Source organism: Anastrepha obliqua, chromosome 2, assembly GCF_027943255.1.
Source record: "Anastrepha obliqua isolate idAnaObli1 chromosome 2, idAnaObli1_1.0, whole genome shotgun sequence".
Taxonomy (NCBI): Eukaryota; Metazoa; Arthropoda; class Insecta; order Diptera; family Tephritidae; genus Anastrepha; species Anastrepha obliqua.
In genome coordinates this window covers 110,447,267-110,591,445 of record NC_072893.1, presented here as the reverse complement: position 1 = coordinate 110,591,445, position 144,179 = coordinate 110,447,267, and the positions used below count along the sequence as shown (strand labels likewise).

Genomic DNA, 144,179 nt, shown 5'->3' with positions numbered 1-144,179 from the left:
AAACTTTATCTTTAAACGCCTTTTCCCGAAAGTTGACTTTTTTCAACTTTCTGGTCACACATCTACTATAAATATTTGTCGAATTCATTCCATCTTTTTTCCAGTTATTCAGTGAACATCTCGCTATGTTTTCCCAGACCACTTTTTTCAATTTTTGATTAGTTTAATTTTGCGGGCCTCTAAAGTGTAAAAAAAAGAGGAAATTTTCAAACTTTTTTTTTAAAATCACGCATTTTTTACAAATTTCAAAATATTTAAAATCGCCACTGGGAAAACATAGCCAACGCTACACTTTATGATAAAAAAAAAAAATTTTTTGATTTCAGATAAGTAAAATGGTCGATCGCGTGCCACAAAGTCGCCTAGGAAATTTTTACAAGGGCAACCTCGAGGACGGTTCAAGGACACAGGGCCAAAGAATTCGATTTGAAAAATATATTTTTAAATAGTGCAAACTTGTGCAAATTAAATAAAAAAAATCTGATTTCATTATCTCAAGTGGTTGCTTTGTAATTAATTCCCAAAAATAGGCCCGAGATTAAGGCGCGACGGTAGAAGACCCCCTTAATGTCTTTACTTTTCCAGAGAGACACCAAGCACCATCTAAGTTGGTGGTCTCATAAAATATGTTCTACAAGTTTATGGCAACAGCTACTGAAGTGGCAGTCTTTGGCCGGATATAACATAGATCTAACTGTCGTAGGAAGGTGCCTTAACACCTCAAAATTACTGGATAAAACACAATTTCTATAAAATCCAAAATATTGTTTGAGTCGGTAATTGGGATTTTCGATCATAATAATCATCCACCAGTCAGGCTGTGTGTACCATAATGGTCAGTAAGGCAAATCTCGAGCAAGTTATTCGTGAGATAGAGCTAGTCGTTACCAAAGTCTTAATTAATAGGATATGTTGCTAAGAAGCCAGTCGATACAGTCACATGAATGAAATCGTGACTATGTGAATCTCGTGATATTAACAATTGACAATTGAATGTACCTAGACTAGTGAGAAAAGCACCGAACGAGTTACCAAAAGTATTGAATCTTCAATTTAAATTGAGCAAAATTACTAGATTCCATGCCATTCACAGGAATTAAGATGATCTTAGCCCACATTGAGTAAATTATCCCATAAAGATATTGACCTGTTTGGGATTAACAAACTTTATGTTGTATCCCAATTCAAACCCCTATGTTTTAAAAATCAAGCAGTAATGTTTGAGGGCAAGGTGCACTATAAGATTCCGAAATGCTATTGGGTGAAGAAATTCCGCCCAACACCAGAAGAAGAGGGGTCGAAAAGAGGAATGAAGCCCAGCCCAAACACTCTTAATATATTTACGGATGGTTCGAGAAAGTAAGAGGAGAGTAGGCAGGGATCTATTGCCCATACCTAGGCATCAGGCAGCCATTTAAGCACCCCGATCATTGCAGTATCGTTCAAAAAGGCGTCTTTGCTGTAGGCAAAAAGTAAGGTGAATTTATTTGTCAAACTTCGCAGGATTAAAATTTCGCTCTAGTTATTTTTTTCATGAGTTGGCAGCACTGTTAATAACATCTGGGCCAACTTTCATGTGAATGTCATTATCAGTAATATATTTACGCTTGTGTTTACCAAACGACCAAGAGTGCATTTTTCGATTTTTACAATGTCTGATTTGATTGAGCAGAGAAGTGCCATCAAATTTTGTTTGCGGAATGAAATTTCGGCTGCGGAAATGTTTACCATGTTGCAGAAGGCATTTGGTGATTCGACCATGTCGCAGAAAAATGTTTATAAGTGGTACAAAGACTTCAAAGAGGGTCGGGTCGAGAACGTGTTGATGACTTGGAGCGCTCCGGACGACCATCGACATCAACAGATGACCAACACGTCAATAAAGTGAAGGAGTTAGTGCTCAAAAATCGTCGGTTGACTCTTAAAGACCTTACTGATATGATTGGAATATCAGAAGGATCTGTGAAAACCATTTTGAAAGACCATTTGGGCCTACGAAAAGTCAAATCTCGTTTGGTACCGAAAACTCTCAATTTCTTGGAAAAAAGTCGTTGCGTTGATGTGTGTGAAACAATGCTTTCAGACTATCAGGACAAGCTCAAATGCATCATTACGAGAGATGAGACTTGGATTTATGCTTACGACACTGAAACAACCGAGTAGCGAATATCGTGCTAAAGGCGAGGCCAGACCGAAAAGAGCACGTTAAAGTCGTTCAAAAATAAAGGTCATGATAACAGTTTTTTTTTCGATTTTCGTGGTGTGGTGCACTATGAATTCCTTCCACCTGGCCAAACTGTTAATGAGGAATATTATTTGAGCGTTATGCGTCGTTTACGTGAAGCAATTCGTCTATAAAGACCAGAATTATGGGCCAACAACTCTTGGTTTTTGCATCACGATAATGCATCGTCTCACACTGCACTCGTTCTTCGTGACCATTTCGCCAAAAATTCCACGCATATCGTTCCGCGACCACCGTATTCGCCTGATTTAGCTCCGTGTGATTTCTGGCTATTACCAAAACTCAAGAGACCACTCCGGGGAACGCGTTTCGAGTCGATTGAGGAGATAAAAGCTGAATCGAAGAAGGTGCTGATGGCTATACCGGAAATGGACTATTTGGCATGTTTCGGGGATTGGAAAAATCGTTGGCATAAGTGTATTTCATCGAGAGGGGATTATTTTGAAGGGGATGAAATTGATTTACAAGAATAAATAAAGAATTTTCATTTTACAACCAAATTCACCTTACTTTTTGCCCACATACGTTGACAGTCAAGCGACGATAAAAGCAATAGACTCCTAGAAAATTTCATCTAAAAATGTTCGGGGAAGCCAAAGAAAGACAAGCTTCAGACAGACGGCTGCACATCTATTGGCTACCCGGACATAAGGGCATTGTAGGAATCGAAATTGTAGATGACGTTACCAAGAGCGGTGTTTACATATCATTTAAACAAGAAAACTGCTTACTGAAACCTTTAAATACGATATACAATGACGTCGTTGCGCACGTGAAAATACGCATAAGTGGAATAATCTGTCACTGGAAAAACCGCGAAAATCATGTGCACACAGAGTGCAGATAAATCCGCCGGGTTGGTATTAGCCCCGCCCAGAAAAAAAGGCAGAACTATCATAGGTATACTGACAAGCCACTTTCTAGTGGCACACGCATACAAGATATCATAGAAATTATAAACAACGATAGCTGCAGATTTTGCAATGACCTGGAAGAGAGGGAAACGCTAGAACACTTTCTTTGTTCTTGCCCTACGTAAGCTAGAACAAGATTGAAAAGCTCAGGAGCTTTAAAATATGAGAAATTAGAAAGCCTCTTGGGGTTACAGTTTCACAGTTTACTTAAATTCGCAAAAGACGCAGATGTATTACAAGATGTCTACTACAAAGAAACGCCTATATCTCTACTACGTAAGGGGTAGCTCCATCTGACAATACTAAGGGTCAAGAGGTCTATGTGACAGCTTTCATCCAGCCAGGTCAACCTAATGTTTGAGGTTTAAAAATTGCGGTTCATGTGAACATTTAGGCTGGATCGAACAAATATACACAATAATGCGCCACTCTAATGTAAATATTTCTGTACGATTATGCGCTTATAAGAGTTTACGGCATGCTGCGGTACTTCAGAAACAAATGAATAATAATGGTTAATAATTGTAACAACGTCTATTCTCTTTGCCTTTTAGACCAATTTCTCCCACAACTCCTGTTTTACTTTTCAATGTTTTCCTCACAAGCGGGGGGTTGGCTGGGATTGACTTTTAAAACTTTCTTCACATCAGAAATGCACCTCTAGATTTGCCATTGACTTTTAAGTGTTTTATATTCGCTTTTTGGGTTCAAATTCAAGACTTTCCGTAAGTATATCACGCACAACAACACTCAGCTGGGGCAGCCGTATCAAAATTTCAAATCGTCAGTAAATTATCACCTTTGGAGATTGTGCATCTCTATTAACATACCGCTCAGTTCTAACGTAGTGTCTGGCATAGTGCCTATGATTCTTAGTTTTATTTTTTACTTAACGCTTGAACGACTAATTAAGGCTTTGATCTTAAGCCGACAACCCTACAAAAAATGTTTTGCGGTGCATACCCACATACAATTACGCCAATCACCCAGTATTAAATCGGACCTGTTCAAATCTAACTATTGATGGTATTAAGATGAAATCAGACAGCACTTAATTTTTTTGTAAACCATTTTAACTAAATTTATTTCATGTCTAAGATTTATTCTGTATATATTATATATATATACATTAGGCCGGGTCGATTTGTGGGGAGGCAAAAAAATCGCCCATTGCTCTGTGAAAATCGTATTCTAGGGATCAAAATAAGAAACTTTGCCGAAGGAACCATACCTCTAAAACGAATTCTGATGTCCACCAATTTGGGTTGAACTTTTTAGTTTCTTTTCTCATGTAAAGGCCAAAAATGGTGATATTTTGAAATGATTGTATGGGGAACCCCCCAGGAGAGTTCCAGGGGGTGTGCCACGGTCATACATTTGGACTCGATTGGAGCACTCTAAGTGGGTCAAAGTGGGATTTTTCGTTCGACCCAAAGTGAGGGACATCAGAATTCGTTTTAGAGGTATGGTTCCTTCGGCAAAGTTTCTTATTTTGATCCCTAGAATACGATTTTCACAGAGCAATGAGCGATTTTTAAATCGACCCGCCCTAATATATATATATATAATTGGCGCGTACACCCTTTTTGGGTGTTTGGCCGAGCTCCTCCTCCTATTTGTGGTGTGCGTCTTGATGTTGTTCCATAAATGGAGGGACCTACAGTTTCAAGCCGACTCCGAACGGCAGATATTTTTATGAGGAGCTTTTTCATGGCAGAAATACACTCGGAGGTTTGCCATTGCCTGCCGAGGGGCGACCGCTATTAGAAAAATGTGTTTCTTAATTTTGGTGTTTTACCGACGTTCTCTCTGTGAATTCTGAATGGTAATCACGCACCAACCCATTCGGCTACGGCGGCCGCCATTTTATTCCATGCCTCTTGCAAATTGATTAAAACGGAGGTGCCTCACTATGTTGCGTAAAATATTGGTATCAAATCAACCTCACTACAGCCTAGCGCTACAAGAAGTTGAAAAATATTAAAAACTCACTGCGTTTTAAAAACGAAATTCGGAAACATTTTCCCAATTGATAAATATTTTTTTATGTCTCTTTATCTTCTTTTCCATTATGTAACCTAACTTTTTCATCCTTACTACTCGTACTCAACTTTTTTCTCTCTCTGATATTTTAAATGTAGGTCTTATCTTACCTATATCCGATGCTGAAATATAGCCAAAAGTTGTTGTATTGGAATAGTAATAGATGAATAAAAACGTCTACGTTTAAATGTATTAGAATGCTAAACATGGAGATGATACTATCGGGGGTACCGGTGATTTTTGACTAAGATGAAACTATCGATAGTTATGTGTGTATGCGTTGGCTTTTAGTTTGTACTGATCACTCCCTTTTACCGATGTATCTAATTGTGATTTTTCGCTTTTGTTTCCTAAAAATTAGATCTGTCGATATGAAAATAGATAATTCGAAACTTATGGGCACGTATAAGGCCAGCGCCTCTCAAGGTCTTTTGCAAAAGTGAAATTTGCTACATATTTGCATCATTTTTTAATTAAGTTAATAGGTACGTAAGTAATTATTTTGTATAATACTATTTACTAACGAAGGAGACGAGAAGGCAGACTTTTATGCCAAAAATCGGACGAAAGGGACCAAACTTTTCGGCTTTAACAAAAACAACATAAAACAGGAAACCAAAAAATGAACCCAAATAAAAACCAAGGAATACTAGAACGGCACAAATCGCCTTAATCACTCCAAAAAGTTCCTGAACTTTAATATCAACAGAGCAATATCTGCTCTAATACTATACAAAACGGAACTCAGATTACGCTGTAGAGCACTTACTGCCTATTTTGTCTGCAATAAATATTTCAATACAATAGGACTATCTAGGTCACAGGAGATACAGAAACCTGGGCTCGTACCAAAGACTTGCAAATGCTCCCTCCTAAGAAGCTGGTTCGATGCTTCGCAATTCTAAATAATTAAAATTAAGCACTTAAAGGCATGCAATAGATTTATTTGGATTTGGATCTGAGGCAGTGCATAAAAGCCTCAGCCTAAACCATACAACCCTTACCATTACCATTACCATTACCATTTATTAAAGTTAGTTGGAGTTTTACGGTCTAGCTTTTTTCTACCGTCTTCTTAATTAGGAAGATTCCTCATCGATAGATTCGGATGCGTCAGTAATCTATCCATGTGCCTTTTGCTGTTTAAGTCACGGTGGATATCGGAGTCCTAAGTATTTTGGACTAGACTCTTTACAGCACAGTTAAATTGGATTTCGATGACGTATCCCAGATTTCTATGCCATACGTCCAAATCGGAGCAATTGTCGTTTTGTAGACTAGTACTTTGTTTTGAAGTGACAGCATTGACTGACGTCCTAAAAGCCAGTAAGTTGTCGAAAGCGATTAGTAATTCCAACAGGTTTTTGTAATGCCTATGGACTAAGGTATCAGTGTTTCCAATCCTTCTTCGTTCAATGGTTAGCTGTCTCTTAGTGTAGTTAACTTCGTCTTGTCACTATGTTTGTTGTGATTTAAAAGTTTAACCCTATTAGGTTAGGTTTTGTGTAGTTGCCAATAAGAAGGCCCACTAAAATTAAATTCGTCCACTATGAAAACAAAATTCCCTTATGGAGAAAGGGAGCAAAAACAGGAAAAAAAACGAAGAGGGGAGGGATAACTTTAAAAATTAGCATCAACTTATTAATTAAAGAAGAGGGAAAGAGCTTAAATTTTAATATTTTACATTTGCGCCGATTGATTACTCCGCAGCGAACGGGTTCACAAAGTATGACAGATACTCGTCTGCATGTAACTCGAAAGTATTTTTAACAAGACAGCCTTTGAATAAAAAAATAGGTTAGAATTAAAAATTAACATTTGTTTAAGTAATGTTGCTTAAAATGTATCTAATTGTGCCGCTAATTATTTTTTTTTTTATAGTTCATTGTTCCAAAGTTCTCATTATAGATTTCAATCTCTAAACTTGAACGTTCTTCTATTCATAAGAACTCATGAGAGTTGAGTAACACGCATCGCACGCTCCAACCATTTGGCAGTAGTTGGAAACCAGTCAGGAAATGACTTAGTTATTTTTAACCTTCGGAATTTTTAATGCAGGATAAATACTCGTATGTAAGTATGTTTGTGCGAACAGTTTTTATGCCATTTTTTAATTTTTTTGCTCTCAATATGCTCAGCAATCGAGTATTTGTTCCACTTCTTGTTGTTGACATAAGCGTAAAAACAAGCAAAAAATGCTGCCATGCAAACGAAGAGATTGGAAAATAATATAGTGGATAAATATGTACATACATACGTACATACCGCCCGTTCGGCAGTGAATGAGTGCAGTGTTCATAATAAAAGTAGGTAAGGCACCCTTGTCAGATTATTACGCATATGAGGGAAATGCGAGGATATGGCAAATTATATGCGATTTGGTTTTTTTTGTTTTTTTTTTTTTTGCGTTTTTTGCTTGTCGAACTTCCATTATGAATTAACTCAAGTAATTTTACATACATATTGTACATATATGTATATGAAGGTACATTTGCAGTTATTTGGCATTTTAAATTTTATAGTTTTTTGATCCGTCCTCTTTTCCATTCGATTTGATCTATTTTATAAAAACTTGGAATGGACACCGTTAAAAAAATATGAAGAACTGAATTAACAGTCTTGACTATTCTGTGTTATAAAAAAATGGCAGAGAAAGAAAGATTAAGTGAAAAAAGTGCATTTATATCAACTTAAAGAGGAAGGTAACAACTATTTTTTAATGGTTTTTCTTTCGATTGTTACACCTGGGGTGGTTCCATTCAAGGCACTTCTTAACGCTCCAAATTCTACACATTACGGCAGGTTCTATAAGTACTAACGTCAATTCAGGCTCATCTAAAGGGTCGGAATTGTCGTATAAAGCTTTTCTGTTAAATTTTTCTTCTAAAAATCTCTCATTTTCTATTAAAGGAACGGTAAACGTTGTAACACTGGTTGGTTAACAAACAGAATTGTCTATTTTGAGTATCAGAACTGAAAAGTTATGCAGAAGTGAGTTACCGTTTTTTGTAAATTTTGATCGGGCGGCACTATTGGATTTTTTTTTAGGAAATAAGCAAGGAGACTTCATTACAGTCAATGGGAAACTATTATTTCTCATTTTAACCAACTTTTTTGTTTTCCAAATTGAAGAGGATGGCATAGACGACAATTAGATTCAACAAGACGACGCAACGTGACGCAGAGCCAACCTAACTTTCGATTTTTTGCGTACTGTCTACGAAAATAAAATAATTAGCTCAAACTTTTTCTTCTTCTTAATTGGCACTGTAACCTCTTACGCGATTTTGGCCGAGTTTAACAAAGCGCGCCAGTCGTTTCTTTCTCGCGCTAACCGGCGCCAGTTGGACACACCAAGTGAAGCCAAGTCCTTGTCCACCTGATCTTTCAAACGCAGAGGAGGCCTTCCTCTTCCTCTACTACCACCAGCTGGTACCGCATCGAATACTTTCAAAGCCGGAGCGTTTGTATCCATTCGGACGACATGACCCTGCCAACGTAGCCGCTGGATCTTTATTCGCTGTGCTATGTCTATGTCGTCGTAAAGCTAATACAGCTCATCGTTCCATCGACTACGATATTCGCCGTTGCCAACATGCAAAGGTCAAAAAATCTTACGCAAAATCTTTCTCTCGAACACTCCAAGCGTCGTTTCATCGGATGTTGTCATTGTCCAAGCTTCTGCGGCATGCGTTAGGACGGGCATGATGAGAGTCTTGTAGAGTGTTAGTTTTGTTCGTCGAGAGAAGACTTTACTGCTCAGTTGCCTACTTAGTCCAAAGTAGCACTTGTTGGCAAGAGAGATTCTACGTTGGATTTCAAGGCTGACATTGTTATCGGTGTTAATGCTGGTTCCTAAATGAACGAAGTCTTTTACAACCTCTAAATTATAACTGTCAACAGAGACGTGTGTGCCGATACACGAGTGCGCCGACTGTTTGTTTGAAGGCAGGAGGTTCTTCGTTTTGTCCTCGTTCACCAGCAGACCCATTCGCTTTGCCTCCTTATCCAGTTTGGAGAAGGCAGAACTAACAGCGCGGTTGTTAAGGCCGATGATGTCAATATCATCGGCATACGCCAACAATTGTACGCTCTTATAAAATATTGTGCCTGAGCTACTAAGTTCTGCGGCTCGTACGATTCTCTCCAACATCAGGTTAAAGAAGTCACACGACAGCGAGTCACCTTGTCTGAAACCTCGTTTGGTATCAAACGGCTCGGAGAGATCCTTCCCAATTCTGACGGCGCTGCTGGTGTTGAGCAGCGTTGCAAAGCCGTATTAGTTTTGTGGGGATACCAAATTCAGACATCGCGGCATACAGTTAACTCCTTCCTACTGTCGAATGCAACTTTGAAATCGACGAAAATATGGTGTGTGTCGATTGTCCTTTCATTGGTGTTTTCCAAGATTTGGCTTATTGTGAATATTTGGTCGATGGTAGACTTTCCAGGTCGAAAGCCACACTGATAAGGTTCAATCAGTTGGTTGACGGTTGACCCAATACGCTCGCTAGAACCTTATAGGCGATATTTAGAAGACTAATCTCGCAATAATTGGGACAGATTGCAGGATCACCCTTCTTATGGATTGGACAGAGCACACTTAAATTCCAATCGGCAGGTATGCTTTCATCCGAAAATATTTTGCACAGGAGCTGATGTATGCACCTCACCAGCTCCTCGCCGCTATGTTTGATTAGCTCAGCCGGCAGTCCGTTGGCCCCTCGCGGGATCTTTACATTCTCTGTGAAATGCGCAGCTGTCACTCTTTAACAGGTTCGAGCAGTGTTCCCTCCATAATTTAATATTGCTCTGTACGTCAGTCACCAGCTCGCCATCTTTGTTCTTACAGGAAAACGCCCCGGTCGTAAAATCTCCTTCCTCCTCTCCCATGTATGGCACCACAACGGACGAATTTCCTAACATTTGTCCAAGTGAGCCCTTTAGCTAGGACAGCCATTTAACCTAACCTAAAATCTTCTGTAAGCCGCCAAACTTTCTGGTAGAGTTCTCGGGCGTTGTTCCTATTCGCCAGCATCCCAAGCTCCTCGCACTCACGTATTTTTGCCATTCGTTTCGTTCTTTCGGATAATACGCCTCTCTTCCTTTTTTAGTTCTCTGTAGCAATCCCACATGGCTCGCGTTGCGCCCGATCGCAGCGTGGCTCTATAGGCGGCATCCTTTCTTTCTGCGGCAGCATGACATTCCTCGTCGTACCAACTGTTTTTTCGGGCTCGCCAGAATCCGATTTCTTCTTCGGCGGCGGTACGTAGGGAATGAGAAATGTTGCTCCATTCCTCGTGCATGTCGGTTTGTTGGTCAGTGCTATCTGAGAGCAGGAATGAGAGTCGAGTGGCGAATCTTCTGGCTGTCTGTTGTGATTGCAGCTTTTCGATGTCGAACATTCTTTGCGTAGGTAGATGTACGTTTTTTGCTGCACAGATGCGTGTGCGAAGTTTGGCTGCAACAAGGTAATGATCCGAGTCGATGTTGGATCCTCGGATCGTACGTACATCTAATACACTAGAAGCGTGTCTTCCATCTATCAAAATATGATCGATCTGGTTTCATGTTTTTCGATCAGGAGACAGCCAGGTGGCTTGGTGAATCTTCTTATGCAGAAATCTGGTGCTGCAGGCTACCATGTTTCGGGCCCCGGCGAAGTCGATCAGCCTCTGTCCGTTACCGGATGTTTCGTTGTGTAGGCTGAATTTTCCAACTGTGGGGCCAAAAATTCCCTCCTTGCCCACCCTGGCGTTGAAGTCGCAAAGCACGATTTTTATGTCGTGGCGGGGGCAGCGCTCATAGGAACGATCCAAGCGCCCATAGAAGGAATCTTTGGTCGTATCCTCCTTCTCTTCCATCGGGCGTGGGCGCAAATAAGCGAGATGTTAAAAAAGCGGGCTTTTATGCGGATTGTTGTTCACTCCACCGGAGTGAATGACAGTACTTGGCGACGAAGTCTCTCTCCTACAACAAATCCGACACCGAATTTGCGCTCCTTTACATGGCAGCTGTAGTAGACGTCACAGGGTCCAACGCTTTTCTTGCCTTGTCCCGTCCATGGCATCTCTTGAATGGCAGTGATCTCAACCTTTACTCTCACCAGCCTTTACATCAACCAGCCGGGCAATCAGCCAGAAGCACCTTCCCCATTAAGGGGCCGAGCATTCCAGGTGCATGCCCTCAAATCGTAATCCTTATTTCGTTTGCAGTGGTCGTCATCAGTATAAGGAGGTCTCATCCGAGGCTTTTTTAATCTTTTCATTGGGGGGCGGATTTTTAAGTTGCGGGTCCCAACCCCAGCGCACAACCAGCTATCCTGGAATGCTTAACCTTCTCACGTCAGCTCACTCCCGAACGGGTGTTCGGAAGCTACCTTCCTCTGGGTGGGTTAATCCCGGACGTTGTGAGCTGCTGGAACCATATGGAGAAGAATCGTTCTGGTCACTCCCAAGTGAATGGCGATCAGTAACTTTCCCCACTTGCGTGGACTTCTACATATGGAACCATCCTCCACATATCAAACCACATATCATAGCTCAAACCGTCATGTCAATTAATTGAAACTCTTTCCATTATTCTATTTACATAGGGGCAAAATTACGGATAGATATTACACCAACCCTTCAGAGATAGTTTAAGAGTTAAAATATTCAAGTGAAGTGAAGACCATTGGTGAGATAAATGCCGAAACTCGCAAAAGTTAGTTGGCGAAATTTGTGACTCGCAAGTGTCCTTTGTATTAAATTGTATTTGAAAAATAATCAGGTGTCTTTTATTTGTAGCTGAATTGAATTCTAAACGCTAGTTGGGCCACCCTGTACAATTAATATCAGGGTTATTTGAATAAGAGTACTGTCTATTGAATTCCACTGAGAAAACTTCCATCATTTTACATTTGTGTTTTAATTATATTCCCTCTCCACTGGTTTCCGAACTGCCTGGTATTATTTTCTATTATTTTGTGGTAAGTACTCTAACATTGATAGCCACCGGTAGCAGGCAATGTGTTTCAACTATTCTACCCTACGAAAGCTTAGGAAGCCGACAATGCGATTGTATGCGCTTAATTGTACACACACGAGCAAATTCATATAAGTAGTATGGGTATATGTGTATGTGTAACTATGTTCAGTGCGCGTGCAGTAATTATTACTATGGCTTCTGCAGCACCGCCACAACTATTGTCATAGTCACCGCCACCACTGAAGTTGCCTTTGTCACCACCGATGTTGAATGCGGATATACACGAGTATACATACATACATATGCACCTAAGTACGACTATTATTGCAGTAGAAACGTTCCTTACAACAGAAGTCGAGTGCAGACCCTTTGAAGTGTGATGAGTAATACGATACGTTGCCGGGGCAATTATGCGTACGTATGTATGTATGTACGTTTCTGTAATCGTTTAAGTCTTTTTGAACTTGAAAAATTACAAACTATACAGTAGTAAAACGCAAAAATCCCCTATTCCTAAAACCTGATTTGACAAAGCCGCATTTGAAGTTAATTCTTGTCGAATACTCATATCCAAAGCCCTATACCTTTGCCTCCCTTGCCTCCATCTATACCGTACATATGGTATATGGACATATGTACTTCCTTTCCTAATTGGCAGAGTGACCGTTTTAGCTAATTTCGCTGAGTTAAACTAAGACCGCTAATTATTTATTCCTTTTCGTGCTAACTGGCGCCAATAAAAACTCCAAATAAAGCTAGTTCTTGCTTCACTTGGGGCAGAATAGGTCTTCTTCTACCACCCCAAGCACCGCATCGAATACTTTTAAGTCTGGAGAGCTTGTGTCCATTTGCACAACATGAGCGAGTTAGCGAAGTCTCTGGATGCTTAAGTCAATGTCGCTGTGAAGCCCATATACAGGGCCCGCCATCTATCGTTACGGATTTGAACTAGGTATGGATTTGACAGAAAATTAGTTTTATTCTTCCGCTGAACGAAAATGGTTGTGTATACGCTCAAAGAACGCTGGGAAATATTGCGACATTACTTTGAAAATCATGGCAATGGGACGAAGAAAAGTACCGAATGAAGCGTATGTGCGTTACTTTGCGAAAAAAGTAAGAGAAACTGGGTTGCTTATTGACAAACGCGTGACCGACCAAAAACCGTGCGTACACCTGAAAATATTGCTGCTGTGGCCGAGAGTGTTCGTGAATCACCAGGAACATCAGTTCACCGCCGTTCTCAACAAATGGACATTTCGGAGACATCATTGAAACGAATTTTGCGTAAAGACCTTGGTATGACGCCGTACAAAGTCCAATTGGTTCGGCAGCTGAAGCAAACCGACCACCCAATGCGTTTTCGCTTCGCTTCATGGGCTTGGGATCTACTTGAAGAAGATGAAGACTTTTACCGAAAAATCATATTTTCGTATGTTAACAAGCAAAATTGCCGCATTTGGGGCTCAGAAAACTCGCACGCATTCGAAGAAAAGCCGATGCATTCACAACGAGCCACTGTTTGGTGCGGATTTTGGTCGAGAGGCATCATTGGTCCATTTTTCTTCGAAAATGAGCGAGGAGTGGCCGTAACCGTCAATGGAGAGCGTTACCGGGCCATGTTGGATGAATTTTCGTTCCGAGAAATTGAAGAGGAGGATATTGATGGCATTTGGTTCCAACAAGATGGCGCTACTTGCCACACAGCGAATGCTACGATCAATCTTTTGCGCACTGTCTTCGCACAGTCGAAATTCTGATATCGTTTGGCCGCCTCGGAGCTGCGATTTGACGCCGTTGGATTATTATCTTTGGGGTACCGTCAAAGACCAGTGTTATGGCAACAAACCAGCAACAATTGATGCACTGAAGATCAACATTCGCGATGTCATAGCTGAAATACAGCCGCATACAATCGAAAATGTGTTGAAAAATTGGACCGATCGTATGGGGTGGTGCATGGCTAGGCGAGGCAGCCATATGAATGAAGTTGTATTCCATCATTAAGCGGAAAGATTGTACTCCAAAATAAAAAAAAAAACGGTTTGGAAAAATATTGAGTAGTTTCTCTTTTATAGCATTTTTAATTCCGTAAAGTTATATGGCGGACCCTTTATATATGTACACATAAGTATGTACTTATACAGGGTTTTTTTTTTTTACGAGGAGGAAGCATCGAAAGCCTAACCCCGTCAGTGTGGGACTTTAACCCGAACTAAACCTCCTACCGTCAAGGTACCGATCCCCCCGGTACAACCGTTAAGTATTCGTCGGGAGGCGGTTTGAGCACTAAGCTCAATGTCCGTTATTGTCCTGATGCAATACGTCAAAAGTAGCATCTGCTTGTTACCACCCACTGTTTAGGTCATCTGATGTGAGAGCCACCCCTGTCATAAAAGTACTCCCCCACCCACCATGTCTCTGTCCATACCACAGAAACGTAAGTTTCTATGTCTGGTATCGTCAGTTTACCTGCATCCAAATAATTTTATCTAGCAAGTGGTCCTATAGCACAACCATAAGTTACTAAATCTACTACTACAGGAAAAGGTACTACATCTACTACTATGGAATTTCAGGTATTGCTATGCTTTCGCTTTTTCGCCTTCTCTCCATTTGTCTCAAATCATTGAGTACGAACGCTGACAAATTTTTGATACCATCCCATACTTCTTTAGATTGTAGCATATGTGGAACAACATTGCCACCGACGGGGTGCGTCATCTTTTATGTCGGTATGAAAGCATTGAATAACTTTGACAAAAAAAAACTGATTTGTATAAGTGAGTTATTTTTATTTGGTTTGGTTATTTACAATTTATTAAAACTCTTTTTTGAATACAATATCAATATCAATCAAGTGGCCACCTTTATTAGCAATCACCTCCGCCACCTTTATTAGCAATCACCTCCTCCTAATATATTTGTGGTGTACATCTTGATATTGTTCCAAAAATGGAGTGGCCTTCACTTTTACACCACCTTAGAACGGCAGATAAATGGGCCTTTATAGGAAGCTTTTTCTTAGCAGAAATACACCCTGTCGTTTGCCATTGCCTGCCGAGCAGCGATCACTTTTCCTATCAATTAGTTTTTCCTGCCCGGTGTTACGAACCTGTGAACTTCCGAATGGTAGCCACGCACCAACACATCCGGCCACGGCGGCCCATATAGTTCATCGTTTAAATAAATACTAATATTACACTATTACGTCGGTGATTCTGTCAAATTTACTGCGAGCAGTATAGCGGTTCGTGGACGTCACGTGCCACACTTCTTTGTTGTTACCTTATTTCTTTGCTTTTATTCATTCTCATCTCATCAAATCTTGACTTTCGAGTTTGTTGCTCCAGCGTTCTTTTATGAATCCATCTTGGTTAATTTGTTGTTATTTTTGGAAAAAATTGCCGCTTTCTTTGTCATAATAATATGTTTATGTCAAGTTTGGCGGAAACGCTGATATTAGCATGTTAACAAATGGGCTGAGAAGTCCCGGGCCTAACACATAAATGGTACTAGTTTTATTGCATTAGCCTCTTTTTCATTTAGTACGAGTACCAACCTTAAAATGACAGCTGTTCAAATGTCGCTATATTCTATTTATTAGTTATTGTGCTAAAAGTGACTCTACTTCTTTATTTTTGTTATTTTCGAAACAAAGGAACGAAAAGAATTTCGTGTTTTAATTTTACACTGATTCTTGATGGGATAAAATCCGGTTCAGGCGAAGCAGTGGTTTGAAAAGTGTTATGGGGACTCCGCTCCATCAGAAACAACAATAAATATTTTGATGATTCTGAGCAAAACAAACAGCAAAACTACATTAATTGAACTTCGAATTGCTCCCACATCTACCGTTTTCACCAGATTTGGCTCCCAGTGACTACTGGCTGTTCGCACACCTGGCAACAAATTTCGCTCGAATGAAGAGATTATAGGTGAAACTAAGACCTATTTTGAGGCAAACGATAAATCGTTCTATAAAAGTAATATTGAAAAGTTAGAGCGGCGCTGGAATGATTGTTTTGTTCCTGATGGAGGTTACGTTGATAAATAAAGCTAATGTTTTCTTTGTTAAGCCTGGATCTTTTAATTTCATGCGTTATTTGGCAATGTATATTGCTCCCGTCTCCAGCCGAATGAGGTCAGGAATATTAATTCGCCATCAAGCTCCACATGTCAATAATTTACAATCCAGTCTGTTGGAAATTTTGAGGGACGGACTCGGATTGTCCAACATGGGTGATCGAAGAAAAAAACACTTTAAGGTTTAGAGCATTTCTAATTGGAAACCAATTATTTTCTGCCGAAGCGCATTTGAAACTTGAAAATTATGTTGGGTTTGTGCGCGACTGTCATTCCATTGCTTGTGGTTCGAAACCAACAGTAGATATGAAATATCAAATATTAAAATTAACTATAGTTTAGTGGTGTGACCTCAATAGGCAATAGCAAAACTCTGAGTGTCTTTCTGCCATGAAAAAGCTCCTCACAAATAACCATCTCGCATTCGGAGGAGACATAAAACTATAAGTCGCTCCATAGGTAAGGCAACATTGTGCGCTACGCAACAATGGATATATGATACGGCAATATAATTGTTGATTAAATGGATATTTAGATGGCAAATATTCAGTTGATGTGGACCTGGTGTGCTTCAACACCGTCAAACATCAAAAATCGAACTTTTGAGCGCAAAGTACTATAATCGTATTGTAGCCATCCTTCGCAGCGGCGAAAATAGATTTTTGAAAGTTAGAATTTTTAACTTTTTGTAAAGGTAAAATATCAAGATTTTTAGAATCTCAAAGGGTTTTCAGTTTGGTGGTCGCCTTCAAACTTTTCTAATCTGCTAAACTTGACTATTTATAGAAACTAAATAATTAGCAAAAAAAAAAAAGAGGTTGTCTGTAAAGTCGGTTTACTGACGATAGTTTAAAGTGACAACGTCATAAGAAAATACTGATGTAATGGTCGAACAAAAAATCCCACTTTGACCCATTTAGAGTGCTCCAATCGAGTCCAAATGTATGACCGACCCCCACTAACTTTGGACGGCCGATCCACCCATGCCAGTGGCACACCCCCTGGAACTTCCCATACAATCATTTCAAAATATCACCATTTTTGGCCTTTACATGAGAAAAGAAACTAAAAAGTTCGACCCAAATTGGGGGACATCAGAATTCGTTTTAGAGGTATGGTTCCTTCGGCAAAGTTTCTTATTTTGATCCCTAGAATATGATTTTCACAGAGCAATGGGCGATTTTTTTGCCTCCCCACAAATCGACCCGGCCTAATGCTCTCATATATCAAAAATGGCTTTCCTAACTTCTTTATTTAAGCAAAATTCTTTCAAAACCTGCGAAACAAAATATGTATCAAAAAAAAAAAAAATTCTTTAAAAACATAATTTTGTGCTTGAAATTTCATTCATTTTAGAATTTGTTTGAAATCAATTAATTTTAGAAAATTTACTCTAAGTGAAACTCGCTCTAAAATCTCCAAACAATATGAAAATCGACATCTCTTAATCCTCTACGCAAGCATACTAATCTTCTGTAATATATTTACATACATACATATGAGGATACGTACTTGTGCATACCTAAATCTCATTCGGCGACCCTCCGTATTTCAGTTGCTTTGTTATTTTTTTTTTTCACAGACAAATAAACTAAACTACCGAAGCCCCATTTCGTATTTTGTGCATTTGAAATTAAAGTGAGTATTGAATCAATTTTTGTCTCTCAGCATATGTATGTATGTATGTAAGTACCATGTACCGGTGTAAATGGTTTATTCCGGTAAGCCAATCTTAACAACTCTTTGCAGTTCACAATTGCATTGTCTGTTTTGCTTTGTGTAAATTTGAGCATTGCGTGCTGAGCTCCTTTGAAAACATATGGACCTGCAGTGACAATCTGCCAAGGTGAGATGAAATCCTAAGTGCCTCGAAAAATATTTTATTTAAGCATATGCGAATCAGTTTTGCTGAGACTTTATTTTCTTTACTTAAAAATTAATCTAAATTGAGCTAAAATAAATGTTACAAGCAAAAGGCAGCAAAAAACAGAAAAAGAGAGGCTCCTATAGATGTGCGCAGACGTCACTGAACTCATAGCCAACTCTATGGAAACCGACTAGACTATTGCCTCTTAATCCTCATTATGAAGAGTGGACTCGGTTCAGCAGAGCGATGAATGAGTACAAGCTCGAAGGTAGGGTTCGAGAGATCTGTATTCACATTCTCTTTCCGCCTACCTGATTAATGTAGCTCATTACAGACCAAGCTGTTGAAATCCATTTCAAAGGTATATCTCAATAACGTGTAGAGTGTGAAGTCATTTAGTGCCAAAGCATCCGAATTTTCGCTTATTGCCAGCCAGGCAACTATCCTATTCCAGAAAACAGTCGCTGACCCCAAAAGTGGCAGAGAAATGACGTCGATCTCATAGCAATTTGGTTGACACATTTCGTATGTGCATTGTTTGGGTTCCGGACTATTTCGGTGTAGAGCGTAAAACAAAGCTGACGGATTAGCTTATTGTGGCTCTACACTACTTGATACAGCAAGTATTTCTTAACAAACCTCTATTTCTGGTATTTCTTAACAAACCTGCGAAGTTCTAATTAATGAAACGTTTTTTGCGATTGTTAGGCGAAATTTGCGTTCGGGATTTGCATGTGGAGTGGCTCGGCTTTGACTGCCAATAAGGGCTTAATACATAAAATCTCTATTTACTCCCAGCAGGTACGATTAGTCTATTCGTCTAATAGGTTCAGTTAGATTAGGTTTGGCAGCCGCATCGCACATAGAGACAACGATGCCACTTAGACCACGAAATGGGTCCGTTGTGAGCCGCGGAAGCCGGGCTACATTTCTCTACCCATATTGAACCATCCTGAGCTTTTGACAAAGCGTAATAGGTTGTTGATACCTAAAGTGTATAGATTATCTATATTCGTTAAGAAGTAGGATTTTAAAAATCGGTTCCTGCTTCTGGCTAGAGCTGGGCATGTGCAAAAAAGGTATTGAACTGTTTCCAACTCGTCCTCATTTCTGCAGCTACGACAGAAATCATGCGTGTAAACGTCTAATCTCCTTGCATGATTTCCTATGAGACAATGTCCTGTGAGGGCCCCTACTAAGGCCCTAATTTGAAGTCTACTCGATTTTATAATACTCTTGGACAGACGTAGATTTAGCCTTGGCCATGTTTGCCTAGCAATTTCACAGGTGTTAACGCTAATCCCTCTTTGATTTACAGATTTGATTAGTGCGTCTATAACAAGAAGCTTACAAGTTGCGAGAGGTACCCCCATAAAATTATTTGTGTTTGGCATACAGATACCTTCCATGCAAGTTGATCAGCCCTACTGTTTCTGTGGCCTGGAACCCAGCATATGATAATACGATACAGTTTAGCCTTCTCAATGTAAGACACTCTTTGATGTTATTTGGAATGCACCCAGAGCCCGTAGGCCAGCTTGGCTGCCTGATAGAATGCAGAATCTGTTGATGATGTTATATTTATCTCTAACCATCTTACGGTAGTTTAAAGGATTAACTGATAAAAAGCTCTTCGCAATATTACCCCGATCATACACCGGTATCCATTTTAGATCCGACCGTGTAGATCTTAACAGGTTTGTTGGGTGATGGATCTTCTTTAAGTTATTCCAGTCTAGAAGGGATTTTCATTGAGAAATTCCTTTCGAAGCAGAGAATGGGAGGGTAATAATCACAATCTCTGGGTATATCCGTATACGAGTCTAAGATGGATGAATGTCCATGTGTAACAGTCTTCCACTTTAAACTCGCTCTGAGCCTTAAAGCGGAACAGACCGCTGAGTATTTGTAGAAGAGATCCAGTGGTGGCAGATGTAACACGCCAATAGCTAATTCCGCAGATCTCTACACCTTATTCAATAAATTAGAATAGGTCTCTTTCTGCATAGCACACCACCAGACAACATTTCCATATAGAAGAATAGGTCTGATAACAGCAGTATAAAACCAATAAGCAACTTAGGGTTTAATTCCCTAGGTCTTACCTAAAGCTCTCTTACAGGCGTAAAAAGCTAGGCTCCCTTTTTTAACTCTTTCTAAGATGTTTTACTTCCAAGTCTATTTCCTATCAATGTTTAGTCCCAAGTACTTGGGTTCTTCCGAAATCACACGAGCTCACCACTTGAGTATAATTGGACTTAGCTGAGGGATTCTGTGTTTCCTAGTGAACAATATGAGTTGTGTTTTGTCTAAGTTTACTCCTAGACCACACTTTTCTGCCCACCTAGAAAGTATATCTAGAGCATTTTGTATTATGTATATATATATAATTGGCGTGTACACCCTGTTAGGGTGTTTGGCCGAGCTCCTCCTCCTATTTGTGGTGTGCGTCTTGATGTTGTTCCACAAATGGAGGGACCTACAGTTTCAAGCCGACTCCGAACGGCAGATATTTTTATGAAGAGCTTTTTCATGGCAGAAATACACTCTGAGGTTTGCCATTGCCTGCCGAGAGGCGACCGCTATTAGAAAAATGTTTTTCTTAATTTTGGTGTTTCACCGAGATTCGAACCAACGTTCTCTCTGTGAATTCCGAATGGTAATCACGCGCCAACCCATTTGGGTATACAAATTTAATATAGATACAAATTTACCAGAGACAGCAATAACAACATCATCGGCGTAAGCTATCACCTTACATTCCACCGATTCCAATATTAACAGAAGTTTATTTACAACTGCGTTCCATACAAACGGTGAGAGGACTCCACATCGTCTAATAACCGCTATCCTTATTGGGTATTGCTTGATTGGTTGCACGCTACCAAATTTATTTATTAAAGTCAACATTACAACTATAATATAGAATATGCTCTTAATGCACTGAGACACGTTATTCCGGTATATCTATGTATATATCAAGAAGATGGGAACCATAAGTGCATTTAGGTTAAATTAAGATTATCGCTGAAAACAAAAATCTGATGGCCGTGACTATGACATTCAATAAAAAAACTTTGCCATTCACATTCCATCTCAGGAGGAATGGAGTAAGGGATTCTCACTTAACCACTTCGGCACTACAGTCTATACAGACGCCTTGAAAGTGGATTGGCTCATAGACTTAAAATTGACAAATTTGTACGTTCGGCTACAACAACCTCTAAACTGGTGGAATAAAGTAGGAATAGCCTTACCACCTTGAGTGAAAACCATAAAGTTACTTTAATCTGGGGCCCGGGCCATCGGTCGAGAGGAACTGGCAAGAGCGAAATTTGCCATAAATAACGTTCCTGCGGAATCGGTATTCACACCATTAGGTGCAATCAAGAATATAATTTCCCTAAAATACCTCCGAATTGCGGATTGTAGATGGAGAACATTAAATTGAATACTTTCCAACAAGGAGGGGCAATCAATGCCTCCAGTAATGATATTATGAGTAAAGGACAGAAGTGTAGACCTACGAGTTTCTAAGGACTCGAGTCTTATCAGGATGAGACCACCAGAATATGATGGCATGGGATCAATAAAGTTCAAAAACCGAAGGGCATATTTGCGAAAAATTGCTTACGCACGCTCGTTGTAGCGATAGCTTGCTGACTACATGGTCTGAAAATAAAACTATCTAAATGATGTAATGGTATAGAATAACTTGATAGTATAGGGATCAGAGAACTTAGTTCTTTGGAGTGCCTTCTGTATAAGTTGCAAAGATGTGAAGGCGGACGAAATATAGTATTTGCTATTATTCGGACCTATGTAAGCCAAGTGCTCAAAGCTCGATAGATAAAAATTATTTTGTATAGAAGTTTCGACGTTTATTCGAAAGGTCGTTGATGCACAGCACTCACTGAATATTTAAATTAAAAACTTATTGTATTAAAATTTACTAAATGTTTGTTTAATACTAAAATATGTGTTCAGGCATACGCTTTGCAGTTCTACTACTTGCACATTCTTCGTTTAAGTAAAACTAGTTTTGGTACCAATCCACCTATAAGTCTAGCGGAAACTGTTCAAAAAAAAATATTTTATCAGGGAGTGCTATACATTTCGAAAAATCCATTAAAAGAAAACTGAAACTAAGAAAAAAACCATTACAACAAGTCAACACACTTATATGTATGTAAATGGAACCCAGAATCCTCTATCGACAAGCCATGCCAAAGCAGACGTCGCGTACAACGGCCACCATATGCACTTCGATAATGAATATATAATATAAATACTTGTTTGATAAAGAAAATGGAATTCATTATAGCATTCTGTTATTCTGTAGATTATTTTGATCCTACATTTTTTTTTAGTACGATTGCATTTTGCTCATTAATTGACTCTAAGAAGACTAATTGCATAAATATTAAGATATGATAGTTCGATTACAAATTCAACCTTTTTTGGGATGCGGCTTATAGTAATTTCAGGCGACAGATTTCATTTTTTGAAATTTCGGACAGTATTCCGGTCGAACAGTTTAGGTTAAATGGCTGCCCTAGCTAAAGGGCTCACTTGGACAAATGTTAAGAAATTCGTCCGTTGTGGTGCCATACATGGGAGAGGAGAAAGGAGATGGGAAGGAAGAAGGAGCCTTGGGATTAGATACGATGATGACCATACATTTTATGACGGCGCCGACGGGGGCTGATTTGCGTTCGTAGTTAGCCGTAACAGGCTACTAATGAACTTCACCAAATTTATGATATTTACACCGGCTATATCCGCAGGCGTAGCGAAAAAGTGAGAGTCCAGATGTCTAAGTCTTTGCCAGACGAGAGCAGGGCAGCTGAGAAGAAGGTGTTGAGATGATTCCACCTCGTCCGCCAGACAGTTTCTGCAGAACGGACTTGAGGCAATCCCAAGTCTTACAGCGTGAACACCTAACGGACAATGTCCGGTAAGGATGCCCACCAAATTTGAGAGCTGGGGCTTTGTTAGCCTTAGGAGTTCCCTTGAGCGTCCCCGATCTACCCATGGCCAGAAGGATCTCGCGACCTTGCACGTTTGCGCACTAGCCCAGCGCTCGCTGAGTTGACTCGAGGCTCATCTTTCCAGGAGCAGACCACAGGTTCTCAGGGGAACCCCAATTCTCTCATTTCGCGACGAAACCGTCTCCAAAGTTCCCTGTCTAGCCAGCTCACCAGCCCAGCAGTTTCCCTCTATGCCGCTGTGCCCGGGAACCCAAATGAGCCTAATGATGAAGTATTCGGATGCAATCGAGAGAGAAGCCAGACATTCCCCGACCAATCTCGAACGCACAAACAGCGAGCCCAAGGCCCTAATTGCCGATTGGGTATCGGAGTAAATATTTACTTCCTTAACGGTCGAACAATATTTGTCACCATGATGCAAAGAATAATGAGATGGCGCCCATCGTGGTCCCGTTACTTTGCGCTCAGCGAATTTGACAACTAGTTACGTGATTTTAGCTCCAGTATGGCCAGATTACCATTTTCGTAACTTGATTTATCATTTTTTTTTTGTTATTTTTATTATTTTTTGTCTCGGAGTTTTAGTTCATTCCACATGACATTTTTCTAGCCTATTCTAATTAAAAGTAATGTTTATAATTTTGTAAAATATACATTTTTTAATAATTATTTAAATAATTCACTCAGTTTTATTTAGCTTTACTTTTTTTTAACATCTGGTGGCATTGCCCGCGATTGCCGGTGTTGTTGGTGTTCTTCTGCTTTCGGCAGTCAAATCTCTCTCTCGCTACTGCAGAGTTGCCTAGCTTTGGATATAAAAACGCACTAAATGCCCATTTAAAGAAAATAAAACACGAAATTTTTATTGTGTTACTTAAAGAACTTTGTATGCGTGACAAATTGTCTGTAGAATGTGCGTTTTTTTTAAATAAATGTGTTATGCTTATGTACAATTTAATTTATGAGTTTTTTTGTTAAGCGAGACTCTTTTATTAGGGGAACGACTTTTTTGCTATATTTGAAGTTATGTAACTAGATAAGGTACTCTTTTTGTAAAAATGTCAGTATGGTTTCTTTAGTATTTTCAGGTATTTTGTTGCTTATTTTTACTATGAATACACCTCTTGATGCTCTATGTCTCACTAAGGATTGATGACCGGAAGAAACGATTACACCTCTATGGTTTTAATTCGCACTCAATAAATTCAAAGGCTTTTTAAAATGTGTAAAAAGGTTTTCAATCTTAAGAAGAGTTGGGAGATGGGCATTTAATATTTTTGCAGATACTGCGAGGACGAAGATAAGGAAGTATCGAGCAGACATTTGCTGTGCAGTTGTCCCGGTCTAGCCAGAAGTCGACTCGCTCTTCTAGGCTCTCCAACAATTGACAATCTTTCAGTACTCTCGGACCTGAAAATCGAATCTCTCATCAAATTTTCGAAACGAATTAATATCTTTGACCAAAATCTACAATAAAAATCTCGGTTAGGTGGGGAAATCATTTAAAATAATGAGCTCTAGGGCAACACAACGGACCCAACTTGCGGTCTATGTGGCACTCCGATGCGGGGTCACCCTTAAACCAACCAACCATAGCCTTAAATGGAGCCAAAAATTAAATTTGCACTTTCAAATTATCAAATTTTATAGGAGTAAAAAAATTTTCATTAGCACTAAAATCTTCTCAGAGTGGCCTTTTTTAAACTTCTTTTGTATTATAATACAGTTTTTTTTAACCTAAAGTTTCGCTAGCCTTAAATTAAAAACAATAAGAAACAAACACCAAACTTAAAAATTGTCGCATTTTCGGTATAAAAAAGCACTAAATTTATTGCGAAGAGCAAATGGTTGGCAATACTGCACAACTCAGCAAACGTGACGTCACGTACGCTCTGATGGGCGCAATCTTGTTTCTATCATTTTTTATTTGTCACCATATCTTTTTTTGAAAAGGCAATTTGGTTTGCGCTGTTAGTTCTGCCTTTTCCAAACTGGATAAAGAAGCACAGCGAATGGGCTTGGTGGTGAATGAGGACAAAACGAACTACTTCCTGTGGTCCGCGCACTCGCGTATCGGCGCCCACGTCACCGTTGACAGTTATGATTTCGAGGTTGTAAAGACTTCGTTTATTTAGGAAACAACATTAATACCGATATCAATGTCAGCCTTGAAATCCAACGAAGAATCTCTCTTCCCAACAAATGCCACTTTGGACTAAGTAGGCAATTGAGTAGTAAAGTACTCTCTCGGCGATTAAAACTAACACTCTATAAGACTCTCATCATGCCCGTGCTATCGTATGGCGCAGAAGTGTGTATGATGACAATATCCGATGTCACGTGTGATCTGTCAAAAATATCTGATAATGGACGATTTCAATACCACCTGTAGATAAGAAAGTCAAAGCAAGATGTGGATATTGTTTTAGTAGAATGAATATTCATTTGTAGGATCTACATGTGCAGAGCCTTAATATTTTCCTTGTCGCAAACTACACTGGACCATGGTTTGGACTGTTTGACTGGACAATCGACATCTGTTTCGTGGATATTTGGTCTGCGAACGCCCTAAGAATGCCATCAAATGCAATGTTGCGCACATTGGAAGAGGTATCGCCGCAGTCACTATAATACTGTATTTGCTCAACGAATATGCCTACGCCGCAATCACGCTGGAGGACACTCAATGTCAGTAATAAGTTGTGTAAAGCATGTGATTACACTCATGAGACTTCTATACGATTTCAATTCGACGCAAATTTTACGTTCGTACACATTTTTCGTGCGGCCAACTTACAAACAGCAGTAAATTCGTCCGCAATGCAAATAACATCTAGTAATACGAGTATTGCTGACAATATTTCTTCGATCCATGCACAACTGTGTATACAAACGGATGTACATTAGGCCGGGTCGATTTGTGGGGAGGCAAAAAACTCGCCCGTTGCTCTGTGAAAATCGTATTCTAGGGATCAAAATAAGAAACTTTGCCGAAGGAACCATACCTCTAAAACGAATTCTGATGTCCCCCAATTTGGGTCGAACTTTTTAGTTTCTTTTCTCATGTAAAGGCCAAAAATGGTGATATTTTGAAATGATTGTATGGGGAACCCCCCAGGGGAGTTCCAGGGGGTGTGCCACTGGCATGGGTGGATCGGCCGTCCAAAGTTAGTGGGGGTCGGTCATACATTTGGACTCGATTGGAGCACTCTAAATGGATCAAAGTGGGATTTTTCGTTCGACCCAAAATGGGGGACATCAGAATTCGTTTTAGAGGTATGGTTCCTTCGGCAAAGTTTCTTATTTTCATCCCTGGAATACGATTTTCACAGAGCAATGAGCGATTTTTAAATCGACCCGCCCTAATGTACATATATACGTATTTGCACCGGTTTTAAGTCTAACCCACTCTCGGTCCTCTGGCAAATTTGCACAAATAGAAAGAAGCGTATGAAAATGATGGGGCTTGAAAGGTTTGAGTATTTGCCCACTCATTGCGATATTTTTTCGCATTCTTATTGCTCATCTTTACTCTTCTTCTATTTTTTTTTATATATTTCTTTTAGTGCTTTTTGTTTTACATATACTACTTGCTACAGTTTAATGCAAGTTTCTTGTGAGTATTTTACTGTTTGGGTTTTATTTTTCTTATTTTGCTTTTGACTTCGTTCTCGATATGCTGTTGCCTTCTGCTGCCTAATGCCACACATTGCCATGTTGCGTTGTCGTTGGCTAGCATTAACTAGTTTTCTGGTCGGCTGACTTCAAAAGTGATTATTAATCTCTGTACTTGTGTTTAGTACTTTTAAATACGTTTGAGTACTTTATTTAGTATCGTTGATATTTCGCCGACGAAAGGCAATGGACGCTGCACAATGTTTTTTTCTAGCCGGCACGACTCCACGCGATGTTATTGATACGTATGAATGCACATTAGGAGGGGTAAAATTTTTCTCTACTTTGCTGCGGTGACTGAAGTATTCTACGGACAATTCTGAACAAAAAGGGCAATGAAAGCAAAAGCTCTAAAATTTGTTTCGAGATTCCTTATTTCTAATTTAATTTATTAACCGCCAAACAATTTTTTTTACATTTTTTCGTTGGGAAGGTAGGTAGGTGAAATGGTTGAATACCAGTCTGTTACTCCCGAATTAGCACTAAATCCGCGTTTTGATACCATTATGAAACCTCCAACAGGTAGATATCTACAGTCAGCCAAATTTGTTGAAATATTGGAGATTGAAGGGATTTAGGTTGGTGCACTGCCCCAAACTGTCGGAAAAGAAGCTGTCGAGCTCGGATATTTACAGAGAAAGTGCTCAACAGTCTCCTTCTCTGAAAGCTCCCCACAGTTTCTGCAGTGGGAGTTAAATGGTAACCCTAGTTTTCCCGGTAAAGTTACGCAAGTTACAGCTACGAGTTTGGAAATAGAATCGCGTGGAGTCCCCAGGAAATATAATATCTTCATACTCTGTTTTTCCATTTTCGCAAAATATTATGAAATATGAAATATAGAACACATTACAAAATAATAGTACACATATCTGTAGCAAATAAGGTAAGAGTGACAGTACATGTTTCTTTATCGTGCTAACCGGCGCCAGTTAGAGACAATAAGTGTAGCCGTTTCTACCTGAACTTTCCAAAACAAAAGCGGGTTTCTTCTTCCTATGCTAACACCAGCACTTACTTCTTCAAATATTTTTAGAGTTGATGCCTTTTTGTCCATTCGGAGAACATAATAGCCAACGAAGCAGCTGGATCTTTATTCGCTGCGCTATGTTTATGTCGCCGTAAAGCTCATAATGCTCATTGTTCCATCGTCTACGATATTCATCATCAACTACATGAAAGGGTCCAAAAATCTTCCGTAGAATCTTTCTCTCTAACACTCCAAAGGACACCTCATCGGATGTTATCATCGTCCAAGCTTCTGCGCCATTATACATAGGAGAAATGTGATGAGTGACTTATGAAGTGTGATTTTTGTTCGACGAGAGAGAACTTTACTACTCAATTCCCTACTAATTACGAGGGGTGCCTTTTATATGTTGGGATTTGGCAACTCTGGTGTTGCAATCTGGCAACTGACAGCTGTATCGCAAAGTTTGACATTTTTTGGCTTTTACGTACTCAGAACGTTTTGAAATACCAGCGCTATTTGTGTTGTTTACAGTAACTTAAAAGATTCATTCAAGACGAATTTCGTCAAGGTCGTCCAAAATCAGTTCTTGTTCCGAAAACCATTGATGCTGTGCGCGAACTGATATTGCAAGATCGTCATGTGACCTATCGTGAGATTGAGACAATCTTAGGCCTTAGTGGGACCAGCATACATTTAATATTGCATAAACATTTGACTGTCAAAAAAATTTGTTCGTGTTGGATCCCACACAATTTGTCAATCGCTCAAAAAAAGGCTCGTGTCGATTGGTCGAAGGAAATGCTCAAAAAATACGATCGCGGGCTTCGAAACACGTCTATGACATCGTGACAGGTGATGAATCGTGGATTTACGCGTATGAGCCCGAAAGTAAACAGCAGTGGACTGTATGGGTGTTTCAAGATGAGCCAAATCCAACAAAAGTTGTTCGCGCACGAAGCACTTCCAAGCAAATGGTCGCCTGTTTTTTCGGAAAAACTGGACATGTCGCAACCGTACCACTAGAACAACGCAGAACAGTAAATTCTGAGTGGTACACAACCATTTCTTTGCCAGTTGTCTTCCAAGAAATCAGATAAACCAATCGTCAAAGACGGATCACTCTTCACCAGGACAATGCGAGCTCTCACACATCGGCTCAAACAACTGCATTTTGAGCACCCAAAACATCGAATTAATGGGTCATCCGCCGTATAGTCCTGACTTGGCACCGAACGACTTCTTTTTATTCCCGTACGTAAAAAACAAACTGAGAGGTCTCCGTTTTTCGACACCTGAAGAAGCGGTTGCGGCATTCAGAATGCATGTTTTGGAGGTACCTCATTCAGAGTGGCAAAAGTGCTTCGACAATTGGTTCAAACGCATGCAAAAGTGTATAGATCTTCATGGAGAATATTTTGAAAAACAATAAAGTGATTTTCGATTATTAAAATTTGTTTTTGTTCTCTAATCCCGACATATAAAAGGCACCCCTCGTATTTTTATTACTCGCATTATTATCGGTGTTATGCTGAGTCCTAAATAAACGACGCCCCTTTCTGTGGCAACATAGCGTTTTGTTCTTTTTCTTTTGGAAAGAAATAAATTAGTTAGGCTTAACCTAAATGAGTGGTCGCAATGATGTGTATGTACTTGATATGTATGCACTTGGATCTGACTTTCAAGAGATGTGTGTGGTCGTCTCTTTTGGGCGTCTCATATGAAATCGCAATGCACAGAGTAAATGTTGCGAGTGTGAATTACCATAATGAAAAGAAATCAAACTTAATAGTTGTACTCAATACTACTCTATAGGCACACCTTCGCCGCTTTGTGATTCCCATTCCTTTTCATTCTCTTAGCATACGTTTACATCTTCATCTACTACGTTTTTGCCCACACTCATCATCATACGGCGCTTCTGCCTTCCGCCTTTATTTCATACAATTGTTCGTTCCTGAGTGCTCCCGCAAGCACTCATCTCGCCTTTCCTCACGCCTACATTCCCCTATCCACCGCTTTCCTTTTAGCCTTATGTGCCAGTCGGGCTAAGTTGTGGCAAATTACAAAATTCGTTGCACATTTGCAACGCAAGTCCGCGCCGCCATCAACGCCCCTTTGCCAAGACGATTGCACGCCGATAAGCATCTGCTCATTGCATTCGCAAAACAATACGAGCAAAAAAAATGTATATATGTATGTATACAGGTATATGATACGTGGGTATCTGTGCGCACCGTGTGCTATGCTTACACTCCTCCAAAGCTATTGTGGCCATTTTCCCAACCCATGCGCTAGCAGATCGCCGCAACAGCCGCAACAGACACTTTGCTGGCGCGAACAATGCGCAAAAATTAAAAAATTAAGCTCGCAGCAATGCGGCAATTCATTTTCGATTTGCAATTTGTTGGCATTGCAACAGCAATGAAGGAGTGAGTAATACATAAAAAAGTGTAGTTGTTAATGCAATTGTTGCTGGTTTTTATAGCTAAGCGTAAAGTCTTATCTCCCCGCCGGAAATCAAAGCGGACTTCAAAGCGTGCCGCTACCATTGCCAGCGCGGCTAATTCGCTGACGGAATGACGGCGACGTATCTGTTTTTTTATTAACAGTTGTTGTGGTTTTTTGCTACTAGGTTTTGCTGTAACTGTTGTTGTTTTTATTGCTGACAACGTGGTGAGCTGCTGTCTTTGCGATTCGCGTTTTAATGCTGGTGCTGCCGGTGGCCAACATTGTAGCTGCGTATTCATAAATTTGTGTTTTTTGTTCGTGTTTTTTGATACAATGTTTTATGGCCAGGCGTCACGTCTGAATTTTCCAAGCATGTTTTTTCTGTTTTCAGGTGGTGCGATGCAAACTCGCAGGTGTGAATGTTTTTTCAGCTACCCTTTACAAATTTAGTGGCTATTGTTTTGTTCGCGAATGCGAATATTTTATATTAATTTAAAGATCTATGCACATAAATGAGCGCATGTTTTTCGTGTTTTAATTTTATAATTATTATGTACATATACCGCATATTAATAGGCAATAAGGCAGAGCCCTCCAGAACCATGTGTACCTGAGTGCGTGGTGTATCGCTTTATGGCCCACAAGAACACCGGTTTGATTCGCCAAAGGGAAGAAAATGTTTTAACGAAGGGAGATCTAAGCATTTAAACATTTCAATGTATTAAATTGTAAATGGGGGCCTTAATTGTACAGGGACATTCAAATACAAGGTGGCGCAAAAGTAACCTTGCGATGTTTTTTGGCTGTAATTTAAAAAAAAAATGGAAAACTTTGATTCTTCTTGTGGATTATTTTTATTTGGTCTTTTCATTTTTTTTTACATCAAGTCGAGAATATGATGTCATGTAAATGACCGCCGCCACAGTTGATTGCCATTTGAGCCCTTTTTATGGCATTTTCCATCACTTAATCAAAAATAATATTGCGCATATGGTTCATGGAAACACTAAAAATTACAATCTACAGTCGACTGCTATAACAGTCATAGATGGAAAGAGCTCTCTTGTGATTGCTTCTGTGTACTGCACTCCAAATCAATCAATAAAAAGCGTTGAATACCAAAGGTATTTCAAATCGTTGGGACCTAGATTTGTAGCAGGTGGCGACTACAATGCGAAACATCCGCAATGGGGCTCACGCTTAATAACTCCAAGAGGGTGCGAACTCCTCAAAGCAATGCAGGCCAATAAATTATTTCACGTCTCAACAGGACAACCCACTTACTGGCCTAGTGACCCAAATAAAACACCGGATCTTATAAATTTTTGCATATGCAAAGGTGTATCTAAAAATCAGGTCTCCATAGACACATGTCTAGATCTCTCATCGGACCACTCACCTTTGCTGTTAACAATAAACTCTTGTTTTCAAAAAAAGGAAATGCCACCAAAGCTACACAATAAAATGACAAATTGGGAATACTGTAAAGAACTAGTCGAGGATACACTGTGCCAAAATATTCCACTAAAATCCAACTCTGATCTGGACACGGCCGTTGAGATTTCCAACAACTGCATTCAAAAAGCTGCGTGGACCGCTACGCCAGAAATTAAGCACACTCACGCTGAAGCGCACATTAACGATCACGTCAAATTTTAATATCAGAAAAACGAAAGCTTCGGCGCATATGGCAAAGCACCAGAAACAGGAACGACAAAAAAAAACTAAATAAGCTCAAAAAACAATTAAAAAACACTATAAGAGACGCAAAAAACTCAGAACTGCATGAATACTTATCCAACTTGTCACCTACGGATGCTACTGACTACTCACTCTGGAAGGCAACGAAAAAGATCTCACAACCAACGCCTCACAACGCAGCGATAAAAACGTATAATGGAGATTGGGCAAAAACTGATAAACAAAAAGCAATATAGTTTGCCAAACATCTATCAAATGTTTTCCAACCATTTCTGAGTCAAAAAGCGGAGGTAGACTCAGAAGTTAACGAATTTCTCTCAGCTCCGATTCAAATGGATTTTCCGACTGTACGATTTACCTGGAAAGAAGTTAGATACGCAGCAACCGAAACTCTTAAAACCAAAAAGGCGCCAGGTTACGATCTAATAATTAGTGGGGTTTTAAAAGAACTGCCCAAATGTGGATACAAATTCCTCACCATTATATTTAACGCGATGATCAAACAACAGTATTTTCCAACTCAGTGGAAAGTTGCTGAAAACATCCTTATATTATATAAAAGCCAGGGAAGATCCCGAGTGTGGTATCCAATTACAGGCCTGTTGCCTCCAAGCTCTTCGAAAAGCTGCTTTTAAAAAGGATAAATCCAATAATTGCGCAAAGAAATCTCATTCCAGCCCACCAATTTGGTTTTCGTAAGTATCACTCCACCATAGAGCAAGTTAATTGTGTGTATGACTTCGCTAGACAAGCACTTGAGAGGCGGCAATACTGTCCAGCGGCATTTTTAGATATAACGCAAGCCTTCGATAAAGTCTGGCATGAAGGCCTGCTATACAAGCTTAAGCAGGGCTAACCGCGCAACTGCTCATAAAATCATATTTGCAAAATAGACATTTTCTTGTTAAAGTAAACAACGAAACCACTAACCTTCACGCAATCAGAGCAGGTGTACCACAAGGAAATGTTCTAGGCCCCGTCTTGTACACTTTGTTCGCGGCAGATCTTCCACTATCAAAGAACACACATACAGCCACATATGCAGATGATACTGTCGTCATGGTCAGGAGTACCCTTCCCTCAATTGCTTCTGATTACCTACAAGAAAACCTTAACAGTGTTAGCGGCTGGATGAAAAAATGGCGCATAAAAGCTAACGAAAGCAAATCGGCGCAGATAACTTTCACTCTTCGAAATGGCTCATGTCCTGCCGTATCTCTTAACAGCGTTCCAATACCACAAACAGATAATGCCAAATATTTAGGTTTTCGATTAGACCGGCGTCTTACTTGGCGATCGCATATATTTTTAAAGCGAAAGCAACTTGGACTGAAATTGCGATCACTACACTGGTTAATCGGCTACAATTCAGCACTTACACTAGACAATGTGCTTATCTACAAATCTATTCTGAAACCGATATGGACGTATGGCGTTCAATTATGGGGCTCAGCTGCAAAATCAAAACTAGAAATCATGCAAAGATTTCAGTCAAAGGTGCTCCGCATGTGTGCCAATGCGCCATGGTTTGTACGAAACGAGATATTGCACCGTGACCTAAAAGTTACGACAGTTTTCGAAGAAATAAACAACCTCAGCCAGAGATACAACAACCGACTTGCCACTCATCCGAATAACCGAGCAAATAACCTCTCCAAGATAAGCTACTCCTCAAGATTAAAAAAATGTCAGCCTAACGATTTAATGCAAAGATGCATATGTTATATGATGTTCATTATTATGTAACGCATTCCACTGGGAATTCTTACTCTAAGCTATTCTTATTTAAATTGTAGGTAAAAATAGTACTTATTTTTATTGTTATGACAGATTGTATGGAATAAATGGAGTTCGAAAAAAAAAAAATTTCCATCACTTTGGCCAAAACTTCCGGCGATAGGTCCTCACATTCTTGACGGATATTGGCTTTAAGAGCTGCAAGAGTCTGAGGCTTGTTGACATAAACCCGCGACTTCAAAAAGCCCCACAAAAGGAAGTCTGTAGCGGTCAAATCAGACGATCTTGCTGGCCAGTGCAAATCGCCAAAACGGGAAATTAGGCGTCCGGGAAATGCATCCATCAGCATATCGGTTGTGGCACGTGCAGTGTGTGCCGTTGCACCGTCCTGTTGGAACCACATGTTTTCCAGTCCCAATTCATCAAGTTGCGGCAAAAAGAACTCGTTGATCATTGCTCTGTAGCGCTCACCATTCACAGTAACCGTTTGGCGCGCGACGTCTTCGAAGAAAAAAGGTCCGATGACTCCTCCAGCGGAAACAGCAAACCATACAGTGACTTTGAGGGGGTGTAATGGCTCTTCGTGGCTTACACGCGGATTTTCAGTGCCCCAGAAGCGTAAATTTTGCTTATTTACGTACCTGCTAAGATGGAAATGGGCCTCATCACTCATGATTATTTTTGATGAAAAATCATCTTCCTCTTGGTGGTGATTAAGGATGGCTTGAGCGTATGTTAGACGCGATTGGCGGTCAGCAGCTAACAGCTGATGCACCGTCTGGACTTTGTACGGAAAAATCTTAAAATATTGTACCAAAATTCGCTGTAAAGACCGTCGACTGATACCCATTTGCGTGGCACGTCGTCTGGTCGATGTCGACGGCGCTTCCATGACATCCTCGGCTACAGCAGCAATACTCTCTGCAAAACGGCTACTCCGGGGTCTGCCACGCCTGGCAGCATCTCGTGTTGTGCCAGTCTCTTCGAGACGAGCGGCTAAACGTCGCAGTGTTTCACCAGTAGGCGTTTTGCGACGAAATTCACGTTGTGCCAAAGTCATCGACCGATTATTGGTCAAATAAATAGTCAGCAATATTCCGCGTTCTGGAGCAGTGTAGGGTAACATTGTTTATTAACGTGTATTTCGCATGTGTTTACTACACAAATGTCAAAACAGAACTGACATTAGGGGCCAATCGCAAAATTTATAGCATTTTCTGATAGGAGGATGACTTTAGCGCCACCTGTTATTAGCACACTTTTAAAGCAAAGCGAAGAGAAACAAATTATTTAGTACGTAGTAACTTTTTTCAAGCAAATATACATAATTCTCTAAAATGTTTGTTAATGATTTTCTTACCAATGGCTCAGAGTATATTCACATTAAGAATCTGCATAATTTTTAGACTTTTCCTTGGTTAGGTAGTGCTGGCTGATCTGTAAAAAGATCTCACTTATGCCTCTAGAGTCCATTGTGTTGCCAGTCTTTCTATGAGGACGCTTCGCCATCTATGACCACAGTTAGATATTGGTTCAATGAATTTAAACGTGGGCGAACATCCGTTTTTGATGAGAAGCGATCAGGATGCCCGGCAGACGGGGTAACCGAGGAAATCATTCAAAAAGTCACAACGCGATTCTCGCTGATCGACGAACGAAAGTGCGCGAAGTTCATAGGAAACGGCAGTTTATATTTTACATGATAAGTTGGCGATGAAACAGTGTTTGGAGCAATTTAAGCGAGATCCGAAAGAATTTTTGCGTCCAGTTGTCGCCGTTGATGAAACCTGGATTCATCATTACACACCAGAAATTAAGCAACAATGGATTTCTGTCGGTGAATCCGCTCTAAAGAAGGTGAAGATAGTCTCATCGGCCGGAAAGGTCATTGTTACGATTTTTTGGGATGCGAACGGCGTCATCCTCATGGATTTTTTAGAAAAAGGAAGAACGATCACTGTGAGTCATTGGACCGTTTCCACAAACAAATTAAGGAGACTCGGCCGCATTTAGCGAAAAAGAAGGTGCTGTTTCACCACGATAACGTTCCAGCACATTCATTTGGAGTTGTCGCCGCCAAATTGCATGAATTACGTTATGAATTGCTGGGGAGTGCCCCCGTATTCATCCGATCTGGCTCCCTTCGACTTTTAGTTCTTCCTTAACATGGAAAAATGGCTCACGGGGAAAAAATAGCTTACACGAGGAAGTCATCGCCGAAACAGAGGCGTATTTTGGAGAGAAGTATATCTTTCTAAAAGGGGATTATGTTGAAAAATGAAAACAATTTTTTTTTTTTGATAAAAGTAGTGTCTTCATTGCTAACATGGATACTTATCGTATGTTATTCCTAGGCACCTTTGACGATTCCTACAAGGAGCAGGAGAGTGGAAAAGTAGGTATTCCAAAGTATCCCTAGCTTTCGCTTCGTTGCATGTGTTACACGCATCGTTCTGGACTAATTGACCATTTGGCTGCATGATGTGGGGCGAGAATGTACCCCGTCAGTATTCCAAACAACATTTTGCAGTCTTTCCTAGAGAGTGTTGAAATAAAGTTTGTAGTTTTCGCATTATAATTACTTAGCATAATTTAGGCAGTTTTATACGAGGTTGAGGGTTTCCGTATCAACTGCCTTTCTAGAACTAGTTCCTCATTTAGTTCCATTTTCAGAAAGGAGACTGATGAGTATATTTCTGACGTCATCAATCTCGGTAAGCAAATACCTACCTTAGCGAGCTCATCGGGCCTCTTATTTCCTTCTCTTTCCTGTGTGTCCGGGTATTCAGTAAATAGTGACCCACCGATTTCCCCAGAGTTCAGCCATTTTGGATCTGCACTGTTGAACATTTTCCTAGTTAGTGCAAGGAGCCGTAGTTGCTTTAATAGCCGTTTGGCTATCAATGAAAATCTTTGTCCGAGTATTAAGAGGAGTTAACTCCAAAGCTAATTCCGCTACTTAGATTTCACCTTGAAATATAATTAGGGGGTCTGAAAGGCTTTTGGAGATCCAATTGCGGACAAAAGTTTGGGACTTTAGACCTGTGGATTCTAGACCTTTCGGCCATCCATTTTCCCTTATAATGACGCAAGGCGTGGAATTACGTAGTCTGACCTACCGTTTGATCCAAAATTTTGCTGTCACTAGAAAGCCTCTGTGAAAATGACGCTGACAACTTCAATCTTAGAGCAGATCTTTTGGCTGAGTTTCTTACTACTAGTTTGATTGGATGCCAGTTGAGAATTCTTTCTATGGCCGCTATTGAAGTTGTGCTCATAACGCCATATTTCTGCTATCTTTTGCACGCTTTCCAATATTTTAATGTAAGTCACTTTAACGTACGCCGTCCATGGTGGACTAGCGAACCGTAGAGTATTATTGGTCTAATGACCGCCATGTACATATATCCAATATGTAAATCGACGAGATAAGTCCTAAGTCTTACCGAGCACGAGTATAAGGCAAAACATTTAATCGCCATGACAGTTGGTTCTCCACAACAATGCCTAGGTATTTAGTCGATGTTTTTAGTATCAACTCAACTCCTCCCACTTTTGTACTTCTGTGTAAAGAGTACTAAGTCTGTCTTTCCTGGATATACTTCCAGTTCGACCATTTCCGTCTTCTTCTCCTTATAACTCTCTGTGCGTCCTTGTGAGAGTCCTTGGGGCGAAGATAGGAGTAAAAGCGCGCTAGTCTCCTGTATAGAACGAATACTAATTGGGTGGGCGATATGCGCAGAATTAGGCGCAACATCTACCAAGAAATTTTTTGTCAAGGGTACGCCTCAGAGAGAAACAATCTCACCACTGCTGTGAAACTTGCCAGTCAACAGTCTCCTCCAGGAACTTGAAAATATTGAAGAAAAATAATTGCCTACGCCTATGCCTCGGGAAAACACTATCCAGCATTGTGCTCTGTTTAGAGAGGATCCGGAGAAAACGGATATGATACTTTTCAAAAGGAGTCATAACCCAACTGCCTTTAAACAAATATCCTTAGTGGGGAAAACTCTTAGAGTAAGAAAAGAGCTAAATATATTGGCCTGGTGCTAGATAGAAAGTTAAGCAGAAGTCTCGCAGTTGCAGGTGCGATACGCAAAGCAACTACAGCGACGTACTGCTACAGCAGGTCAATTGGTAGAAAATAGAGAACGGAACAGAGAATAATACGCTGGCACTACACAGCGGTAGTTGGGCCCATTCTCTGCTGTGGCGTTTCAAGAACGATAGAATACAAGATTGCGCCCATCAGAGACAAGTGCCGTCACAGTGCGCTAGATGTGAGAAAAATTCGAAGATGCAAGAAAGAAGCAGAAATTACGCGAACAGTACATGAATAAATTGTACTTTGTGTGAATTCACATATATAGCAATTCTGTCAAATTCGGTATAGCGGTGCGAGGAGACCGCATTGGCATTGTTGTGTTTTATTTTTTTACGTTCCTGCCGCTGTCCTTTTTACTAAGAGTACTGAGACGAGGCACACGAAAAGCATTGGTTACAGCTATGGCCAAATTTAACAGGGGTTCCTGGCCATTGCGAGATGGAGAGAAATTGTAAGGCCGATGAGCTTCGTAGCAAGAACATGGAAAATATTAACATTCATAGGTGTACCACTATCAAAAATGTATTATATAATAGTGCACAACGCCTACAGTTTCATAACATAAAAATTCGGCAGTCGTTGCTTTATGGAGTTTATCGACAACTAAAATGGGCCCATAATAATACTATCACATACGTTGGGTTCTTAGCAATTATGTTCGGCGGCAAAAACCAAACACTCTTCGTTTGGGAAAATCGCTTTCCGGACGGATTTGTCACCCGAAATTCAATTGTTGTTCGGACCGCATTGAGAAGCGATAACGCAGTGGCTGGTCGTTTGCTTTTAAAAGATGAGTTTTTTTAATATTTTTGAGCGAATTTTATGAGATAGTTCTATAAATTTCTGAACAGACATCACACATCAGGAAATTTTGAGTTGATTAAATCGCTGTTAAGTTGGTTATTCTGGATTGAGTTGCAGTCTCTAGACCACACCAGCTACATTGATCACAAAATTTACGGTCAGATCGAGCGTCTTGTCACTGAAACAAGATGATGTCAGAGAGAATGACAGAACTTAAGATCTCCTACCGCAAAATTTAATTTGAAAAATGAGGAAAAAACATTTTGGGGAGCTCTGAAAAATGAAGGGGAGCAACACTTCAAAATGTTTGTAGCGAAATTGTCTCCTCATAGAGTCTAAATTATTATCTATGGGAAGCAAATAAAAACTTTAAGCCACTAATGGACACTGAAATGTTACTAAGGAGAGATAATAGCATTTGGGAATTCGAATTGCAGAGGAAAAAATGAATTGCTTTGCAAAACATCTCAAGACGGGGTTTTCAACTAAAATGGCTTAACAATTTTTTCAATCCCCACTAAAACCAACATTATAAAATGTGTTGATGATATTAAACAACAGTGTCCGAAATTAGAAACACAAAAGAAATGTTAAATCCAAAAAAAAATCACTTGGATATAACCGCATTTAATTAGTTTATCCACCACTGCTGCTTTTCTAATCACAAATCTTTTCGAGACTAAACTAAAATTTGGATATTTTCTAAAAGGATTAAAAAGGTTGAATATTATTACGTTAGCCAAATCAGGAAAGGGTGCAACGCTATTGTGATCATATAAACCAATCAGCTTTCTGCCTTGCCCCTCGAAACTTTTCAATAAAGTATTGATATATAAAATAACTAATTTTCTTAATAGTCAGAATATAATGCCAATACATCGACTTGGATTTTGTGAAAAAGACGGAAATATTGAACAAGTTAAGGGGGGAGCCAGGTTTATGAGGTCTAAAAATTGCATCTCTTTGCGATTTTTTTTTAAGGAAAAAATTAATTTAGCACTGCAAAGTTTTTTCTATCTTTTAATGAACATTTAAAAAGTATAAACAATTTGTGTACTGGTTAAAATAAGTTGAAAAAAATGTTTAACATAGAAATTAGTAGAGCGCTGCAACGCTGGAGTTTTCAACTGGCGTACAAAATACAGCTCGTAATTATTATCTAAAGCAAAAAATTTAAATGGATTTCTAATTATCATGATTTTTATTCTAGATGAACTAAGAAAACTGAGAGAAATTACAAACTTTCAACTTTTTGGAGGTTTTAAAGAAAAAAATGTCTTTCTATAAAAAAGAAATTCACTTTAACTTGGTATAAAAATCTTGAAATTTCTTTTTTATCTATTTTGTGAGTTCAAATAGAAGAGAATTTAATACTGAAGGGAACAACCTACGATTCATTTCAAAAGGTTCATTCGTTTTTTTCATTCATGTACGCCAATTCAAAGAAATCATAAAAATGAAAAGTCGAGAAAAGAAGATAAAATTTGTACTATAGCTGTCCGGTCACAGCGTAACTACCTAATACTCGCCTACCTTTGGCTTTGTATCTACGGAAATATTGAGAGTTAGGCTCTGTAACTTTGTGTGAATATTCTGAAATATATTACGAATCGCTTAAAACGAAAAAGAGGTTGTCTGTAAAGTCGGTTTACTGACGATAGTTTAACGTGATAACGTCATAAGAAAATACTGATTGAATGGTTGCATTTTTCAAAAGAAAATTTTAATTTTATTTGTTTGATAGATATTATGTATGGATATAGAGAATGAGGTAACATTAACATAACATAATATAACATAACATAACATAACATAACATAACATAACATAACATAACATAACATCCGGAGTATATGATGAAACACTAAACGTCATGCTTGAGCAACGCACTACACCAAAAAATCAACTACATCCTTCCGAGCGTCAGTCTATACGTTTTGAAAGTATAGCATCACAACAGGAAGCTGACAATACTATGGATGCAAATGCGACCCACATCTATACCGATGGAAGCAAGTTAGAAACAGGCGCTTGTGGATCAGCTTTTGTCGTTCATAAACAAGATGACGACTGGACGTCACGTAAATTTAAATTACATGACACATGCACTGTCTTCCAGGCTGAAGCTCTAGCAATTGACACTGCACGGAAATGGGCTCAGAATGAATTGAAAACTGAAAAGCTAGTCATATATAGCGACAGTCGCTCTTGTTTGGAAGCTATCCAAAATCGGAGCAACCCCAATCCTTTAATTGCATCAATTCATCAGCACCTGTACCTTCTTCGCCAGCGACACAGAATTCACTTTTACTGGGTCAAATCGCACATCGGTATTGAAGGAAACGAGCGTGCAGATGAACAGGCAAAAGAAGCAGCAAATCAAGGAGTCGATCCAGTATATACTGCATTTCCCTTAAGCTATGCTATACGGCAAATACGTTCTCAAATATTCGAGTCATGGCAGCAGGAGTATGCCGACGATACCACTGGCTCCATTACAAAGATTTTCTTTCCAATTCTTGAAGATGCGCAACTATACCGACAACTCTTTGGGATATCATTTGAATTGACACAGCTCTTTACTGGCCATGGTTTCAACAAGGCATACTTAAAGCGATTCAAAATCATTGACGAAGACTGGTGCCCGTGTGACCAACTCACTGTGCAGAGTATGCATCATCTTTTGCACGACTGCCCACGCTTTCACAGTGCACGACAGAGACACGAAACATTCTGTGCACAATATGATATTCCAGCATTCAACATAAAACAAATTTCAAAATATCCTAGTTTGATAACATCATTTAATGAATTTGTCAAAAAAATAATTCATCATTTAAAAAACTTCAATGCTTCAAACATTCCTACCTAATGTCTTAATCATAATAGTAATATAGTAGAATAACCATCTAACTGCTTGTATCCAATCGCAGGCATTTTATTTCAGTTAGTTTTGTTAAACTATAAAATATTTATGTAATTGAAAATACTTGTAATCTATCTGAATGTTATACTGCACATATGTATGAAAATATTTGCTCTAGAAAACAAACTAATTGAAATAATAAATTACTCGAAAAGCAGTAAGCGCGTAGAGCCCAAGGAAAAAAAAAAAAAAAAAAAACATAACATAACATAACATAACATAACATAACATAACATAACATAACATAACATAACATAACATAACATAACATAACATAACATAACATAACATAACATAACATAACATAACATAACATAACATAACATAACATAACATAACATAACATAACATAACATAACATAACATAACATAACATAACATAACATAACATAACATAACATAACATAACATAACATATCATAACATAACATAACATGCTGTTCAAGCAAGGTAACGACGCGTGAGCAAGATAACGGCAATGAGCAAGGTAACGACAAATGCGCAAGGTAACGACAAATGAGCAAGGTAACACTAATGAGCAAGGTAACGACACATTTTTTCGTGCGTGCAGCCTGTTAAATCGAATTATAAGACGTTATTACGTCAAAAAAAAAATTGATTTTTTTGACCTTATAAACCAGGCTCCCCCTTAAATGCATTATCAATGAAATAAGAAATGCATTTGAACAAAAAAAGTATTGCTCGGCAATCTTTGTCAACGTTTCCCCAGCATTTAACACTGTTTGGACGAAAGGATTTTAGATAAAATTAGCTAATCACTACCTTCATGGCCCCTCACAGGGCCAAATTGCCAAAAAGATTAGTCGAAGTCCCTTCTATGGTAAAAACTATATAACTTAATCAAAAATTAACCGATTTTAATGATTCTGGGTTCAAAATGATGCAATGCAAATTTATTATTTTGCAAAAAAAGGAAGTGCGAAACAGGTTTTTTACTCAAAAACAACCAATTTTAGCTACTGGGCATTAGGCTCAATTGAAGTTTGAGGTGTGTTCTTGATTTGAAAAAAGTTAAAAAAAAAAATACACTTTTTGAAATATTGTCGCTCGTGCCAGTAATGACGATCATTTGAACCCAGAATTATTAAAATAGGTTTTGACTAAGTTATGAGCAATTAAAAAAAAATTTCTTATATAATTAAAAAAATCGATTTTGAGCCGAAAAACAAAATTGCCGATAAATCTTAAAAAAAAAATTTTTTCGGGCGAACAAAAAAATACGTGTCTCACTATTTTGACCAGAGAGCAACATATTTGAGTTACACCGAAATCGAAGAACATGTCCCGAATAGCCCGGTTGAATTGAAATGGAAAGCATCAAGATAAACATGTTTTAATTGAAATCATTAAAACAGTGTGGTCATTAATTTTATTAAGCTATCTCGGGATTTTGTACAAATCCATTCATCAACGTATTTACGAAGTAATTTATAAAAAAGGTGGCAGCACAAACTATTATGCTTTAAATAATAAATGTAAACCAAACAAAATTTCCTATATTTATTAATATTTCCTCTTATTTGGTTAGTGCCTCTATTCACGTGAAACAATAAGTCGAACACAATACTACAGCTGCTGAAGTTTTACTGCTGCGAAATACCGTTGGATGCAATAATATTTTGATGCATTATTAATAACTATTTTCTTCCTAAAAATTCATTGCTTCACACATTTTATTTTGATTATGAATCAATAAAATTGGAAGATGTTAGTTAATTCTTTATGCCAAAATTGTCGAACAAAGATTTTGACTGCGGCAATACCAATCACGACACCCATTATCTGCAACACCTGAACATTCTATAGTAAATGTGGAGTATCAATCCGAAAATTTTTACTTTGAAGTTTACAATCAAGTTCCATCGAGCCCAAACAACACAACAATAATCAAAATTCTGTTCGAGGCACCACAAATCGAACGTTCTCGGATCGGCATAAACAACTTTGCCGGAAAAATAAACAAAACCGGTTCAAGAAAAAGATAAAATAAAGTATGACAGATGAAAGAATTTCTGCCGCAATCCAACACAACAGTACAAGTTGCTTGCTGATCGAAGGTTGTATGCAACATGTGTGAAGCGCCATTGGTTTGAAGCGCGTGTGTCGTGCGGCTGAGGTATATTAACAGCTGCCTTGTGGAAATTTGAAGAATTATTCAAACGAATATTGAGTGGAGCGAACGTTGTGATATAAGTGCGCTCGGTGCATAAATGAAAAGTGAGCAATAGTGACGCGGAGATAGCAATACAAGATATTTAAAGCAAACAACAAAGTAGTTATACGAAACAAAAACTCGTGTACATGTTTGCCTGGGTTTATGTGTTGGAGTGCGTGTGCGAGATTTTTTAGTTACACACTTTAGAAAAAAAAAAAAAACTTATAATTGGACTGTTGCTGATTGTGTTAGTGTACGCACAAAAACTCGTTGACTACCTGAGGAACCGCTTCTTGACTCAGTTACTCTGGCGGCTGTCTTCTTTGTGCCTATGTGTGTAGCTGCCACTTACTTTTTTGTGTTGTGTATTTGTTGCGCGTGAGGGAATTCCATAGTCTTTGATGGTATTTTCATGCGGCTCAACAACAATAACAAAACAGGCGATATTGTCAGTGCGGCACAAATTCGTGTGTAGATATGTATTTGCTGTAGCAATGAATGTGTAGAAAGGAGGCAAAGTATAAAGAAACATAAGAGGTCGAAAGTAGCCGCAAAACAATAAGAATACAATAAAAATAGTTAAAAGATAAATGAAAAGTGTTTAGTATATCCAAAATGTAAAAAATGTGCTAAAGTACCAACGGAAATTGTTTACTTAAAGGTGAAAGAGTTTCTGAAAATAAGTGAAAAAAGCAGTGGATTCGAGCAAAAAAGTGCTTTTGGGTTTTTGTAGCATTTGTGGAATTCCCGCTTGAAACATACATACATACATGTATGGAGTTATTTGCTTAAAAATTTGAATGAGAATTTTTCATCTCGCGTAAAATACGAATTACGTCCACACTCGAAAATAAGCAAAAATTAACGGCAGCAAAAATTTAATAATCCACCAAGTGTCACAAAATGTGCCGCTCTTTCAACATCGCCCTCCTGCCTATTCTTTGCATTATCCTGCAATTAGTCGCAGCAGTGCTCACTGCGAGCGCCGGAGCTGCATCAAATCAACTTCTGTCCAGCAACAGCGGCAGCGGTAGCAGCAGCAGCAGCACTGCTCATGGCAACAATGGATTACAGTGTCAACGGATCACAGTGCCAGCATGTCAGGGCTTAGGCTACAACATGACGGCTATGCCAAATTTGGCTGGCCACACTAATCAACTGGAAGCCGAGCTGCGGGTGGGTACTAAAAGCAAAAAAAATTAAATAGAATAAAAAAAGATCTACCAAAATATGTATGTATGTTTATATGCACAAGTATGTAACCAATACACAAAAGGCAATAATGATTTGGCATTACTTGTTCTAAATCGGGTACTGCGTATCGATTTAGGGCTAATTAGTGCCGGTTGAGAACTCACACAGAACCAAATGGAAGAAAGTGATTTTCACATTTTCGTAGCAACACTTTGCGCTCACCGGGGAACGAAGAACTTTTGAGAAATATTTCTTTCGTAGAACTCTTATTGACTGCATCTTCATAATTGCGTGTTTACTTAATTATGCGAGTAAGCCAATTTTCTTTGTGCAACTCGGTTAGTGTAGAATACTAAAATGGGTTTGATATAAAGTCATACGCCCTAATTTATTTCATATCCATCTTTGTTAGTATTCAAGCAACAACACTGAAAAAACATAGATATTTAAAAAAAAAAAAAACAAAAATAATATAAAAAATTGATAATAAAAAAACATTGGAAAATATTTTAAAAATCCAAAACTTTGCATTAATTCAGGCAAAGAATATTACAAATTTCAACGCGTTGACATTCACAAAAGCAATCAGATCGAGAGTCAAAGAATAAATTAGCATACAACCAATTCTCTTTTTACACGATAGGTTAGGTTAGGTTAGCCTGGTTGGCAATAAGCCACGCATAGACCTTTTGGTCCCTAGCGATACCAGATGGAGACCGACCTCTATGAATACCTAAAGTAGACATCATGTAGGATGTCAGCGCTTTTGGCGTATCTAAGTAGGGCTGGGAGCTCCGCTTTTGAGACGTCTTCCAGACCCTCAAATAGTGGCGCTCCCAGGCATCTTAGTCGCGTTTTTGATAATGCCGGACAAACGCACAGAAGGTGTTCTAAAGTTTCTTCAACATCCTCTCTGCATTTTCTGCATTTGTCCGTGTTAGCAATGCCTATCTTGTACGCATGTGCAGCCAAAAGATTGTGACCTGTTAGCATACCTATGATAGTTCTGCATTCCTTTCGCGAGAGCGTAAGTACGAATTGAGTCAGTTTTTTGTCGTTAGTTCTACACATGACTTTTGCTGTTTTGCATGTGGTCAGATTAGTCCACCTAGTCCACCAACATCCCACATACGTTGCTCTGCCGTTGAAGCAAAACATTCTCTTCTAACGTCTTAGGAGACATTATATATATTTTTTCCATTTTATTGTAAAAATAATAATATTTTTTTTAATTTCCCACTATAAATGCCTGCTTGAACATAGTTTTAGATTGCAGAGAGCATCCACTGTTTTTCTACTCCATTGCGCATTATCAAGTCTTCTTGGCGATTTGAATTGGAGTTCAGGGTAACAATGTTGATCATTTATACCGAATTTCGTACGTTATGTGTATTGTTGTTGTAGCAATTTATAAACCCCGTGTAGGGTAGACCATTATTCACCATTCTCAACATACAATAGGCCTCTTAACATATGCTCTGCGCACTTACTTATATAGTGGCTAGTTCAAGAGTTTCCCTCATTTGTAGTTATTGTAATAGTCAAAAAAAAAAAAAAAAAACTCTGGGCTCAATTTTAGAATGTCAGTGCTTGGCCGGATATAAGTTCGAGTTGTTCCGGCAGCGCGCACCTGACTGTTATGGGAACCTGTTTCAGTCCTACGTTTCTAGGCATTTTTGATCTCATAGAAATGCTCACATGCGGCAAACTATTGCTATACTATACTAGTGACTTAGCAAGTTATTAATTACTTGCATTATTTTATTGTTTTAATACCAGTTTTAATGGTTGAACTTCTGTGCTTCAAATAAAATTTGCCGCACAATGTTTTATTCAACACAAAGCACAGGCCTAATTAAGATTTAAATTTAATACATTTACACACGAACACCACATTTCCCTCCCCTTCCAAAACTCTCCATTTAATTGTACGACTATATGTACGTATGTATTAGCTTTTCTCGTGTTCACATAGCTGCTAGTCGCCGTGCCGCTAAGTATCTGAAACGCTTTGATGAGTTGGATTGAGATGCGTTCCTCTGCGTTCTACACGCGCGGCTAACGCAAATGGAAAACCACGCCAGCACAACTGGCGCGAATGCTCGTATAAATATAAAGATCAGACACTTTAGATAAGCACGCACAGCGGCCAGTGGTTGAGTGGCAGCTCAAGTAGTCAATGACGGACCGACCGCCCGCTCAACTCGACGATGCGGTGGATGGCTCTGTGGGACGACGCGTCGACATCGAGTCCAACACTGACTTTATCGCTCGTAAAAGGAATTCCTAGAAATTACAGACGTGTTCGTAAAGTTTTCTTTTTACTCTAATATCAGCAGATATTTTATACCGCAATATTTTGCGTTAATGCCGCGCAGTGCATTGGGTTTATTTTTTCAATGCAGTTGCCCTATAAAATTCAGCGGCGCAACACGCATATTTAATATGAAATTATTTGCGAAAACTTACAGTATTACTTTAGTGAATTTCCATATGAAAATTAAACCAAATGGAAAACCACTAATAATTAACAATGAAATCTGCGTTTAGCTGATTTTTAATGCTACCGCGTAGCTGAGTCCTTTGTGTTATATTCATTATAGGGCAATTCAAAATTAAGTGCGTGGCATCATGGCAATTGTAAATTATATTGGCAAATATGCACATTTGGTTGTTGTGTTGCATTGGCAATTTGTACGTGCCATACTTATTTGCACTCAACTGTGAACTGCACTTATATGGCCATTTTATAGTAAAAAAACACTTTTTCAGTGAAATAACTTTGACAGTGGGAAATGGAAGGCATATGTTTTTATAGCTTATACATATAGACTAATATTTTTTGTGCTACATTTTTATTGTACAAGGTCCTCCAAAAACCTATTTAGATATTTTAGCAATTGAATGGCGGCAAAATCTAAAATTTGGTTTAAGTAAAAAATACTGCATATATAGAAATACTTTATGAAACAAATTATTACGTACTAGTATATCGAATTAAAAAAATGTCCAAAAGAGCATGTCACCTTGATCAAAAAGTTCCCGGAATATATTCAGAAAATTCAAAATAAAAGTTTATTCCTTAAAAGTGACATTATCGCCTTCAAAGTTTTCCACATCAACAAACGCCGGCGTTGCATCCAGCTCTCGAAACATTTTAGAACTCTATTTTCGGTATAGTCATAAAAGCTGTTCTGGCTATTCCCATTACTTCTTTAAATACAGGGTGGCTGATGAATTTTGCTACATTAAGAAACTCAAATAACTTTTTTTTTAGTGTATGGAATTCATTTATTTTTTTTCAAGTTGAAGGTCATTAAATTTTATTAAATGTAGCATAACTAGTTTTAAAAATAATTCAATTTAAATGCCCCCCATGCTCGTTGACACAAGTGCGGCATCTTAGTAAAAAGTTGTTCATTGCTGCTTTGAGAGTTGCGACAGGAATAGCCGCAATTGTTGCCCGAATGGATTGTTTTAGTTCATCCAAATTTGTCGGCTTTGTTTTATAAACTTCTTGTTTACATAAACCCCACAAGAAAAAGTCAGGTGCAGTAAGGTCAGGCGACCTGGGGGGCCAACGAAATTCGGAGTTTCTTGAAATCAGTTTATTGGGAAATTTTCGTCGCAACTCTGTCATAACAGTCGGGCTATGTGAGACGTTGCCCCATCTTGTAGAAAAATTCTTTCAGCATTTTCAAATAACGGTCTCCAGTAACCGTAACGGTGTGACCATTTTCTTCAAAAAAATAAGGCCCGACAATACAGCGTGAAGAAACCGCACACCACACTGTCACGCGAAGAGGATGCAATTCCGTCTCGTGGAGTATCTGTGGGTTAGAAGTACTCCATATTCGACAATTTTGTTTGTTCACATTGCCGTTTAAATCGAAATGGGCCTCATCAGACATGAAAAGGCAGTTTAACATGTTTTGGTCTTCTTCCACCATTTGCAGGATCTTCTGGCAAAATTCCAAGCGAATCGGCAAGTCTGCTGCATTCAGTTTGTTAACCATTTGAATTTTGTCTAAATCTTTGGGCATTATTGTTTGCAAAGACTGTCGGCTGATACCAAGTTGAGCAGATAAGCTTCTTGTTGAAACTCTTGGATTGCTTTGTATAGCTGCAGCTACAGCAGCGATCGTTTCCTCCGTCCGAACTGGTGGGTTTCGATGATAAGGCCTTCTTGCGACTGTTCCTTGCTCAGCAAAATTATTCACCAGTCTCATTATGGTCCATCTGCTCGGGGGATCGCCACCAAACATCCGCCTGTACTCTCTCTGTACCAAAACTACGGACTCCAGTGCGTGATAGCGGCGGACTATCCAAATTCTTGTTTGCGTGTCCCAGTTATCCATTTTAATAAATTTTAAAGATCAATCTGCAAATTAAAACAAAAATGGAACAGATAACTTAAAAAGAAAAAAAGTTATTCAATTTTTTTTTGGTAGCGGCTTTCATCAGCCACCCTGTAATTGAGAACCTGCTATTCTAATATTGCGTACTTCAGAATATGAAAAATTCATTACAAGAAATGGGGAAAATTACATACCTGTATATGGCCACAAACCTTGATTCTATATTCAAGTGCATTATTGTGTTTGTAAAAGTAGTAAATGTATTGTGAAATAAATATATTTACATACCTCTGAAAGGCCACTGTTAATATTAAATAAAGTCATCATTCAATATGGAAGTAATGATAAATGTCTATAGGCAAGTTAAAGTATTAGGATCATTTTTATAGCCAAGGAGCTGGCACAGAAATTAGCTTATATTTATATGTAACTTATTTAATAAAATTCGCACTAAAATCTGTACTGTATTAAAATCCATTTTAGTTTTAGTTCATAAAATTTAAAACAAAATATACCAATACAAATATCTTCAATAAATTAAAATAATTATTTGTAAATTTATTATCTTTAATACTAAATAAAATATATCTATTGATTCCCGTGTGGTCCGATAGATAACTTTTTTGCCTGTTGCTGTCGCAAAGGCCTCTGAAAAAACATCTGAAGCTCACCTATTTTTCTAATTTTTAATGATTGCTTCAGCTTCAGATCGCTGTCTGAAGAGCTCATTACTAAAATGCTGACATAAAATTCTTTACCAGTACAGAGAAAACAATCGTTTCAAAAAACACAAAAAGGTTATCGAAAAGTTGACACGCATTGAAGTTTCGTAACTTTCCATTATAATATTCTTACTGTAAAGGGAAATAAGAAGAAAAAAGGAATGTGGAAGTAACGCATGTTTGTGAAAGATAAGATTGATCAAATTATCTTAGGAATTCAAACAAAACTCGACACTAGCCAGACAATGGGACCAACAGTTTACTAGCTCACAATAACCGTAACCAAGGCAACGACAATGTCAAACGAAATGAAAGGCTGTAAATGATCGCCTGCTTTTTTAATCCAGTGCATGCACAGTATTTCGCGCTTTTAAACACTCGAAAAACTGTAAGAAAATTTCACCTATTTAAATGTACGTAAAAAATCATGATCTATTATTGGCATTTTCCACTTACTAGCACCTAAAAATTAGTAGTCTTCCCACTTATTGCACCGAAATTTAATTTTGCATTTTCCCTACAAATAAATTTATGCTCGGGATTAATAATAGTATTGCCTATTTCGGTGCCAACGACAATAAAAGTTCAGTCGAAAATTACCAGTTAACGAATTTGTACATATTGTAAATATGTGAAACTCCGTGAATGAACCAAAATTCTGCATCCTTCAGCATGTCGGTTGTGGCACGTGCAGTGTGTGCCGTTGCACCGTCCTGTTGGAACCACATGTTTTCCAATCCCAATTCATCAAGTTGCGGCAAAAAGAACTCGTTGATCATTGTTCTGTAGCGCTCACCATTCACAGTAACCGTTTGGCCCGCGACGTCTTCGAAGAAAAATGGTCCGATGACTCCTCCAGCGAAAACAGCAAACCATACAGTGACATTGAGGGGGTGTAATGGCTCTTCGTGGGTTACACGCGGATATTCAGTGCCCCAGAAGCGTAAATTTTGCTTATTTACGTACCCGCTAAGATGGAAATGGGCCTCATCACTCATGATTATTTTTGATGAAAAATCATCTTCCTCTTGGTGGTGATTAAGGATGGCTTGAGCGTATGTTAGACGCGATTGGCGGTCAGCAGCTAACAGCTGATGCACCGTCTGGACTTTGTACGGAAACATCGTCAAATCTTGTACCAAAAATCGCTGTAAAGACCGTCGACTGATACCCATTTGCGTGGCACGTCGTCTGGTCGATGTCGTCGGCGCTTCCATGACATCCTCGGCTACAGCAGCAATATTCTCTGCAGAACGGCTACTCCGGGGTCTGCCACGCCTGGCAGCATCTCGTGTTGTGCCAGTCTCTTCGAGACGAGCGGCTAAACGTCGCAGTGTTTCACCAGTAGGCGTTGGACGCGAGGAAATCTGCGACGAAATTCACGTTGTGCCAAAGTCACCGACCGATTATTGGTCAAATAAATAGTCAGCAATATTCCGCGTTCTGGAGCAGTGTAGCGTAACATTGTTTATTAACGTGTATTTCGCATGTGTTTACTACACAAATGTCAAAACAGAAGTGACATTAGGGGCCAATCGCAAAATTTGTAGCATATTCTGATAGGAGGATTACTTTAGCGCCACCTGTTATATAATTCGGGCATGTGATTTACCAGCCAACAAAAACTTTCTGTAGGTAATACAGAAACCGAGGCTAATACATAACTTCAATGTGCTCTAAATGATGTTCTTGTGTGGTCAAAAACATGGTGAATTAAGCTTAACGCATCGAAATCAGTCCTTATAAATTTCTCTTATGATTGTTCCATTGTACCTAAATAGCGTCCAAATATCATATCATAACACAGTGAAATACTTAGATATGACTTTAGATTCTAAGTTTGAAGAGAAAAGAGAAGAATTGAAATCAAATATAAAAACATTTATTGGCTCATGTTCAAAAGGCCCAAGTTATCGATATTCAACAAAGTCCTACTGTACAAGAAAATTCTGAAACCTAAATTGACATATGGAATACAACTTTGGGCTTGCTCAAGTTCCAATACGAGTATTAAGGAGCGCCGCTAATGCATACGCTATAACGAGCTTGAACGCGATCTTTGCATCGAATCTGTCACCGCCATAACACAAAAGTATGCTAAGTCACACATGGATAGACTTCAATAGCATATCAACAGTGAAGACAAGGGTTAAACGAGAGAAGCCCAATAATCTCCGGAGTAAACAACATTTCTGCAGTTTGGCAAATTAATGAATCGAATTAATTCAAACACAGTTTTTATTTCTTGCCTTAAGAGATTTTCTAGGCATTCGCTATATGGTCTTCCTTCACGCAATAGTTGGCTTACTAAGCTTAGGTATTAACCTTCTTACTCTTGAGAGTCGTACACAAATGCAGTGAAAAGTACTTAAACTACTCGCTCACTTCTTCTAGCGGAAGTTAACCTTAATTTTCTCTCATAGTATCAATACTCTTAAGAATATTTTTTAAACTATTTAAACCAAATTACGACCTTAATGAACTATTTTAATCTTTAATGTATCGGACTCGCTTTTCACCGTTAATAAAACGAAACTATGCTACCTCAATAACTGACCATGATGTTCAGCCGAAGCATTTTTTCTGTAGCATGAACAGTTTTAAAACTCGATGCTTAAAAAACATCCTGCGTTTCTGCGTGGGTTTTTGCACAAGCCCATTTGAAATTTGACAGAAACTGATAATCAACCAGGAAGGTTTATATATTTATATTAGATTTAAGAAAAGCTAAATTCAAATAAACTTCACTTAAGTAAATTTATTTTATATACAGGGTTTGATTGAAAAGTAATTAGCCTTCTCGCGCGGAGCGTCTGCCAAGCGATCAACCGAATCGGCTGGTGGGGGAAAATGCTCGTTGGACCTTTCCCTTCCACTAGAAACCGGACCCAGTTCGCTGGCAACAGCGGTGCAGTCAACATCGCTCCGCGCGTGAAAGCTGTTTTAAAAGTGTGTTAGGATTTTGCAGTGGCGAAAATGCAGCAATCGTTGGAGCAACGTTACTCGATCAAATTTTGCGTAAAGCTAAACAAAACGAGTACCGAAACAATTGGGCTACTCAAGGAGGCTTACAGGGACCAATCTCTGTCCAGTGCCTAGGTAAAACAGTGGCACAAGTCGTTCAAGGAAGGCCGGGAGGCGCATGTCGAAATCCAAGGTCGAAACCATGCTGACCATCTTTTTCGACTCTCGAGGCATCGTCCACAAGGAGTTTGTAGCTCCAGGAAGCACTGTAAACGGGGCATTTTACAAAGAAGTGCGCCTTCGGCTGGAAAACCGCGTCGCCCGGGTTCGGCCCGACCTTGTCAACAATTGGACCCTTCATCACGACAATGCGCCGGCGCACACCGCCTTCCTCTGCACCTCTACATTGGCCAAGATGGAGGTTCCGGTGCTTCCCCACCCTCTTTACAGCCCAGACCTGTTCCCTCCGGACTTCTTCTTGTTCCCGCGCCTGAAAAGAAAGGCGTTTCGACTCCATCGAGGCGATCCAAAAAACTGTGACAGCCGAATTGAACGCGATTCCGGCGGATGAGTTTAAAAAATGTTTCCTGCAGTGGAAGGACCGCTACCAGCGGTGTATTGACGCTCAAAGGTCCTATTTTGAAGAATATTAGTTGTATAAGCCAAAAGGTTTAATAAAACTGTTTAAAAAAAATAAGACTCATTACTTTTCAATCGAACCCTGTATTTAGTAGTAAATAAAGTTTGTGGTTTTTTTTTTTTTTGATTTCTTCGAATCTATGTACTGATGACTATTTAGTTGCCCGTGAGATTTCACTTTTCAAAATTAGTTTCAGTGAATTCGCTCTATGACAAATGCGTTTTTGATTGAGCATTCTTTCCAAAGTTAATTAGAATTACCTTCAAGTGCAGTTGGCTCAAAACAAATTAAAATCTCATTCGTTTATACTCTGGGTATAAAAAGTGTGATATGCAACTTATCAGAATACAAACACTCATACTGCGAGTTCAATGTTGGAATAGAGGGTAGAGTTGTAAAATGTACTTTTCAATTGTAGTTGTTGCAGTTCTTGCAAGTATTTGTTCAAGTTGTTGCTGTCAAATTAAAAGACAATTTCATTAAGTACGCGCGTACATACAAACGATGCCGCTTACATATATGTACATATACCTATTCCGCTATGTACGCATATACAGGTAATGTGAGTATATTTGTAAACCGAGTTGTAAAAACGACTCGCTCTTAGGTGCTGACAGTGTGCGAGGGTGTTGAATGTAGAACCATATTTAAGCAGATTCCCTTCACATATAATACAAAAGGTGAGTTTTTATCGTTTACTGGTGGAAGCTGTACTTTTACATACATACATATGTACATATTTACTTCCTTTCAATATGCACCGAGACCATTTATCACTGTACCTATGTAGTACTATATTATATACCAATGTATATAGAAATATAGTAAGAAACGCGGGAAATTTATGTCATGCGTCGATATTAAAGTTCCTTACTTCTGAGGTATAACATATTTTGCACAATTTTATATGGGATACTGCGGCGACAATACTGATCTACTGACAGAGCGGTATTTGCTATCCCCTTCAAGAAAAATCACGCTTAAAACTTGTGTAAAATGGCTAGATTATAGTAAAAAAAGGTTTGTCATAAAAATTGCGGCACATATAATATATTTGTGCAGATGTATCAGGGAATATATGCATAGATATGTATATTTTCAACAATACAAAATTTTTCCAAATAAAAAACAGGTTTATAAAGGGAAGAGTTGCACTTCAAGGCATTGTTATAACATAAAAAAGTAGCTGGTGATGTTATATAATACCAAATATAGTCAATATACTGTCATATTTGCGGAATATCCCAACACTTTGACATGACGCGCATACTCTGAGTAGAGGTCCGAGTTCAGTACATCAAAAAACTTTGAAAAAGTGTAGTAGTACCTGTCTAGATTCCTTTGTTATTATTCCATGTAACCAAAACAAAGAACTGTTTTTTGGTAACCCAAAGATGCCTCCAATAAGATGCAGAGTGAAAATATTTGACTCAAGAATGGCCCAAGACGAAATCAATAAATGCAAGTTTCAAACTTTGTGCAAATTAAAATAATTTTTTTTTTTAATTTTCATCAAAATGTCAAACTGTTTTATGTAGTTTTATATCACAGCTGTATGGAAAGCTGTATGTAGTTTAGCTTCTGGTATAATAAAGAGTACATTTGATGTGGCTTAAAAACAGCGTTGGTTTTTGACAATAGGCGGTCTTGTACATTTTCTCCGAATAATGATATTTTTTTGTGACGTGATAACGTCTTATAATTCGATTTAACAGGCTGCACGCACGAAAAAATGTGTCGTTACCTTGCTCATTAGTGTTACCTTGCTCATTGCCGTTACCTTGAATGAACTGCAAGCGAAAACGCGGAACGAACAAAGTAAACGAACGGCAACGTTCGACATCTTGCTCTCTCCTACTTAAGTGAGCGTATATATGTATGTATATGCGCATGTGTAGGTATATAAATTCACATACTTGTATTTGCATATGCCTTCTTCCTGTGTGCATGGTAATGAACCATTTCTCTGTTGAGAATAGGACGATGATAGAAAAAGTAGGAAATGAAAGGGAGTGTTTCGAGTGTAAAGTGCCTTGAAAAAGGCAAATCGATGATGGTGCCTCTTGGTGTTGTTGACTTATTAACGTCTGATGCACAATCGAAATTGAAGATATCTTTCATGAATTTGATAAATGTTTCGTCATTTTTCACGTTTGTGTAAATGTAACTGGACCTATTCCATAGCAATTCCATTTACCTCCTCCTCTATATCCATACAAAATATCTATCAAACAAATAAAATTAAAATTTTGTTTTGAAAATTGCAACCATTCCATCAATATTTTCTTATGACGTTGTCACGTTAAACTATCGTTAGTAAACCGACTTTACAGACAACCTCTTTTTATGTGAAAGAAAACGGCGATCGCGTAGCCGAATGGCTATACATACATACATGCATATGCACATATACTCTTTTGTACTGAAAATAATTACTCTGTCGATTATTTTATGATGTAATGTGTCAATAGTTATCTGCTGGCTAAATTTAAGACGCTGAAAATAAATGTTCAAAAGCCGCATACATATAAAAAAATTATGTTTTCATAAAACTTACATGTTACAGCAATTGAATACCTAAAAGCCCGCAAGATGTGTAATGTGTTTGAATAGAGCTTAAGTGTTAACATACAAAAAGTTTATTTTGGTTGTTTGTTTTTAATTATTTACAGCTGCATTTAAAGCGCCACCTTTTTGTCGCTGCGGCGGATGAAATGTTTACACTTTTAAATAGATAAATACACAAATACTTACATATTGCTGCTTCTCTGCTCAATCAGGATTAATCAGTCAAAATCAATACTAAAATGCTATATCCCTGATTTGTTTTATTCATCTAGAGCCGTCAGTCCATAAACAGATATGTTCGTACATGTATAGAAAAGTACATTTGAATAGATACATATATATGCATGCATAGCTCTTTCTTATTCAATGCTCTGCGTACGATTGGCCCTCGTGTTGCTCGTCTTAGGTATTATTTGTTTATTGGCTTTTCTGTCAGACATTTTTTTCGGTCACTTACTATGCAAACAGATTGCGCTCCAACAGGTGATTGCTGCTAGATGTGATGAAGATGAATACGACGCCGATCATATTGCTAGTGTACATGTGTTTGTGTGAAGATAGTGTGAGATCGGCACAATTGTATAGAGTGTGATTTCGAAGAAGGTGCGTCAAGTATTGTGTATACAAACAACACCTAAGCGCTTCTACATACGAGTATTTGCTCTTTCCGCATCGTCGTGAAGAAACGAACAGTAACGATGCGGCCAAAAAAAAAACGTTTGCTTTGAAGAACGTTATACACATACCCATATACATACACACATGCATACATGAGAACTGATAATTACGATAATTTGCAATAATAATTACTCAAAAAATTGTTGTTTCTAGTTTTCTCAGTTCCCACTCATATAAGAAATTGATTGTATTAACAAAAATGCCAAACAATAGCGTGGTCTGAAATTGCTGGCAACAACATGGCGATTTGTTAACTATTTGGCTACTTTTTGTTTTTTGAGTTTTTCTATTCTATTTGCAAGAAAATTCAAATGAAAATATTTCAAAGGTTGATTGATGGAATCATTCGGTACGCAATAAATAAGATTTCATAGAATTTATTAATTTTATCTTGTTTTTTGGAAGCGAGTAGTCAGCGGCGATGTAGCCGAGAGTGTTTGCGCGTGGTTCCTTGCTCGAAGGCCCGAATTATAGGCGCTAGTTTTTAAGGGGGGGTAGGGTCACAAAATCGAAATTTTTTTCTTCACTCAACTTATAGTAAATCATTTCAAGAATGTTGTGTCAAAATTTTAAGTGGATCGGAGCAGAACTCTCAAAGTTATAGCCTTTGTAGGCACTCTACCTCGAATGCGGAGCATCGATAGTTTTTCAGAGTCATTTTTTCAAACGCGTTTTTCCCGAAACGACTTCTTAAAAGTCGGTGCCAATCACAACTCCGAAATTATTTTTTCAAATTTGGCACACGTTTTCTAAATCAAAAATACCTCCCCCCCCCCCCCACTGTTTTTTTTTTATTTTTTTTTTTAAGGTTGTTTTTCACTTACAAATATGGCGAAATTTCACTTACAAATATGGCGAAAAAATGAAAAAAAAAATTTATTAATGGGGGGGGGGGGAGCATTACGTCATACTTTAACTGAAAAATTCGACTTTTCTAGTTTCAGACGATTCTACGACGAATGCCGATTGGCACCGCAGAGCACCTCTCGAAAAACATATCTCCAAAAAAACTCTGTCATGGGCTTATTTGTCAATATTTTTTAATATTTTTTAAAAACTTATTGAAAAGATGTACAATAACATGCAACTGATTTTATTAAAGTATCTCAAGCCATATTTCTGTAAAAAATTCAAAAAAAGTGTTTTTTTTTTAGCGCTAAACCCTACCACCCCCTTAATAGCGATTGCCTCTTGACAGATAAATGCCATACCTCCGTGTGTAAATCTACCATGGAAAACCATCTATCATCTTGGAAGTTGGCTTAAAATGGAGCGCCTTGCATTGATTGGACAAAATCAAGACAGTCCTGGAGGAGAAGCTTGGTCAAAGACATATCTAACAAAAAACACACCAAGGATACCCTAAAGTAGAACACAACAAAAAAAAATATGGGTTTGTGGTTTTGGTTATTCGAATTGTGTCTTTGAAATAAAGAGACTGGATCCAATGATGTTACGTACGCAATAGAGCAAGACAATTCGTCGCTTCATTAGACTTTCTATCTCTTTCGAGCAATTGAGAGTTCGAATGAAACATTGTAGGGACAGTGGAAGGGGAGATATGTTTACTGAAGATTATAATAAAATATAAATCAAGACAAACTGTTTTTCAGTATTATTCTCGTATTTTAATAGCCACACTTCGCAGAACAACATTTGTGAACATACTGTAATGAAATTTTTGAATTTCCTTGTGCATTCAAAATAATGGGGTCATGTGAGTCGAAAAAAAAATTACTTACTGCATACATACTCTTGTAATAAAAAAGTTAATACCTTAAAAGCGAACGACAGCTGGGGTATTTGCCCAAGCATCTAATGATGCTCCGTAGGAAAAAGTAATCGATTCAAAGTGGATGAGTAGAGGAAAGCTAAGTGACTGAGATTTCAATATAAGGGCCGCAAACGAAAAACAAAATGCGGGAGATTAAAAAGGCAAGCATAAATAAAGAACTAGGCGTTTCGAGGTCACAATCGGAGAAGAGTCGAGTAAGCAAGTGTAGATAGACAGTTAGAGGCTATAAAATCACAATAAAAAATACACAAAATTCAAAATTTGTTATTTCGCAATCTTCTTATTATTCAGTCGTAAACAATTCAATAGTATTATTTGAGTGCAATTTTGTGAACGAAAAGGGTTGAATCACTCTTATTAGATTTTTGCGGGTTGAATTTATTTCCATCTTGGGACTTTTTGATCATGTTAAGATCTGAATAATTTAGGCGAAAGTATAGAAATTAATTTTTGTTCGAATTTAAAAATAATAAGTGAAATGAATAAATTCAATCAAATCAGTTAAAATTTATATCTGTGACAGAATTTGGTCGGGTGAGAAACTCTTTTGCAGAAGGATGGTGCCTGAAGCTAAAAACTTTATTTGGAGGTCAAATTAAATTTTCATATTTGTGTTTCGAAGAGTTGGAAATAAAGTTTAAAGCATCAATTTGAGCTTAACATAATTTTCCGGCAATACAACAAAATTTTAACCTATGGGTTCTTTATTTGACAAATATCTAAAATGGTCTGTTAAAAAAGGAGTTGGGGATTAAAAGTTTCCAAGTATTCAAAGTATTTCCTGGGAGATTTAATTATGGGTCTTCTCTCACAAACATTTAATGCGATTAATAAAAATCTACCAAAAATTAAAAAATTAACACCTATGCTATGATTTTTCTACTTTATGATTTATACATACAGAAACGCTCCCTTTTGATAAACGCTTGATGAGCATAATATTAAACTGTTTAAATTTACCGTTATTTTTTCTCTTAAAATCATTTGCATTGCTTTTGTTACTCTATTTACTACCCAATGCGCCTAGTTTTGTAGTTGTGAAATTGAAGTACCGTTAATATTATCCAACGCAGTGCATGGGTTACTTAGCTCAAGGTAAATAAACTGAGACGAGTAATTAGAAACAGTTGTTCAATGGAAGCATATTCGGCAAGTTGTGTTATTTTAATAATAATCAACTTTTTGGTATGTATATATTTTAAATTGGTTGTTTAAAAGCAACTAAAATATTCGTCTTCAAGATGTGTAATGGGAAAAAGTAGCAGCTGTACACCTGCCCTGCGCAGCTCCATTTTTGACCTTCGTAAAGCTGGAAAGTCGTACAGTGAAATTTCTAAACAAGTCAAATGCCCAAAAAAAATAGTTTTTAAGGCGTTAAAATATCGAGCATATATCAAGCATATCGAACTTTTTAAGACTGTTGACAATGTTCCACGTAAGAAAAGGCCCCGGAAAACTTCAGCAGAAATTGACCGCAAGATAGCAATCATCTCCAAAAGAGACCCAAAAAAGGCTTTCACTGACATCCAACGGGAAATTCAGGATCAATATAATTTCGAAATATCCAAGAGGACAATTGCTCGGCGTCTGGTCGAATCTGGACTGCATGGCAGAGCAGCACGCAAGAAGCCCCTTCTAACCAAGATACAAAGGAGACGGCGAGTAGTCTTTGCGAGATCCCATTGGTCATGGACTCCAAATCAATGGAAATATATCGTTTGGAGCGATGAAACCAAGATAAATCGCATAGGCCCAGATGGTAGAAGGTATGTTCGACGGCCAATCAACCAAGAATTCAATCCTCGCTACATTTCAGGGGTAGTGAAGCATTGTGGAGGATCAATCATGGTGTGGGGATGTTTCTGGTGGAATGGTGTTGGCCCAATCCATAGGATTGATGGAATTTTAAATAAGGAGAAATACGTCGATATACTAAAAAAAGTAATGTTGCCGTGGGTTGGGGAAAATTTGCCTGTTATATGGAAGTTTCAACAGGATAATGATCCAAAGCACACGGCAAAGTTGACGAAACAGTTTTTCAACGAAAATTCCATCAATGTTTTGGAATGGCCATCATCCAGTCCGGACTTAAACAAAATAGAGCAGCTCTGGGGTGACGTTAAAAAAGCCGTGAGTGCCAAAAATATCCCAAATATGGATGTCCTTGGCATGGCAAGCAATACCTGTGGCGCGCTGTCAGAATCTCATTCCATCAATGCGCAATCGATGTGAGGCAGTGTTGAAGCAAAAGGGTTATGGAACCAAATACTAACATAATCTTTATGTCGATCTGATAATACATTACTGTTTCTAATTAGTTGCCCTATCCAAATCGTGCATTTCACATGCTTTAAAAAATATATATATATATTTAATAAAGAATTGCGATTAAATTGTTTTCCACTAGTTTTTTAAGTTTATCATATGTTTAAATAAAATTGGCAAAAAGTTATGAAAATACGTGTTTAAAAGGAAAATTTATTTTGAAATAAGTGTCGTTTCTAATTAGCTGTCAACAGCTGTATGTATCTCTCTCTACCTATATATGCGCATATACTATATATTTTATTTCTCTTAATTTAATCAAAAACAAAAAAAAAATCTGACTTCCATGAAACCCTTTAGGGGTTTCGGTAGACTCACCATCGTTTTGAGAAGGAGTTTCACATCCGCCACAGCTTGACTTACGAATTTGTCGCACAGTGTTATTAATCTTTTTACCCAAAAAGTGTTCCTTGAATTCCTTTAGTATGTAGTTTGATATTCGAAAAAGGATATCTGATTCTTATATACACCAGTCGATGAAAAAAAACCCTAGCATCCCTTACGATTATAGATTTTGACACTTAATTTGTTAAAATTAGTTTTAGCTAGCTTTTAATAAGAAAATAGCTCATTTTTTCACAATGAATGAATGAAAATTCCAAACTTTGAACGAAATTCAGAAAAATTATGAATAACGAAAAAAAAAAAATTCCAACTCTTTAAAACTTTTAAGTATACAATATGTTCACTTAATTTTTGTATGATAAAGTGAATGTTTGAAGTGCCCCAAACAAATTTTTTAGTTTTCCTCCATATAAAAAAATTGTTTTATATGCACAATACCATCAAAAATATCGCGTTGATTTTTGGAAAACTTGTTTTTGTTTGTATTGAAGTTTACCACCATACAAAAAATGTGCCTTATATGGAAGAAAATACAAAATACCATCAATAAATAAAACTACATTTTTCTCAAAATATAAAGTTATATTAATTGCATATAGGAGCACCCATTCTTAGCCTTGAGTTTGGTGAAAACATGTTATATGGGAATTACTTCTAAATCTATTTTTGTTGTTGCTGTAATGTCATAAAATATTTGCCATGATTGTTTAGAGAATGCTGCTGCCCGGATCTAAATCCTGGTCATGCCGGTAAAATAGAACCCAGTGTAGAGCGAACTAGTAGGAGTAGTTTTCAGGCGGCTAGTAAATTCAATTATGAGAAAGTAGGTATTTTTTGCAAACCGCTTGTCTTCTTTGCGTAAGCTTTGAACCATCCCTTTCATTATATCTTATACGTCACTTGTTTTTACCAAAAGCCAACATTTATAATTCAAATTTGATGCTCTGCGTATTCTTTTTGATTGTACCAAGTAACGCGTTTAGACCAATAAATTCTGGTTTTTAACAGACGCATTTTATATTTTGATTAATTTGATATTAATTATATTGAAAAGGTTTCTGGAGCTACACCTATTAACAGTTACTATTTCAAATGTATCAACAGAAATAATCAAATTAAGTCCTTTCTGCAGGTAGAAAATGTTAAGTCGAGACAAGTCGTTTTGTCAAAAGCCCACAGATATTTAAAGTTACAAAATATGATGTGTACTTGTGTAGATATGTGTGTGTGTACATCTGAAGCGCTGCAAATGTTGACTTATAATCTGAACTAGTCTAGTAGTCAAGTAATCATATATACACTCATACACTCGCACACATGTACATATGTATGTAACTGATGTAATGATCCTTAATGCGCAAGGGAAATTTCGAATTTTCCTAACTTTAACGTCACAAATTGCTTTTATCTTTTACTTTTGCCGGTTGCCTAGATTTATAGTAGCATGTCGATGCCGGCATATGTACGTACATACATATGTACATACAAGTGTACCAGCCAAAGACATAAAAAAGTGATAGTCTCTTTCCAACTAATAAACGCCTCTACATGGCGCATTCTTTAGGTAACACAAAAGAAAAAAAAGAAGAAACAAAGAAAGAAGAAAGGTTCCCGTTCCGCTCATAGCGCTAGATTCGAATAGTCGCGATTGCAGTCCGAAAAGTTCATTAGCACCTTCCGTTACGGCTAGCAGCCACTGGTGTGTTGCCGCTGAGTAACATGCAATTGCATGTGCTTCTTTAATTTTTTTTATTGTTGCCCTGTCGGCTTCTTCTTTAGGAAGACTTGCCTTTCAAATTGTCCGAATGACGGTCTGTCGGTATTTCAGCCGTCTGCTAGTGCCTACTTTGCTGCCCATCTCTCTTGAACCGAAAAGTCAGTTTGCTTGCATGTGTCCGTTCGCTTGACTGGTGTGCTGTAATCAAAAATTGTTTCAAACCATACAAGATTTTCTTCTTTTCTTGAACGGCTCTGCTGCAGCAGCAGCAAGAGCAATGCAACTGTAGTATCGAACAACCACCAACGCTCCATTTCTTTAAAACCCATTGCCATTTGTTCCTCCATTCGCTTTGTCTTATTGCAGGCACATCAGCATTGTTGCTGTGGTTTGTGAAGTGCACCTTTGCGATGCCAGAGGTTGGTGTACGCCTCTCTTTATGTTTGTTAACCGACTGCCGGACTCTTCGTTTCTGTTTTCTTTTATTTACATTTTTTTTCACATCATGTAATTTTTCTGCTGTATTGTTGTTGCTTTCCTCAGTTTTTTTTAAGTGTTTAAATTTCAGTAAATTAGCGTTTTTCCCTGCATAATGATTATATTGCGGCCGCTTGCGCAACCCTTCATGGCGCATTAAGGCTTCGACGCTTGTCCCTCTGTTTCACGTGCCCCTTCAAACCTTCTCTTTCAGTTTGATCATTTTATTATGTGTGTGTGTCCTTTGGTCTAAATTTCGTTTTTATTTTTCAAAAGCGATTTTAATTCTGAATTCTTCGGAAATCATCATGCAATAGAAAACAACAACAAAAGAAACTCCCTTAATGACCTATAATTAGTGTTCGACGTTGGACGAACGAGAAATTACACTGACTCATTGTCTCCCATGAGTGTGCAATATTTTTTTAGCTCTCTTTCATTGGTGCCCGCAACATTACAGGAACATTCTGAACTGGTGAAACGAATTTTGCAGCATAGAACTTATATTTTTTTATGCAATTGCCTATTGATCAGGAATGAGTGATTGGAAAATCGAAAATCGAAGAGGATTAATATATATAATATTTTAAAGTTTTAAATTTTATTCAAATGAACTGTAAATATTTTGAGGGGGTCAAAAACAATTCAGAGGCCCCACGTTGTTGAGTAACAGAGGCCCAATTCCTGCGAACGGCGACGAATCGATAATTGATGGTCATCATTAACACTGGCCGATGCCAGCTACGATATTTTCTTCAGTTCGCACTCTACGTAAGCGTGTTGGTGGTTTGATGTCCGATAATGTAAATTTGGTTCTAAATTTAGTCACAATAGCTCGAAAGCCGCTTCAGTGGGTCGATTAAACTGACCATAAAATGGAAGAAGCGCGCGATAAACTTTCTTAACAGAATACGCATTTTTATAAGAAAATTCAATGATTTGCAAGACGATTCATGGTTAAATTATAGACCAAACTGAAGATGTTTAACAGTGAAACAAAACACGAAACGTGCATCAGCTGTTTAAACCAACTGTTTAAAAATATAATAGCTAAAAAATCCCCCGTTATTAGTCCTAAAAGCCCACTCAAACTACTCGCGTACAGCCACCCTACACTGCACGTACCGCAGATCAAAGAAATTTGAAATATAATTAAACAGAAATTCTGAAAAGGTCATAAAAGCTCAAAAGCACGCAAAATGGAAAGAAAAACTCGATCTGAACATATTTTTCAAATTTATCATATCAAAGTATGGGGAATAAAAACAGATCAGCTGCATTAATTTGGTGCCGTACCTACACTTAATTTTTATTTCCGACTTTGAAGTGAAGATAAACGCAAATAAGCAATCAATGCGCTGTTGAATAGAAAAACAACAAAGATCGCTGAAACTACACGCATTATCAGCAAAGATCAAAGCAGATGGTATTTCCCACAAGAACACAAATTACAGCAGCATAAATACATGCGTAAGAATTTATGCATATACATACATACATACATACAAATAGCTTACGAGTTGTGTTATGAAGCGTATTTAATAATAATTGCCATAGTTGGTGATGTACATGATCCTCAACAGTTTGATCACAAAGTTAGAGCAGAAAACGAACAGCTAGGCATCTAAATATGTGATCGACTGCGAGCAGATTATAAATGAAAGCAACCTCATAAAAAAATAGGAAAAAATAGGAAATAAAAGAATAGAAAAACAGAATCATAAGTTGCTCATCATGCCTTCATTTAGACGCATTTTCATTCTATTATTACCATTCTTTTTGATCTTTCATTTTTTGTTTTTGTTTTCGTTTTGTAAACGATGTTGTGGTAAGTAGTCGGAGGTTTTGTTGTTGGACACTTTATTCAACGAATGCCTTGCCGCCAGTTCCATTATACTACGCGCACAATAAGGAAAATTCATTGATGTACATACATACATACCTACATGCATGCAACTTCACTTCTGCATATGTGTATGTATGTATGTATGTATATATGTATATGTTAGACTATGATTTACTTGGCTGATCCGGTTGGCTCCCTTCCACAATTTGCGACGGTTCGTTGGTTATCTAAGCATTCAGGTCTTTGCGTTCTTTGTTTTGTTTTCATTTATAGGTAAATAAAGGATAGGAAGTGGGCTCGTTGAAGTTACACAAAAAACAAAACATGCAGCAAAATTTGTCATGCCCATCGAGATGTGCTTCCTGTCGAATGCTGATAAGTGATTCTAATTTGATGGCTTAGGCTAAGCTATGACAAAATTGTCTGCCCACTTCGTTCTATGGTTGTAGGCATTCCCCAAAATAGAGTTTAGAAATCGCAAGGTTTAGAAATTGTCACTCAAACAAAGAATAACATAATGAACTTCGAAAATGCTTTGAAATGCTAAAATAAGTACTTTTGACAAGGACCAGGTCCAATGTTCGAAGAAATTTTGCGGAGAGTCCACTCATGGTTGATGATGTAAATAAACCTCTGACAGTTATTCCAGCAATGCATTTGCCTGGGCTAGCTTTGTACGGCATTGAGTTATATCACCGCGGTAAACACACATTCTGTCCTATGAACCAAATATACTTTTTCGGAAAGGGGATAAAAAATAAAAATACACGTGTATCGGCGATTTTCATGCACACGTCACAATTTTTTTTTTTTTTGTATTTTATAACTTTAAACGAGCAATTCTTGTATGCATATCTGTATAGCCACACGATCTCAGGATTAGCTTAACGGATTTGAATGAAATTGGGCACACAGATAGTGTATCACATTTCTAGACTTTTCACCTAGGTGTTGCCACTGACAATGTTTCACAGGGTTGCCACCTGTTCGAAATTAAAAAAAATAATTGCGTGAGATATGCCGATGTGGGTATCAAAAGAAAGGTATTTCACTCCGCATTATAATAGAGATATAAACCCCGAATTTTTTTATTAAGTTTATTATATTAAAATTAAAAATTGTTACAATCGTGCAATTTAAAAAATTCGTCACATGGAATACTGCTACGTCGATCACGAGCGGCTGTTATTTTAAAATCAGCCACCACTATATTCCACTGCTTAAAGCGTGATGCAAACAGTTCGGCTGTTCTCTTTGACAAATTTCCTTCTCTTACAAGGTCATTGAAGTCGGCTTGCGTTACTAAATGCGGCACTGCATTCCCAAGTTCACTGGGTGTTGGTACAAATTCCGATACTTCTGGTTCCCCGCATCTCGCATTCGATGCAAGAAATGTTGATAGCATTTTTGGTGCTACTGTTGGTTCTCCATCCCTTAATTCGGGAACATCATCAAAAATCTCCATTGAAGCCGCTATACGTTCTTCTGGTGAGTACAGAACTGCTGGAATAACCGATTCTACATTAGCGTAGCGTATTTTGTTGCGGCGAAAGTATTGGTACCCTTTAGTTTGAGTAAAAGTTACGCAAAAGTAGCACAGTTCACTGCAGTGCTCCGTACGTGGTAGCCAAATTGTTGGTACAGAGTACTTTATTGTTGACCTTCGAACAGTAAACTTGCATAAATTTCTATAGCAATAGTCGCACACGACTTCCGGAGTATACTCGTACCACAAGTAAGGAACATAAGCAGTCTTGAATATTTTCTGAAACGAATTAACCACTGTTTTCGTAATATTTTTAAAATTTTTACTTGGTGCGAATAAGCCACAAACGTAACAAAAGTTATTTCGAGTCGGGCACTGCATTTTTCGTAAGATGAAATATACAGCAAGACGTTTTCGCGCAACAGAACTTAAAACAATTGTCAAAGTATACGTCTCCTAGTAGCGCAACTGTCAGATGAACGGAACTTCCGGAACTGTAACAAACACACAAACGGCACAGAGTGTGTTGTATGAAACAATAAATTAAAGGTTAATAAGTTGTTTAAAAATTTGGAGTCCCTTCAAGTTATGCCGAAAATTTAGAAAAAAAAAATTTTTTTAGAAAAAAAAAAAATCAAGAAAATCTGAGAATTGATAAAATTTTTTTTTTTTTAAATTTTACATAATAAAAATATTTCCACGAGTCTGCGTGCAGAAATTCAGCGCGATTGGATCACGGAAAAAGGGTTAAAAATTGATCCAAAGTTTTTCACACAGGCGGACTACGAGCTCTATATTTTATACATAAAAAAAAAATTCTGACGTGTACATGAAAATCGCCGATACACGTGTATTTTTATTTTTTCTCCCCTCTCCGAAAAAGTATATTTGGTTCATAGGACAGAAAAAAAGTTCGTTTTTGTAACGCAGTGTAATAGAAAATCAGGAAGTCAATATTTTTTTTTATTCCACTTTAAAAATCCAAAAATCCAAGCACCGATCAGTTTTAACTAACTGACATGTCAAAGAAATACTGAAAAGTGCTGTCACCAATTTGTAAATAATTTTAAAGAATTATCAAGAGACGTACAAATTTTTGTGAACAAATTTTTTAAGGGGTTACATCTAGTTAGACGCCCTGAAAAATGAGGTTTTTAAAAAAATTTTCCTGAGAAAACTTCTGAATTAATTGTTTTAAGCCTTTGTACACATATTATGGTAACTTTGAATAATATTTAAAAAAGGTTATGCTGTGTATCTGGTGGGACCAGCTGGGTGTTGTGTATTATGAGCTACTGAAACCGAATGAAACGATTACGGGGGATGTCTACCGACGACAATTGATGCGTTTGAGCCGAGCACTGCGAGAAAAACGGCCGCAATACGCCGATAGACACGACAAAGTTATTTTGCAACATGACAATGCTCGGCCACATGTTGCACAAGTGGTCAAAACATACTTAGAAACGCTCAAATGGGATGTCCTACCCCACCCGCCGTATAGTCCAGACCTTGCGCCATCCGATTACTATCTCTTCCGATCGATGCAACATGGCCTGGCTGACCAGCACTTCCGTAATTACGATGAAGTCAAAAAATGGATCGATTCGTGGATTGCGGCAAAACCGACCGAATTTTTCACAAAGGGAATCCGTGAATTGCCAGAAAGATGGGAAAAAGTAGTAGCAAGCGATGGACAATACTTTGAATATTAAATTTGTAACCATTTTACGTCAATAAAGTTTCAAATTTCGAAAAAAAACCGCACGAACTTAACCATAGTCCTATTACTTGCAAGAATAACAGTTTTTATAGCTGCTACAGCAGATTTCCAAGAACCCCTCCAAAAAAAGACGTTTTACGGTGACCACTATATCTCCGAAGTGGATTATCTGAAATGAAAAAACCTAACGGATTTGATTAAAGTATTGTATATTCTTGTAATTAATCGAAGGAATAAGCAAAAAAAAATTTATTGACAAAATGGCGGCTTCTCAAAAAAAAAATCTATTTTTTGGAATAGTTTTGGCCTTAAATTGTGTATAAACAAAAAAATGTTTATCGGTTTTAAAAAAGCTTCGATTAAGTACTAGAAAATATAGTTCAGAAGCCGGTGTAAAAATTTCAGACTAACCGGTTTAGCCGAGAAATCGTGGTCACCGACTTTCAAAACACAGTTTTGAGAAAAACAAGGTTAAAGTTTTAAAAGCTAATTTAAAGTGCTCTGACGCGTCGTTACATTTATGCGTATAACTTCAAAAATAATCTTCGGAATGACTTGAAATTTTCATAGTGTTTACTTAAATATATGTACATTACAAAAATGAAATTAAAAAAAATCGATTTTTTGAAAATTCTAACTAGATGTAACCCCTTAATATATTTAAATACGTATTTAATTGCGGCTTGCGAAAAATATCAAATTTTGAAAATTGACTTGGATTAGCAGCAGCTTGGCTACCCCTTAATATTTCATATTGGTGTAAATTTTTCAAAAAGCGGCAAGAAATTCACATTATTAATGTTGGGTACGCCCGTTGATGGAATGGAGCTATAAGTATTTAAGTAAAGGGTGTGTTTGTTTATGGTGCTGGTATATTTATGTCAAACGATTCAATAAAAATTTCCGTTAAAACTATAAACTATGAACACTACTATACTAGCGCACCTATCCCATAAGTTCTTGACACACCTTTTTGTCAAAATACGATTTACGATAAAATTGTCGGTAATTAAATTTTTCGGATATTTGCGAAATGAGTTTTCAATTTGATTGCCGTAGTTTATAGCCGTATAATTTTATGAATATACATATTGTACATACACACATGCATACGCAAATCTTAGTTGTGTTTAAGCAGCCCACTGAAAGCAAAATGATTTGCCGCGAATGCACCTCACTTTGCAAATATCCAATCATGAATAGAACAACAACGGCTCATACCCTGGAGCTATTTATTGCCGCGAATAATAAATATAATCATAAGCAAATATCTAGTTATGTACATATTTACACACATACTTGTGCTTTTGTATAATATATTTGCAGTCATAAAACGACTATTTGTGCCGCTTTTAATGTTGTTGTTGTTGTTGTTATTGTTGCCATTGACTTTCCTTTTACCTTTGGCGGTTGCGTGCGGTAAACTTTGTCAAGCGCGACCGGGGGGTTTATTTGTCTGCATATTTTCATTTCACATGAAAACTGTCAAACACTTTGCCGCCTCTACAAAGCACGCAACAATAATAGTATAAACATACGAAATACCGCACAACAATAACGAAAAGAACTGCGAGCACAACAACAATAACAATTAAAGCCGCTGTAACAAAAATGAACAAATTTTTAACGGCGGAACTGATATTCTACCACGAGTGACAATCGCTGGCAAAGCACGGCTACGAGTAAAGCTCCATTGTTGATTGTTGACGCTGCCATCGCTAACATCGCCTACGACAACGACGCGCTTGTCAAATCTGTCAATGCGTCGGCATAACTACACCGCAATGAAAACGAAAAAAAAAAGTTGATAAAAGCCAAACTAACCGCCCAGTCTTCGGCCGCTGTAGCCAAGTGTTGCTCTGCATAGGCTACCAGCGATAGGTCTTGGATTCGATACACACCGTGTGGATAAAGTGATAGTGAAATAGTATTTCTAATAGTGGAGTTCGTTTCTGCTGTAAAAGAACTTCTCATAGAAGCACTTCGCCACTCGAAGCTGCCTAAATACGAGTACATTGAGTGCAGTGCAAGCAAAAGGAGAAGCTCGGCCTTAATACCTACTAAGGCTGTATCTGTCAAGTAGCACTATCATCTACCCCAAATAAAAAATAAAATTTAGTCGCTTTGTTGCAGCTACGTTGCCTTTTTCTTCTAATTCTACATTCTAGCACACATAAACACGTTGCTCTTGTTGGGTCTAAAGTGTGGCATAGGTACGTATGTGACTAGCGCATTTGTCAGTCTTATGGCATTATGATTTTTTAAACATGACGGATAGCCTGATTTTTATTGCAGAGATTATTTTGTTCGGTTGTGTGGCTGCAATGACGCCCTTACAAACCCATATTCATATGTACAGACATATGTATATTTTTTTATGTATATAAACACAAGATGGCCCATTATTGCCGCTTGTTTCGAAATTTAAATAAGCGCAAGACGCATTTGGAAAGCTCTGGTGTTTATTTTTAATAAAGAATATGGGTATGTGAGATAGAGCAACATGTTCGATAAAATGTCGCCTCGTTACATTAACTTTTTAACGAGTTTTTTGAATACGTGTTAGCATTGTCCCTGATTCAGACTTTTTGCATCCCGATTTTCAGTTTAAAAACTATTTGCGTACTCTTAAAAGTGATTGCAAACAAAAAATCACAAATGGAAATCCAACGGCATCAAATCGCTTATTCTTGGTGGTCCAATGTTGTTGTTGTTGTTGTCGTAGGAGCATAAATATTCGCCAAACATATACTGGGAATGCTGCTGAAGTGACAGTCCTTCGCCGGATATAGATCCGGGTCGTACCGCTTACATAGAACCGACTGTCGAGGGAACGTTGGTGGTCCAATCCAACCAATCACCTACACAATGCGCTTAATTCAAAACCAAATGAGGTCTTATTAGAACACCCTTTATAATATGCGCGTATCATTAAAACGATGGCTTGCTTTATTTTATGTGTGGCACATATGGAAGTATCATACAAAAACTAGGACGCGGAACTTTACGATATACTCGTACATAGAATCAAACGTATTATTATTACTTTCCGATCAACTTTTATAAAAATAAATAATTGGTGCGTACACTTGTGTTAGGTGTTTGGCCGAGCTCCTCCTTCCATTTGTGACGGGCGTCTTGATGCTGATGCGCAAAATGAAGAGACCTAAAGTTTTAAGTCGAGGTGGTGGAACGGCAAATGGTTTTAAGGGGGGGTAGGGTTTAGCGCTAAAAAAAAAACCACTTTTTTTTAATTTTTTACAGAAATATGGCTTAAGATACTTTAATAAAATCAGTTGCATGTTATTGTACATCTTTTCAATAAGTTTTTAAAAAATATTAATAATAAAATATTGACAAATAAGCCCATGATAGAGTTTTTTTGGAGATATGTTTTTCGAGAGGTGCTCTGCGGTGCCAATCGGCATTCGTCGTAGAATCATCTGAAACTAAAAAAGTCGAATTTTTCAGTTAAACTATGACGTAATGCTCCCCCCTACATTAATAAATTTTTTTTTTTTCATTTTTGTAATTAGTTTTGGTGGCAAAAAAACGTAAAACGAGCATTTTTGGCGAAAAATTTCGCCATATTTGTAAGTCAAAAACAGCCTTAAAAAAAAATAAAAAAAAACAGTGTAGGGGGGAGGTATTTTTGATTTAGAAAACGTGTGCCAAATTTGAAAAGAATCGGTAGAATAGTTTCGGAGTTGTGATTGGCACCGACTTTTAAGAAGTCGTTTCGGGAAAAACGCGTTTGAAAAAATGACTCTGAGAAATTATCGATGCTCCGCATTCGAGGTAGAGTGCCTACAAAGGCTATAACTTTGAGAGTTCTGCTCCGATCCTCTTAAAATTTTGACACAACATTCTTGAAATGATTTACTATAAGATGAGTGAAGATTTTGTGACCCTACCCCCCCCTTAATGATGCGCGTTTTCATTGCAGAAATACACTCGAAGATTTGCCTTTCCCAAATCCAAGTGAAACCCGAAAAATAATATTTTGAGCAACACCTAACACGAGGAAAACAATCGCAGCAGAGTCAATCCGCACTTCGGATGTCACAGTTGGACGACCAATTTTTGTTCTACAGTGGTAATGAAAAGCCATAGAAGCGTTTCTAGATTCAAAGAGGTATTTTGAGCATTTGTGCTTCGCCTTTGGCACAATGCTCATACGTTTGGTCAGTTTCTTCGGGATCGTCGGCATTGATCCAAGTTTCATCATATATGCAAACAAAACAAAGATACAAACTTTAACGCGACGATCTTTTTCGAAGAAATTAAGTCTTTTTGGGTTCAAACGTTGTAAAAATCACCAAATCACTTTAAGTCGCAAATAATTATGACATTGACATGCGATTTGCCACAGATGTCATTAACAGTAGTACCAACATGAAAATAAAAAAGTTAGACCGCGAAGTTAAAATTTAAAATTCTCTTTACCTTTCTCATTACGCAAACGTATGTATGTCAGGGAATCCTTTGAATAAGTCAAGTTACATACTCATAAAAGGAAGTAGGCGCAAGAAACTTATATAAGCATATAAAGAACAGATATATTTTAAGAGGAAGTTGAGAAAACTATCCTTAGCTTGAAAACAAAAATATCTTGTGAAGAACTTTACTAAAAAGAGCAAATTAAAGAAACAATTAAAATTTCATTTAAATGTATTTCATAGTAGAATTTAGAGATCGCTACACTTATAATGGAAATGCTTTCATTGGAGGTAAGAAAGATAGATAGAGGTCCACATAAGTTTCTTTGCCTGATAGTTTTTGATAAGTAAACCTTTTGGCGTTCGTGTACGCAAAGTTTTAGCAAAGTAGGATACATTGAGAGAACAATGTGAGATTTGATTTGAGAGTTTTCAGCAGGAAAAATTTTTAAAATAAAGATTTAGATATGGAAATTACTTCTTACACTTCTTTTATGCCCAGAGCTTTACATTTTCCATTTTCCTTATTTTACTTTTAATTTTCAATGTAAACAAACTATCAACTGAATATTTAATACTCTTTAAGAGAGATCAGATGGTAAATCGCCAGAATCTCGCTGCTGGTTGATATGAGTATTTACTGGAAAACTAGGCGAACGAACTAACAGAAATAGAAAAAGAGTGTAACTTTTTCGTGACGGAATTTCAGATGAGGTGTGCAAGAAAACTAAGAATGTAGTGTCAAAATAGCGAAGGCTTATAAACTAAAATTAAAGGTACGGGTGGTTAAATGTAAATACCCGACTAGAATTACAGTGAGGCATGTCGAAGAATCAGTTAGGCCCGAATTAGGCAGGCCTTACTGAGGCACGCCTCAGGCCCACGCTAGGCAAGGCAAAGATTGGCATGCCAGAACAATACCAAATTTGGTTGTGGTCACGAAAATCTGTGGCAGTGTCTCACTTAGGCTTAAATTGGAATCCCTAACTGATTTGTAGAAGGGCATCCGGAGTATTACCGAAGTTCGGTTATTCGAACCTGCGCCTAATGAGGCAGATGTGTGGCGATACCTTTCGGGACTTGGGCCTAGTTTGGCTGCCTTATGAGGCGCAAATTTGGAATGCGGTCTGCCTTATTTGCGCCTAATCACCGCCTTACCAAAATTTCTAGTCGGGTAAGGAAGATAATAAAAAAACGAACATGGAAAGAGAAAAATTCTTCTTAATGTAAACAAAACTCTACAATTACGTCAGTTCAATACCTGATTCTGTCAAATAGACTGAGAAGCGAGTAGTGAAGCCCTTTGTATTATCTTCACCATACGGTGACGTTATGAGAAGCACGTTTGCCCACAATTTAACCCCAATCTGTACTCAAACTCAAATACATATATCTTAAAATGTTCGCATACAAATATTGGAATCTAGTATTGAAATTTGCTTTAGAACTAGGCTTTGCATAATGAATTCGATAAATTTAGTTTCATTGATTTTACAGGTACTATTTTATCATAGGACCTTTTATAGCCGTATAGATATAATACTAAGTAATAAAACAGTTAACTCGAAAATGGTGTGTAAGTCACGCATGGCAACAAAAGTGTCATTAAGATGTACAATTTTTCGAAAGCGCTCTTTAAATATTTATTATCATAGATTGTTTAACAAGCTAACAAAACGGCACATCCGGAAATGTACGAGTATGTACGTAAGCACATAAAATGTTGTAAAAAGCGGTGTGACTGTGATTGAAAAATTAGGAAAGACCCCACACAGCAGAACTCACGCAAAATGTCACAAAGTCATAAAAATATATTCATATTATATGTACTTATATATGCATACAAGGTCTTCCAAGTTCGGGTTTATTTTTTCAGTACTGTTTTCTGTGAGAGTTGCCACAGTTCGGTGGCTTCACAAAATAATAAAAACGTACAAATTTTTTTGGCAGGAGCAATCTCAAAACCTTCTGCCTCGGTTTGGAGAATGGTTTACCGTTGGAAAGCTTAAAGCTTATCAGATAGGTTGTATGTAACACTCATTTTACTGGAGAGTTGCCACCTGTTTTCATGTACTACATTATTTATAGCATGGGTATACTACTGTGCAAAAAGTAAGGTGAATTTATTTGTCAAACTTCGCGGGATTAAAATTTCGCTCTAGTTATTCATGAGTTTTCATGAGTTGGCAGCACTGTTAATACCATCTGGGCCAACTTTCATGTGAATGTCATTATCAGTAATATATTTACGCTTGTGTTTACCAAACGACCAAGAGTGCATTTTTCGATTTTTACAATGTCTGATTTGATTGAGCAGTATGCAGAAGGCATTTGGTGATTCGACCATGTCGCAGAAAAATGTTTATAAGTGGTACAAAGACTTCAATGAGGGTCGAGAACGTGTTGATGACTTGGAGCGCTCCGGACGACCATCGACGACCATCGACGTCAACAGATGACCAACACGTCAATAAAGTGAAGGAGTTAGTGCTCAAAAATCGTCGGTTGACTGTTAAAGACCTTACTGATATGATCGGAATATCAGAAGGATTTGTAAAAACCATTTTGAAACACCATTTGGGCCCAAGAAAAGTCAAATCTCGTTTGGTACCGAAAACTCTCAATTTCTTGGAAAAAAGTCGTCGCGTTGATGTGTGTGAAACAATGCTTTCAGACTATCAGGACAAGCTCAAATGCATCATTACGGGAGATGAGACTTGGATTTACATATGCTTACGACCCTGAAACAACCGACCAATCAAGCGAATATCGTGCTAAAGGCGAGGCCAGACCGAAAAGAGCACGTCAAAGTCGTTCAAAAATAAAGGTCATGATGACAGTTTTTTTCGATTTTCGTGGTGTGGTGCACTATGAATTCCTTCCACCTGGCGAAACTGTTAATAAGGAATATTATTTGAGCGTTATGCGTCGTTTACGTGAAGCAATTCGTCTAAAAAGACCAGAATTATGGGCCAACAACTCTTGGTTTTTGCATCACGATAATGCACCGTCTCACACTGCACTCGTTCTTCGTGACCATTTCGCCAAAAATTCCACGCATATCGTTCCGCAACCACCGTATTCGCCTGATTTGGCTCCGTGTGACTTCTGGCTATTCCCAAAACTCAAGAGACCACTCCGGGGAACGCGTTTCGAGTCGATTGAGGAGATAAAAGCTGAATCGAACAAGGTGCTGATGGCTATACCGGAAATGGACTATTTGGCATGTTTCGGGGATTGGAAAAATCGTTGGCATAAGTGTATTTCATCGAGAGGGGATTATTTTGAAGGGGATGGAATTGATTTACAAGTATAAATAAAGATTTTTCATTTTACAACCAAATTCACCTTACTTTTTGCCCACAGTAGTAAATGCAAATATTATTGAGAGAGCCGCTGCTTTGATTTTTTCTATTTATTTGGTCTCTAGCTGTCAATCTTTTTTTATAGATTTTGACATTCAAGGTGCCCTTACCAAAAGCAAAATGCATTGCTCTTGTTGTTTTCGCTCTATTACTACTACCTAATATAATGAAATTTATTACTAACTTTACTTACATCTCACCTTGCTCATCAAATCAGGATAAATACCTTGTTAAGTACTACTGCCTGACATGAACTGTTAGTTTGGCAGCCACATTTTCATGTTAGCCAACATTTTTTTATAGCAACATCATTGAAACGACCGCAAGATTTTAGTTTGCGGCATCTTGTTTTTGGTCATTTTCTTTATGTGGGTTTTATTTGCGTCCAAATCGTGGAGTTCTCCTTGCAATAAAAATGGATGGTTTGATGATGGATTGAATTTTGGTTTTTTGTGGACATCGGGAACAAATGAAAATATTGAAGTAGTCGTTACAAGTTTGAACGATAACCAGGCAATCAAGCAATTTTTATGAACGGTGTCTCTTATCGGCGCATGCTGAACGACTATTTTCTGCCAATAAGGAGAATACATCCTTCCCTCAGTACACACACATAGATTTAGCAAGATTGCGTCACGTCGCACACGGCTAGAAAGACCATAGCGTGATTTCTTCCCTAACCGAATCGTACGCCGTTTCGGTGACATATCGCCTCACAAATATTTATTGTGCTACAGCGCTTATCTGTCGGTGCACCTTTATGTGTTTAACTGAAATTTAAGAAAGTCGCTCTAATTGTAAAGACCTTGTATCTACAATATAACTGATGCTTTCCATTTCAATTCAACCGGGCTATTCGGGTCATGTTCTTCGATTTCGATGTAACTCAAATATGTTGCTCTCTGGTCAAAATAATGAGACACGTATTTTTTTGTTCGCCCGAAAAAATTGTTTTTCAAGAGTTATCGGCAATTTTGTTTTTCGGCTCAAACTCGATTTTTTTTAATTATATAAGAAAATGTTTTTTTAAATGCTCATAGCTTAGTCAAAAATGAACCGATTTTAATAATTCTGGGTTCAAAATGATCGTAATTACTTACACGAGCGACTTCATGTAGAAACAGTTGCAAAAAGGTAGTTGAAAATTTTTTATTTTGCAAAAAACAAAAAGTGCGAAACAGGTTTTTTACTCAAAAATTCATTACTCAAAAACAACGCATTTTAGCTACTAGGCATTCAGCTCAATTAAAGTTTGAGATGTGCTTTTGATTTGGAAAAAGTTATAAAAAGAAAAAAAATGCACTTTTTGAAATATTGAATTTCGAAAAAATTTAATTTTTTTTCTTTTTTGCTAAATAAAAAATTTTCAACTACTTTTTTGCAATTGTTTCTACATGAAGTCGCTCGTGTAAGTAATTACGATCATTTTGAACCCAGAATTATTAAAATCGGTTCATTTTTGACTAAGCTATGAGCATTTAAAAAAACATTTTCTTATAATAAAAAAAAATCGAGTTTGAGCCGAAAAACAAAATTGCCGATAACTCTTGAAAAAAAATTTTTTCGGGCGAACAAAAAAATACGTGTCTCATTATTTTGACCAGAGAGCAACATATTTGAGTTACATCGAAATCGAAGAACATGACCCGAATAGCCCGGTTGAATTGAAATGGAAAGCATCAACTGTAAAAATGTGCTAACTACATACTAATTAATTTGTGGAGGAAAAAAGAAGAAAATATTACCTAAGTATTTGTTGTAATTTCTTCAGATGGTTCTCAGGATTGAACATCTATTTACTATTACGTTTTTGCGGTTGTCCACATGGAGGTGCATATACTATATACCTACATACATATTTTTTCGGCGTCTATGCATTGTTTTTTTTTTTGCATTTCCCATTACTATATTTATCAAAACAAAGTTAAGTCCGCACACATCTGATAAGAATATCGAAGTTAAGCGTCAAGCCAAAAATAAAATTAAACGAAAAAGCAAGAAGCGCCATTATCAGCGCGCGATTTTATCCTCATTAATCCAGCGAGCTCTGATGGCGGCAAGGGTACATTTGTGTTGGCAATAGCGCCAGATATGTAGATAAGAAATGCGGTGCCTCAGCTGGAATGAAAAAAAAAAAACGTTAGCGCCCATATCAATGTTTGTTTACGTCTCAAGTGGCGTGAAGCGGCATTGGAAAGTGAACTGAGCTTGGTTGGTTGGTTGGTTGGTTAGAGTGGTGATTCATCCAGAATCCAACTAGCGCTTCCGCACCATTTTGTTGTCACATCCTCGTTACCAAATTGTTTAACAGTTATTTACAGCAGGACTATATCCAGTCTGTGCGGTTTAGGAACCTTATTAGGTTGTTGACGTCTAAGCCAGACAGTTGCTCGAGACTCTCGAACAGCGGTTTGCTCAGGGTTAACATTCTGTCCTTCCATAGGGCAGGGCATTCACAGAGGAAATGGAAGATTGTTTCTTTTTTCTCCGGTTGTTTACAACTATGACAGTATGTGTTATGAGGGATGCCCATTTTGGCGGCTTGTTCTCCGATAGACCAGAAGCCAGTTATGACTGCCGTTAGTCTACAGGTGTCCCGTCGTTTCATGTTTATCAATGTCGACGATTGCTTGAGGTTGTAGGTGGGCCATAACGTTCTGCTGATTTTGCATTTCGTCTGGTCTCTCCATCTACAATCTGCAATTCGAAGGTATTTTAGGGAAATTGCATTCTTGACCGCACCTAGTGGAGTGAATACTGGTACTGCAAGAGCGCTATTCATGGCAGATCCCCCTCTTACCAGTTCATCAGCTTTTTCGTTACCTTCTATGTTCCGGTGTCCCGGTACCCAAATTAAGGTTACTCTATGGTTTTCACTCAAGTTAGTGAGGCTGTTCCTACTTTGCTCCACCACTTAAGAGGTTGTTATAGTCGCATCCAGCGCCTGGATTGCAGCTTGGCTATCCGAAAGAATAGCGATATTGCCCTTAAAAGAGAAATCTGCGATTAGTAACCTACAAGCTTCCCCAATTGCCAGTACTTCCGCCTGGAAGACGCTGCTGGTATTAGGGAGACGCACAATTTTTCAATTCCAAGTCTATGTGAATATATACCAGCTCCAACACCACAATCCATTTCACTGCCATCTGTATAGACTGTGGTATAGAAGTTGTTTAGAGAGAATACCTGATTCCATTCTTTCTTAGATGGAAAGAGTGTGGCAAAATTCCTATTGAACGTTACCATCCGGACGATGCAGTCAGTCCTCACCGAGGTTAACTGAGTTTGTCGCAATAATAGACTAGCGTAACCATAAGTTTTTTCTTTCCAGCGGCCCGCTTCATTTAACTTAAATGCACTCATGGTTGCCGTCTTTGTTATATGTAGGTCTATTGGAATAACGTGTGTCAGTGCATTGAGAGCCTCTCTAGGACATGATCTGATTGCACCGACCGTGATTGCACAGCCTGATCTTTGTATTCTGCCGAGTTTTTTGGAATTGTACTCTCTCCCTAGAGCTTTACACCAAACTACCGAACCATACGATAAAATGGGTCGTATAAGCGCCTTATACAGCCATAATGTATGCTTAGGTTGAAGACCCCATCTTCTTCCAAGAATACGTTTGCAGGCATATAAAGCAATTTCTGCTTTCCTTACTCGTTCTTCGACGTTTAACTTCCAGCTAAGTTTGAAGTCCAGAATTACCCCTAAGTACTTTGCACTGGGTAGTAGTGAAAGAGTTTCTCCGTTGATATTTGGTAGGGTAAAAGTTGGTACCTTGTATCTGGTGGTAAAAAGCATAAGTTCTGTTTTACGCGGGTTAAAACTTAGGCCACATCCTGTGACCCAAGAGTTAAGCTCGCCTAACGCCCTTTGGATGATCCCACTCATCGTATTGGGATACAGTCCTGACACCATTAGCGCCACATCATCAGCGTACGCCACCACTTTTAGCCCACCTCCATTAAGTTTTATTAAGATTTTGCTGATCACACATAGCCAAAGAAGTGGAGATAATACTCCCTCCTGTGGAGTGCCCCCGTGGACCTTCTTGGCTATGTTGATATTAAGAAGGTCCACGGGGGCACTCCACAGGGAACTGAGCTTATTGATGTTAAATTTGCCGATTTTAAAGTTTACTCATGCCGTTGCTCCGAAATTGACAACAAACAAAAAAGTCGCAGCATAATTGAAAAAAAAAAAAACTAAAATAAGGGGAAACTGCAGGGGACGGCCATTGATGTCTCAGATTTTCTATAGAAAATTATATTTGCACACGCCACCTCTTCGCCCCACAACCAAACCGACATGTGCGTACAAATATTTGTCAGTTTATAGTTACACGCTTGTGCCAACGGTTCCATGTGTAATAACGGCAAATGAAAAAATATCAACAGGTATTAATGCGGCAGCTTAAAAGCGATAATGTCAGTTCTTTTGTCGTATGTAATGAGTTGTTATCGCGCACTCAGCCGGCACACATAACATAGAAGCGTGCATAACACATATGGAGTACATACATATGTACTACTCAGCGAGGCAAACCACACACAAATATATTTAAGTACTTATATATATCAATGAAGGCGCACCAAAAACAAAAATAGTGCCATGAGCTTGGAATTTGCATTTTCACATACATATAAGCTCACATACATATATACATATATATTTATATACATATATATGCATCTACACATTCATACATCCACATTCTCGCATATGCACATTTGGTAGCGGGTTAACCCAGTTACCAGCTTTCGAGATTTGTCAACAATATTTGCTTCACAACAGCCAATAATGCCTTGTTCGTCTTCTGTTCCCACAGCACTTGGCAAACATGGCAGCTGCATGCACACATGCGTACAATTGGCAGCCAGCTTCATATTCAGAATACTCGTACTATTGAGTGCTTGCTACCTTCTGATTCGTGTCTCATGGCTTGGTGCGTGCTGAATTCACATCACGTTCCGTAATGAAATACTTGGCCGGAGAACTTTGCCTATTCTGCACATTGGCTTTGTTTACGAGTCAACTGCCGCAGTCGATGGCAGTATGTGGCAAAAAATATATTGTAAAATAGCGAATAGTTAGAGACCATTGACATATGTACTTAAGTAGGTACATACATATAAATGTCGGTACGACCAGCAGCAATTAGACCAATAGACTTGGTCAATTGTCTCATCAAGCCATGCTTTCCTCAGTTCTAAGTGATGCACTAAGATATTTGCGATCCTTATATAAGAATCATACGAACATACATACTCGTACGAGTATATGCAAATAATATTAAAATGGAAAATTGAAACTAATTCGAAATCGTTGTTGTTGTTTTAACACGTTGTTCTTTTAACACTCCAATGTTTATATTAGTTTGGGGAAAAAGAAATTCATTATTTTTGCGAAAAAAGTTTACGCAAATGATTTAAAACTATTTTATGATCGATCTTCCGCTCCTGGGCGATGCTACTTTCGATTATTTCTGTGATTTTATCGAGATTTTCGACGACGGATCTTCCTGTGCGAGGTGCAAATTTTACATCAAAAATGCCCGGACTGAATAGACGAAAACAAAATTGCACGTAATCACCTGTCACACTATCGGCACCATAAACACAATTCACATTTTCAGCGGCCCGGCTTGCATCATTCGCCTTTATCAAAGAAAAACTGTAAATTGTACCGAGTTTTCTCTTTGTTGACTTCCATTATTAAAACACCACGTAATTTACAACTGAATGGAATAAACAAAAAACAGCAAAAGAAGAAAAGTGTCACCTTGACAATAAGCTTAAACTTTAAACTGCCATGGAAAAGCTCCTCATAAAAAATATCTGCCGTTCGGAGTCGGCTTGAAACTGTAGGTCCCTCCATTTGTGGAACAACATCAAGACGCACACCACAAGTACGAGGAGGAGCTCGGCCAAACAACCAAAAGAGGGTGCACGCGACCATTATATATACAGGTTGGGCCATAGAGCGTTTGCTTTTTGAACCACCTATTTTTTTGAGAATGGTAACACAAATGACATGTCAAATGTGTTTATAATTTCCTTAAAGGTTCGACATTTACGAATTGGGACGCTATACGCTTGAACAAAATTGGGAAATATTGAAAACCTATTTCCAAAGTGGTGAGTCTTCTTCTTCTTTTCTGATTTTCACATGGGTGGCTACGTCAATAAGCAAAATTGTCGGATTTGGGGCTCAGAAAATCCACACGTTACTATAGAGAAGCAAATGCATCCACAACGAGTCACTGCTTGGTGCGGTTTTTGGTCTGGCGGCATCATCGGGCCATTTTTTTTCGAAAATGAGCGAGGAGCCGCGGTTACAGTAAATGGCGAGCGTTACCGTGACATGCTCAACGAGTTGTTTCTAAAAATTGAAGGCATGGACGACATTTGGTTTCAACAGGACAGTGCAACTTGTCACACTGGCAAAGTTACACTCGAACTTTTGGTTACCGTTTTTGAAAACCGAATAATCAGCCGAAATTCCGATATCAATTGGCCGCCTCGGAGCTGTGATTTAAGCCCGTTGGACTATTTTTTGTGGAGAGCCGTTAAGGACAAATGCTATGCGAACCATCCAGAGACGATTGATGCTTTAAAACACGAAATCGAAGTTGCCATTCATGAAATTGGAGCCCAAACAATCGAAAATGTGCTTAAAAATTGGGTTGATCGAATGGCCTACTGTAAAGCCAGTCGTGGCAGTCATTTGAACGATATTATTTTTCATTCATAAATGACAATGTTCAATCTTCAAAATAAGAAAAAATATGTGAAAAAATATTGATTAGTTTTTTTTTACAGCTGACTTAAAAAGCAAATTTTACATGGCCCACCCTATATATATAATATATCGGTTTTTTCAGTAAACGTTGTAAAACCTGAATAAAGACCCACGATCAATGGAAACCCGATTTTTGAAAACGATACCTATTGCTAGCGTCCACTACCTTGCTGCAATATAGACCCTTCAATCAGCCAATTTAGGTTATGTCGTTCTTGCGATTACACTTACGAGTATGTTTAATTTTTTGACGTGATAACGTCTTATAATTCGATTTAGCCGGCTGCACGCACGAGAAAATGTGTCGTTACCTTGCTCAGTTGTCGTTACCTTGTTCATGGTCGTTACCTTGCTTGAACTGCAACGAACTGTCGAACGAACGACAAAGAGCACAATCGGCCCCCGCATTCGGCAACGTTCGACATCTGGCGCTCTCCTACTTGAGTGAGCATATATATGTATGTATATGTATGTATATGCGCATGTGTACATTAATTCACATACTTATATTCGCATATGCCTTCTTCCTGTGTGCTTGGTAATGAACCATTTCTCTGTTGAGAATAGGACGATGAGAGGAAAAGTAGGAAATATGAAAGGGAGTGTTTCGAGTGTAATGTTTCTGCCTCTTCGTGTTGTTGACTTATTAACATCTGATGCACAATCGAAATTGAAGATATCTTTCATGAATTTGATAAATGTTTCATAATTTTTCACGTTTGTGTAAATGTAACTTGATCAATTCCATTGCGATTCTATTTACCTCTCTCTATATCCATACAAAATATCTATCAAACAAATAAAATTAAAATTTTGTTTTGAAAATTGCAACCATTACATCAGTATTTCCTTATGACGTTGTCACGTTAAACTATCGTCAGTAAACCGACTTTTCAGACAACCTCTTTTTTTTATAACACGATTTGCTTTGAATATTTTTCTAGTCTTAGCTAAGTTCTTTGGTATCGTTCCTTGTCTTACATGGTCAACTGGCCTACTCTTTACCTCAATATCTTTGAGAAGTAACACTCATAAACAGTGGATACTTAAATCCTTACCCACTTTGTTAAACTATTTTTGGCACTCCATTAAAGTTTTTCATTTATGTAATAAATCATAGTGCACTACGAACTCCATCACTACGAGGGTTGCTATGTAAATTTCTAGTATCGGACACCTGTAGTGTTGTCAGGCATTGGAAAGTTTGGCATACGCACTCGGAACGTTTTACTGAATGAACTATTAGTGTTGTTTACAGTAGCTTTATAAATTCATATTTGCAAAAGAATGGAATTAAGCCGTGAACACTTTCACAATTTTTAATGTGCACTAAAATCATTATATGACGAGCAAGCATCATCTTTTTGTACGGTAAATAAACTCAGGTTTTGTGCCCGAAAAAAGAGATAATGTGCGCGAATTGATTGAGCAGGATCACAAATCATGAGATTGAGGTATTCTTGAACATTAAAGCAACACCTTGTGGTAAAAACAGGTGTGTTCGTGTTGGATCACACACAATGTGAAAACCTGTGACTGGACATAGTGAATCGAAAGTTGGTTGAAAGGATGTATTGATTATCGTACAGAATACTTTGAAAAACAATAAAACCATTTTCAACCACCAATATTAATTTTTCTATTGTTAAGCCGGAAATAAATATAAATAGCTACCCTTCACTCAAGTTCCTGTATTTGCGCGATCTTATATTAAGAGACATCGGAAAGATTAATGTAGATAACTCTAATTTTTGCATGAAATTCTCTCCAAGAAGTCATTAGTATATCACCCGACTAAGCCAGTTCAGAACAATTCTTAAATGTGAATAATTCATAACTTTGTAGTGTTGTGAATTCAAGTGCTTTCAGAAGGTTATCGTTGGTAATCTATGTTTTTATATGACACCATTTCATTTATTTAATACGGAAGTGATGGAAGTTAATTATAAAAGTACAAGTCATATAACCTTCTTTCAATATCGGTTGATATTTCATAATACTAAGATTGATCAGGCTCAAACTGCTTTTAAAAAATCACTGTTAAGTCACTTGAAGCCTTGAAAGCCAACATTTAGTACAAACTTTCTAAAATATGGGACCGTTTGCTCGAAAAATATGTATTAGTATTATATCGTGTGAGGAAAAAATTTCTCAACGTTTTTCCACTTCTTTTCGAAAATGAAATTAATATAGCTGGAATTATCCCCAAGTAAATGGTCCCAAGCAGTTTTCTGAATAATCTTCAATTTCTGCGTAAGGCAGCAACAGTCGAAAAATTTCGACGAACAGTGTATCCCAACGGATTTGTTTGAATCACCGTTTTGCTGTTATATTCAATACTGTATTGACTTCATAAAGTGCACATATTTTTTAGACCTCCTTTTTGGTTCTGACGAATGTACCGAAATTTCACTTTTCTCATCTTTTAAGCACATCACGTGTGCTTGCGAAGCTATTTTTATGCCACATGCAAAAAACAAAACTAAATACTCTCTTCAGAAAACTACAAAGAATAGTCGAAACCATCGGTATTCTGTTATTCCAGAAGTAATTACTCTTGAAACTCCCATAGATTGATATAAAAATATCGCATGCACAACTCACAAAGTAAAAAATGAAAGTTAAGGAAAAACTGCGAGAAGTACTGCAAACTGCAAAGTAAAAATAAACAACCACAATAAAAACAAGAATGAATGGTATTCTGATGTTAAACGAAATCCAAAATTCTTCAAGCTAGTGGTGTAGCAAAAACACAGCTGTAGCTTACAATAGGCACAAAAACACAACAATGAAACGGATGGCATGCCACTGATAATAAAGTTGGCAATGACGATGGCAATTTTTTTGCTGAAAACATAGCACAGTAGACACTTCGTAGTAAACTAGTACTAAATATGCAGCTTGATTCTTTATTATTATAAACATTTTCAAGTCGGTCTTAATATATTTTATCCTTACATTCAATACCAATGCATTATCCACTAAAATAAAATAACGTCTAAAGTATTTGAATGACTTGTAGATGATGCTTTCCATTTCAATGCAACCGGGCTATTCAGGACATGTTCTTCGATTTCGATGTAACTCAAATATGTTGGTCAAAATAATGAGAGACGTATTTTTTTGTTCGCTCGAAACATTTTTTTTTTGTTTTTCGGCTCAAAATCGATTTTTTTAATTATATAAGAATTTTTTTTTTAATTGCTCATAACTTAGTCAAAAATGAACCGATTTTAATTATTCTGGGTTCAAATGATCGTCATTACTTGCACGAGCGACTTCATGTACAAACAATAGCATTTATTATTTTTTCTTATAAAGGGTAATTTTTTAAGAGCTATAGGAAAGTTTTTCAAAAAAACACACGTAAAATTCAGAAAAATGCATGAACTTTTTATTTAAATCGATAGTACAGTCCATATAATTTAATGTTTGAAGATTATTTCATGCAAATGTTGACCGCGACTGCGCTTCAAATCGTCCATCCGCTTAGTCAAATTTTGGCATAGTCTTTCCAACGTTTCGGCCGGTATTTTACATATAAATGCTTTAATGTTGTCTTCCAATGCGTTAATTGAAGCAGGCTTGTCTGAATAGACATGAGCTTAAACATATATATATATATATATATATATATATAACTGGCGCGTACACCCTTTTTGGGTGTTTGGCCGAGCTCCTCCTCCTATTAGTGGTGTGCGTCTTGATGTTGTTCCACAAGTGGAGGGACCTACAGTTTTAAGCCGATTCTGAACGGCAGAAAATTTTTTTTTATGAGGAGCTTTTTCATGGCAGAAATACACTCGGAGGTCTGCCATTGCCTGCCGAGGGGCGACCGCTATTAGAAAAATGTTTTTTCTTCATTTTGGTGTTTCACCGAAATTCGAACCTACGTTCTCTCTGTGAATTCCGAATGGTAGTCATGCACTAACCCATTCGGCTACGGCGGTCGCTTTAACATAGCTCCACAAAAAATAATCTAAAGGCGTTACATCGCACGATCTGGGTGGCCAATTGACAGGTCCCGAACGTGAAATAAAGTGTTCTCCGAACTCGCCTCTCCACAAGTCCATTGTTACACGTGCTGTGTGGCATGTGGCACCGTCTTGCTGAAACCACATGTCATGCAAGTCAAGCTCTTGCATTTTGGGCAAAAAAAAGTTGGATATCATTTCGCGGTAGCGGTCACCATTCACAGTTACGTTACGATTCGCAGCATCTTTGAAGAAGTACGGTCCAATGATACCTCCAGCCCATAAAGCGCACCAAACTGTGACCTTGCAATTCTTCTGGCTGATCTTCACTCCAAAATCGACAATTCTGCTTATTTACGTACCCATTGATCCAAGAATGAGCTTCGTCGCTGAACACAATTTTTCGATAAAAAAGTGGATCTTTAACTTTCTTAAGGGGGGAAGCGGGTCTAGAGCGCAAAAAATGGGCATATTTTATGAATTTATTTTTGTAGTGGGTCCATTGCCGAAGACGTAAACTCCTTAATTTTTGTCCTGGATCAAAAAATAAAATTTTTTTAGTTTCTATATAACAACAGAAAGAGACGTACGTAGGATTCTTTCGATATTTTGTTTTTTCGCGAAATGGTGCACGTTTGAACAAAAAGTTACAATTTTCACTATAAAGAACGACATAAAATTGTTGATTAAAAAAAAAAACTATGTAATATAAATAAAAAATCCTACGTACGTCTCCGGAGAAAGGTATTTCGAATGTATTGTCAAAATTTCGTAAGAATCGGTAAAGATTTGTTCGAGTTATGTCTTCGGCCAGTTTAAAAAAAGTGATTTCGAGAAAAACGCGTTTAAAGTTGTAAGTATTGTAAAATCATACCTGCGAGGCACTGCCGTCGAATGAAAAATTTGGGCATTTAGACATTTTTGCTGGCCTCCCTCATTTGGTATATTATTTCTAAGACCCTAAAGCACCTTTTAAGACAAAAAAAAATTTTTCGATTTTTTCAAAATTCTAGACCAGCTTCCCCCCTTAACAGAACACGAATTTGTATCACAAAATTCAATGATTTGCAAGCGTTGTTCGTTTGTAAGACGATTCATGGTTAAATTATAGACCAAACTGAAGATGTTTGACAGTGAAACAAAACACGAAACGTGCATCAGCTGTTTAAACTAACTGTTTAAAAAGATAATAGCTAAAACATCAGCCTTTTTAATTAAAAAAATCAATTTTGAGCCGAAAAACAAAATTGCCGATAAATCTTGAAAAAAAATTTTTCGGGCGAACAAAAAAATACGTGTCTCACTATTTTGACCAGAGAGCAACATATTTGAGTTACACCGAAATCGAAGAACATGTCCCGAATAGCCCGGCTGAATTGAAACGGAAAGCACCAGATGAAAGCTTTGAATATAGCACTCGAAGGTTTGCCATTGCCTGCCGATGGACGCACGCTCTTCGAGCTTGCCATGTTATGTATATTATAAAGCGTCTTTCAAAAGCGATGTCTAGATGCCAGTAGTGAATAATTCGTAGACGGTCCGTTTTTCATGTCATTTTTGATATTTGTCAAGAAGTCAGATGTACAAGAGGAATGCATTAAAATTTATCAAACTTATTATAAAAATGGTCGCTCTTTAAGAACAGAATATCGCAAAATTCATGATATTTTAAGGGAAATAACCATCCGAATGAGTCGAGAATACAAAGATTGGGGAAAAAATTTCAAGACTAGTTCTGCCGAGTATAGAAAAAGGACCGGCAGACCAAAAACTAGACATCCCGTTCATAAATTGCTGCTGTAGCGCAAAGTGTTGCTGAACAAACATTCACATCGGTATCTCGACATTCTCTTCAATTAGACATTCATGAATCGTTTGTTTGGCAGATTTTAACTGTAGGCGTGCTCAAGGCGGACATTTAAATGATGCCATTTTTCACATATAATTCTTATGTTGAATAAAAATAGTGAAATCTGAAAGAATCTAAAGTTTTACATATTTTATTTTAAAACAACATCTAGGCGCGTCTTTTGAAAGACCTTTTCCTATACTACGCGCTATATAAGTAAATACTATAGCAGTGGGTCTTTTGTATCTTTAATCAAATCCTGCCTGAAAGGTTTTTCTTGACATAAATTGTACAAATGTATTAATTTATCATAAAATTTATTTTTAGACTACAACAATTCAAAAATGACTTATCCGATTGGAGTACTGTTTTTTCGCTATAGCTCTGAAATGTTTGCTATCACTCTGCATTAATCAAATTTATCAGTTATTTCCTATGACCACTAAAATTTTGAAAGCAAAAGGAGTATTTTTTTAGTATTGCTCACTATGTTGGCATATACACGCAAAACAGAGGGGCGCATTGATTTCTAGTTCTGCTGATTTGCTATTGTGTTGCTCAGTACTCTTTCGTATATTCTTTGCCTTAACGACAGAGCAGCGCATGCCGGGTAGTTGCTAATAAAAATATAAATACATGGTTTATAAGGAAGCAATTCCATTTTGTAGTAAATTTTTCTGATTTGAAAGTTTGAAAGATTAAGTATATTAAGAGATAAGCTGAAAAAAAATGTATAATGTTGAAAACTGTGGTTTTAAAGTAAAATATTTTCGGTTCTAATAAAACAAAGAACTCCACAGTTTCGGGCTGCTTTCATAAGCTAATAAGTTTTACGAGTATTATCGTACCGCTATGGGTGTTTCTTGAAGGTTTTTTTATGCTGAAAACGAATATGACCTTGAAAATGCTCCAGCACGTCAGGATTTTTGGCAATTTCAGGTTAAATAGTCAAAAAAATGCAGATTTTGGCCATTTTTCTAATTTTTTTTGAGGAAGGTAAAGCTTTTTTTAGTTTTTCACAACGGCATCGCAAAGTACTACTATTTAGCTTTAAGGTCCTTTTTTAAAAATATTTTTACGATTAATATAAAAAAGTTATTTTATTTTGAATTGGAGACTTTTAGATATGCAAATTCAACCTTTCTAACTCTCTAACGCCCCTGTAAAGGGCGAATTCAAAATAGTATAACTTATTTTATATTAATCGCAAAAATATTTTTAAAAATGGATTTTAAAGCTGAAGACTAGTACTTTGCGATGTCGTTGTGGAAAATTAAAAAAAAACTTTACCTTGCGCAAAAAAAAATAAAAAAATGGCCAAAATCTGCATTTTTTGACTATTTAACCTCAAATTGCCAAAAATCCTGACTCAGCATAAAAAAACCTTCAAGAAACACCCATAGCCGTTTTAGAAACTGTACCTCGCAGGACTGTGAAATATATCCGAAACATTTTGGTACATAAACTTTATTTTTACTTAATTGTAAAATGTGAAAAATTGATGGGTAATATAACTTTTTAATAATTTTTTTCGTAATCACGACACCAAATTACAAAGTAATTAGTTAAAATTATCGAAAAAGTTTTTTGGTTGTTGGCCTGTGTTGTTTTTTGCCTGCAGAAAGTACTAAAACCTACAGTAGATATACTGAATGAAAGCTGAGTGAAGGTATAATTTTTCAAAGCCTAAGATCATCCCCCTTCCCTGGGTTGTGTGTTGCTCTGGCTGCTTAATGTTTCTGGTGGATAATAATAAAAACAACAATTTATGAATCATGAAACTCAAAGCCGAAAAGCTATAACATGCAGAATTTATTAGTGCGCCATTTCATCTTTGAATAATACAATTCCACCTCTCACGAGTTTAGAGATACATAAGACCACCAGAAAGTACTTAAATAATTTTTTTTGCTTTCCGAGAGAGTAACAAGTGAAGTATTTTATGCAAGTACAAAGTCAACTGAGTACCACTGTACAGAATTATCAACATCAGGTTTGTGGCAGTACTTCACAATGATTACCGATCGTCATTTCAGTCGGAATTCCAGCGTAACTCAAATTGACGAATGTTTCCAAGCGAATAGCAAAAACCCCAGCAAAATATCGTCGCGGTGAAGACTAAAACAGCAACAATGCAAAGACGAAGTCAACATCAAAGTTAAGCAGCACTGGAGTAGCATTCAGATATTCTAGAGGGCGAAAAGGTAGACAGAAAGAAAAAAAATATGCTCGTCATTCTTCAAAAGCAAGAAAACTGACTTTACCGCCATTGCAATAGTCGGCTGTTTATGTGACTGGTTGACTGCGATGCCGCGAAAAAGGTATGTAGGTTGATGATGGCAAAAGTTAATCGGCTACAGTAGAATTCATCCGCCAAAAGCACACATATAAACACACAAAAGCTGCAGTTACATTGGAATGGCTACAAAAAATAAGGTTTATCTGCCACGTTGCTAAAGCTATGGCGTTCAGTCAACAATAACTCAGCATGTCAACAAAAACCGCCGGCAAAGGCAAAAAGGAAGGGAAAAACGCAGAAGAAGGTAAATTCGAGAAATAAAATAAACTCCTCATTACATAAGGAATGCAAGACATGCCACACAAGGTAACAGTAGCTAAAGTGAATGCAGCGCAGCGGCTTACTCGTTTAGTGATAATTACAACTACTAAAGGGGATAAGAGTTAAAACCAAAAAGAGCCGAAGTAAGAAACATTAAGTGAAATATCTAAGACGATTTTGTTGATTTAATTTTGTGTAATTCTGCATTATAAATTAAAAGACGCGGCAAGTGGAGCAGCAGTGAATGGATCTCTAGAAATGCAAGTAATGTCAACGAAAGAACAACGAAGGAAAAGGAAGAATCTATGCAAGTTTGCCAAGTGTCGCACAAGTGTAAATTTTACCAACCAAAATCAGAAGGGGACTAACTAAAAATGATATGCGACATAGACAAGTTTATCGAGTTCGTTGCTTAAGTCTTTTGTTTTGCTTCAGTTTCTTGCTGCTGGCTTGCATTCCCCACCAAGCGCAAATTTCGGAGTTAAAGCCGTGAACCAGCATAAAAAAAGGTCCACTAAAAAAACAAAAGCAAAAACAAAATGTATGTAGTAGCCGCAAGGCAGCTGATTATCCCGCAAAAGAGAGAAGACAATCAACGCGAGCAAATGTACCAGCATAATTACATGGCAATTAAGTTAATTGAGCCTGCGCGCCTTCGCGTGAATTTCCAAGTACGCCTTATGAATGATAAAGCATTTTTTCGAAAAACTGCAGAGTATGGGAGCTTGCGTGAAGGCAAATCAGTGAGATGGTGCTACTGTTGTGAGCAACGTTAGTGCAGATGTTTGCGCAGTTGCGCGTGTATTAAAAAATGCATACACACGCTACCTTTGTACAGAATTAGACACTTTTATGCTGAATTGTTGTGCGTACGTTGTGGAGCAAAAGAATGAACAGAAAGAAAGAATGCAAGTCTCGAGAGTGTAAATAAAAAAGTGATAATTATTGTTAACTCGATTTTTTTTTTTGTATAAGTTCGAACGATTGAGGGTTGAGCAAACGCATATAATTCAAATGCATAACATATACTATATATTTTATTATCCTCACCCTCCGCTTAGTTTTCCACATCGTTCATCTCCTGCATTTTCTGCCTCCCATTAACTGCTTTTAATAAATCCTTGATGCTGAAAGATCTACTTTCGGATTTAGCTTGACAGCCGATGTCCCAGTAGAATTCACTGCTCGCATATATCCACGTTTAATTGACGTTTACTGTCAAAGTGTCAATGACAAGACCAGTCAACACGCTAAACAACCAACAACACTGTGTACTTGTACTTACAACAACATAGTTCAAGTATATCTAAATGCAGTTAACATTTGGCAGCGAAGAAGAGATATAAAATCGAGTTACCAAAACGACACAAGTCGGCATACATACCCATGTGGCATTCATGTAAAGCTACAGAAGCTAAAATCTTTTTATGTCGCACTGACTCATGGCTGGTGGCTGTCATTCAAAGGCAAGATGTTGCAATGTTGAGAAGTTGCATAGTCAAAGTTGAAGTTGAAGTTGAAGTCGGCGATGAAGTTGAAGCTGAAGCTGAAGCTGAAAAGTGGAAATGAAAAGCAATGCACCAGCAAAAGCCGCAAATCAATAAAATGCTATTTAATTCGTGCAAAATTCAACTGCAAATTCAATAAAAACAAAAACACTCCACGGCGTATATGGTGAGCGCGCGCGTCTTTGACCAGCAATAAACTATAAATAATCCACAATAAGATAATCTGCAATCTGGAAAGAAAAATCGACTCGTCAAAGAAAAGCAAATCAGCCAAAGATATAAAATGCACGGCAAAGGCAAAGATGCGACTATGGCATTTGGAGAATGGAAAAAGCAAGCAAACCAACAACAACAATATCCGCAACAGCAACATCAAGCCACACATTTTTAGCTTAAAGTCAAAAGGGGACTTTCGTCGGTTTGTTCGAGTTTCGCGTTTCGCGGTCTGCTTGCCGCTGACGTGGCTGTTCAATTGAATGGCACCGACACCGACAGTCGTCGCAACAACAAAAGCAATAGCAACCGCATTCAATGTAAACGCAATTGACGTTTGCAATGTTGCATTCAACTTGTTGCACAGCCTGGTTTAAGCGAGTGTATTTGTACCTTTGAATAGGGATTTGCTGGCACTCCTTGCGCGCTGTAGTCGCTGATGGCGGCATGCTTACATGAGCGATGTTGTTGTTCGTATGGTATTATTATTTTTTTTTTTGACTATGCTTTTATACCTGTTTACATCTTGCTTTTCAGCCAAGTGCCCAGACTAGGCGCTTAGGGTTATTCTTATTTTGCGATTGCGTAATATTTTTTGTAATTTTTTCGATGACCCGGTCAGCGACAGTAACAGTCAATTTTATTTCAAATTATGTGCTTGAGTTTGTGTTAATTAAAAAGCTTTATCTTACCCTTTTTCATAGAATAAAGCCTGCATCATCTTACGCCGAAAAGCAAGCGTAATTTCATGCATTAGGGTATGCTGGAAGATATATTTTTCCTAGGGTTTGTTTTATTTTGAGGCATGGAGTTGTACTTGTGTATTAAAGTAAACAAAACGAGACTTATTGGAATTAGCACTTTCGGACACATGCCCACAACCTGAGCAAAAAGTAAGGTGAATTTGGTTGTAAAATGAAAAATCTTTATTTATTCTTGTAAATCAATTGCATTCCCTTCAAAATAATCCCCTATCGATGAAATACACTTATGCCAACGATTTTTCCAATCCCCGAAACATGCCAAATAGTCCATTTCCGGTATAGCCATCAGCACCTTCTTCGATTCAGCTTTTATCTCCTCAATCGACTCGAAACGCGTTCCCCGGAGTGGTCTCTTGAGTTTTGGGAATAGCCAGAAGTCACACGGAGCCAAATCAGGCGAATACAGTGGTTGCGGAACGATATGCGTGGAATTTTTGGCGAAATGGTCACGAAGAACGAGTGCAGTGTGAGACGGTGCATTATCGTGATGCAAAAACCAGGAGTTGTTGGCCTATAATTCTGGTCTTTTTAGACGAATTGCTTCATGTAAACGACGCATAACGCTCAAAAAATATCCCTTATTAACAGTTTGGCCAGGTGGAAGGAATTCATAGTGCACCACACCACGAAAATCGAAAAAAACTGTCATTATGACCTTTATTTTTGAACGACTTTGACGTGCTCTTTTCGGTCTGGCCTCGACTTTAGCACGATATTCGCTTGATTGGTCGGTTGTTTCAGGGTCGTAAGCATAAATCTAAGTCTGCATCATGCATTTGAGCTTGTCCTGATAGTCTGAAAGCATTGTTTCACACACATCAACGTGACGACTTTTTTCCAAGAAATTGAGAGTTTTCGGTACCAAACGAGATTTGACTTTTCGTAGGCCCAAATGGTGTTTCAAAATGGTTTTCACAGATCCTTCTGATATTCCGATCAAATCAGTAAGGTCTTTAACAGTCAACCGACGATTTTTGAGCACTAACTCCTTCACTTTATTGACGTGTTGGTCATCTGTTGACGTCGATGGTCGTCCGGAGCGCTCCAAGTCATCAACACGTTCTCGACCCTCTTTGAAGTCTTTGTACCACTTATAAACATTTTTCTGCGACATGGTCGCATCACCAAATGCCTTCTGCAACATGCTAAACGTTTCCGCAGCCGAAATTTCATTCCGCATACAAAATTTGATGGCACTTCTCTGCTCAATCAAATCAGACATTGTAAAAATCGAAAAATGCACTCTTGGTCGTTTGGTAAACACAAGCGTAAATATATTACTGATAATGACATTAACATGAAAGTTGGCCCAGATGTTATTAACGGTGCTGCCAACTCATGTAAAAAATAACTAGAGCGAAATTTTAATCCCGCGAAGTTTGACAAATAAATTCACCTTACTTTTTGCCCACAGTAGTATTACTGATAATGACATTCACATGAAAGTTGGCCCAGAGGTTATTAACAGTGCTGCCAACTCATGAAAAAAATAACTAGAGCGAAATTTTAATCAAGCGAACTTTGACAAATAAATTCACCTTACTTTTTGCCCACAGTAGTAAGTCCACTTACAGCACCAATTTTCCACAATATTTTGAAGAATTTCAGACCGCATTACAACTCTTGTGCTCGATGGTAGTTTCCATGGCTGCAGTAGTAATTACGTCGCTCCAATAACTTGATAATAAGATAAATCAAATCGCTTCATCTTAAAGTCCACCCACTGATTCGTATGTGGAAATAACCACATCACAAAAAACTTGCATTAATAAAGTGACTATTTTTCGGGAATTAAGACCCGCCGCTCTAGCACCGTTCTAAGCCTTCAGGCCGCTTTTCTCACTTTTTTGAGTCGTGGCATTCTTCCAGCAAACCAGTGATATCGTAAAAATCTTCCGGTTCCCCTAAAACAGCTACCCGTTACCTTACATTTTCGTTACAAAGAAAATAATGTTTGAGTCTGAATGCCTGACTTATCGTAATGTAAGTAAATGCACGTTGAAAATTTACACTTTATTAAAAATAATAGCATACTAACATACAAGTAAAAAGTTAAAAAAAAAAAAAATCTTGATCCGCACATAAAAAAGTTGGGACTAATTCAGCAGCATGGTGCAAAAATGCATAAGGTGTGGCCAATAACAGACCGTTAATAGGTTCGCAGTGTCTTTGAAGGAATTAATTGATTAGCTGACGTAATCGGGGTCATTACAGCGGTTTGTTTACGAAAAAACTGAACAAAAAAAATCAACATAGTCTTCGCTTATATCGCATCGTTGATGTCAGAACCCGGTGACATGGCAGCCAAAGTTACTCGCCCAATTTCGTTTTCCACCACATCTGAAGTCCAAACCTGGGAATCTATTATCCATGACTCAGCGCAGGTTAAGCTTAACCCATTAAAGAGAAAGCTCGTTTTTGAGTAGATATGACCAAAAGAAAAAAATTGGATTTGTTCCTTCTAAGCGTGCACTTAACATTACATTTAATACAATTTTTATGAAGCTTATCTCTTTAAAGGTAGCTTTTATACTTAATGTGGTTGTTGTAGCTACCGTTTCACGTTGTATTTGTAATGCAATTAATGAAATGATTATAAATATAAGGAGCGCATACATACATATTTTCTAGATCGTTTGTTTTTTTTTTTGTCAAAATCATATCATGTCTAGTAGGCCGGGTCGATTTGTGGGGAGGCAAAAAAATCGCCCATTGCTCTGTGCAAATCATATTCTAGGGATCAAAATAAGAAACTTTGCCGAAGGAACCATACCTCTAAAACGAGTTCTGATGTCCCCCAATTTGGGTCGAACTTTTTAATTTCTTTTCTCATGTAAAGGCCAAAAATGGTGATATTTTGAAATGATTGTATGGGGAACCCCCCAGAGGAGTTCCAGGGGGTGTGCCACAGGCATGGGGGGATCGCCCGTCCAAAGTTAGTGGGGGTCGGTCATACATTTGGACTCGATTGGAGCACTCTAAATGGGTCAAAGTGAGATTTTTCGTTCGATCCAAATTGGGGGGGGCATCAGAATTCGTTTTAGAGGTATGGTTCCTTCGGCAAAGTTTCTTATTTTGATCCCTAGAATAAGATTTTCGCAGAGCAATGAGCGATTTTCAAATCGGCTCGCCCTAATGTCTAGCCTTTAACAACCAAAAAGAAATTTGTAAATTGTATTTGCCCACTAAAAACCCATCGCTACTAGAAATATGCGAGCAACTACGTCGTGTTTTATTTAAGTTTATATGCAACAAGTTTTAGGGATTCATAAGCTGTCGTTTGCATAATTAATGCGCATAAATTATAACGGCTTATCTTTTGACTTTTAAATTGTTCAATGCTGAGTCACTGATTTACCTAATAATAATGAAGTAGGATGATGTCCAATAAAAACACCAAGGCAAATTAAAAGCTTAGCTTTGGTAATTGATAAGTGGGCAAATGGCACTCATTTTGCTTCGTTGATCCCTATTCGGGGTCATATAAATAAACTAATCTCAGTAAGAGGCATACTGGTTTATATTCCAAACCTACTTTTATTCCATTTCCTACTTCTGATATGTCCTTTAAGACGGTTGCTCCCACTCTGTGAAGCGCGATTCACCAAGTTAATTTTTGCTACGTATCATTAAAGTGCGAAATCGCCATAAAAAAAACATCTTTTCTTGAAAAACAGGAAAGGAAAAAAATTTAACCCTTGATGAAAACATTGGACAAAGCTGAAATAGGAATATGAGCTCTGAATATTGCATAGTTGCCAGTCCCAGAAAAATAATGTGATTCCTTTTTGAATTACACCCTCTACTACGGATTCAGTCTGACAGAGATTTTCCATAGCGCAACCATTACTAAGAGTGAAGAATGTAAGATGATCATCGCCATTACGCTTAATTTCATTTCGTATTTTTTTACCAGCTTGGATTTGAATACAGGAGACAATACTGCAAATAGTGCTCACTGTATCTCAGCATATATTACTACTTAGACAGAAGTGGCAGTCGGTCTTTAAGGGGGGGGTAGGGTCACAAAATCGAAATTTTTTTTCTTCACTCATCTTATAGTAAATCATTTCATGAATGTTGTGTCAAAATTTTAAGTGGATCGGAGCAGAACTCTCAAAGTTATAGCCTTTGTAGGCACTCTACCTCGAATGCGGAGCATCGATAATTTCTCAGAGTCATTTTTTCAAACGCGTTTTTCCCGAAACGACTTCTTAAAAGTCGGTGCCAATCACAACTCCGAAACTATTCAACCGATTCTTTTCAAATTTGGCACACGTTTTCTAAATTAAAAATACCTCCCCCCTACACTGTTTTTTTTTATTTTTTTTTTTCAAGGTTGTTTTTCACTTACAAATATGGCGAAATTTTTCGCCAAAAATGCTCGTTTTACGTTTTTTTGCCACCAAAACTACAAAAATGGAAGAAAAAAAAATTATTAATGTAGGGGGGAGCATTACGTCATACTTTAACTGAAAAATTCGACTTTTTTAGTTTCAGATGATTCTACGACGAATGCCGATTGGCACCGCAGAGCACCTCTCGAAAAACATATCTCCAAAAAAACTCTGTCATGGGCTTATTTGTCAATATTTTATTATAAATATTTTTTAAAAACTTATTGAAAAGATGTACAATAACATGCAACTGATTTTATTAAAGTATCTTAAGCCATATTTCTGTAAAAAATTCAACAAAAAATATTTTTTTTGTAGCGCTAAACCCTACCCCCCCGCCTTAAAGCAACTCACTTAGGCCGTTGCCGATCCGTTGTGATTCCACACCAACAGTTGAGTAGCACCACATTGTTTTAATTGCAAGCCACATTGATCTGGCTGACACTTATTTCCCTAAGGCCATCAGTATCATTCAAAAACGATGATCCAGATGTCCGACCGACTCTGCTCCCTCCTCATTCTTGCAGCTTCTGCAGTAGTCGAAATGAGTTACATTCATTCTTTGAGCATGTCAACTTAGGAGACAGTGGCTTTTGATCAATATAAGCAATTGCTGCTTTCTTTGCATGCGTGTATATTTCTCTCAAGGTCACATATTTTTCGGAAATACTTAACACTTGCGTTTAAAAGATGTTCTCTGGGACCCTATACAGAGGCTCTTACTGCTAACTCTGTTTCCACGATTTTGTCCTGAATGATTAAGTTAGCTGAATTCGCATATGAAATCTAGACTACACTACCTTAAATTCCTTCTGGTATTATCTGCGAGTCACCCAAGTTCGAAGGGTTAAGCTCTTCATAAGATTCCCAAAGTCTTATTTACCAGTCGAGCACGTTGCCACTTCTTTGACGTATAGATAAATAGCATTAAGATGCAGAATAATTTTGGGCCCTCAGATGGACCTTTTTGCACTCATTATCCCCGCAGCTGCTCCTCGTTTTAAGGTGCTAACTTTGCTGGCCCTGCATTAGCTGCTTTAAGCAGGACACCTATCTAGACCCTTGTTCTGTGGAAAGTAGACAACGCATTCAAATTGCAGCCTCCTCCTATTTCAACGAAAATAATGCCAGTTTATGAAGATTAGTCAAAAAATCTTGCGGAATAATTTTCAATAGGATAATTCTAACTATGTTCATTTTATCGTCCAATTAAATTGGAAAGCAGTTCAGAAAAGTTTACTTCCCATGATATAATGCTGGTTTAGAAATCAAACCGAAGCACAACCTTCCGACTATCCGCTTCGGACTCAAAAAGAGTCACTAATATTAAATGAAGATTGAAAATTGATTCTCTCGTCCACCAACTACATACCTGTACGTGTGGGCACCACATTCAGGCTCTTCTGCAACCAACTGAACGGGGTTAGTAACTACTATTAATCCAGTTTCCGAAAGTGGTAATTATAAAAATATTGCCAATCATTAACCAATCTCCAAATTATCTACGGTTTCAAAATTATTTGAACTTATTGAAGATACAATTTATTCTGCAGCTAATCGTTCAATATCTGCAGGCCAATCTAGGCATGGTTTCATGAAAGGTGGATCACATTCACTTACTCTCCCTGCGTTCTGGGTCGCCTGTTTTGAAAAATATATCGCACCCTAAACACAAAAGGGTCACAACTCAAAATACTAAGATTTTCAGGAGAGACGAAAAACGTTTTATGTAAAAATTATTGTAATATTTAAAGAAAATATTGTTCCATCATGAAAATATACAACATTGAAGAAGGTGCTACTATATTTTTTTCAATTTTATATTATGTTTGCAAAAATAAAACAAAATTTTGATTTATGACTCTTTGTCTGAAATTTTTTCGATTAACTAGTGATATTATCTTAAGTTGTGCCTTTTTAACTGATAAAATGTTTTAATTTTATAAGTTTCCTAACCTAATTGAACTCACTTTTCACAACTAAAGAGGCACAATGCAAAATAATATACGACGAAATTTATCACTTTTTACAGTTATAGAGGCAGAACTCAAAATAAAACTCTTTATGTGTAATAAAAGTAATCAGCTGTTCTTGAGCCCATTAACGCAACTAAAAATAATTCTCTTTAGTTGATCGTGCAAAAGCAACACACTTGACATAAAAATAGACATAACTGTATTTTTCCAGTTAAAGAAGATAGTTATGTGAACGAAATATTGGCAGCAGCTAGAAATGTGTACTCTGAATTAATTTATGCAAAAAACTCAGTTTTGGAAAATTTTGAGTTGTGACCCTTTTGTATTTACGGTGCGATATACTTAATGCTCTTCAGCATAAGTTTCCATTTCACTCCTCTTTTTTCAGATAATATTCTCAACGAAATTCGCGACAGCATTCCATCTTTCTTCACCTATCATCTCGATTATTTCTTCAGGTGTACCAGTGCCAATAGCTCATTGCAGAGCTGTACTCTCTTATGTTCCTCTCTTTGGAGAAGGTGTGCTCCGCATAATCGTATTCCGTATACTCATATTTGCAATTTGGTAGGTTCACCTTTCCCAATCGCCACAAATGCTTGCGAAAAGACCCGTGTCCGTACAAACATTGTGCGAGGTGATAGTGAACTTCACCATGCTTACTTACTAGCCACTCTTTTAACACACTTTTATTAGCTCGGGTTGTATATATGTATGTATGTAACGGAATCTTTGAGCTTAATTTTCACTGGCTTCTAAAAATCTGATCGACTTGGAACACACAACATAGATGACTAGATGGGAAACTCTTTTTCTCGTGAGAGCGCTGAATAATGTGCATTTTTTATAACATTTGCCAATATTGCCACACCGGTAGAAACATGCATTGGGTATTTTTTTAAACAAAAATTGGGAATTTTTAGTTTCCACACCACCATTGAGGTTAGTATTTAGTGTGCGGTTGTGTAATAGTATATTATTCGTAAACACCTACATATACCAAAAATAAAAATAGTTAAGAAAAACTAAAAAACACGCTTTTATTCTAATCGAACTAAAAAGTAGAAAATAAAAAATAGTTTAAAAAACTAAAAAACACGCTTTTATTGCTAATCGAACTAAAAAGTAGAAAATAAATTTTAATGACAAAGGGACCTATAATGAAGTATAGTCCTAACTTGGCACCGAATGACTTCTTTTTATTCCCGTACGTAAAAAACAAACTGAGAGGTCAACGTTTTTCGACACCTGAAGAAGCGGTTGCGGCATTCAGAATGCATGTTTCAGAGGTACCTCATTCAGAGTGGCAAAAGTGCTTCGACAATTGGTTCAAACGCATGCAAAAGTGTATAGATCTTCATGGAGAATATTTGGAAAACAAAATAGTGATTTTCGATGATTTTTGTTCTCTAATCCCGACATATAAAAGGCACCCCTCTCACACTAGGAAATCTATAGGTGGTAGGGTGGTTTCGCTGATAACTAAAATCTGTTTCTAATACTATTCTGTATAAAGAAGTGCCTTCTTGTGCGAGCGCTGGTGTCTTGCACAGATTGTAAAGTTTTTCGCCGGCATTTCACTCTTAGCGTATCTGCCCATATTTCGCATCCGTCTGGTCCGCATTCCGCCTGGTCTAAGTTGGGACTGCGAGGTTTGCTATGAGCTTACTTAACATGCTGCTTACTTTGGTTTATCTTGAGTCGAGTTGCACTCCTTTTCTGGTTGGGCATGGTTAGAACTATTTATGCTTCCAATGTCCCGATTTTTAGAATTTTGAGGGAATTCAATTCGCTAATTTTTCTTCCACAAAATAATATTTCAAAATTTTACTAAATTTCTTGCTTAAGGGGTTAGGGGTAGTCAGAGGCCCGAAAAAATGATGATTTTCACGAATTTTTTTTTGCTACTTAATTAATTTATTTAACAAAAATAAAAACATAGCATAAAAACATCATGTTTTAACTTGACTTCACCAAAATTTCAAAAAAAAAAAATTAATAATTGCAAAAGTTATCGCTGTTTGTGTGAAGCCCGTTTCTCCAGAAGTCCCTTGCGGTGAACATCACAAGTCCTTGCAGATTCATCTAAAACCAATCGGACAAGAAAAATTAGTTTTATTAATAGATAATCTTGTGCCTGATCGAAGCTTTTTTTTTTTTCAAAATGAACAAAATGGCGGCCTCAGAAAATTTTTTCCAGATTTTAGAGCAAAAAACCAACAGTTAATTGTTAAAAAAAAATCAAAATTTTTGAAAAAAAAAATCCTTCGATCAGGCACAAGTTTTTTATGTTTTTCAAAAGCTGTATAAATTTTATTGAAATCTACTTAGCGGTTTTTAAGTTACAGTGTTCACCAGTTTGAAAAACATAGTTTTGAGAAAAACGCATTTAAAGTTTTGCTATCGGCTCCGGAGCGGCCGAGCGCCCTTTGTTAATTGTTGAATAACTTGAAAAGTATTTGTCGGATTCACTTCAAATTTTTACACAATATTTTTAAAACATTATACTTTAAGAAAATGCTAAAAAAAATAAATTTTTTGAAAATTCTGACTACCCCTAACCCCTTAACTACCTTCTAAGTATTCTCTAATTTATTTAATTTAATTAATTTGTAATTTGTAATAAATGCTTCAATTTATAAATTAAAACGAAGTAATTTATTAAGCTTATTTTATTTTTAAATGATTTGTTAAAATGCAAATTATTTAAAAAATTAATATGCTTTTATAGTCTCTAAAAAATGCTCCAGTCTCTAGATTATTGTTAATTAATTAAATAAATAAATTGAAGCAAAAACGTAGCCCAAAACTTTCGGTTTCATATAAGCCATATTTCTATTTTATTAGTACTGAATCTCCCACTCCAAGTCTTCGCCCCTTTCTTTTGGAATACTGCACGAAGTCATAGTCAATGATAAAGCAAATTATTGTTTTTAAATGGAAATCGATATAATCAAACGATTTATCATTCTGTTGAAATCGTTTTAATTAGGCAGAGTGCGAAGATTTGTTTTTCAAAGTGAACTGGTAGCTGTCAGCGCAAATAAAAAATAAAACGAAACAAAAAAAAAATATTAATAAACGACTATTTTCAGAATACCAAAGTCGAAGACAGTAAAAAGATTTTAAAATAATTAAAATAAAATTTAAACTCTGGACAGTAAAACGGTCAACCTACGCAAAGTTCGGTCCGCTTTGAGTTTCGATTTTGAATTAGATTATTATTTTATGAGATTTTTATTGACTACTGCTTTGTCTGTGGGTATTTTAATTGCTCATAAATTTAAGACTGAAGTCAGTTTTATACACACATACACACATACATATACATACATGATTCAATGATTTTGTGTTTTTTTAATCCAATCATCATTATTTGATTTTCCATTTGATTTCATTCATTATTGTCAATTTTTTGCCTACCGATAATTGAAAGTCTTTGAGAAGTCTAACCAAATGCCGCACTAACTTGTTCTCTAACGAGCGCTGTTTAAGCAGATTGGCGCAATCGATCGATTGAAACGCGCTTGGTTTATGCGACGCTGTAGATCAAATGTCAAGGCGCTGGTGCTAAGAAAGCGAAGCGAAGTCGCACAAATACAAAAGCAAGCAATGCTTTTAATTGCAAATTTCGAATTGCTAATTGCAAATCGCAAATCGAAAATCGCCACTTGACACTGCATCAAATTAAGCATCGCCGCTATAAAGCGACTTATGAATTTTAAATGCGGCTGCGTACAAAGCAACTCACAGCTGTGCCGCAAATATCAATATTGATATTATACCCGTAGAAGTAACTAGTCACCAGCTACCTGTGCTGGCCGGAAGAAACGTTAGTTTTTGTTGGCAGCGTGAGATACGAAATAAAAGTACCGCGTATCTAACGCGGCCTGTCACAGCTATCAACTATCGCCGCACACTTGAGTGTTCACATCACCGGCGCAGAATCAATGGATTTTTTTTGCACGATGGAGTGCGCAAGTCGCTGACTGGCTGGCTTTGATGTGCGCCGCCGCGGCACATATGTATGTGTGTGTTACTGGCAGACATTGAACGGCTGGTTGGCTCGCCGCTTGGCAGATTGAATTAATGTTGGTTGAAATGTACGCTTTTATAATCAAATAAAATGACTGAAAATTGTCATTACGCGTTGATTGTCATTTGGACACACATACATATTCACACACATGCACACACACAGACACACTTGCTGGCACTTCTGATGTGCCGCATAGAGCTAAAAGCGAAATACAATAAATAGAATAACCAGTATGGCATGAATTGTGGTGGTGTGGTGTTGGTAGCAGCAGTGGAAGGTGGAACTTGTTGCTAAAGCGGTCATTTGGTAAAGTCATAAAATGCAGCCGCGAGAGTCGTGCGGCAAATGTGAAAATCGTGCGAGGTTTTTACGGGCTTCGCTGCGGCAATGTGTTTGATTTTATTACACAGCGGGAGGCGTGCAAATGCAGCGCAGAAAATATATACATACCATATGCTGCTGCTCCATGTGTGTTTGTGTGAGTGTGTGAACATTTCTTGTGCACTTGCTTCTTATTTACTTACCGCTTACTTGCTTCTCACATCTATTCTCTACTATTTAATTGTTTTATTTGCACTTGCCGCCTTGACAAGCGGAAAATTGTAAACCGCACTAAAAGCAGTCATGCAGAGTGCAATCAACTAACAACAACCAACAACCAACAGCCAACAGCCAACAGCCAACAAATGCCCATACATCAGCGCGTTGTAGGAAATGACTTATGCTGCGTCGTTGGAGTGACAGCTGCGAATGACAGATGCCGCACAGTGGTTGATTGCCGCCGATGAAGTTGCATCGCAGCAGCGGCAATAATGTTCATACGGCAAACGATAAAGTTTCACATTACCAGTGTGGCAAGCACATGTGAAAATAGGCAGATGAACAAAAAAGCATCAGAGGCGAGGATAAAGTAAAGAAAAAACGAAGAATATAAAAGTTAAAAGCACCGCCTGATTGTCATGCAAAGGCACTTTCACACTGCGCCAACTCAGCTCCTTTACAATCTACCCTGTGTGTGCGTGTGACTTGTGTGCTAGAGACCATTTGTATGACTCTAAGCTGTGTATCACACACTTCAGTTACTTACTCTTCATCATCTGCCTATAGACCACTTACACACTCAAACGCATTTACTCTTCTGCCGATTGTCTGGTTAATAGTTACTAGTTAGTAATTCGGCTACCAGACCTGCCACCAAAACAAATGATCTAAACACTCTGCGCTTAGAAAGTTTGAGCTCACATTTTGGGGCCCGAATATACGAGTAGGTGATTTAACTGAGTCATAGTAAGCCAAAGTATTTTTCCACCATCCCCAAGTGGTAGGAAACTCAAACAGCGGGTTCTTCTAAGTCTAAAGCCCATGACAAATGATTGCACATCAACATTTTGATAATTTTTGACTACCTTCTGGCCATAGGTAGATCGGGGATGCTCGAGGGAACTTCTAAGGCTAGCAAAGCCGTAGCTCTCGAATTTGGTAGTTATCCTTACCGGACATATCCGTTAAGTATCCAATGCGGTGAGACTTGAGATTGCTGCAAGTCCTTTCAGCAGAAACTGTCTAGAGGATGAGGTGGAATCATCTCAGCTGCCCTGTTCTCATCGGGCAAAGATTTAGATATCTGGGCTCTCACTTTGTTGCTACACCTGCGGATATTGCGGATTTAAATAACACACATCTGGTGAAATTCATTAGTAGCTTTAAGCGGTTATACAAACGTAATTAGCCACTGTTGGTCGTGCACCTTTAACCCAAAGCTCCTTCTTCCTTTTTCCACCAGTTTGGTTTTTTTCCGAGAAGCTTTTTGGTTCGTCGATAAGTTAATGTATCGTCAAAGTGTGACAGCTTGGAGCGGATTTTGGAGCGATTGCATTACAGGCGCTTGAAAATATACGAGAAAACACGTTTTGCGTTTTTGCTAGGATAAATCTGCAGAGAAGCTTCCAAGAGAAACTTCAAGGCTTCATCATCATTTTAGGTTAAATTCTCATTTGAGGGACGCACAATCGCATTCAGCTTACTTATAGGCACATGGGTTTCGATAGGAAAGAGAGGGCATTGATGGGAAAGGGATAGCTGATGAAGGGGCAGAGGCGTCAAAACTAGTAGCATCTGAGTCTTTTCTGGCACCATCAATTGAGAGCTCTAGCTGGCCAAAATCGATATTTCCAATTTTCAAACGAATCAATTCTTAATAATTTTAGCAAATCTTTTTTCTACTATGACTTTTAGTACGTTGAACTAATTGTGGACTGATTAATTTTTAAAGAAATTTAGAACATGAAATTTTGAAATTTGCAAATATGAAATAAATTTAGAATTTTATAACCTCTACAACCATAATTAAATTGCTAATTGAGCAAAGTTGTTATTACTTTTGCGAAGGAGGCCAAACTTATTTTACATGTAAACATAAATATTAATGCTAAAAGTGTACATTCTTCGTTTAACATAAAATTAAAAATGGTTTTCCACTCAGCTCTACAGCAACAGAAACCACGAAAAATTTTAAATTAATAAAGTTTTTACAGCGAACCAACTTTTCCCGAAGCATTGCGCTTCTCTTACAAAAGTTCAGCTGTAACGAATTTTCTCCCAGTAGCCAAGAAACGAAGAAACAACATTTAGTGTTATTGCAAACCTATTTTTTTTGTTGTTTTTGTTTGTGAATATGCTGCAGCTACAAATATGCTGCAAATACACCATGCAACGGGCAAGGGCAATAAAGAAAAAAAAAACACAAGATAAAAATTTCTTTATGCCATGGCAAATCCTTTCCACATGTACGCGCAGCATATGACTGGCTTACTGGCCATCAAGCTGGCTTAGAGGCTATAGGTATTAAGCTTGAAGCGTTGCAGATTGCATTCGTTACGTTTTCGAAGCTCACCAAATTGCCTACAAGCACAAAAGACTAAGCTCGACTGCAGGTTGGTTGTAGAAACACAAACAGTCGCTTTATGTACATATGTATGTAGCAGTATATGTAGATGTACGTAAATACAAATATGTATTGTCAGTTGTGTGAGATTGTCTTTAGTTGGTCAATGGCATTTTTGAATATGGTTACGCTGCTCAAGTACAGCGGTTTACCAACTCAGTTAGCGTACTGATGCACCGGCCCATGATCACCAGAATCAATTACTGGGACACGTGGAGTTGTCTGGCATATGCGATGAAGATCAATGAGAACTTTTCAATGATGTGAGCATTGCAGTTTTGTTAATGACAGATGACGATAGTCGATGACGTTTCTTAAATGTGTACGTAGTGATAATGGCATCAGTGATAACACCGCGTTACACACATTCTGTCCTATGAAGCAAATATACTTTTTCGGAAAGGGGATAAAAAATAAAAATACACGTGTATCGGCGATTTTCATGTACACGTCACAATTTTTTTTTTTGTATTTTATAACTTTAAGCGAGCAATTCTTGTATGCATATCTGTATAGCCACACGATCTCAGGATTAGCTTAACGGATTTGAATGAAATTGGGCACACAGATAGTGTATCACATTTCTAGACTTTTCACCTAGGTGTTGCCACTAACAATGTTTCACAGGGTTGCCACCTGTTCGAAATTAAAAAAAAAAATTGCATGAGATATGCCGATGTGGGTATCAAAAGAAAGGTATTTAACTCCGCATTACAATAGAGATATAAAACCCCGAATTTTTTTATTAAATTTATTATATTAAAATTAAAAATTGTTACATTATTGTTATTTTAAAATCAGCCGCCACTATATTCCACTGGTTAAAGCGTGATGCAAAGAGTTCGGCTGTTCTCTTTGACAAATTTCCTTCTCGTACAAGATGAAAAGAAAGACGTTTTCGCGCAACAGAACTTAAACCAATTGTCAAAGTAGGTATACGTCTCCTAGTAGCGCAACTGTCAGATGATCGGAACTTGCGGAACTGTAACAAACACACAAACGGCACAGAGTGTGTTGTATGAAACAATAAATTAAAGGTTAATAAGTTGTTTAAAAATTTGGAGAAAAAAAAATTCAAGAAAATCTGAGAATTGATAAAATTTTTTTTTTAATTTTACATAATAAAAAGATTTCCACGAGTCTGCCTGCAGAAATTCAGCGCGATTGGATCACGGAAAAAGGGTTAAAAATTGATCCAAAGTTTTTCACACAGGTGGACTACGAGCTCTATATTTTATACATAAAAAAAAAATTCTGACGTGTACATGAAAATCGCCGATACACGTGTATTTTTTATTTTTTCTCCCCTTTCCGAAAAAGTATATTTGGTTTATAGGACAGAAAAAAAGTTCGTTCTTGTAACGCAGTGTAATAGAATCCATGACATAAAAATACAAAATTTGGTGTTCAATTTAGATTTAAGCCTATAATACCAAAAAAAGAATAATATCTATTATAAAAATACTGCTTTGAATTTGTTTACTAAAATGATTCCAATATCTTTGACATTATATTCTAAAGTTTTGTTAAATTGTTCAATACTTTCATGAAAGTGCCGATTGATAACTAGAAAGTCACACCGTCTGTTTTCCACTTTCAATTTTCAATACACTCTTACTTTCTCTGCAACACATTATTTTGATTACTTCATTTGGCAACTTCCCCGCGAACATGTACGGAGCACTCCGAATCCGAACACTTATGAATCCGAAAGGAATCCGGGTATGTATGTAAAAAAACGAGTATGAGTATACATTTTTCTTTTACCTCATATAGGAAGCATATAGGATACAAATTATAAGCCGGCACTTTGTGGAAATAACAAAATATTACAACTTCGCCATTTATATTTAAAAATTGTCTTATTAATTTTTTCTCGTCATAGGTATATGAAATGAAGACTTCACTTGACCGCCAGCTCGTCTCGAAAAACGATTGAACATTTATGTGTGTGCATGACCTTGGGGGCCAATTCACATCACCCCTGCGAGAGATAATCTTACCCTCAAATCGTTCATGCAGAATGTCAATCGTGGCGTTTGCTGTGTGGCACGTAGCGCCGTCCTGCTGGAACCACATGTCGTCTAGGTCCATATGGTTCAATATGGGCCATAAGAAATTGGTTATCATCGTTGTGTAGCGCTCGCTGTTGACGGTGACCGCCTCACCAATGTCGTTTTCAAAAAAGTACGGACCAATGACGACGCCGGCCCAAAATCCATACCAAACGGTAACTTTTTGAGGATGCATTATCACCTGGTGAACCTCGCGTGGATTGGTGTTGGCCCATATATGGCAATTTTGTTTGTTAACACAGCCATTCATCCAAAAATGCGCCTCGTCACTAAAGATGATTTTTCGCCCAAAACTGGGGTTCTCTTCCAAACGATTCGAAGCCCAGTCAGCGAACAAACGGCGTTGTCTATGGTCATCAACTTTGAGCTCCTGGGTCAGTTGGATCTTGTACGGGTGTAGGCCCAAGTCCCGACGCAAAATTCGACAAGTTGAAGTCTGCAAAAGGCCAAGTTCTTGTGCACGGCGAGGAATAGACTGCCTCGGGTTCTGCTGTACACTTTCACGGACCGCGGCAATGTTCTCGGCTGATCTTGCGTTCCTTGAACGTACGGGTGTTGGCTGATTGTTTACTGACCCGGTCGTCTCAAATTTGGCCACCAAACGTTGAAGAGTCGACTTTGAAGGGCCACCACGTCCACCGAAAAATGGGCGCAATGCGAGCAACGTTTGCGTTAATGAACACTCATTTTGATAATAAAGTTTTATCATTTGAACGTGCTGTTCAATCGTGTAACTTGCCATGATGATTTGACATAAACAACTGAATAATAAACAAAAGATTTAACAGATGTCACCAAAACAAAATGGCTGCCACAGGGCGCCAAAATCGACCCGCGCCAATTGAAAAACTCTATATAAGAATCTGAAAAGAGCCGCATATGACGAAAATAAGAGTCATAGTATAAGTATGACTGATGTATGAATTTAAACTCATATAGATTGACCTTTGCCTGAAGGGAAACAGTTTCATTTCGGACGCAGGGCTTGTTAATGACGCAATGAGCGTAAAAACCCCGAAATAGGGATTTCATGGTTCCAAATGTTTGCTGGATGGTTTCCTTTCAAATGAATTCAAATTTTACTCTGAATATGTTGTGTTCAATTTGTTCTTGAAGGCGTCATGTTGGTAATGAAATTGCTTCTCAATTGACGATTTTTGACGATATTATTCATGCGTGCTCCAGCTACCGCTACTACTCTCACTTCTGTTGTGCTGCTATTACTCCCATAGCAGTGGTCGGTTTTGTTAGATGCATTTTGTATGCAGTTTTGCCCAATTACACTGAAAATATAACCGACAAATTACATACATATATCAGTATACTGTAAATTGCAGGTAAAATTACATGTTTTATAGTTTTTGAGTCCTCTAACTTTTTATGTTAAAAAAATCCATAAATAGCGTGGCTATTTTCTAAACGACTTATTATTTGTATATGTCTGTAAATTGGAATTTTTTTTTCATTACTATTGCAATCTAGTTAACAAAACTAAAAAGCAATTTATTTTACATATATTTAATAAATTAAAACATCAAAATTTTATGAAAAGAGATCATGCGGTTTCGTCCTTTTTAATCTTCTCGTGAAGTCATCAGTTACAAGTAGTTTGGCTGCTTCATCATTGATGTGCTGCTGAAGTCTCTCTTTATGTTTATTTGCGAATTTTTTTATGATATCCCTAATGGTGTCTATATTAAGATCCTTATGTAGATTGCAATTACGAATGTATTTGGTTGTATAAAAGTATTTTGTTATAAATAGAGAGTTTAGAATGTCCGCCTAACAGCCAATACATTTTCTTGTATTTAAGAATTAACTCCTCGTGTTTTTTCTTGACATGTGCTTTCCATCTCAGCTTAACATCCAAGGTCATTCCTAGATATTTTGCCATATTTGCATGCGGTATTGCCGTATTATTGATAAATATTGGTTTATAATTTATATTTCTATTAGTGAAGTCAACGTGCACAGACTTGGTTTCATTTAACTTGACACGCCATTTTTTGGTCCAATTTTGAATTGCATTTACTGATGCTTGTAACTTCTGAATTGCTTCCAAGTGTTTTTCATCGGTTGCTAATACTGCAGTATCATCGGCAAATGTTGCAGTTGTTGTATTGCTGCATGTGGGTGTATCGTTAGTATACAAGAGATACAAAACTGGCCCGAGTACACTGCCTTGCGGGACACCTGGATTAATATCTTTCAGTTCTGCTTGCTTTATTCTAAAGTATCTGCTCGTTAAGTAGGATTTTAAAATGTTTGAATACTGGATTGGTAGAACTGCTTGAAGTTTATGGATTAGTCCCTCATGCCATACTTTATCAAAAGCTTGCGATACATCCAGGAATACCACAGAAGAGATTTGTTTTTCTTCCAGTGATTTTTCAATTACATGAGTAATGCGGAGCACTTGATCAATCGTTGAGTGCTCATTTCGAAAACCAAATTGATGGTTTGGTACAAGGCATTTTGTATCTAACAATGGTTTTAATCTTTTTAGCAAGATTTTTTCAAAAAGCTTAGATAAAATTGGTAACAACGATATTGGTCGGTATGATGTCACATCGTGTGGTGGCTTTCCTGGTTTTGGAAGCATAATAACTTCCGCTATTTTCCATTGTTGCGGTACATATTCTAAACGAAATGCAGCATTAATCAAATGTGTCAATTTGACAATAGCATTTTTGGGAAATTCTTTTAATATTTTCCCTGTTATAAGGTCATAACCGGGTGCTTTTTTGCTATCTATTTTATTTTTAATAGTGTCCTTTACCTCTTTAAAGGAAGTCAAGGGGATTTTATCGATTTTTTGTCGAATAGGATTAGGTATATTTTCTAACTAATCTCCTTCGTTAGGGTAAAAAATGTTTTGAAGATATTCGGCAAATCTCTCAGCTTTTTGTTCGTTAGATTTGGCCCAGCTGCCATCATAATTTTTTATTGGTGGGGAATACATAATAGGCCTTTTCAAGGTTTTAGTTGCCTTCCAAAGTGAATAGTCCGTACGTTTATCGCTCGTTAAATTTTCTAGAGCATCTCTAATGGAGTCATTTTTAAGTTGTTTTATTTCTTTTTTTAGTTGTGTAGAGAGTTTATTGAGTTTGGCTTTGTCTTGTGGTGCTCTGGTTTGTTGCCATTTTCTTCTCAATCTACGTTTATTTTTTATTAGCATTAAAATCTCCATCAGATAACTATTTCCTTTAAGTCTTCTTTTTATTTTCGGTGTGCATTGCCAGACCGCTTGTAGGATAATTTTGATATATTTTTCTATTTCTTCGTCTAATTTCTTTCTCGATTTTATGGAAGCATTCAGATTTATATTTTCCTTTAGAATTAACTTAAAACTTTGCCAGTCGGTTTTATGATTCACGAGTGCTGGTTTGTTTATTTTTGATATTAAGTATTCGCTTAAAGTGAATACAATTGGTGAGTGATCAGAGTTTAAATCAGCACTTTCTTCTACTTGTAGATAGTTGCAACTGATATTTTTTACTATGAAAAAGTCTATTAAGTCTGGAACTTTGTTTTGATCTGAGGGCCAGTATGTTGGACTCCCTGATGAAAAAGTTTCGCAATTATACTGGTTTATTGCACATAGTAACTCCTTTCCTTTCGTTGTTGTCAATCTGGATCCCCAATGCGTGTGTTTTGCGTTGAAGTCGCCGCCTATAATAAAGCGATCTCCAACATGTTTGAAGAATACAATATAATCTTCTGTTTTAAGTGCCTGTTTTGGTGGACTATATAGACTTGCTAGCGTTATGCTGTACTTCTTTGTATAAATTTTAATTAGTGTTGCCTGAATTTTTTCCGTTTGATATTTTGGTTCTTCACTGTACTTTAACGTTTCTTTGATGATTATGGCGCTACCTCCTCTTGCTGAATTTGATGCATGTATTGTGTGATACAAGTTGTAACCTTTAAATTTTATAAACGACTGTTTTGTGAAATGTGTTTCTGTTATTAAGCAGACATGTTGTTTTCGTCTAAAACAATTTGTAACTCATGTTCATGTTTAGAAAGACCGTTTGCATTCCATAGCATTACTTTGAAGGTATTCAATATGTTTACTTCTTCTTTTGGATACTCCTTCCGTTGGAAAATGGCGAAATATCATATGAACTCATATGTATATCCCATGTGGGTAGCATTACATAGTAGTTTCGGAAAAACCAAAAACAATCGAAAGCACTTTAAAAGTGGCAGTTGTCATTAAACAATTAACGTTTGTTAAAATAATCATAAACTCATATTGAAGCTATCCACATAAGCCATCCAATTACCACTATTTTTATAATGTCACTGCAAGGGAACGGAGCACTAAACTAATTTTTCAGCAAACTTGCGACTGTAAAAAACACGTCAATATTAACCCTGGAATGATATTTGCATTGATGAATACGAGTAGTCCTAATGTTTTTTCTCGAATATTCAAGTTGAATACTGCCTTAAAGTTTTCAATCATATTCCAGCGAGAGGAGGGGAAAGTTTGTTGGTGTTGTGCTGTTTCCTTCATACCTGCTGCTAGGCAAGCTACGAGTACTTCGAAGTTTCGGATAGTTCTGCGCTTGCTGTATTGAAGTGAAAAACGTTTTGTGAAATTTTCATATTTCAATACCCTTAAAGATTTTCATGTGATTTATTTGAAAAAAAAAAAAAAAATGTAATAAGGACCGTTATGAACAGTTTTTCAAGCATAAGTGAACTAATAGATTGCAATTAGCTAAAAGTTGTGCAGTTATATAGTTAACCAATACACCTCCATTAGTTAACCAGTAGTTAAAAGCATGTGGATTTTTGAAGACGACAATTGAAAACAAAAAAAGTTGTTCACAATTTTGTAACGGGTTGTTTTATATTAAAATATACTCTTGACTTGCTTTTTTCATTGCCGAAAATTTCAAAAATTAAAAAAATTCCTGATGTGATGATGGTGCAAAACTAAAAGTTTTACAAGTTTCGTGCAGAAATAACAGAGCGATCCTACGGCTCTGAACTAATTTTGGCATAAAAAGTGGAAGAAGTAACAGTTGGCAAAATCACTTGGCTATATTTTTTTCTTTAGAACTGTGCCGCTATGAAAGTAAAGTACTTTTTACAAACTCAGAAGCCCTTTTCCCCCATGCAGCAGAATGAAAATGGTAGTCCCGTGATCGCTTATTTATTTACATTACGAGCAATATAATTGTTTATGAATCTCTAATGGTATTTCTATGATCTTAGATGTCTACTTGTAATTCACCCCTACACCATGCTTTTCCTCCATCAATTGAATCCCATGTGTGAGTTTGTTTGCTTGTTTAGCCGAGTGCGCATCGAGTGGCGAGCGGTGCACTTTGATGTTGGCAGCACAGGCTGTGCGTTCACTTTATTACGGGTATGTTTTCTCTCTTCGACTCTACCACTCGAACTCTGTACACTCCTACATTTGTATATATGTGTATGTGTATGCACATGCTTGTAAAGATATGCAAGCGTATCTAAATGTCTAAAGTACGCATACGCCTGTGTGTGGCGCTAAAAATTTATACTTTTCTTACATAGCCACTTCCTTTCCAAATGGCTTTTCCATTCACCAGCCGTGTGCAAAACAATAAAAAAAAATTAAAAGAAGTTAACCGCTCGTCGCATCGGTTTTATAGCCACTTTGTAGATAAGTTTTCATATTTTTATTCTCACGAATTTAATAAAAAGTGATCTTATGGCGAAACGCCGTTTGTAGTCAGTTGGCTGTCAGCCATTTGTTGGCCGCACTGCGTCAACGATTTGTGCGCTAATTGCATCAACACATTTATTTTTCAAGCACGGTGAACATCAAAGCGTTTAATTTCGTGGACATCCGTCGCTTTGTACGGGCAAAGTGTTTTCGCCTCTCATATATTTTTATATTCTATAGCGCGCAATACACTTAATTAGCGTGAATTAGTGCAAATTTGTGTTATTTTTTAGCAATTAGCAGGCTTTGAAGTGTGATCTTTTTATTTAGAGCAAGGTGGGGTATTCATGCAATCCCACTTTCCTACAAAGAGGACCAGATTTGACTACAAACTCAGGACAAACAACTGGCTTACTGAGGTTAGACCAGTGCACAACTAAAGTCTTCAAAGGCTGTAGTGTAAATTGTGGGTCTTGTGGCTGCTTGTGGTTTTCATGTCTCTTGAGGGCGGAACCTGCTGTAGAAGGTCTCAGACAGACGTTTCTCGTCCTTATCCTTTAATTTATTCATTCTTAATACTTTGTGACTTTTCATTTGCTTTTAACTTCTCATTCTTTCGCTTTGTACTGTTGAGCTAATAAACGAAATAATTTTCGGTCTCGTTCTTTTTGAATCGAGCCTTACAAGTGAACACATCGTTTTCGCTATTCACTAGCTCCGACATATATATATATATACATATATAGGGTGATCAATCATGAGGTGCTTTTTTCAATAGTTAAAAAAAAACAAAAATGTAAATTATGTTCAAAACCTTTATTTATCATTTGAATGGACATTCTTTGACATTTACTTTTTGAATATGTTGGCCGCAACTACGCTTAAGGTGGTCCATTCTGAAGGTCCAATTTTCAATCACTCGTTCGAGCATTTCGACTGTCGTGAATAACACGCGTAATGTTGGCTTCCAGAGCTTCAATCGTAGCTGGTTTATCAGCATAGACCATGGACTTCACGAATCCCCAAAGAAAAAAGTCCAAAGGTGTGATATCACAAGATCTTGGTGGCCAACTCACAGGTCCTAAACGTGAAATCAGCAGCTCTCCGAAATGACTTCTCAATAAAGTCATTGTTTCACGAGCTGTATGGCAAGTGGCTTGTCACAGAACGCTGATTTTCATAATACAGTTGAACAATTTGTAGACGTTGTTGCGGTGTGAGTCTTTCCATGATGAAATGCCAAACGCTGTTCAACAAATCCACGATGACAGTTTGCCACAACTCGCGCGCGATCTGTAAAAAAAACGCAAATGAAAAAAACTCCTCTTAATTGATCACCCTATATATCTATATAACTATTAAGAATGTAATAAGTTTATCCTAGTTGTGGTGTCCCACATATATTTATATATATGCATATACCTGCATATACCTATGAAATGAGACGTTTTTCAATTTTAAACGTTTATTAACAAAAAATGGTTACAAATTCAATCTTCAAAATAATAGCCATCGCTAGCGACACATTTTTCCCATCTCTCAGGCAATTTGTGGATGCCGCGCCAAAAAAATTGGCTTTCTTTGGCCGCAAACCAATTGTCTGATGAGTAAACCGCATGCACCAGCGGTTCCCAATCGTACGTCTCCACTAATTCCCGGATCGCTCTTGTTCGATGTGGCGGTGCATTGTCACATTGGCAGTTCATGCGGCACCCATCTTCCGACCTTTAAAATCATGCCCATGTCTTTCAAACGTTTGGAAATTGTTTTTTGGGTCACTCCCAACTGTTCATCACATCATTTCTTGCGTTTGGCCATCATCTTCGTCCAACAATGCTTGCAATTCGGCGTCCTCAAACTTTTTCGGTGGTCGGCCACGGTCCTCGTTCTCCACGCTAAAATCACCACTTCGGAATTTTTCAAACCACCTGAAGCACTCTGCCCTACCTAGACCATACCCACCATAAGCTTCTATAAGCATTTCATGAGCTTGAGAAGCGTTTTTCTTCAATTGATAACAGAAAATCAACGATGTCCGCAAATCGTAGTTTGAAGGCACGAAATTCGAAATTTTTAAGAGCGATAAAAATGCATTGTTGTATGAAACGTAACAAGCAATGAACTGAATATCTATGGACTAATAGCTGAAAGTCTCATTTCATAGGTATATATAATTGGCGCGTACGCCCCTTTTGGGTGTTTGGCCGAGCTTCTCCTCCTATTTGTGGTGTGCGTCTTGATGTTGTTCTACAAATGGAGGGGCCTAAAGTTTCAAGCCGACTCCGAACGGCAGATATTTTTTATGAGTAGCTTTTTCACGACACAAATACACTCGGAGGTTTGTCATTGCCTGCCGAGGAGCGACCGCTATTCGAAAAACTTTTTCTTAATTCACTGAAATTCGAACCTACGATCTCTCTGTGAATTCCGAATGATAGTCACGCACCAACCCATTCGACTACGTAAGGAAATGAAAAAATCGATTTGTTGGTCTCTTGAAGCACGCAGAAACCCCTTAAACTTTTATTTTGCACTAACCAAATTTTGGAGTTACATTTTTTGAGCAAATATAAATTTTGAAAAATTGAAATTTTTAAATTTGCCGAATCAATATTAAGCTCAAAGTATACAATCCATCAGCCGCAGAGCAGCTGTCTCTGTGTTTGATTTCATTGCTTCCACTGTTTTATTGCTACTGGGAAATTATACACCTAGTGGAGTTTGGCACACAATGAACATACACACAAACAGCAATTGGAAAACAAATAGCTATATTAAATACTTAACAGTTTTATAGCATATAAACAGTACTCGAATCGATTGAGTCATCTATGATTTGTGGCAGTTTCAAAGTTAGTTTGAAAATTGTGTAACACATTTTCGCTTATAGACAAATATATTCCATAACCAGGTAATGGACTGCCGCATAGATTCCTGAAACGTGTTTCTGCTCCAATTTAACATGTGCACTTTAACGTTGTTCCGTTGTTCTACAAATCAAAAGATCTACAGTTTTATGCCGCCTCCGAATGGCAGATGCTTTTTATAATAAGCTGACAGAAATGCGCTTGGAGGTTCTCTATGGTCTGCCGAGCGGCGATCGGTGTTGAGATTTGTTTAGGCTTGAGCGCCTCTAAATCAATGTACCTTCCAGACGAAGCTAACCTATTCCAGTAAGGATTGCTAGCAATCAGGGCATCCTACAAAGCCGTCTCCGACAAAATGCAATCTGGAGGCAAAGTAACTATGATCACGAATAGTCAGGCTGCTTTAAAGACGGTAAACTCAAACAACATAACTTCCAATCCTGTAATGCAGTGTATAGAGGAACTGAACTCTCTTAGTCAATGGCTCGATGTCACTCTTGTATGGGTTCCAGGCCACACGAACATCGAGGGTAACGAGAAGGCGGATGAGCTTGCTAGGCTAAGATACTCCTTAAGCTCCAACGAAGCGGAACCAGTAGAAGTTCCTTACAGCCGGATCAAGGCGGAACTAAAGTCGCACTTTTACAGCATTTTATTTATTTTACAGCATTGCAAGGAGACGTTGGCAGAGGCTACCTACATTTGCCATGTCCAAGAAGACGTGGCCCTACTATAACGTATTGAAGAAGAAATAGCTGCTTGGATACGGACGACCCAACATCTCAAGACTAACCGCGGTTATCAGAGGACACTGTAAAGTAGAGGAGCATGCAGTTGTAGAAAACTATGCGCGAAGAAAAAACCTATTCACTATCTTTGCAGACTATCGAGCTGATGTTTTTCCGATTCATGAAGCAACATGCGAAAACCAGATTACATCCGTGCTCCAAGAGTTTGAAGAAATTCCATGAGTTACGAGCGTCGAAACTAAGAGAAATTAAAATGCTGAAAAATAAAAAGTTCCCTGGTTTCGATTTAATCACTTCAGAAATACTCAAGCAGATTCCACCTAAAAGCATCCAAACTCTCACTAACATAATGAATGTCTCTCTCAAGTTTCATTACATTCCAATTTTTTTTGGAAAACTGCGGAGGTTATTATGCTTCCAAAAATAGTCAAACCTCGACACTGGAAACCTGGAAGCGAGGTTTCTTCGTATAGACCCCTACCTGTGATCTCAATATTATTGGAAAAGCTGTTGATTAATGACTCAACAAAATAGTAGAACAAAAAAAAAATAATTCCGAAAGTGATAAGTATTAAAACGGCGCTAGAGGCAAATTAAGTATCTTCCAGCCACTTCAACAACAACAAAATACCCGCTGTAAAGACTGAAGCAAACACCTATGCCTGGGATGTCACGCGCAAATGTTATCCGCTATGAAGTTCTCATATATGGAGTGGTTTTAGGAAGAAATTAAAGATTTGAAGTGAAAGTGTCACTTATAAAAATCCATTAACCCTTTCGCTACATCTTTTTATTGCGCCATCCAAAAAATCCAAAATTTTGTCTGAGTATTTATTTTAGGACCAATAACAATAAAAATAAATTTTTTTTTATTTTTTTTTGTTAAGTGATTTTTTTTTAATGTTGCCATATGGCATCAAATGTTTTGTATTCGTTTCAATCGCAAATAAACTTCTTCTGCAATTTAATGCAATTTAATGCAAGTTAACACCTTACGAGAAATTTGTTGCCATATGGCAACAAGCTTAGTTTTAAAAATTAGTACAGCTTTTAAAGCTGCGAGTGAAAAAATATTTATATGCCAAATGACAGATTGAACATTTTTCTATATACTTTATTTAAAACTTTTTGAAAACATTTGCACAAAATGCCTCAAAAATCTAAAAATGCAAAATACAGATTTCAGAGTGAAATGCTATATGCCAGAGGGCTTTCTTTAAAAATGTTGTATTACCGATATATAATGGGCGGTTATTATTTATTTTATTTCTGTTTAACCATTAAACTTCAATTTTTGAAAATATGTAACAAAAATGTTGATATTTTTTACAAGAGAGTGTTGACTTTTAAAGTTTACTGTTGCCATATTGCAATGGCGCGAAAGGGTTAGCTTTCGACGCGTACGAAAACAGAGCTCAAGAGACCTTTCCATTTTTAAAATTACTCTTCTGTAATTCAAATCTGGTAATCCTTTTTGATAAATCTTCATGCATTCACATTTACTTAAAGACTTTATAACGCAAAACTCTTGGGATGGTTGTTCAATTCATACATTTATTGTGCCACTTGAGTGCTGAGTGCGCATGTCAACAAGTCCTTGTTCATTATCTCCACTTAATGGGAAATGTATACACTGATCATGAAGATTATTAAGATACTAAATGCCATTGTCAGCGTGACAGCAGCAAAGTAAGATGACTATGGGGGGCTAAAAGTGGGGGGCAGTTGTAGTAAACTTTTGAAAGCCCAGCATGTGGCACAGTTTTATGCAAAGGTGAAAATTTAATATTGTATAATTTTTTTATATATGTAAATATTTATATGTATTTTTTTAATTACACTTACAATTTTACCCGGCTTCGAAGCCACATTTCTGGCATTCGCGAATTCCGTCAACCGTCAACTGTGTCATTCATGTGTCCAAGTCAATCACGCACACATTTCAAACTCAAATGCCAGTGTACTCGTATGTTTGAGTGTTTGCCTTTCCTAAGAATCGCTGATCATTTCATTGTTGTCTGCTGCACTAATTTCATTTATAAAAAAATAATAAGGAGGGATCGCATTTTCCCTGCACCAGCTCGCTTTTTTGTTGATTTACCATAAAAACATTTAATCCAAGTTTTTTGTGCTTTAGTTTTGCCTTTGCATTTGATGGGTTGTCATAGTTGGTTGCTGCTATTGAAGCGTTGATGCGGTGATGCAACAAGAGTAACCAAAGAAACCGAGGCATGCCTTAGTCGGGTTTTAGTGCGCGGCCTATGCCTTTTTACGTCGTGGGGCATACAAAAACCATGAATTATTTAACTTTGTCTTTGATAAATCTTTTTTAATTTTGCACTCGTATTAATAAATTGGTTTTTCTTCTCTTTCATTTCAGATGACGAAGCTACTGCCACTCATCGATTCGACCTGCTCGAATCGTGCTCGCTTCCTGCTTTGCTCTTCGCTTTTTCCACTCTGTACACCCGATGTACCACGACCTGTCACCGCCTGCAAACAACTCTGTGAGACTGTTAAAAATGAATGCGAGTCACGGGCGGAACTCATGCAATTATGGCCTGACTTTCTTAACTGCGACACTCTGCCACAGCCAGAGAAACATGAGTTGTGTATGCAGATTCCGCAGGAGTCGGATAAACAGCACGCAAACCTGCAGTCGCTTCCACCATCACCACAACCGCACTACCAGCAGCCATCACAATTTTATTGGCCCTGGTCTGCTTGGAAAATGCCACCACATCTTAGCAAAACCATTGCGCCTACAGCCATTTGTCCGTTCAACTTCACCGCCGATCCGTTAAATGCTGAGTTGTGTGTACCTCAATGCAACCGTGATGCGTTTCATTCAACTCAACAAAAGAAAATCGCCGAAAGTCTCATACTGGGTCTTTCGGCTGTTTGCTTTGTTTTGACACTCTTTTCGCTGGTTACTTTCTGGGCGGAACCAACACGTTTCGGATATCCCGAACGCCCTGTGCTTTTTCTCTGCCTTTGCTATAATCTCTTCAGTGTTTGCTATTTGGAACGGATCATCTTTCACAACTCTACGCGCACGTTAGCTATGCTAGAGGATCCATTGGGCAAAATCAGTCCATCGTGCACCATCTCACCACCTTGCTTGGCTTCATACATAACAACGAGTTACCTGAGTTTGTGCGCAGCCACTTGGTGGCTTATATTTGCGCTTTGCTTCTTTCTCTCATCACACCAGAAATGGTCAAGTGAGGCGCTTGAGAAGAAATCCGGACTATTTCACGTACTGGCATGGGTGCCACCATTGGCGCCACCAATCGCTGCACTGCTCATGGAGAGAGTACGTCCAAACGAGTTGACTGGCATGTGCACAGCCTTCGGTTTCGTTGAGATACCCGCTTTGGTGTTGTTGTTGCTTGGCATCTTCTTCACCGTACGTGCCTCCAGATCGCTGCATACGCTACAACAACAAATGAAACCCACATTTGGACATCAGCGCTTCTCGGAGATACGAAAACGCTTTCTCATCTTTTCATTGCTGTTTTTCATGCCTACAGTAGCTGGCGTGATAACCTCCTTTTTTGAGCGCTATCTTGACTCGGTACCTGCTTGTTCGACCCACGAAGATTGTGCTCCTCCAGAACAGCGCACAGCCTGGCCAACACTTATAAGAATATTTTTCCAATTGGCAGGCGGCACCCTGACCGGTATGTGGGTGTGGTCACGAAAGACGTGCGAGTCATATCGCAGCCGACTGGTAACGGCGCCCACCACTGCCACGACCACAAAATCGCTGTCATCATTGCCGAAGAAGCATTTACACACGAATGGCAAATCTGTGAGCAGCACCCTGTATAGCGGCATTAACTTCCACAATGTACCAATGTATAACCCGAATCAAGTACGCGTGTAGCGGTCAATGGTTGGAGTTGGAGCAGGCAATGAAGCTAATATGTCACAGCAACAGAAGCTGGTGCAACCCAATCAAAGGGAGGGTGTATATACTTTGGGATTATATTTTTAAGGCGTCGACAACTGAGAAGTTCGCGACGAAAACATATTTACATTTATTTGTATTATAAACTTCCATAAGTTAATTTTTGTTTAACTTTTTAAATCTCGAATGCTAGTTTCTATTTATATTTATAATGTTAATAAAGGGGTTTCCAATAGGGACTGGTCTTTGTTGTCATGCTATTTTAGCGGCATCTGTCAAATCTGTTGTTTATTATGCAATCCATATGGCAAGTCACAGGATTGAGCAGCACAGACTCGTTATAAAACTTTAATGTGAATGAGTTGGTGTATGGTCATCTCGAGGTGGCGTGAATAGATACCCAGATTGTGCGATTTGGCCCGGCTAGGATCTTTCTTGTGGGATTTTACATGCCATTAATCGATTGACGCCCTCGAAGTCAACATAACCTGCGCCAACGCTCAAATTGAGCCGGATCATGTCGCAACGACATCGAAAGTTAAACCTTTTGAATCCGTGCGACCGCACAAAACATACAGAGTGTCAGAGCTCGACCTTTCTTAAAAAAAAAATGGTTTTCTTAGTAACTCACATACAGCTTGTTTTAATCTATTTCGACCTTCCCCTATTGGAAAGTCCTATATTTGATACTTTAAATATATAATACCTGTAAATTCTATTACTAGTTGTAGTTGTACATACTTATATACATAAATATTGTTAATCCTGTATACTTTGTATACCATTTTTTAGTTTTTCGCTTAGTTTTTCATGGCTTAGTTTTTATTCTTTGTGCTGGTACATGTTTAGAAACTCTAAAATATTTTAATGAAATGTGTTAGTAGCTTTAAATTATAAATAACTGTATATACATAGATATGATGTATTTATTAAATCCTTATTTCGATTGATTTCCCTGATGAAATCATCTTTGAAAATAAAAACTAGTTGTAATAAGTCGCTACTAGTGCTTAAGTACTTATATACTTACATACATATATCGATGTATAAGAAAAACGTCAAATAAAATATATATTTTTAAAATTATTCTAAAAATTTCCGTTTTTTTCTTAAATCGAGTGTTAAGGGTTCCAATTAATTTTTTCTATACACTGAAGAAATTTTTGAAACACATCTAATCTCTTTCGAGAAATCCCTATCAATGAGGAATGGGAAATCCTTGAATACTTACACTGTGTTACAAAAACGAACTTTTTTTCTGTACTATGAACCAAATATACTTTTTCGGAAAGGGGAGAAAAAATAAAAATACACGTGTATCGGCGATTTTCATGTACATGTCAGAATTTTTTTTTTTATGTATAAAATATGGAGCTCGTAGCCGCCTGTGCGAAAAACTTTGGATCAATTTTGAACCCTTTTTCCGTGATCCAATCGCGCTGAATTTCTGCAGGCAGACTCGTGGAAATGTTTTTATTATGTAAAATTAAAAAAAAAAAATTTATCAATTCTCAGATTTCCTTGAATTTTTTTTTTTCTAAAAAAAAAATTTGTTTCTAAATTTTCGGCATAACTTGAAGGGACTCCAAAATTTTAAACAACTTATTAACCTTTAATTTATAGTTTCATACAACACACTCTGTGCCGTTTGTGTGTTTGTTCCAGTTCCGGAAGTTCCGATCATCTGACAGTTGCGCTACTAGGAGACGTATACTTTGACAATTGTTTTAAGTTCTGTTGCGCGAAAACGTCTTGCTGTATATTTCATCTTACGAAAAATGCAGTGCCCGACTCGAAATAACTTTTGTTACGTTTGTGGCTTATTCGCATCAAGTAAAAATTTTTAAAATATTACGAAAAACAGTGGTTAATTCGTTTCAGAAAATATTCAAGACTGCTTATGTTCCTCACTTGTGGTATACTCCGGAAGTCGTGTGCGACTATTGCTATAGAAATTTATGCAAGTTTACTGATGGAAGGTCAACAATAAAGTACTCTGTACCAACAATTTGGCTACCACGTACGGAGCAGTGCAGTGAACTGTGCTACTTTTGCGTAACTTTTACTCAAACTAAAAGGTACCAACACTTTCGCCGCAACAAAATTCGCTACGCTAATGTAGAATCGGTTATTCCAGCGGTTCTGTACTCACCAGAAGAACGTATAGCGGCTTCAATGGAGATTTTTGATGATGTTCACGAATTAAGGGATGGAGAACCAACAGTAGCACCAACAATGCAATCAACATTTCTTGCATCGAATGCGAGATGCGGGGAACCAGAAGTATCGGAATTTGTACCAACACCCAGTGAACTTGGGACTGCAGTGCCGCATTTAGTAACGCAAGCCGACTTCAATGACCTTGTACGAGAAGGCAATTTGTCAAAGAGAACTCTTTGCATCACGCTTTAAGCAGTGGAATATAGTGGCGGCTGATTTTAAAATAACAGCCGCTCGTGATCGCGATACTGACACAAATGCTTACAAACGCAAAAATAAAAGGCCTAAGTTTCTTTAAAAGCACTAAAATTTTTAACGTAACAATTTTTAATTTTAATATAATAAAATTAATAAAAAAATTCGGGGTTTTATATAATATCTCTATTGTAATGCGGAGTGAAATACCTTTCTTTTGATACCCACATCGGCATATCTCATGCAATTTTTTTTTTTTAATTTCGAACAGGTGGCAACCCTGTGAAACATTGTCAGTGGCAACACCTAGGTGAAAAGTCTAGAAATATGATACACTATCTGTGTGCCCAATTTCATTCAAATCCGTTAAGCTAATTCTGAGATCGTGTGGCTATACAGATATGCATACAAGAATTGCTCGTTTAAAGTTATAAAATACAAAAAAAAATTGTGACGGGGCCTAATCATTGGCGTTTAAAAGGCGCAGAAATAAACGGTTTTCCTTAAACATGAAATGCAACACATCAATTGCTGACGAAACGCAACTGCTTTTTTTAATTTGAAGCACAATATAGCACATGAGCTGAAAAGTCCTGGAAAACACGTTTTTTTTTTCAAAATTAGCTTTATTCATCAACGTAATTTCCATCATGAACATCATTCCGCAATCATTCCAGCGCCCCTCTAACATTTCAATACCACTTTTGTAGAACGATTTATTTTTAGCCCAACATAGACCTCAATTTCAGTGATAACGTCTTCATTCGAGCGAAATTTCCTACCTACGAACATTTTTTTTACGTCTTCGAACAGCCAGTAGTCGCTGGGAGCCAAATTTGGCAAATATGGTGGATGTGGGAGCAATTCGAAGTCCGATTCATGTAGTTTTGCCACTACTCATATTCATCAACACGGTTTTGATTATGGTCAACAGTGAGCAAACGCGGAGCTTTCTCATAGTAAAATGCTCATGCAATATACGGCCAACACGTTCTTTTGATACTCGTATCTTTACGATGTCAACTAACTCACACAACTTCACTTTTCGATAATTTTAAACGATTTTGTTAATTTGTTTGATGTTTTCTGGTGTTACCACCTAATTTGGACGTCCACTGCATTGTACATCGCCGGTGTGTCTACGATCACGTTTGGCGTTGAGCAAAACCATCGTTTTATTGTTGTTCCTGATGGAGCTCCATTGCTTGGCTTAAGTATGTCATAAGGGCAGCAAAAACGGCGACTTGGAAAGACTTCTGTCAAAAGATAGAAAGTGTTTCGGAGACCAGTAGACTCCGGAAAGTAGTATCAACAAGTCCCAGTAACCCTAGCTACCTCATAAAAGAGAATGGCAACTGGACAACCAGCAGTGAAGAAACACTAGAATTACTAATGCAGACGCACTTTCCAGGTTGTCTCTGCAACGAAGACAGTAGAACCCACCCTATAGTTCACTACGAGAATCCCCCAACAGATTTCATAACGGAGGACAACATAAAATTTGCCATTGGCAGCTTCAAACCTTACAAATCGCCGGGACCTGATGGAATCATTCCCGCTGATTTGCAACACACAAAAGATATGATTGCACCTACACTCGCCTTAATTTTTGAGGCAGCGATACGTCTTAACTATATCCCCAAGAAACGGGCAGAAGTAAAAGTGGTATTCATTCCCAAAGGAGGGAAAACCACACATACGAAACCAAAGGACTTCAGGCCAATTAGCCTATCATCCTTTTTGTTAAAATCTTTAGAGCGGTTTTTAGATGTGCATATCAAAGGAAGGATTAGCGATAAACTATCACCTTCCCAACATGCATACAGCAAAGGTAAATCAGTGGAAACAGCGCTCCACGAGCTAGTTCACACAGTCGAGAAATCACTTCACTACAAAGAATTTACCCTCGCTGCCTTTCTAGACATCGAGGGTGCTTTCAATAACATATATCCGGAAGCAATTACCAAATCGCTAACGGAAATGGGAGTAAGCAATGCAATAGTCTCGTTTATAGAACGAATGCTAACCGGGCGAACAATAAGCGCAAATTTGGGCGACACATTTGTTAAAAAATTTCCGATCAGGGGTACAACCCAAGGTGAGGTAATTTCTCCACTTCTGTGGAACCTAACTGTCAATAATCTTCTACAAGAACTGGAAAAAATTGGAGGTAAAATAATATCATATGCCGATGATATTGTAATAGCAATCTCGGGGAAACACCTTCCCACATTGTGTGACCTCCAAGAAAGATCGCTCAACAGACTATCACTTTGGTGTAAAAGTCGAGGACTAGAGTAAATCCGGAAAAAACGGATCTGATACTTTTTAGTAGGAAACACAAAACACCTACTCTTCAACAAATATTCCTAGGAGGGAAACCACTTAGAGTAATAGAAAGGGCAAAATATGTAGGACTTATACTAGATAGGAAGCTAAATTGGGGGCTCACAGTCGCAGACAGAGCACGAAAAGCTATGACCGCAATGTACTCCTGCAGAAGGCTTATTGGGAAGAAATGGGGGTTGGAACCCAGAATGATACATTGGCTCTACACAGCAGTGGTTAGGCCAATCTACTAAGGTATAGTAATATGGTGGGATGCCCTTCAAAAGGGTGTGAACATCAAGAAACTTGACAAGGCGCAAAGACTAGCATCTGTTCTGATAACCGGCGCCATGTCAACCACACCATCGAAAGCATTATATGCGACACTAAACCTCCTTGCGGTAGATCTGCAGGCAATATATAACGCACGCAGTGCGGCAATAAGGCTGAACACTCTAAACAAGTGGTCAAACACGGATTATGGCCACGGTAAAATCCTGGCTGGCACTTTGGGGCTTCGCGGACTGGTGGACTATGCACTCCCGCCTATACTTGCCATTACATCGTTTACGACCCTCCTACCCTCAAGGGAAGAGTGGGAACGGGACGACGTGAGACAGGGCGAGTCCATCTATGTATACACAGATGGCTCAAAGCTCGAGGGCAGGCTGGGCGGAGGTGTATATTCTGAACATCTGGGGATCTCCTTCAGTTTTCGGCTCCCCGACTGCTGTAGTGTCTTTCAGGCTGAACTGAAGGCAATAATAAAAGCCGCGACACTGATACAGTGTGATGCGATATCCGGAAATGATATCTACATTTTCACTGATAGCCAAGCGGCGATAAAATCCCTCACAAAACAGTCGACAACCTCCAAGGTAGCCATGAAATGCCGCACATCTCTTAACGAGATGGCTCAGTCATTTCACCTAAAGATAACATGGGTTCCTGGCCATCGCGACATTGAGGGTAACTGTAGAGCCGATGAACTAGCAAGACTCGGCACTAAATTGTCTGACGAGCACATAGATAATGACATAGGGATACCCTTACAAACATGTAAGCTACTTATCTTTGAAGAAATCGTAAAGAAAGCAAACGAAAGATGGCGAAATGAAGCAACCTGCAAAATCGCCCGTCAACTTTGGCCGACTATAAATGCTAAACGCACAGAATCTCTGCTAAGCCAAAATAAACACAGTCTAAGCACATTGATCTCAGTCATAACGGGTTAAATTTCAGGAAAATAGAAAGCTGAAAGTCCAATGTAAATGAAACATAAATAACAAATGTTAATACTGTTCAAATTGGTGACCTGCAGCATCAATACATTTTTGCTTACCTGGATCAAAATTTGGCGGGCCAATGGATAGGACGCAGGGGGCCAATCGAGTTTCCAGCACGCTCTCCAGACCTTACACCACTGGATTTCTTCTTGTGGGGCACAGTAAAAGATGAGGTGTACAAACGTAAACCACGTAACCTAGACATTCTTTGGAATGAGATTCAAGCAGTGTGTAGAGAAATCTCATTGGACGTTTTGATACGATGTACAGAATCTGTGGTGACTCGTACTCAAAAATGTATTGATGCTGCAGGTCACCAATTTGAACAGTATTAACATTTGTTATTTATGTTTCATTTACATTGGACTTTCAGCTTTCTATTTTCCTGAAATTTAACTTTGTAGACCGGTAAATAAATTTTCTATGGAAGTTCAAAGTGTGTATACATTTTTTTGAAGCACCCGGTATATTGTTTTTCGGCATCCCCTTTGTGAGAGCATCTGCAGAGCTTCAGTTGGCATGATATCACCGTTTTGATGCTTTTCGCGCATGAAGTGATGTCGTACATCTGTTTGGTATGCGAGCCATAAGCGCTGCTCTGCGCTAACTTTTGTCCACCTTGACTGTCATTGAAGATCATGATCGAGCTATACTCCAATCCAATTTCATTTGGAAGTTTACGTAGGTAGAGAGTCTCTCTTGTTGCTTCACACAAATCCATATAATCGGATTCAGCGTTAGATAGTGAAAGAGCCCTCTGATTGCGTGCCTCCCGAGATATTGCTGCTCCGGCTAGTATAAAGGTGGAACTAGAATACGATTGTCTATCAGCTATATTGGTGCCCCAATCCATATGAGCATTTTCACACAATTTCGTATTTGATTCTTCGTAGAATATACCGTATACCGTGCCTTCCAAAGAGTCGAGTTGTAGGTAGAGTTGAACTGCCTCAAAAAATTAATGCCGAAAACCAAGTCGTGGCGTGTTAATACAGCCAATTAAACTTTGGTATGCAAATTTTTTCATTTCAGTTTCATCACGTACAACGGGTTTTTCAAGTTTAGTGTTGAATTCTGGAATTTTAACTATTTTGCAGTCCTCCATTTGGAATCGATTTAAACTTTGTTCTGCATGTGAACGTTGATTTAAAAATGCTCATTGTTTTTTGAGATCTTGGTGAAACTTTATACCCAAACAAGTTTTGATTGGATCTATGTCTTTCATCACAAAGCTTGTGGTGAGAGATTGTAGGATTCCTATTAAGTGCAACCGATCATTTGTAGCTATTAATAAATCGTCCACATAAACAGTAATCAGCGCAAGGCTCGAATTCATACGCATAATAAAAGTTTACGGATCACATTTGGATGAGTGAAATCCCATTTCACGTAGTTTTATGCTAAATTTCTGGTACCACATACGGGGTTCTTGTTTTCAGATAAAGCTGTCAAGCTACTCGTATTTTCTGCTCTAGCTCGAGTTTTTAAATTTACGCGACCAGTTGGTTGGGCCGCCAACTCCTTACAACATATAAGATACGATTGACATTCGTTTCGTTACATTTCAAAAGATTAGAATGAACGTCTTCACATGCATATCTTCAAGGCCTGAATAGGATAGGATTTTATATTAGCTACAGCTAGCATTTCGTCACTTTCTGCATTTCTTCTGGCTGCAATTGGCCGAGATGTGCATTGTAGTCTTCTGTGATTGGGCGCAGAAATGACAAGAATCAGTGGGCCATATTCCGATCATGTGCAGATGACTGTGTAGTCTGCAGTGCCACGTATTCATTATCAATTTATCGTTGGTGAGGGTTATGAGCTTTCTAAACCTCTTTTGGTTGTAGCCCCCCCAGTAAGGATCTCGCCTAGCATAGCCCCATAGTTTGGTGCCAGCTAAGCTTCCTTAGCCTTAGCTCTTCACTCTTAAGCTTCTCTTTGATGGTGTGTTGTGCCGTAGCAAGGAGGGGCTCGGGTCCTGTTGATGACGGACGAAGCCTCAGTCTGTCTTGCCCATGGATCCGCTACCCTTGTTACACCCTTGTGTCTTGGTACCCAAATTAGCCGGAAACGATTGTAAGTTCGTAACAGATTCAATTTCTCAATGCATTCAATTACCCTATACTGAGGACGGAAGCCAAGTAAAATTATCGATAACAACGTCAGGAATGTGAATACATTTAGAAGGTCAAATTTGTCCATTCATCGAATACTTCAACACTTTTGAAGTACTTTAAAAAGCCGTAAATAATATTAAAATACTAAAAAATTACTCAGATAAATAGCACTAATAAACTTTTTGAAGTGAAACTTCTTTAGCAGCGGTCTGATACTCGTATTTGAGCGAGAATGGAGAGTGAATTGGAAAAAATGTAACGTTCAGAGATTTCGTTACGCGAGAGAGAAAAAAAGATACAACGTAGAGAGAAGGAGAAAGAGAGCTATACATTTTCTATACCTAAGACATAGGCTTCGTTGTAAGTCAGAGTATACAGATATATAACATAGAGAGAAGGAGAGCTATACATCATAATGTTACGCGACAGAGAAAAAGTTGCTGGCCATGTTGCAGCGCATAATATCAGTAAAACAGCGGTACCAATCGGACGACGCACATCAACAGTCCCGCTTAACAACAACAAAACGATTAACGCTAAACGATCACATTTACCATTAGTTTGTGCTTGTGCGACGACCATTCACAAGTTTCAGGGAAGCACGTATTCTGAAGGTTTTTACGAATATGATGATAAAAAACATTCGCAATCATTAGTTTACGTTGCTTTATCACGAGTCACTTGTATTGAAGGCTTGTGGATTATAACGAACAGAAATGATTTTACATCCTACCATGGTCGACGAGCATCAGTCAGTATGTCTCATTTACAAGATGAATTCCGGAGACTATCGTTAAATAGACTGGAAACTGTGGATAAACAAATAATCGATTTCATGACTCAGAGAAGAGGGCTTTCAGTATATAGGTACTCTTAATTGTCAGATCCTACGAGCACATTCCGCAGATTTAACAGACTTTGTCATCCGCAAATCGAGTATAGTACTTTTGTCCGAAACTTGGTTAAAAGATAACGAGGATATTAGTATACCAAATTTCAATGGCGTCATCAAATATAAGCGACTAAATGTTAAAGCTGGCGGTGTGGCAATCTACCACAATCAAGATGATAGCGTAAATATCGTCACACCAAACATGGAAATGACTGCAAGGCAGTCTCAGTCATATTCATCAACTGTCACACCAATTGGCGATGTTTGCATTGCAGAATGTCAAACGCTGAATGGAAAAACTATTGTCATAGCCGCCAAATATATCTCACCGAACCAAAATCTTGATGACAGAATATATTTCATTCACCGATCACTACTGGTTTACAGCCACGCAGGTGCAAATGCACTTGGAAGAGGCGAATACAAAATTCCATTGATTCTCGGGGGGGATTTCAACGTAAATTTCGGATCCAATGATTCTTTGTCGTTGATTCAATTTCTTCGAGAAACATTCGGTTTTCAGATAAACAATAACCCTAAAGAATCAACAACAAAATCCGGAACTACATTAGATGCAATTTTCACACGTTATCTAGAAAATATTGAATCACGTACATATATTTCATATTTCAGCTATCACAAACCAATTATATCAGTATTGAATCATCAACAGAACCACCAACAGATGATAGCATAATGCATATATAGTTAATAAAATCGAATTTTGGTTACACAAATTTTATACTGTTGTACTTTTTTTTTAATTATCCCTGTCTCCTTCTTTTCCTCTCTCGCTCTTTCTCTCTCTCTCTCTCTCTCTCTCTCTTATTCACACTCATTCACACACAGAAGTTTCACTTCTACCACGTGTTCGATGCTGCACATAATTTTTTTTGTATTACTTTAGTCAATTAGAAGCTATCATACTTCTCATCTGCTCCACCCTTTATTATTTTATGGTAAGCATTTATAAATGCGCAAGCGCATCATCTGCGCGCATTAGCCACGTTTCGATGCAAGTCAAAAAGATAGACTTACAGACACTGTCAGAGGAAACACTACAAGAGTAATTGCATAAACATTAGGGTAGTCAGAAATCAGAAGTTAGTTAGTTGATAATTAGGAAGCCGGAGCATGCCCAGAAAGAATGGGAGTTATAATTATGCAGCTTGGCTGTGTTGGTCGGTATGTGTGTGTTTCTGTAAAATATTATCTATCAGCTTCCACTTTTGCCTATGTATTTAGTTGTTAAAGGCTTCCTGAGTTCTGCAAAGTTTGCCTGTAAAAACAATAGACTGGACTTTCTTGGGAACAATAAACAATACAATATTACTAAAATTGCAGAACAATCAGCTATTAGTTGGTTGCTTAAATATTGATTGTTTTGATTTTAAATGTTTTTTTTTTTCAAATTGACTCTCAATATTTTTGATGAATTAATAAGCTACAAAGAAATTTTTGGCAAATTGTTTTAAATTCGCATCAAATTTTAACGTCTCATCGTATTTGTGCCCGTCGTATGTTCTTCAAACTGAAATTCTCTGTGATTGTCTTCAGTGCAGACATCGAAATCATTTGCTAAGTCGAGTCCTTGCTGAAATTTACCATAGATTGCCAATGGAATGTCATCTTTGGGATCAAAATCGGGAATACTCTCATCAATCTCGTATAACCTTGATTTACGGAAGCTGTCTTGGGTTGTCGTTGCTTCTACCTTATCCCAAGACGTCTTGATGAAATACACAGTATTTGACGGCTCTAAGGCAGAGCTTGTAGTGTGTACAAAATTTGAAAATTTTGGAGCCAAAAAAATGTATGTTTATTAAATTTAATCCCTTTGATGCTGTGGTATCCAAAGATAAGGGATTTTTATATTTTTGAGCGTTAATTTTTCTTGCTTGGTTGGGATTTTTTCTTTATCAGTTATTTGTATGGAAAGAATTATGAAACCTCTTTGTGCAGGAAATTTGTCCAGTTATTGAAGCTGTTTGGTTGCAAGGACTATCTGTATTGAAGAATTGAAGAATTTTACTATATACCTAAGTAGTACTGCCATAAATTCTGTTACAAGATTGCCAAAGCAGTAGACTTTAACTTTAAACTGAAAGTTTACGTTATTAATTTTTTTTTTCAAAATAACTACGATTCGATGGGTCTGGATCCTAAAGCCTTTTATTCCAAAATGGATTCAATTGAATTCGTTTACAATTTCATGTGATTAACAGCGAGTGGGGTGGCAAAGAAATTCATATCTCTGTGGAAATATCAAATGTAGGAATAGCGCGGGGCAAATATTCACCTTCCTCAAAACAACGCGGTATGCTCAAAATGTTTATGCAACTTACCATTATTAGAATCATCTAAAGTGAAAGACAGGACCATAAAGCCATGAAATATGTGCGGGAGCGATTTCGTCGAAATTATTTGAGGAAGCGAAAAATCAGGAGCAGAAAGATGGGCATGTGTTCCATAAACTTGTTACGATTAAACCATGATGACCTCCAGATGAAAACTTTTCGCGGGTGCACTGCACATCTTGCAACTCCACTCTTAAAAAAAATAAGATTGGAAAGGTGTAAAAACTTTTGCGTAGTACACCAGCAACGGTCAGGAAAGTATTTATTTCACGAAAGGAAAAATATTAAAGGTGGAAAAAGATCTCAATACGAGGGGTGCCTTTTATATGTCGGGATTAGAGAACAAAAACAAATTTTAATCATCGAAAATCACTTTATTGTTTTTCAAAATATTCTCCATGAAGATCTATACGAGTACACTTTTACATGCGTTTGAACAAATTGTCGAAGCACTTTTGCCACTCTGAATGAGGTACCTCCAAAACATGCATTCTGAATGCCGCAACCGCTTCTTCAGGTGTCGAAAAACGTTGACCTCTCAGTTTGTTTTTTACGTACGGGAATAAAAAGAAGTCATTCGGTGCCAAGTTAGGACTATACGGCGGATGACCCATTAATTCGATGTTTTAGGTGCTCAAAAATGCAGTTGTTTGAGCCGATGTGTGAGAGCTCGCATTGTCCTGGTGAAGAGTGAGCCGTCTTTGGCGATTGGTTTCCCTAATTTCTTGGAAGACAACTGGCAAACAAATGGTTGTGTACCACTCAGAATTTACTGTTCTGCGTTGTTCTAGTGGTACGGTTGCGACATGTCCAGTTTTTTCGAAAAAACAGGCGACCATTTGTTTGGCAGTGCTGCGTGCGCGAACAACTTTTGTTGGATTTGGCTCATCTTGAAACACCCATAGAGTCGACTGCTGTTTACTTTCGGGCTCATACGCGTAAATCCATGATTCATCACCTGTCACGATGTCATAGACGTGTTTTGAAGCCCCACGATCGTATTTTTTGAGCATTTCCTTCGACCAATCGACACGAGCCTTTTTTTGAGCGATTGACAAATTGTGTGGGATCCAACGCGAACAAATTTTTTTGACAGTCAAATGTTTATGCAATATTGAATGTATGTATGCTGGTCCCACTAATGCCTCAGATTGTCTCAATCTCACGATAGGTCACATGACGATCTTGCAATATCAGTTCGCGCACAGCATCAATGGTTTTCGGAACAACAACTGATTTTGGACGACCTTCACGAAATTCGTCTTGGAGTGAACTACGACCACGATTGAATTCACCATACCATCGATAAACACTGGTCCTTGATGGAGCTTCATCGCCAAAAAATGAATTAAGTTCATCCATGCAATGTTGCTGAGTTAATCCACGTCGAAAGTTGTAAAAAATAATCGCACGAAAATGTTCACGATTTAATTCCATTTTTGGACCGAGATGAATCTTTTAAGTTACTGTAAACAACACAAATAGCGTTGGTATTTCAAAACGTTCTGAGTACGTTGCCAGATTGCAACACCAGGGTTGCCAAATCCCGACATATACAAGGCACCCCTCGTAAATACAATAGAAAAATCGATGCAATAACATCGCAAGGAGCGAAAAATATCATACCAAGGGTGTAGGAAGATCATCTTTCAGCGAGTCTCATGACTTGCTAGGAGATATCCCATAAAGACGCCGCTTCTTTGCATTTCTGCGTAAACGAGCAAAAGTGTAATAAATTAGGCATATTGAAGAATTCAACCGGAACCCTGTTTAATGGGGAACACTGGATCTTTCAACAAAACTCTGCGCCGGGCACATAAAGCTACCACAATCCGGGAGGATTTACGATAGAATATTCCAGATTTTATTAATGCTAATTTTATTATTAGCTCTCAAGCATCCAAATTAAAATTATCTCAACTACAAATCATGGTCTCAGTTAAAGGGTATAGCCTACAAGGATCACCAAAGAAATTTGGAGGATTTCAGTAGCCACTTACAAATCTCTGGAAACAATGTCTTCTGTCGTTATAGCACAATGGCCGTACCATTTAAGAGCCCGCATTGAAAAAAATTCGGAAATTTCAATAAAAACTAAAAATTCGTGTGATAAACTTTTACACTATGATAATTTATCGTTGATCCAATATCTGGTTTCTCCTACAACATGGGTCTCCCTAATGTATACTATTCAATATGCATTTATGTATATGTGTGCATTTAATAGCACTTCATAGCGAAAAGAAATTCGAGGGAAACCGTGATCTTTATACCCAATGCACATACAACTTTATTACTAAATTTTAATGGCTTAATGGTTTGCATTCTTTTGCGCCGAGTCGATTTGGGCGTAACTACAATTCGGTGGGTCCGGGCTCAAAAGCCATTGACGTTATGAAATACCAAAATGATGGAAAGCGTGGTTTTGATGACGTTTAAATCTCGGGAAGCAATGGAAACCCTTGGAGTAGCTCATCCATAATCGGTCCAATCTTGTACTATTTAAGAGGAAGGTATTTTGTTTAATATTATAATTTGATAGCAGGATATATTGAAACATAATTTCCAAAGCAAGATGCCTAAAAATTGTATGATGAAGCCAAAAACTAATAATTCTAGAACCCATATATGACGTTGGAAAGAACCACTTTTATATAAAACAATGCAAATCTTGCCATGAGCTGCTTGTCCACTGAACTCAGTGAAGTATGGAACTTCTGTAATAACCTCTCGGATATCTGATGAATAGCTAGGCGATTCTCCAACCAAGACCTTACAAGATAGTTTTCCTAAAGTTGTCTCTGTGCTGTTTACAAATGAACAAAATTTCAAAAAATTATTAAAGCTTATATCAAGCTTTTTGGAATTTCTGAAATTCTCAGCTATTTTAAGCTGCGGAGACCATTTAAAAGTATAGGCTTGAAGGAGCTTATTACTGAAAAGGAAATATAATATACCAAATATGTAATAAATATTCAGCATTAAAGAAAAAGCAAAATTTGTGAATTTTTTAAGCATACGGAAGCGACTGCAAGATTCCAGCTTTTCCTTAACCCTCTATCCAGCAGACTATAAATAATCGTCAAAAAATCATGTAAAATTCATAAACTTTTACTGTACCAAAAAGTGCACAAAAAGTATCACATGTGTATATGAAAAATTAGCCGTAATGCGGAATAACCGTCTGTAGAAGTTCAATAAAAACTTCCAAAAAATCACTTTTAGTTTTTCAGTTTCACTATAACTAATAGTTGCATTGAAAAATATACAGAAAAACATACCTGTTTTGAATTTTTGAAGAAATTTCTGCACCAAAAATGTTTCACAAAGGAAAAGATGAAATTTTTCAACTGTAATTTTTTCGACTGATTTCAACGACGGCCATTACTAAACTGACGATCAACATCAAAATGAACACTATAAACGATTGGGAATGGTTCCGTCATAGTCGTTTCAAGCCAGCCATGCCGGCTCACACGAAAAAGAAAATTACATATAAACTCCAGGAGCGTTTTATGATGACCGTCTGTAGACGATTTTACTGGATAGAGGGTTAACAGGACCATAGTAGATTTTTTTAAGTGCATTAATATATCCAAAAATATCCGCCTAAAACCTTCATCGCTTCGATTTTGAAGAAATTTGGCAAAAGTAATCTACTTTACAGTGGCACAAATTGTGTAAAAGCTAAGAGAGGAAATATTGTGTGATTGCCGAGATAGGATGTTATTTTATTGTTTTTTTGTGTAAGTATATTTTTTTTTTATTCGAAATCAAATAATTTAAAAATCCATGAATATTTGTATATTTCTTCATTATTTCTTATAAAAAAAGTTAAAAAAAAAGAAAACTATTTTTTGGTAAAAATGTTTCCCTATTAAACTCCCTAATTCAAAATTTTGTATTTTTTTAGTTATACGAGGGGTGCCTTTTATATGTCGGGATTTGGCAACCCTGGTGTTGCAATCTGGCAACTGATAGCTGTATCGCAAATTTTGACATTTTTTGCATCATCTTTTACGTGCTCGGAACGTTTTGAAATACCAGCACTATTTGTGTTGTTTACAGTAACTTAAAAGATTCATCTCGGTCCAAAAATGGAATTAAATCCTGAACATTTTCGTGCGATTATTTTCTACAACTTTCGACGTGGATTACTCGTAACTCAGCAACATTGCATGGATGAACTTAATTCATTTTTTGGCGATGAAGCTCCATCAAGGACCAGTGTTTATCGATGGTATGGTGAATTCAATCGTGGTCGTAGTTCACTCCAAGACGAATTTCGTGAAGGTCGTCCAAAATCAGTTGTTGTTCCGAAAACCATTGATGCTGTGCGCGAACTGATATTGCAAGATCGTCATGTGACCTATCGTGAGATTGAGACAATCTTGGGCATTATTAGGCATTACATTCAATATTGCATAAACATTTGACTGTCAAAAAAATTTGTTCGCGTTGGATCCCACACAATTTGTCAATCGCTCAAAAAAAGGCTCGTGTCGATTGGTCGAAGGAAATGCTCAAAGAATACGATAATACAATCGCGGGGCTTCGAAACACGTCTATGACATCGTGACAGGTGATGAATAATAGATTTAGGCGTATGAGCCTGAAAGTAAACAGCAGTCGACTGTGTGGGTGTTTCAAGATGAGCCAAATCCAACAAAAGTTGTTCGCGTACGAAGCACTTCCAAGCAAATGGTCTCCTGTTTTTTCAGAAAAACTGGACATGTCGCAACCGTACCACTAGAACAACGCAGAAGAGTAAATTCTGAGTGGTGCACAACCATTTGTTTGCCAGTTGTCTTCCAAGAAATTAGGAAAACCAATCGCCAAAGACGGATCACTCTTCACCAGGACAATGCGAGCTCTCACACATCGGCTCAAACAACTGCAGTTTTGAGCACCCAAAACATCGAATTAATGGGTCATCCGCCGTATAGTCCTGACTTGGCACCGAATGACTTTTTTTTATTCCCGTACGTAAAAAACAAACTGAGAGGTCAACGTTTTTCGACACTTGAAGAAGCGGTTGCGGCATTCAGAATGCATGTTTTGGAGGTACCTCATTCAGAGTGGCAAAAGTGCTTCGACAATTGGTTCAAACGCATGCAAAAGTGTATAGATCTTCATGGAGAATATTTTGAAAAACAATAAAGTGATTTTCGATGATTAAAATTTGTTTTTGTTCTCTAATCCCGACATATAAAAGGCACCCCTCGTAGTCAAATAAAAGCATGGAGTTTTTGCTTTAAATTATACCTAAATTTTTATGGAGAGCTAAGATTTCATAAATGATTTTTGATCTTGAACTCAACCATACCTTACAACGTATAATTGTAGGAAAACCCTCAGTTTTGTGTTGAAAATTTGCTCATTCTTTCTTTCACTAAATTTCATTAAAGTAGCAGCAATGCAGTTTCTAGCCGGATCCACTTGATCTGTTTTGCTCCTCTGTGAGTAGTAAAGCTGAAATTTTAATATAGCAGACTTTGCGTTGCTTTCAAAAGTCAGTACAATCATGTAATTTTCCATATTTTTTGTTATAGTCAATTGGTTACAATGCATTTACAAGCGAAGTCAACTCGAATCTACTCATTCACAAGCGATTTCTCTAAATAGGGGCACCATGAGTTTGAAATGCATTCAATTTAAGTTCAAAGTCTCATTGACCCATCTGTTTTATTTTGTTCTTCTAGACCTTTTTCGTACGCGATATACAATTTGTAGCACCAAGTCCCTTCATTTATGCATTGGGTATAAAATTGAAAAAAAAACCACATCAAAAAAGTACAATGCCAATGGCAATATTATAGTGAACGCGCGAAACATTAAATGCGGCAGTCGTGCAATTAACTCTGAAAGCGCTAAGATCAAAGCGATAAAACCGCAGCCGCAACCGCAGCGAAAGGAAAAGCAAAAAAACAAAAACTGCTGATATTGAGTGGTGTATAGGTAAGTACGAATGTATGTATGTATACATAATATCCAATGTACGTATGTTCACGCACACTTACCTGTATATGGCGCATGCGCTCAAGTACACTTGTACGTCCACAAGGAAATTCTTACAGCAACTCAGAAAGCTCATCGCGAGGTGCTGCGGTATTGACAAATTCGTCAGCACTGGTGTTGACGATGCCAGTGATGGCGATCTGTGTAAGCGCGCGGTGACTTTCAGCCAAACAGACCAACAGGTGTACCCAGCTACATACAGACACACATACATAGGTATGTATGAGATGGGCGAATAGTAAACAAAACGGAAGGCATCTGATATCGAAGGTGGAACAGCAGCGACTAATTACTGTTGTAAATTCGAAATACAGACGTTAAAGTCAACAACGGTGTTGAAACAAATAGCCTAGGTCAATAATTTTTTTCTGTTTCTTAAATTCACATACAAATTGTTATTTGGCCATATATTATTTATATATACATACATATGTACGCACATTTCCAACTGCAATCGAATTGGAAGGTAACTTTGTTTCACAATTTTTGCTTATTCTTCTACCGCTAATTCTATTTGGACCCACAGTGCTAGATTAGGTTAGATTACAGTGGCTGCCGCTCTCCTCGGAGTGCAGAGAGCTACACTTTCAAAGGGTCACAATAAGACCCGCTCAGATGACATGACAATGGGCCCTTTGAACTATGCGTTATAAGGTGTCACCAGTGAGTTTCTTTTAAGAAACTATGGAGATCCCAAATGTCCATAAATTTCAAGTGTAAAAGGCATACAAAGAAATGCTTGCCAAGTTAAAAATGTCACGATTTATTTCAGAGCGAGGCAATGACATGGTTAGAGTTCGACGCCCTCCACCTACTCCTCATTTCTGTTGCTTAAAAAAAAAAGACGTTTTTGATGGAGCCGATGGACGCACGGCAAGCCAGCGTCCTGAAAACGCAGTGTTCAGTGAACGTACCATATAAAGGAGGAATAGAGGAATGCTATCGACCTAAAGAAAATAATTCTCAATTCAATATACAGGGTGAGCCATATAGCGTTTGCTTTTTGAACCACCTATTTTTTTGAGAATGGTAACACAAATGACATGTCAAATGTGTTCATAATTTACTTAAAGGCTTGACATTTACGAAATGGGACGCTATACGCTTGAACAAAATTGGGAAATATTGAAAACCTATTTCCAAAGTGGTGAGTCTTCTTCTTCTTTTCTGATTTTCACATCGGTGGCTACGTCAATAAGCAAAATTGTCGGATTTAGGGCTAAGAAAATCCACACGTTACTGTAGAGAAGCAAATGCATCCACAACGAGTCACTGTTTGGTGCGGTTTTTGGTCTGGCGGCATCATCGGGCCATTTTTTTCGAAAATGAGCGAGGAGCCGCGATTACAGTAAATGGCGAGCGTTACCGTGACATGCTCAACGAGTTGTTTCCAAAAATTGAAGAGGATGACATGGACGACATTTGGTTTCAACAGGACGGTGCAACTTGTCACACTGCCAAAGTTATACTCGAACTTTTGGCTACCGTTTTTGAAAACCGAATAATCAGCCGAAATTCCGATATCAATTGGCCGCCTCGGAGCTGTTGGACTATTTTTGTGGGGAGCCGTTAAGGACAAATTCTATGCGAACCATCCAGAGACGATTGATGCTTTAAAACACGAAATCGAAGTTGCCATTCATGAAATTGGAGCCCAAACAATCGAAAATGTGCTTAAAATTGGGTTGATCGAATGGCTTACTGTAAAGCCAGTCGTGGCAGTCATTTGAACGATATTATTTTTCATTCATAAATGACAATGCTCAATCTTCAAAATAAGAAAAAAAGTTTGAAAAAATATTGATTAGTTTTTTTTTTATAGCCGATTCAAAAAGCAAATTTAGCATGGCCCACCCTGAATATATATTTTAATGTTTACATTATACGTTCTGACTCAGTTCACAATTCAGTCTTTTATTAGGGCAATAATATTCACACCAGGGAACTTGTCGTTCCAAGTTCGATCTCGATCATAAAATTTCTTTAGACTGATCGTGACTGGATCGCGATAAACACTACACTTCAGACCCGTGAAGAGATGCCTGCTCTCCCATCGGGCGCATCCCAGGTGGTGGCCTCGTGTGATGACTCAAAGTTGACATAGAATCAGGGTACCATCCGCGAACCAAACTCGCTAGGGAGGAGTCCCGAATTAAAACCTTCTGAAGGTAATGGACAGCAATAGGATTTTTACTCTCTCCACTCTTTAGGTGGAACCCACACATACGGCAATCCATGCGCTTGGGCGGCAGGGGCAAGCACTTTGGAATCTATTGGAAATATCTTCTCTGTATTTAATTAGTGCGAAATAAATGCAGCCCTCGTCCACATTCGAAGTTTTATTTAGTTTTTGTTGTTGTTTCTTTCGCCGGAAAAATGTCAAATGTCAAGAGATTTCAAGCCAAGTACAGCATCCATGTGTTACACCTACCGCCTTATGCCTTTACGGTCTGGTGTGGTTTATGGGCTGGTGGAATCATCGGTCCATATTTTTTCAAAAATGATGATGGCCGCAACGTAACTGTGAATGGTGCTCGCTACCGTACCATGATATCGGACTTTTTGCTACCTGAAATTGAATCTAATGATCTCTACGACATTTGGTTTCAACAAGACGGAGCCACTTGCCATACAGCTCGTGAAACAATGACTTTATTGAGAAGTCATTCGGAGAGCAGCTGATTTCACGTTTAGGACCTGTGAGTTGGCCACCAAGATCTTGTGATATCACACCTTTGGACTTTTTTCTTTGGGGATTCGTGAAGTCCAAGGTCTATGCTGATAAACCAGCTACGATTGAAGCTCTGGAAGCCAACATTACGCGTGTTATTCACGACATACCAGTCGAAATGCTCGAACGAGTGATTGAAAATTGGACCTTCAGAATGGACCACCAATGGAGCATAGTTGCGGCCAACATTTGAATGAAGTCATATTCAAAAAGTAAATGTCAAAGAATGTCCTTTCAACACACTCGAGCTTGACTTGTTTACAGTAGCACAGAAAACAAACTATGTGACATATCACGCTGAAATTTGCCATGTAAGCTTATAACAGTCCTACCAAAAAACAAAAAATGTATTGTCATCCGCGGACCGTTTTATTGATACCGTCTCGTTAATATTTGAGCAGAAGCTATACATCTGCAGTGCTCCTATTAACCTATGCACCTCAATAATAATACAAGGTGGCGCAAAAGTAACCTTGCGATGTTTTTTGGCTGTAATTAAAAAAAAAATGAAAAACATTGATTCTTCTTGTGGATTATTTTTATTTGGTCTTTTAATTGTTTTTACATCAAGTCGAGAATATGATGTCATGAAAATGGCCGCCGCCACAGTTGATTGCCATTTGAGCCCTTTTTATGGCATTTTCCATCACTTTGGCCAAAACTTCCGGCGATAGGTCCTCACATTCTTGACGGATATTGTCTTTAAGAGCTGCAAGAGTCTGAGGCTTGTTGGCATAAACCCGCGACTTCAAAAAGCCCCACAAAAAGAAGTATGGAGCGGTCAAATCAGGCGATCTTGCTGGCCAGTGCAAATCGCCAAAACGGGAGATTAGGCGCCCGGGAAATGCATCCTTCAGCATATCGGTTGTGGCACGTGCAGTGTGTGCCGTTGCACCGTCCTGTTGGAACCACATGTTTTCCTATCCCAATTCGTCAAGTTGCGGCAAAAAGAACTCGTTGATCATTGGTCTGTAGCGCTCACCATTCACAGTAACCGTTTGGCCCGCGACGTCTTCGAAGAAAAAAGGTCCGATGACTCCTCCAGCGAAAACAGCAAACCATACAGTGACTTTGAGTGAGTGTAATGGCTCTTCGTGGGTTACTCGCGGATATTCAGTGCCCCAGAAGCGTAAATTTTGCTTATTTACGTACCCGCTAAGATGGAAATGGGCCTCATCACTCATGATTATTTTTGATGAAAAATCATCTTCCTCTTGGTGTTGATTAAGGATGACTTGAGCGTATGTTAGACGCGAATGGCGGTCAGCAGCTAACAGCTGATGCACCGTCTGGACTTTTTACGGAAACACCTTCAAATCTTGTACCAAAATTCGCTGTAAAGACCGTCGACTGATACCCATTTGCGTGGCACGTCGTCTGGTCGATGTCGACGACGCTTCCATGACATCCTCGGCTACAGCAGCAATATTCTCTGC

General features: G+C 37.9%; 1 protein-coding gene across 1 annotated transcript; it reads left to right on the top strand.

The window, feature by feature from the left end:
* The first annotated feature begins 43,671 nt into the window (after nt 1-43,671).
* LOC129238671 (frizzled-3) lies at nt 43,672-123,647 on the top strand. Its single transcript, XM_054873772.1, has 2 exons — nt 43,672-44,836; nt 121,064-123,647. The coding sequence occupies exons 1-2, from the start codon at nt 44,564-44,566 to the stop codon at nt 122,570-122,572; spliced, it is 1,782 nt and encodes a 593-aa protein (XP_054729747.1). The 5' UTR covers nt 43,672-44,563; the 3' UTR covers nt 122,573-123,647.
* Nucleotides 123,648-144,179: the final 20,532 nt, after the last annotated feature.

Bases quoted from the DNA above. Each gene is read 5' to 3' on its own strand.
- LOC129238671 (XM_054873772.1), top strand. From the start codon at position 44,564: ATGTGCCGCTCTTTCAACATCGCCCTCCTGCCTATTCTTTGCATTATC. The intron at 44,837-121,063 runs GTGGGTACTAAA...CTTTCATTTCAG, and splicing joins AACTGGAAGCCGAGCTGCGG to ATGACGAAGCTACTGCCACT.